The 144,179-nt window shown below is 35.4% G+C and overlaps 4 protein-coding genes, 1 long non-coding RNA gene and 1 other non-coding gene across 6 annotated transcripts; 4 read left to right on the top strand and 2 right to left on the bottom strand.

The window, feature by feature from the left end:
- Positions 1-5,069: 5,069 nt before the first annotated feature.
- LOC149413571 (uncharacterized) lies at positions 5,070-15,600 on the bottom strand. The gene is made up of 5 exons (XM_089644425.1): positions 14,745-15,600; positions 13,196-13,417; positions 11,949-12,203; positions 6,877-7,006; positions 5,070-5,130 (listed from the first exon to the last, which is right to left on the bottom strand). Exons 1-5 carry the CDS (start codon positions 14,980-14,982, stop codon positions 5,070-5,072), a joined length of 906 nt encoding a protein of 301 aa, XP_089500551.1. The 5' UTR covers positions 14,983-15,600.
- A 27,672-nt stretch (positions 15,601-43,272) lies between these two features.
- Positions 43,273-48,757, top strand: LOC149413570 (CD209 antigen-like protein 2). Its single transcript, XM_089644424.1, has 3 exons — positions 43,273-43,318; positions 48,042-48,305; positions 48,534-48,757. The coding sequence occupies exons 1-3, from the start codon at positions 43,273-43,275 to the stop codon at positions 48,755-48,757; spliced, it is 534 nt and encodes a 177-aa protein (XP_089500550.1).
- Positions 48,758-49,572: 815 nt separating this feature from the next.
- On the top strand, positions 49,573-107,830 carry LOC149413568 (secretory phospholipase A2 receptor-like). Its single transcript, XM_089644392.1, has 7 exons — positions 49,573-49,727; positions 70,133-70,345; positions 70,813-71,073; positions 71,515-71,745; positions 74,450-74,704; positions 81,661-81,792; positions 107,559-107,830. The coding sequence occupies exons 2-7, from the start codon at positions 70,219-70,221 to the stop codon at positions 107,828-107,830; spliced, it is 1,278 nt and encodes a 425-aa protein (XP_089500518.1). The 5' UTR covers positions 49,573-49,727; positions 70,133-70,218.
- TRNAT-GGU (transfer RNA threonine (anticodon GGU)) lies at positions 59,115-59,186 on the bottom strand. The gene has a single exon. It is a non-coding gene; the product is annotated as a tRNA-Thr (tRNA).
- Positions 103,873-123,344, top strand: LOC149413567 (aggrecan core protein-like). The gene is made up of 6 exons (XM_089644634.1): positions 103,873-104,094; positions 115,505-115,714; positions 116,023-116,280; positions 117,917-118,138; positions 119,076-119,327; positions 123,139-123,344. Exons 2-6 carry the CDS (start codon positions 115,591-115,593, stop codon positions 123,321-123,323), a joined length of 1,041 nt encoding a protein of 346 aa, XP_089500760.1. The 5' UTR covers positions 103,873-104,094; positions 115,505-115,590; the 3' UTR covers positions 123,324-123,344.
- Positions 123,345-141,440: 18,096 nt separating this feature from the next.
- On the top strand, positions 141,441-143,146 carry LOC149413566 (uncharacterized). The gene is made up of 2 exons (XR_016304220.1): positions 141,441-141,815; positions 142,995-143,146. It is a non-coding gene; the product is annotated as an uncharacterized LOC149413566 (long non-coding RNA).
- Positions 143,147-144,179: the final 1,033 nt, after the last annotated feature.

The raw sequence follows: 144,179 nt of genomic DNA, 5'->3' as shown, positions 1-144,179 counted from the left end.
ATCGCATCCTGTGTGCTGAGATTGTCCCTAAATTCAAACTGGTTTGGGCTCATTATCTTCTTAACTTTTATGTAGTTGTTCAGTTGTTTTTTAACAATTTTTTCATAGATTTTTGCTATGTTTGATGTGAGTACTATGGGACGATAGTTAGAAATGTTTTTTTCGTCACCAGATTTAAAAACAGGGGTCACAATAGTCTTCTTATAGTTATTCGGGAATATGCCCTTCTTTAGACTTACATTTATTATATACGCAATTGGTTTGCTGATTATCTCACGTACAGTTTTTAATGTTTTTACAGTTATGTTGTCGTAGCCAGGGCTTGTTGATCCTCGTAAACTTATAATAGCGTTTTCAATTTCTTTATCAGTTTCTGAAGCAAATGTGTGGAAACCTTCTTCAAAAGTTGGGTTTAGCTCTGGTTGTTGAGTTGGTTTTTTGTGTAGGATAATATTACTAGCAAGATTAGCGCCGACATTAAGAAAATAATCGTTATAGATATCACCACAAAGTTTTGGGATTTTTTCTGTGTCAGAATTGATTCCTTGATGAGTAACTTCTTTTGGAAATTTTTGTTTTGTGCTTTTGTTGGTTATTGTTTTGATATTTTTTCAGAACTCTTTGCTGTCTTGACCAGCATTTTTTAATTTATCACGAAAATACATTTCTTTTGTCAGTCTAATTAAAAGCGTAAGTTTGTTTCGGTATTTCTTGTAGAAAGTAGCGATTTTTTCGTCGTTAGGGAATTTTTTAGACTGGTGATAATATTTTTCCTTATTTCTGATTGAAATCACTAATCCATGGGTTATCCATGGCTTTATTAATCTTTGTTAAGATTTTGTTTTAGAGACAAGTATTTGCGTAGAAAGCAGATAGTGGTTTATTTATGGTAGAAAGGTTTATGTGATTTAGGAAAACAGTTTCGAAATTCTCCGTATTTGGATTTTCCGATTCAATTATTGATGACCAGGTTCATGATTTGTTTCTAAAGTTTTCATATTTAATTTTTTTTTGTCAGTTTTGTTGGAGTTGGTACTTTTTTGTCTATGTTGTTAACGAATATACAGATGCCAGCGCCCTTGAGGTGATTTTTCACAAAAACGGCGCTCTACAAATTATCCAATTATTATTATTATTATTATGAGAGTGGTTTATTTATGATACAGGATGGATACAGGTGTAGTGGTCGGTCATGCTGAGAGTGGTTTATTTATGGTTATGCTGGTTTTCCATAATATCGAATAATGTTTTTTTCAGTGTTATTTGAGTTGCACCATATGTGATCGATACAGGAAGGGATTTGTCAGCTGATATTTCGTGTTGCATTATTTATATATGATTTATAGTTTAGTGAAGTCATTACGTTTATATCTTTTATTTATCTTTCGTTTTGCTTTGTGCCCAGTGTCCGATATTAATGTTAATGTCCTCAACAATAATATTAAAAGGTACTTTTTAGATTCAGTAATATTTTTTCGATTTCCATAATGAAATTAGTGGGATTCGATCCGTGCGTCTGGTAGATAGCAATAATATGGTACATAATTTCGTTCACTTTTACGCTTAGTTTTAAACAGTTTGCTAATTGCATTTAAATTTCTGGGACAGTGCCATTGTTATATTTATTTAGAATGAACACCGCGATACCACTGGTTTTATTATTCTTAAAAGTACTCCTAATTTTGTATCGTCTTTCTGAAAGACTGTATTCCAAACGATATGTAATTTATTAATAAATAATATTTTGACAAAATAAACCTAATACAATTGTGATAAAAGTGGATATTACAATACGCCAAATCGATAGAAAAGTGTATTTATATAAGGCTAGTATAGCTAGTACATTTGCATTTGAGATTTTTTGCAATGTAATAGGTATACTCGTACGATTAAATCTTAAAATAAAACCGATTTTTGTTTCACCCCTAGAGTTAAGCAAAACTAATTTTATTATACTTAAAATAGTTTCAATTCATGTGGTCTAATATAAACATACATTTTTATGACAGCCGACTGATCTTATATCTAGAGATGGCAAAATTTCGTTTTAACTAAAAACGCGAAAAAATATTTATGGTTCGAAAATAGGACATTTATAAGTTTTCGTTGCGTTTGAAGGCATTTGAAAGTGTTTCCAGTGATTTCTATTTCGCGAATTAACGCGAAAAACGTGATTTTGGCCGTATTTCAGCTAAATTATTCTATTTCAGAGTGGAAGATACTACCAGTATCGCCCTGGTGTAAGACCACCATTCAGAATTGAAACGTTGCTCCAAATGGCTTTAGCCATGTTTAGTGACTAGATCTGAATAGCCAGGTACTTCCCCACCTTCCTCTTTCCCTTCCCCACTTACCTTCAGCCTCACAACATCCCCCAATTGGGGATGCCATAGTCTCACTGGCTCCAGACGGGAGCAGTTGGGACTCTTGTGAGGTATTCACTATAAAAAAAAAAAAAATAAAAAAAATAAAAAAATTTAGCGAAATAGGCGCGAATTTCCCGAAAATACCGGGTATTAAAATAATATGTGAGAATTTTAAAAAATCGATATTTACTTTACGATTTTTTATAATTTTGTTACTATTTTATGTGTAAATATTTAATATTTTTGTACTGTAGGCTAACATTGCTTTTTGAAATTACACAAATTGTGCGAAATAAATTACGCCTATTGACGTTAATCGCAATCTGAATTTGCTGTGTTTGTGTTCGACCCGTACTTAGAGTTTCCTTCCTTATTAATTTAATATTAAAATTAATTATTTATAATCTTTCACATGGAAATACTTGCAAATGAAGGTTAAACATATATTTTACCAAAAATACTTAAAATATGCGCTAAAAACATTCAGGAAATACATTTTTTTCTATTTTGCTACAAAACGCTAAATTATGCCTCAAATGCTATAAAACGCTAAATTTCCAATTGTTAATGCTAAAAAATCTGAAAATTAATGCTAAATTTTGCCATCTCTACTTATATCATATCTGCAAATCTAAATACTATATCTACCCAAGATCTACATCTAAACGTAGGTAGATACGTAGAAAACGATAATAATATAATCATCTTATTGTTTTTTATGCATATTTCGGGGGAGCGAAGGGACTGCCGATCGGATTCGCGGCGGGCATTGAGAAATGAATTACTAACTTTTGACTAGTGTTTTGTGTTTTGCCATGCAGTGACTTGACTAACTCTTATTAGGTGTTGAGAATTCACTATATTCAGAGTCACTAACATACTTCTTCTAACACAGCAAACTTATTTTGTGGCACCATTTTAATTGAAATTAATAAATAGTTTTTACCACTTTTATTGTTTATAAATACCAATATGTTTCATGAGCAACGCTCACTTCTTCAGGGTTTTAATAATACTGACTTAAATTTAAATCAATTAATTTAACTTCTTGGGTTGTTTTTATTGAGGTAACTAATTATCCATGCTAAGACTTTTCCATTTATTCCACTGGATTTTAATTTACATATATTAGTTTTTTATGTGATATACTGTCGAACACCTTTTTTAAATCTGTAAATATTCCTAGACATTTTTCGTTAGAATCTAGTGCGGTAAATACGTAATTCGTTAATTTAGCAATAGCGTCTTGATTGCTTGTATTTTTTAAAGTCAAATTGATTACAATTTATTACATTATTTTTTGTTAAAATGTCCAGATCTGTTTTTTTACAATTTTTTCATATGTTTATTTGCTATATTTGAAAATAGTGATATCGGGCGATAAATTAATTTATTTGATATATTAATTTAATTTATTGAGATTAATGATGTGTTATGGTATGCACTAGGTCAGTGTTCCGCAAACTTTTTATGTTCACGGTACACCTAACTAATCAAGAAATTTTAACGGTACACCAAAGAAAAAAAAACAAGGTAAATTTTTATAGGATTGGCTAGGCTTATTACGAATAACGGCGAACTTTGAGGTTAAACTACGAAAGCTGCATCTCATCATAATTTAAAAAAACATCCCAGGTTTTGAATGGTTTGTTTGGCAAAGCATGGTTTGTCTAGCCGGGTTTGTGTAATTATGATTGGTATTTATCACATAACAGTGACAGAATGACCGCGAACTGTCACCGAATCGGTTCGAGAAGTGAATTTTAATTTTACGCAATTGATAATTAAAATGCATCTTTTTCCGCCGCCACCAAGCCAAAAAGTTTCCTTTTATAGTAATTACGGCATATCTAAAGTTTTTTTCTAAAAAATATTCGTAATAAGCGTGGCCACTCCGAACCAAAATTTACCAAAAACAATATTTTATTAATATTTATTATTAAAGTCAATATAACATGAAAAGATGTTTAATGCGAAATGTGAGCCTGTTTAACTGAACACAGACGATCAAAATTTGGATCAATCGTTGATAACGCTGCTCGCATCTCTTCGTCGATCGTCCTTTTTTTTGACTTTATCGTTGTGAGAGTTGAAAACCCCAATTGAGGTTTTTTCTTTGTTGACTCTGCTTCTTCTTGGGAATCATTAGTTTCATTTGACAAACTTGCGGTACGTTTAACGAATTTATCCATTATATACACGTAATATGGGATATTTTTTTGCAATTAAAAAAGTCAATTAAGTTCGCGACGACACAACCAAACACTAGCATTAACGAATGACTACTAAACAAGCGGGCGCAACGTCACCGTCGTAATTCGTAATGTTATGTTGTCACGCGCATGCACCCCGATAGCTCGTGCGCAATCACGTGATAATGTAGCGTAGCGGCGTAGCACACGGCCACTTCGCAGCGATCGAGTCCCACCCACGCCACCTCCGGCCGCCACGCCGCACAGAAAAGTAAAGACCGATTTACAGAGCACTTTGTGAGAAGTGACGCGGGACTCGCGGCACACTTAAAAATGGCCACGGCACACCAGTGTGCCGCGGAGCACACTTTGCGGAACACTGCACTAGGTCACACTAGGTGTTGTTTCATTATGTTTACTGTCTTAACCTCTATATTGTCAAATCCGGGGGCAGAGCCTCCTTTCAGTACAGCAATAGAATGTCAAATTCTGTTACCGGGTAGAAGTTATTCTATTGATGTTGTGTGTTTGTATTATCCGAATTAGACGTGTTAATGGAGTTTGCAAGGTTTCTGCCGACATTTACAATAAAGTTATTTAATATATTACGACATCTTTTTGTACATTATAATATGTTTTTACCATCTGTGATTTCAGATATTTGGTCTGGTTTCTTATTTTTATTTATCATCTCATTTATTTTTGACCAGATTTTTTTTATTATCTTTAGTTTCTATTATATTTTTAGTATAAATAGTTATTTTTAGTCTTTCTGATTAGTTGTTAGCTTTTTTAATATGTGAAGATAGAGTTTTTTCAAACATTATGGCGCTTTGGTTAGCGCAATTACTTTTTGATATTTCTTCCCATTTTTCAGTTGTTGGTGACATGAATAGCTTAATTTAGGTTTTAGGTTTAGTTTTTCATTTGTCTCATGTAGTATAAGACATGCATGGTGGTCAGTTATATTTTTTTGCCAAACAGTAGATTTTATATTTTTTATGACGTTTAGATGTACATTTCACCAGATGTGGTCTAAGCATGATGGTGTTTGGTTGTATATTTCCCCAGTATAGTTATTAATAGTGGATTTAAAGTTGAGGAGTGTCATCATGTTAATAAAGTTGATTTTTTTTTATATTGAATTGTGATTTGTTAAGATATTGATGTTAAAATTACCACAGACAATCAACATATTTTTCTCATTCATTTGCCATGTTTCCTTAAGTGACAGTTTCTATTCTCTCTCTTCTTGAGAGAGAGAGAGAAAGAGAGAGAGAGAGAGAGAAGATACATTATTATTATTAACAGTATATTAGATAAGCTTTAACTACCTACATTTATATCACTTTTAACAAACATGTAAATTTTTTAAACTTTCTCTCCGCAATACATCTCAATATACAAGTACCTACCAAATTATTAATTACTTATAAATAGCTACAATAATGTACTGTACATTCCTATTCCAGCCATAAGCTAATGCTTCCATGGAAGAGTAGTAGTCAAATCTCACAATATGTACAAACATAATGTAAATATTATTTCATATGCACTTATCTTATTTCTATATATTTAAAAAAATAGCTCACTTTTGATAACTTTGTATATACAGGGTGTAACAGCACACACCCGATGGATTTTGATCAATATTTTCTGAGCATATTTGAAGTAAATAAGTAAATGTCATTTTGATGTCTGCTGATATTTTTTTCAATTAAATACAAAAAAAAATCATTTTTCCATCTCACGTCGCAAGTTAGTAGGTGGGTACAGCCTAGCGGGTCATTGATAAAATCCTTCGGGTACGTGCTGTTACACCCTGCATAAAATATTATTTTCACATCTATCTATATCAATAAAAATGTAAGTATTCGTTTTTATATACCTATATTATATAGATGTCACCCATGACGTGATAAACATTTTTTTTGTTTGTTGTTAAACAGCGCCATCTGTAGGATGTAAAAGCAACACACGCTATTGTTTTTCTATCCAATAAATATATTATTTATTAACAGCAATACTTACTGTTAGTTGTTATTATGCTTACTATTTAAAAAAAAATTTATATTGTCCTGATGATGTAAATGAAAACTAGTCACGAAACTAGGCGGTAAAATACGATTATAATGTTTGATAATATGTATTTATAATTATACTAAGCGAGGAAAATTGGTCAAATGTGAAATAACAAGCTGGTATCGAAATAAGAAAATAGTTTTATTGTTGATTTATTTATTTGCTTGCAACATTATCAATAACTTTGGGTAGTATTTTTCTCACACAAAAATAAATATGAGTACCCATCATCACACCTAATACTATATAGCTGGAAGAGTCCGCGCTTGGCGCCCGAATTTTGTCGGAGGACCCCGCAGGGATAACCCGTAGCGGTGGGTTCCCCGGGGAGCCAGTCGCTGTAGCCCGCCTCCGAGAGAGTTTTACCTGCAAAAAACAATCATAAAAATCTTACACAAAATACTACGAGATGCGAATAAGGCATGTCCTTTAAAAGAGTGCTTTCATGGTAATCTGACTTTAAAAATAATATAACTCTATACGCATCATGACTTGGTCTATTTCAACATATCGCTCGCCATACACTACCATTGGTAATGTATGGCGAGCGATACGCTGAAATAGGCCAAGCCACGAAAATATAGCGCGCCTATAGCGTAGTCTGTCACAGGCTTGCGAGATATGTAGGTTTTAGGCTAAATACGGAGGCAGCGCAACATGGCATAATACCCCCAAAATAAATCATGATTATGTTTATTTAGTTGTTATTATTTATTAGTTTTGTAACCAGTGTTGCCAACTTGATTTTTAATCTAGATGTCACCCGAGCTACTACTGTATCAAACGTGCCAGATATAAAATAAAAAAATCCATAACATTTTTCGTTTAAAGACTAGGGTTGATAAACCTGCCCTACAGAGAGGAAACTAATGTTTAAAAAACTTGCCCTACCGGGTAACGGGAAATTTTATCGCTCGGACCCAAAAGGCAGTTGTCTCGCTTCAACTCAAGCAACCATCTTACTCTGGCTACGCAGCCGCTGATTGGCTAAGCACAAAACCCGCTCAGCGGGCCACGTGTATCCAAGAAATTTGTAAAAAATACAAATTTTCAAGTCTTTTTCTGTAATAATAGGAGATAATTTTAGCTAATTAGTTTTACACACATATGCTCACATGTTTTCCCAATAAATATTCATATAATTATAACCTTTTAGTATGTAAGATATGTACTTATAATCAAAACTCTGAAAATGTTAAAGAGATTTGGCAACTTATCTTGTAGAAAATGTCTTATTATAACCAAATAAAGAATATTGCAACAGCGTGGTTTTGGCAGGGCGACAGAGGCAGATAAGGCATAATATTATAGAATATTCATTTGTTTCTGAGATAAACTTGGTCCATGTAATAACACGGCAAAACTCACGCCGAAAAAATAAGTTCCTAAAACACAGAACGGGCAAGGGGCGAACCGGGCCAGATAAATAGAGCGCTCACATTTGTACCGGCCTCTTTCGCTTCAGACCCTGGAACCGTCAACACCTGCCGTCCGCTCTGCTAGACCCGCTTCGCTACCTGGGACCAACACGCTGTGTTTGATTTCATCTTGCCCCCCCCCACCTCTTCTGCTGACGTCACCCCAGAACGCGACCGGCGAGCATCACTTCTTCTCCCAAGGCTGACTACACTTACCGACTAAGAAAAAACCAACCGCCTTTATAAAGGCGTTTTCAAGTGCAAAATTACAATTCGAACATATATATCGTCTTTTTCAAGACGCTTTCAAAGATTAGAAAATTACAAGAGTCGGAAGACAAAGGTGAATGTGTGCCGGTGTCATATTTTACAGTTTTGTTAATTATTTTCTCTTGTGCAGGTTGACAGATCCCGTACAACTACGATTCTTCAAAAATAAAATATTAGTATTTCAGAGCAATGGAACCGGTAGGTACATATTTTTAATAGTTATTATTAAAATTTGAACAAATTTTTAAAAAAAAAAGCTAAATTCCTCAAAAGGGAGCTTAATATGTATATATATATTTTAAAGCTAGATTTAGAGTTGAGTTGGCAACACTGGTGGTAATTGACTATTTACCGATACATTGCATAAAGCCATTCAACATAGCCTCTATTTAATCTATAACATTTATTTATTGATGCGTTATTTGTAACTGTTAAAGATTTGTATTTGAAAAAGAAATAAACCTATGTTAATTGGCTCCTTTGAAACACTCCCCGGATACCAAAGCAGGCCCATTACTTCATCTATATTCGTCTAATGTCCATGTTTACTAATAGTTTTCTAGCATCATCAACAATAAAAGTGATGAACGTTTGTTCCGGAATTTATCAATCGAAAATAGTTGTTTTTCTCCAGCATTATTGACAATAATTATGAACGTTGGTTTGGCATAATACAGGGTGTTCGTGTTATTATAGTGCGCTATCTTTGGGATGTGATTCTGCATGATAGTACAAGTAAAAAAGACAAATAACTTTTTTCCAAATTACAACGTTTTAAGGTTGGAATGGTAAAAAACTTAATTTTTTGTACGGAAAATAAATATTCTTCTACGGAAAAAACATTGGAATTTCCAAAAAATTATTTATCTTTTTTACTTACATCATAATCTAGAATCACCTCCTGAAGTTAGCGCACTTTACCCTCGGACACCCTGTACATCTGGAGATATTTATTTTTTCCAAAAACCATCAAACGAATATAATTAAAGTACCTACTGCAATGTAAACACATTAGCTACGGAGATGTTTGTTAAAAAACTGCCACTTGCGGCGGGCGAAATTAGATCGCAATCCCACTACCGGATGTATGTCAGCAAACTTCAAACTGTGGAGCTTATATCAATAAAACAAAAATTAGTAATAAAAAAATATTTTATATTTAATAATGACTCAGGGGTTATAATAAGTTTACTTATTACAATAATATAATAGGAAAAAAATATAATAGGATAAAATATGATAGGAAAAAATAGAACACGTTCTAAAACTAATTAAATCTAAACATATTTTTTCTTGGTGTGGTATGTTTGGAAACATTTACGAACATGAAGCGGAATTTTGCATTGTTTACACATGAACGCACTTGACTTCCGTATTTTGAGCTTCGCACAAACTCGACAATTGCGTCTTACTAAGTTTTTAGTTTTCTCACTCGTTATTTTTACCAATTCTTGGTTTTTCTAAATGCCAGACAGTCTATCATGTGGATCAAAAAAAGGAGTTCTCGCCGTGACACAAGTAGGTGTACTTATTTGCAAATCTTGCGTGAATGATGTAGACGGTGTCGCTGCTGCGGAAGAACTATCTTCAAGCCAGGTTTCTGCAACTTGTAACAAAAAGTCGCGGAAGCAAAGTTTATTAGTTACGTTAAGTTATTTTTAAATTTGGAAAGCATTGAAAATTCCACAATAAATAAGGTATAAGAAGGCTTTTTTGGTCCACTTTAAAGATTTTCTGTATATTGGATTGTTGGTCTGCAAGATCAACACCATTCATCAAATTATTGTAATCTACAATGCATTTTGGTTTTTTGATGGGCAACCCTGTTGTTCTATCAATTTTTCCCGTATCCACTATATTCGCTTGGTGTATCGTAGAGATCATCCTTACATCTCTTTTCTTGTTGGTTTTCCACATTTGAAGAAGTACATCCCCTTTTCGTAGATATGTGGTTTCTTGGACTTTAAGGCGTATATTTTTAGTGTTGGCGGTATGCCACGATTTTTTTCTAATTGTGCCGCAGATTCAAGTTTTTAACCCAATTAGATGATTGGCTAAACGCACACTATTGTAATAAGTATCCGCATAGATATTATACCATTTATTTAGGTACGGTGACAGCAATTGGATTATTGTGGAATCTAACGTAGCACTTATACCTAAATATAATTTAAAATTACAGATATATCCACTCTTTGATTCACAAATCATCCTATTCAGGAATCCATATTTTACAATATTCATGGGATTGTACAAGCGACATTTCAGACGACCTCTCCACGGAATTATCCCTTCGTCTAGCGATAGATTTTGATTTGGCGTATCCACTTCCTGGAATTTCTTGGTGAAGTAGTCGATTACAGTTTGAATTTTGATCAGACGGTTTGTGCTAGCGGTCGGAATTTTGTCATTATTAGAAAAATAGAGATTTCGTAAAATTTGTCGAAATCTATCGCGGCTCATTGTCTTTCGGAAATATGGGGTCTCTATCCGAGGATTTGTGGACCAATAATCGCCTATGGTATTTTTTCGCACTAGCGCATTATAAGAACTAAGCCAAACCATTTTTTTAATTCTTGAATAGTTACATCTTTCCATTTTAGGGCGTGAGCTGATGTCGCATACTTGTGATGATTTCTTTCATGGTATATGTTTGTTTCATTGGTTATTTTGTAGAACAAATCATCTCCTATACATAGCGATGTAACATCCCCTACACTTGATCGATTTTCAGGGAAAATTTTTAGACCCGGTACACCTTCGAAATCAGGCAAATTCTTAGGAGGATCAAATTCTGACCAATCCAGGGTTATATCAGGGATGTCTTCTGAAGATTCTTCAGAGGATGATATGCGCATGACACGCGGTCTTGAACTTCTACGTAAAATTGGTTCATCATCTTCTTCGTTTTCTTCAGCCTCACTGTAATCTTCGTGAAGGTCATTGATTTCTTCTTCAGCGTCATTGGGTACGTCTGTCTGAAAGATAGTCTTCAAAATGTTCTTCGACGAAAGTATACTCTCTATCGTCCATTTTAGGTTTATAAAAAAAAATCGCAATCCCAAAAGGCGTAAAAACAAATCACAAAAGTTAAAAAAAAAAAAAATACAATAATAGTTTAACAAGCGCTGAAATCACAACAGCTGCGAATAAAAAATGATATTAGGGTTTCCTCACTTGAGTTTATTGCGTCATAAGTATCAGCTATCGACTAAAGTAAAGGTCAATGTTCTACATATTTTATTTCATTTTTTGACGAGGAAGAAAAAATACCAACTATTGTCTTTGTTTAAAATTAATTTCCAATATTTCATTGAAATTAATGATGACTTTTAGCAATGTTTTGAACCAGAGAAGAATCCATAATGCTGTGTTTATAATAGCGACACCTAACCGATACACAGCAAAGCCAATATAACAGAAGAAATTACAAGTTAAGACGTATTTTTTGTATGTGAAGTTGAAGATCGTAGAAATGCACAAAAATGTGCGCCCCGCCGCAATGTAAGGTTTCTGAAACGCACAAATATGTGCACCCCGTAAGCAACGTGTTAAAACGCATAAGAAAGTAAATACTTTCACACTGAGTACATATAGAGATATTACACTGTTGTTATTACCATCGATTGTTCTAAATTCTCCTATAGTCACTAAGTTAGTAACGCCCACATAGAATGAGTCCTTATCAATGCTGTCTGACGTTGTATTAGCATGCTCTAGGAATATATCCGTGGAGAGTTGAGCTTCCTCAGCACTGTTCAGAACAATGAGGTGAGCTTGTTCAGCTTCACACACTTTCAACGCGTTGTTCCAGCTGGAGATGTTGGTGTGCAGTTTATAACAACTCTCTGGCATCGATGGATAGTGTTTATATCCTGTAACAGATAATAGACATCTGCAATTTAAACTTCAAATTTTTAACTGACCGATGGTGATGGGAAATTAGGAGTTAGTTGGACTTAACAAGGAACCTGCCTCCGTTGGAGATACTTGCAGCTGTTGGGAGTAAATGGCTTTTTGGACGACCTCCATGGCCGAGGGCTAAGGCACTTGAATAGCAATTCCAAAGTCGCGGGTTCAAATCCCTGCGTGCGCAAGTAAGTTTTGCATTATTTGATGAATTTTGTGTTATTTGATGAATTTGTGTTATTTCACAATTTATTCATTAAAAATAATATACAGTATACGTGCGGCACGTTCCAGAGTGAAAGGTACTCTCAGTATCGCCCTGGTGTAATAACACAATTCAAAATTGAAACGTTAGATGAAATGGCTTTAGCCGTGTTTGGTGACCATATCTGAATAGCCAGGCACTCCCCCACCTTCCTCTTCCCCATCTCCTTCCCATCCGTAATTCCTTCAACCTCACAACATACCCCAGTCGGGGATATCATAGTCTCACTGGGAGCATAGCAGGAGCGTCACCACTTTCCCAACGACGGTATAAGGTAACTGAGTGTTTACCTCCTACGTCTTCGTTTAATAAGATTTTTTCTAATGGAAAGAAGTTACATTAAATTATTATGAGTGACCCTCCAGTGTCCCTGGAAACAGTACACATATATTTACACTCAGTAACAAATATACAGTTCGGAGCATTTAAAATTAAAAAGTGTATAGCTGTTTGGAAGTGAAGAGTGCGAAGAAACGCCGAATGGTCTTTGGTGTGAATATTCCGATTAGTCTGTATCTGAGGTACCACGTTGTGGAACCAGGAGACGTCGACAAACACCCTATTACAACGTAGTTTAAGGTCGGTAAAGCGACAGAGCTAGAGTATAAAGAACAAGGTGAAACATGGGAGGTTACGTAATGGGACATGATAAATGATGTGCTTTGATAATATCAAATGGAAGTTTATTCATACCATTGCCTGAACATGATTTGATAGCGCAGAAGTCCTCCTTCGGATTTGATATGTACTGCTCGCAAATGAAAAATAGTTCCAATGACACACATGGTACAACGTTCAGCTGGAAGGACCCGCGCGAGGTGTCATTGTGCTGCAAGAGCGCCCCGCATTGATCCGTTCCGTTGGAGGGACTCCCGGGGGCCCAGTCGTTGTAGCCTGCATCCAGGAGAGTCCTTCCTGAAAAATACAGATTGCAACACTTTTAAAATCGATAAAAACAATGGTTTGACCGAGGATTAAACCTTCCTCGCCGGGGACTGGAGTCAAAAACGCTCACGCCAAGTTCTAATTTTATAGTACATATATAATAATATAAATAACATCATTTTAATTTAAATTAAATAAATTACTTTGTTTACACTATTTAATCAAAAGCATTGCCATCTTTCGAAAGCGAGTTTCTTTGTCAGAATATTTTTTAAATATAATGTCATATAATGTTAGAGAAATAAAGAATTGAAACGCTTAGGGGGGTGATTACTAGTAGGTAAGGTAAAAATTCCAGAGTATTCGATTATTAAAGACAAAACAGTTAAATTATAATTATTGAATGGGTTATATTCGATTTAATCACAGTGTAGTGGTTGCAGGTGGGTAGTGTAAACAATGAGATGTGGTTACAGGTGGGTAGTGTAAACAATGAGATGTGGTTGCAGGTCTGACGGCCGGCATAGTCCAGTGGTAACGCATTGGACTGCCATTCCGAAGGTCGCGGGTTCGAACCCGGCGTTCGCAAATAAATTTTATTTGATTAATTTGTGTTATTTCACAATTAATTAATTAAAATAATATATAGTATATTTGCGGCACGTTCCAGAGTGGAAGATACTACCAGTATCGCCCTGGTGTAAGACCACCATTCAGAATTGAAACATTGCTCCAAATGGCTTTAGCCGTGTTTAGTGACTAGATCTGAAAAGCCAGGTACTTCCCCACCTTCCTCTTTCTCTTCCCCACTTACCTTCAGCTTCACAACATCCCCCAATTTGGGGATGCCATAGTCTCACTGGCTCCAGACGGGAGCAGTTGGGACTCTTGTGAGGTATTCACTATAAAAAATAAAAAAGGTGGGTAGTGTAAACAACGAGATGTGGTTGCAGGCGGGTAGTGTAAACAACGATATGTGGTTGCAGGTGGGTAGTGTAAACAACGAGATGTGGTTGCAGGTGGGTAGTGTAAACAACGAGATATCCGGTCTGAACAAATTCTGAATACACTATTTAACGAAATTAGTTTTCATTGTGGAGAATACCAAGTAAACCTTTATGTGCCTAAAAATATATCTGCTTTTCATTTTGGAGATTATCTAGTATCAAGTCTATTCTAAATGAAGTAAAATATCAAGTATCAAAGATGTGTCAAAAAATTTAAAAAAAAAATTATAAAAAAGTTTTAATATTATTTTCATTCAGTGGGGATTCATCACTACACAAGCAAGGGTTTCTTTAAAATTGTTTACCTGTACATTCACTTATAAAATACCAAAGAATAGTGTTGCCCTCACCATCGATTGTCCTGTATTGCTTTGTTAACCAATTATTGACGGCCACCATAAAACCGTCTGTATAAAAAACACACATCTGTGATTTAGCACGGGTATATTTCGTAAATATGTCTACGCTAAGTTTGGCTTTCTCAGCGCTGTCCAGTATTATAAGGTGGGCTTGTTCAGCTTCGCACACTCTAAATGCGTTGATCCAGGATTTAGCTGTGGTATGAAGTTTAAAGCAGATATTTGGCATTGCTGGATAATTTTTATATCCTGCAAAGAAAAGTAAAAATAAACGGTAGTGTAACAACGCAGACAACTGTTGTAATAAGTAAATTTTCTCAATTATCGTTAAAAAAAACTTATTAATAAAATATTAAATTGGTCTAAATTACACAATGAACACAATGTGAGAATAAAAGCAATCAGTTTCACACTCAACCATATTGTCTTCTTTGGAGAGGAAGGAAAATCCTTGAATATCATTAAATAAAACATTGTTGTATTATATTTTAAATGAATAGATTGCTTGAGTTTTAGTGACATGTTATAAAGTGAGTATTGCTTAGGATACAAGTTTGCTTCTTTAGAAAGTTGTATTTAAAATGTAACTGGATTTTTTTTGCAATTTAGCCTGAAATTGAGTTGGTTCTATAATGTTATGCTTACCTGCAGGACAAATATAAACTGGATTGATGAGACCTCTCTTATCGTGTGAAATTTTCCTCTCGCACATGAACAGGAGCCGTGTCTCACAGGATTTTTCGTTCAGCTTTCTACCCAAGCCTACCATCAGAGTGCCACAGTGTTCTTCGTTATTGATGTTGTCGGGCTGCCCGTCCTGCCATTCGCTGTAGCCCGCTTTCTCTAGCTTCTGTCCTACAATATGAACAAGATACTTGAAACACAAACAGAGGTTAAATAATTGTCATTTCAATTCATAGTTGCTTCCCTGTGGATTTCAATTGCATGGAGTTCTGAATGGACTCCAAGAATCCGTAGTCCGGAAACAATTAAATGGGTACAGCCAATCTTCGGAAGGGGCAAAAACTGCCGCAATTTAGTTCCAATTCCTCAATAATCTCGAAGCCTGTGGATCTATGAAATCCCCAACTGAAGTAAGTGACCAGTGCGAATGGAGTAGAAAGCTAGTTATAACTGCCAGAAAGACACACAAAAGCGTCGCAGGAACAAATTTTTCTTGAAGGGATGGAATATTAATTAACACGTTCACAAAGACGGTTCGGAAAGTCAGTTTTCCAACAATATTTAGACGGAAACCCTTTATCATTTTCTTAAATGGAAATTTTTCAATATTTTTTAAAACGGAAACCTTTAAAACATGTCAGCTTAGCCCGGTAGTGGCCGAGTGGACAGATTCGTTGGGCTCCCACACAGGCGTCGCGTGTTCAATCCAATCCTAGCTAACTCCTTCATTATGTGGCAAGCAATATTTTCTATTTACATAAAAACTTGATTTTTTTTTAATTCCCGTGTCCTCAATGTGTATCATTTTTGGCACCTAGCCGGGACACTCTCCAAGGTTAGGGCCCTACAGAACCATTGATACATTATTTCCCGAGTACCGTGTCTTCATAGCATCCCCAAAGATATTACACCTATTTGCTATAAGGTCCTCCTACATTGAGTATTTATTTATATCTTAATTGCTATATATTGGGTAAGTATTGCGATTGCTCGGGCCCTGGACGGCTTGTACCGGGCTGATTTTCCGGAAAGAACTGCCGCCTTCGAATGGATGAGCATCATAGACATTCAAATTATTTATATCTACGGGGAGCTTGTAAAAATGTGATTTAACGTGATTTAATGCTGAATTAGCAACACTGTAATAAAAATAAAAACGCCCACATCCAGAAGGCTCTAGAAATAATGAGGAATAATCATGACAGATTATAACCGATAATAATAAACGAAATAAAGTAAGCAAGGGCTGGAAAAAAAATAATAAGGTTTAATAAGTAAACTTCGAAACATACCGTAGATGGTTTCATATTGTCCTGGAAGAATCAAGTCATGAAACCCAAGCCAAATATGACTCCTGTCAAAGTTGGTATCCAGTGAGCTTCCGGCATATTCATTAAACGCGTCCAAGCAGTGTTGAGCCTCCTCCGCACTGTTGAGGACCACGAGATGACCTTGTTCGGCCGAACAGACTTCAAAGGCATCGTACCACGACTTTGGCGTACGATGGAATTTGAAACAACGATCATCCATTGCAGGAAATTTTTTATATTCTGGTAAAAAATTTAAACATCGTGTTAGTTATATTGAATAGATTATGTTATTCATGAAAAGTTCTTACATAATATTAAATTCCCGTGGAATACAAGGAAAACAAATTGTTGTGTTGAGTGCGATGGTTCTAATCGGGGCAAATTTTACATCTCTCTATCGTTGTGCTTTAGTCACTGAAGAGATAAACCAAAAGTTGTAGTGATTGTGTCCGTGTATCCGATTAGAATACAAATAAAATAGTAAATTACCCAATAAAAAATGTAAATGTAAACTACTAAAACATTTTTTTTCAATAGAAATGTATGAACGCGTAAAGGAAAAAACTTTAAAAAAATACAGTATTATAGCTAAGATTATCTGTGACAGTTTCACTTCATTAACTTTTTTGCTTTCTTATAAAATTATTTACAAAATAAATTTAAAAAAAACAGTTTTGTGCTTGAAATCGAACGTTTCTAGACTCCGTTTGTCAAGCGATTTTAATGCCTATTACCTACTTAATAAGGTATACCAAGAATATACACATTTTTGGCTTGTAGCTTCCTCTTAAAAGTAGAAGTGGTGTTCTAGTACCTAGAGTTGGAATTAATCATTAAAGTGTTCAGTAACAAATTACATTAATGGAGTTGTTTTCCATACCCGTATCGTAGGTTCCACAATCCACATTAGCTGTCAGAGTGCTGAGGGATTTCTTACAGATAAACAGGCTGGCCGCCTCACAGGGCCCGTCGGCGTATTGTCCGTTTCGCAGCATTCGCACACAGTCGCGTCCATCGCCCGGGTTGGGCTCTGGATGGTTCAAGTATAACTCTGATGTTGGAATGCCTACAAAGAGTTGAGAACGAAAATAGTCCGTAATTAAATGTCTTCTACTATTTCATTTGAATGGGTGAAATCAATTATTATTACAAAAATAAAAATAAATATTTTACATTTTTCCGATATTTAAAAACCTTTTTAAAAGTTCGAATTTGCGAGCACTGAGAATTTTTTTTTTCAAAATTTCTATCTTTTTCATTCATCCGCTTTGATACGTACGCATTTCATAATTATTTTCAATTTTTAAAGTCTAAATAATTATAGAAAAAAAATTTACGATAGAATGATAATATTTACTTTTCTTAACTTTTTCATGTTGTTATTAAAAAATATATAAAACGCCAAATACTTTCTACACTACCGGTGTCTGTTATCATCAAGACAGGCAATATAAATAAATAATAATTAAAAAAAGTATTTTGAAACATTTCTAAAATAATGAAATGAACTGGCGTGTTCAGTACTGACGAAAACATTAAATAACCATTACGGAAATAACAAAATTGGACGTGTGCCAACCTCCATGTTGCTGATCTAAGATGTCTTATGCCGGCGCCAGACATGTGTTCAAAGAAGTGTCCACATAAGTGTTCACATGTGTGGCACGGGCATTTGATACTGTGTTCACTTATTTGCGCACTTAAGTGCGCTTTGCCGTTCCGTGTCGGTTTCTTTGGCGCACATCAAAGGGATCAAAGTCAAAATGTTTGCATGCCTGCCACACTGCGCGAAGCCCAGTAGCGCGAGCGTCGCCGTGGAGAGCCGTTTTGAAATTAAAGGAGAAACTTTTTGTAATAGCATTTCAAAGTCTTCAGAAGACACTCTGCAAAAATTACTGAAGTAACCCACTCGTCTAGGCATCATTTCATCAAGCATTTTTTTCATGGAATCTCTAAAACAAAAACAGTTTTTAAATAAAAACGACTAAAAGGAAAGCATTATCAACATTGTTCTATATACGGTGACTTTTCCTGATTTATTTTTGTAAGTGTTGTGTTAGCTGTTAAAATAAAATAAATAAAATTCACTTACCTTGTTCTATTACGATACATTTCACACATCCATTCACGTCTTCGTTTTGGCTGTTTTCGTTTATTTATTTGCACGTGTAATAAATAATTACTAGCACATAAATAATATAAGCAAACTGTGTCGACCAAATCGTCGTCCATGTTATGTGAGAACTGTGAGCTCAAAGAAGTGATCAAATCTTTGAACACATATCTGGCAGAGACACACATAAGTGACCAAATGTGTGAGCAAAGTCTTCAAATAAGTGTTCACTTATTTGAACACATGTCTGGCGCCGGCTTTAGAGATATTTTAGAGGAACTCAATAAAAAGTGGCTACATGTATATGCTAAACTTTACACATTTAAAACATGGTTACATACCATTAATTGCCATGTAGTTCTGTTGTTGGAATAAGTCATGTACCCCAATCCACACATTGCTGGTGGTGCTGGCCATGTAGATTAGCAGGGCGCCAATCTCGTCCTCAGATGTTGGCACCACGAGCTCAGCGCTTTCCAAGGAACACATGGACACCGCCTCTCTCCAGCCCAGCGCCGCTTTGTGTTCTTTGTAGAACGATTTAAATTCGGTGGAGTAGAAATAGTCATCTCTGAAAAATGGTTCAGCCTGCTCCGCTGATGCAACTATAATAAAACACGATGTTGAAAATATCTTTTGGAAACAGTGAAATTGTATGAGGTTTGTTTTAAACTGTCAATTTTGCACTTGGAATTAATGGCAGATGGCAGAAGTGGGTACTCCGATTGAAGTGATTAGCGGCAAATGGTATAAAAGGTAGGAAAACTGCGTGGAAGTCGATTGAAGCAGGAGTAGAAGGTTTTTGAATTGAAAAATAATGATTAGAGACCCCAGGTCAGTTAAGAATATTTACAGAGGAGGCAAAACGCTATCCTGAAAAGTAGCGCTGTGATGAAGAGTAAAATTATTTAATTATGCTTCTCGTATGACAAGATTCTAGAAATCCTTAATCCTCCTCCGCCCGCGTCCGGCCCTGCGGCCCGCGTCCCGCGTCAGTGTGCGCAGTACAATCGTTGTGAGGGGGTGTGCTTTCGCTTGTTTTGGTGCATTTTTTAATACTATTACCCGTTACTCCCACTTTTACAATAATGTCGAACATAAATACTACATGCCTGTTTTGTGAATGTAAGATGGACGAAAAAGTGCTGCCTTTTAATAAAAACAGTTTAGAAAAGTGTCGTGATATATTAACAGTTCGTATTAACCGTAATTTGAAACATGCTCATATCAAAATACCAAATGATTGTGACAGTACTGCCGTATATCATCTATCGTGCTATAAAAAATTTACCGCAGTGAAAAAAACAATAATATCTACTCCTGAGACCAACAGTTTAACACTTCTGCCAGTCGAGACTTCAGATAATCAAGCGGAGACATTGTCATCACCAAGTACGTCTAGTTGCAAAGCTATATGCTTATTCTGCGATCACCAGCGTAAACAATCACATAAAAAATTTGAAAAGATGCACTGTTTGCAATCAAATGAAACCCGCGAAAAGATACTGATGAAATCGTTAGCATCTAACGAAGTCAATTTACAACATAAAATTTCACAGACAAGTGTTCCATTATTTTATCACACTAATTGTTTGAAAGATTTTTTTAGAAGAACTGAAAAAATATCCAACTGTCAGTCCAATGAAAAAGACGGTGTGTGGCACGTTATACGCGAGAGCCATAAAAATGCCTTACAAAAATTGTATGAATTCATAAACGACATAATTCATGGCAATAATATTCATTTAATGTCCAATCTTCACGAACATTATGAATCTTCTCTGCAGTATTATAGCACTGAAAATAATATTACATGTTCGAGATTAGAACAGAAAATTCGAGCCTCATTTGATCGAAGCGTTTTAACTATAGAAGAAATAAATGGACGTAAGTTAGTTTTCAGAACGGGTTTGCCAATTGATTTCGTGATGTCGAAACAGAAGGAATTAGTGAAAAGAGATATTCTCACGTCTGCTGCTAATATATTGAGAAAAGAGATTCTTTCCCTGCCTAAAACTCCCCTACCAACCACTTGTTCAGTGCAGAAATTACTCCAAGGCGAGTGTAATATACCCGATGCTCTTAAAAAATTCAACTTGGAGCTCCTTGGCATCGGTTCGCGCACAAAAAAAAAGTTGTCTGAGACTTGCTTAAAGAAAGCTGAATCGATAAGCCAGGATCAAATTTACGCTGTGACAAATGGACATGTTAAGCCTTCTAAACAATTAGCTCTGGGAATGGCTATTAAAAGTCTAACTAACAGCAGAAAAGTTGTGAACATTTTGAACAAATATGGTCAGATACCTAGTTACACTTTATTAGAAGAATTAGAAACTGAAATTACCTATGCCTCCATCGATGAATCTATAACAACATTCATTCCGTCTGGGATAATTCCATGTCCTCAATTAAATACTGGAGTAGCTTTCGATAATTTTGACCGTTACGTAGACACACCTTCTGGAAAAAATACATTGCATGACACAGTAGGAATTATTTTTCAAAATGAAGAACAGTACTCCATACGAAATCAACCTATTGACTTGTCAATGAAACCATCTAAAGGCAAAAGAAGAAGGGCATTCGACGTGATTGACATTAATATAGATCATCCCATTAAAAAACCAAGAATGAGTGACAGTATGATTTTACTTGATAGTGACTTACGTAAAACAACTGAATCTGTCAAAATAAATGCAAAGAATAGAGATTTATTATGGGTTTTGTGTCATGCTGCTGAAATCGAGAATACTCCTATGTGGGTAGGATTTAATAACCTCACTATGAATGATCAAACCAGTAAACAGAAAATAGCTTATTTGAACCCAATAAACATGTCTCCCACTAACACTTCCGTTGTTAAAACAACAATGCAACAAGCAAAAAGTATAGCCGAAGAGTGTGGTCAGGAATATATATGTGTTACATATGATCTTGCAATTGTAAAAGTGGCATTACAAATACAATCCACAGAACGGCCAAATTTTGACAATCTTTTTATTTTTCTTGGCACATTTCATATCATCCTGGCCTATTTCAAAGCTAAAGGAAAATTTATAGATGATTGTGGTTTGACGCATATGCTAATCGAAGCTGATTTGCTAGCCAATGGGTCTCTTAATGGATTCATGTCTGGTACGCATTACAATCGATGCAAGAGACTTCGCCCTATTATTTCACTGGCCTTACAATTAATCCATTTTAAATTCTTTTTAAAAGAGGAAAATCTACAATTGTCACCATATTTGGTAGAAGAACTGCAAGAAATAAAAAATAGACGAATGGACAGTTCTGGAAACATCTTGGTCGATGTTGACAATTTCTTTTTATCAGAAATCATCTCTAAATACAGAATTTTTCGAGAAAAAACTCAAAACGGAGAACACGGCAAAACGGCACAATTTTACATGCAATATATAAATCTGATCGAGTATTACTTTCTTTTGAGCCGATCGATACGAGAAAACAATTTTGAGCTTTACAAATATGTACTTCCAAAAATTAATAATATATTTTTCATACTAAATCATCCAAATTATGCGCGATGGCTCACAAAGCACCATGACGACATATTAAAAGTCCAAGACACTCACCCAGGCCTCGAGCTTCATTTAAAACGTCATGACTTGGGTATCAAGCGCACTGACAAAGCGTTTTCTAGACAACCCGTTGATTTAACACTAGAACAAACCATAAACGCCGATGCTGCTAAGCGATTGTCTGGTGTTAGCCATTTTACTAATTCCTTGTCAGGCCGACAGCGTTGGGCAAAAAGCCATGCACTGAGATCCACCATTATAACTCATGTTTTAGAAGAAACTAATATTACCAGGGTACAAGACGTTACCTCTGATCTGCAGACAGCCAACATTTCCAAAAACAAAAAGGCAGTGAAGAAACTTGTCGATACTGTAGAATCTTATGGCAATCCCTTTGATTATCAAGACGATAAAGACGAACTGTACAATATTGTCACTGGGAATTCAGTAACGAATGAAACCGCAGACTTTCTGCTCAATATAGAGGCTACAGGAGAAAATCAGAGAAAAGAATTTATATCTCAATGTAATGAAAATCCCGACCGTTTCGAGAAACCAATAAAACGCAATGAAATCAGGAATTTCTGTTCAGATAAATCAAAAAAGCCATGTAAAGCAGCACAAAAACTGCAAGTTATAAAAGCAGAACGAAACGTCTTCGGTCGTCTTTTAGGAATTTCCCTTAATCAGAAACTAGATTTGCCAAAAGTTTTGGAATATCCATTATCTTCATCGTCACCTTCAATGAGTCATTTAGATGGTTCCTTGATGAAGACTAACAAGGCTGCACTCATGAAAATATTGGAAAAAACAGCCAATGCCAATACGCCACAAAAAATTGATGTTGTGATTGTAGATGGATTCTACATTCTCCATTTAATACCAGTGCATGTGAAAACATTTGGTGAAATGTCGCTATACATTTTGAAAAAATGTATGAGCTACAAAGCAAACCGTATCGATGTAATATTTGATTCTTATTTATCACCCTCAATCAAAGATTTTGAACGTGAAATGAGAGCTGGGCACAAAGCTACCCCCAAAACACAGTATAAAATAACATCGCCAAAACAAATCAGACCGAGAAATTTCGTCAAAGAATTAAGAATTACACAATTCAAAGAAGAACTCGTGCATTTTTTCATAAAATATTGGAGTTCTGAGGAGGCTAGTCTAGTCATTTCTGGAAGCACGGTTAATCTCAACTTTGAAAATAATTGTTATTCGTATGAATATCAAAGCGACGGCAAAAAGGTTGTGCAAAACGATAACCCTAATTTGATGTGTGGGCACCACGAAGAAACCGATACAAAAATAATATACCACATATACAGTATTCAAGAACCATCTAATATTTTGATTAAAACTTCTGACACTGATGTAATCGTCATTTTACTGGGAAATTTGGACAAATTCGAAAAGCATGAAATATTTATTGAATCCGGCACTCTTGCCAAACGACGTATTGTAAATGTTAACAAAATTTATCTCAGTATTGGTGCTACATTGGCAAAGAGTTTGCCAGCGTTTCATGCTTTGACAGGGTGTGATTATACCCCTGCATTTTATAGAAAGGGCAAACAAAAACCTTACAATATCCTAAGTAAAAACACAGTTTATCAAGAGGCTCTAATAGAGCTAAGTTCTAATGCTCCATTGACAAATGAAATCAAATGCAAAATTGAACAATTCATATGTGAGTTATATGGTGTGAAGAGTAAATCTGTAAACGAGGCCCGCCATAAGATTTTCCTCAAAAAATTGAGCCCAATAAAGAGAATGAAAAATTTAACAAAACTCTTATGAATTTTGATGCTGCTTTTTTGCCACCGTCTGAAATCGAACTAGTTCAACAGATACTTAGAGCTAAATACGTATCAAATATCTGGATAAATTCAACCAAAAATCCTCCAAGCTATCTATTGCCAATTGAACATGGGTGGAAAGAAGAACACGGCAAATATGTCCCTATCTGGTATGCAGGGAACCGACTACCAGATAAAGTATCTGATGTTACTGTAACGGAGTCAGAAAATGACAATATTTCTGGTGATGTCAGTGGTAAGTTTTATACGATTGCGGATGTATAGGTAAAAATCGTTAGGAAACGAAAAGTTTGCATGTATTTGTTTCTTATTAATGGCATATTACGTATCTAAACCATAAATCTCATTAAGCTATACATACAAGAGTTCGTTTCCTTCTGTTTTTTATATATACATATGTATAATAATTTTCATATCATCAAAATCGTCATTTTTTCTATCAAACTTTACAGTTATTTTATCACATTACAGACTCCTCGTCTACGTGCCTAAGCAGCGAGGAAGAAGATGACGAAATCTAAGTTAAATCTATCCAAGTTAAAAAAGAAATCTTGAATATTGAAATTGAATATTTTAAGTTTTTTATGAATGTTTCTACCTTAATATCAAAATCTAATTCCATTATTCCATTCCAATTTTGTGCTCTGAGTTGTAATCTTAGTTCTTCTTCGTCATATTTTGCATAGTTCCGATAAGCTTTGGTGTTTATAAAATGTTTTTTCGTATTTCGATTTTGCTCTATAATTTGAATTATGGAGTGATCTGTGATTCTGGGTGCATCTAATAGATTTACCTGTAGTTCAAATACATTTGTTATCACCAGATCAATTAATGTACTTGATGTTAGAGTTACTCTAGTGGGATCTTTTACCAGTTGTTTCATCCCATTGAATTCAATGATTAAGTTTTTAAGTTTTTTGTATAGATGTCTGCATTTTTATTCATGTTTATATTGAAATCTCCTACTATAATATTAGGTTGTCTTTTTTTATGTTTTCTGAACACCATTTTTCGAAGTACGTTAAGAAATCCCTCAAACTCGAATTAGGTAAACGGTATACGATACCGTAGACCCCTTTTTTAAGCTATTTTTTACTTTTATCGCCAAAATCCATGATGTTTTGATGTGACTAATGAAAAAGCTCATAAAAATATTAAAAGAATATTAGAAGTAAGTAAATATTTAACTCTTTAAGCCTTAGTAATATTCTACAAAATGATTAATCTGTGATTTTACCCAAAGATGTTTAGATTATGGAAGTTGAATTAATAAAAATTGGATTTGTTCGATTTAATTTTTTTATTTTATTGATTACTGTTATTTTTTTCTTTGAAATACAACCACTGAGAGCAGGCAGACCAACTCGTTTCACCTGTGGAGACACCATACTTCGAATAGGTACTAAAACTGACCATTTCTGTTATCGTTTTTTTCGCAACAATGCAATGACTTGCGCGCATCATAACTCTGAAATGCAACCACTGAGAGCCGCCAAACCAACTTGTTTCATCTGCGGAGAGGCCATACTTTGAATATATACTAAAACTGACAATTTCTCTGATCGTTTTTTTTTTTCGAAACAATGTAGCCTAATCTTGTAAGCTTTATAACTCGAAGTTGCAACCACTTAGAGCAGGCAGACCAACTTTTTTCATATGCGGAGACACCGTACTTTGAATATGTACTAAAACTACCCATTTCTGTGATCTTTTTTTTTTTAGCAACAATGTAGCCTAATCTTGTAAGCTCTATAACTCATAGTTGCAACCACTTAGAGCAGGCAGACCAACTTTTTTCATATGTGGAGACGCCATACTTTGAATATGTACTAAAATTACCCATTTCTCTGATCGTTTTTTTTTCGAAACAATGAAGCCTCTTGTAAGCTCTATAACTCATAGTTGCAACCACTTAGAGCAGGCAGACCAACTTTTTTCATATGTGGAGACGCCATACTTTGAATATGTACTAAAATTACCCATTTCTCTGATCGTTTTTTTTTCGAAACAATGAAGCCTCTTGTAAGCTCTATAACTCATAGTTGCAACCACTTAGAGCAGGCAGACCAACTTTTTTCATATGCGGAGACACCGTACTTTGAATATGTACTAAAACTACCCATTTCTCTGATCGTTTTTTTTTCGAAACAATGAAGCCTCTTGTAAGCTCTATAACTCGAAGTTGCAACCACTTAGAGCAGGCAGACCAACTTTTTTCATATGCGGAGACACCGTACTTTGAATATGTACTAAAACTACCCATTTCTGTGATCTTTTTTTTTTTAGCAACAATGTAGCCTAATCTTGTAAGCTCTATAACTCATAGTTGCAACCACTTAGAGCAGGCAGACCAACTTTTTTCATATGCGGAGACGCCATACTTTGAATATGTACTAAAACTACCCATTCCTCTGATCGTTTTTTTTTCGAAACAATAAAGCCTCTTGTAAGCTCTATAACTCATAGTTGCAACCACTTAGAGCAGGCAGACCAACGTTTTTCATATGCGGAGATGCCATACTTTGAATATGTACTAAAACTACCCATTCCTCTGATCGTTATGAAAAAGACCGTGACCTCTTAGACTAAAATTATTTATTCGTGTTTTATGATAGATACATAGTCCATTAAAGTTTTCAATTTCGCATGATTTTAGAAGCAACTTTGGCATTTGTTGTGAGTTAATAGTAATTATTAAAAATAATAATCTAACCTACCTACTGAGTTAATATAATGAAAAATAAAAAAAATATATAAAACATCGTAAAGCAGGCAAAAACGGCTGAAAAAGAGGTAGATTTTTTTTTAAAGAAACACAAACATTCCCGGGAAAAATATCGTGACAATATTTGGAAATCTCCTACTACCACCACAGTAAGCGGAAAATGTTGCTTGTGCTGTGATGGAGGACTTAGCCAGCCGAGGAATTGAACACACTACGCCTGGATGGGACCCAAACGCGACGTCAACTCAGCCACTGACCGGTCAAATGTATGTACGACTAATTTGTGTTCCAACTCAAATCGGTCGTTTGAAATTTAAATTTTGGTCCTTTCAAATACTTTTAATTTGTTTTTATTTTTTTAACTTAGGCCCCCAACCTTTCCTCTTAATAATAACGCAGCAATTTAATAGATATGTAGGTATATAATTAGTATATATATAGTAAGTGTCACAACAAAACTCTAAATTATCTTAGATTTTTTTTAAATTTAACTTTCATAAATATTGAAATAATAATAATAATATTTGGATGATTTGTATAGCGCCGTTTTTGTGCCAAGTCACCTCAAGGGCGCTGATTAGAACTCATTGTGTGAAGGATTCAGTCAAGCGATAAAGTAGGTAATGATTTTTTTTTTAATTATCTTTAAAAAAATGGAATTATAATATCCCGTGATTTTTCACGGGTCTGCGCTAGTAAATAATATTTCCTGGTAAAAAAAATTATCACAATTCCAAGTAGAAATAAGGTATGGGGTTTCTCAAACCCCATCTCACTAACGGCATCAGGTTTTTTAATTTCGCTAATGCCGGGTTAGTCTGGTATGTACCCCGGTGTCCCGTGGGAATCTAGGAGGGACTGGTTAGTCAGAGATAAAAATATACATTATCACATAAACCGCGACAAAAAATGTCCCATGAGTTTATTGAGATTAATGCAAATACTGGGCCATACCCGTTGTGTGATTACATAACAAAATGTCAAAAACATATTATAATTGGACCGTTTAATTTTTTTAATTATTCTCCTCGTCGAGTACAATATTTCCGGCAGATAATATAACACTATACAGAGTGTTAAAAGACGTACCTGACATACTTCCACACCGGAGGGGGTAATACTTATACGTCTCATATCCCAAACGAGAGATTTATTTATTCACATGGAAATTATTGACAGTCATAGTAATAATATGTAAGGAAAAATTACAAGATTATATAAGTAAAAAAAATACATATTACTACAAAGATAATAATAAAAGAGATTTTAAAGATATTAACAAGAAACAAGATGGTCACTATTATCTGAGGTATACTGGAAAGGATAAAAGTTTATTAACAGCAGGACATTCCAGAGTGGAAGATACTCTCAGTATCGCCCTGGTGTAAGACCACCATTCAGAATTGAAACGTTTCTTGAAATGGCTTTGGCCGTGTTTGGTAACCAGAACTGAATAGCCAGGTACGTCTTCACCTTCCTCTTCCCCACATACTTCACATCTCCATTATGGTCGGGGTGAGAGGTTAAGCGGTTGCTGGGCTGAGTGACCAGTGACGACACGATAAAAATTAGTAGGTATCGGAGAGTTGTAGTCGGGGTGAGAGGTAAAGCGGTTACTCGGCTGAGTGAGCAGTGACGACACGCTAAAGGCGGCGATACACATGCCTGTAAAATGGAACAGTAGCTTGCATGCATGTTAATGGCATGTACCTACAAGTTACTGGCGCAATGAGAATACACATGCAAGTTGCGTCCTTGCATGCCTGTATTTGCAAGACGTATACACATGCCAGTCACTAGACAGTACGTGTCTCAAATCACTCTGAGACTGAGTAGTCTCAAGCTTTTTGGCAATGGAAAACATTCGAAGTGAATTAAATATCATCGTATTGCAATTGGCAGTACAATGTGTGGCTAATTTAATGAGAGACTGAGCCACTGGCATGCCCGTACCTGTCGCGACGTTCACACATGCCGGTTTCATAGCCCCCCTCGTCCCCTCCCTCAACTTGCATGCCAGTAAATCAAATGTTGTGCAATCTACTTGCAAGGCAGGTACAGGCATGCAAATTAGCGTATACACATGATAGTAGCTGGCATGTGCAAGGAGCTTGCATGCAAGTGTGCCAGCTACAGGCATGTGTATTCCCGGCTTAAAGATCAGTAGGTATTGGAGAGTTATGGTCGGGGTGAGAGGTAAAGCGGTTACTCGGCTGAGTGACCAGTGACGACACGCTAAAGATCAGTAGGTATTGGAGAGTTATGGTCGGGGTGAGAGGTAAAGCGGTTACTCGGCTGAGCGACCAGTGACGACATGCTTAAGATCAGTAGGTATTGGAGGGTTATGGTCGGGGTGAGAGGTAAAGCGGTTACTCGGTTGAATGACCGCTTTACCTCTCAACCCGACCAGTGACGACACGCTAAATATTTCTTGTTGTTTGGTTATGAACAAAAAGAATAATGTCTAAGACCAACTTTCATTTTAATTTAAAATCTAAATACTCAGGAACCACTGGTTAAAGCGTCCCATAACACCCTGTATATTATGATATTTCATTGTTTGAGGAAGTTAATATAAAATTTTTATCTCAATTTAAGTTCCGTCGAAAGTGATATAAAACACTCCCAATTCAAATTTTTTTTAGAGTTTACGGGGCTCAATCTGTTTTGTGGAGCAACTATTTATACAATAATGAACATTAAATTGTTATTATTATCCGAAAATATGAAATATTTTGTACAAATCGGAGAGGCCGGTTTGGGGAGACCATTTGACTTCCCCAACTGGTCTCATCACCTCGAGAGGAATGGATCATTCGTCCTGAATATACTGATCCCTATATTTCTACCCACCAGAATTTCCTCTCCTTCCTTTCTTTAAAAAGTCCCTCTACACTGATGAGATGACACATAGTCCATGAGAGAAATTATTTTCTGCCATCGAGCACCTATTGGGTGTTAGGTATTATCGGCGCCTTGGCTCCTCGGGTCCTTGGCGCCTTGGCAAGTCGACAATTACGCACAGAACCGGTTCTGATTTAAATATAACATATTTATATACGACCACCATGATACAGGTATAAGCCTACTATGGCAGTCGAGAGAATACAAATACATTGTAATGTAATTTTTTTATTAACTTATAAAAATAGGAGGAGTTTGTTTGCCCTAGTTTAGACATTTACATATACATTTACACATACATCTACAGATTTATTCTGATATTGATAAAATTTTGCACACTTGACCTTTCAAACAAGAGGGTGGTCACTGTCTACGTGAAATTTCTAAGATCTCTAGTAATAAAAATGTTAGAACCGAGAATAATAATTTCATCAGAACCATTTCTCCAATCTCTATACAATTTTATTTTTTTCTTCGCTTTTAATGACTTTTTGGGGATCTGGTGAGGAGGCACGAAATGAAAGATGGTGTGAAGGTCACAGTGTTTTATTTGAGTCAGGTTGCCGTATGTGAGATGACTTTAGGACTGATGATGAAGACTCCGGATGCAGGCGGTGAAGTGCTGGTCAAGCGCGGGTCAGTGAGTCGACGCCGCTGCTGGTGACCGGACTCGTTGACTGTCAGGAACTGGTGAAGAGCGTGGGTCTTCCGGGTGCTCCAGTGCTGCACAGCTGATATGTCACAGACCGGCGAGGATGCCGCGTGGTCTAGATGCGTGGATGTAGCGCTGGTCAGATGTGCTGGAACCAGAGCGCTGTGATCCGGTGTAACGCTGGCCAGGGACGATGGACGGGGCCAGGGCGCTGTGTTGATCCCGATGGAGTCCATGATCGAACCATGCAAAGCCGGGTGTTATCGTCCCGCGTACAGCGGAGGGGCGCGGGTTGTCACTCGCGAAGTCTTGCTAATTGTTGAACGACTGATGGCTGACTGACTGACGAGTTCCTTCACTGACAAGGTGAAGAAGCTTCTCGAAAAACATTTTAGTTGCTATGTAGATATTGCCAAACTAAAATTAAAAAATAAAAGAACATCCAAGAAGCTTGTTTGGAAAAAGCCGAAACTTCTAGAATGCCGTTCGAATATTAACTCACAACAAATGTACTAAAAAACGAATTAAAATGAACAATTTTGTAATGTTTTTATAATCTGTAAATGGTATAAAATAAAGTCGCTTTCTTTCGGAAGGTTTAAAATTATAATACACGCATTTTACATTTTTAAAAAGAAGAGACAATTCGATGTTTTGAAATCAAGTCGTAAAAAAAATATTTTTGGACGGTTACACTAATACATCAATGGTTACACTGCTAACGCTGGCTAAACCTTATGAGATACATCAAAATAATGTACTCCGGATTTGTATATCTTAAAAAAGCAAAGTGGTTAATTTACTTTAAAAGTAGTTTGTCTCATCTCATCTTCTTTCCAATTTAGAAGTACATTAAGTATAGTGTAAATACCTATAAATCACGATCAGCCATTGATGCTGTTGAATGAACATTTTGTGGATATTTGGAATTTATATAATTAATTAATTTATATTAACACAGTTGGCCTAGAGGAAAATAATTCCTCACATTTACTATGTGTCTTCTCATCAGTGTAGAGGGACTTTTTAAAGAAAGGAAGGAGAGGAAATTCTGGTGGGTAGAAATATAGGGATCAGTATATTCAGGACGAATGATCTATTCCTCTCGAGGTGATGAGACCAGTTGGGGAAGTCAAATGGTCTCCCCAAACCGGCCTCTCCGATTTGTACAAAATATTTCATCTTTTCGGATAATAATAACAATTTAATGTATAAATAGTTGGTCCACAAAACAGATTGAGACCCGTTATCTCTAAAAAAACATTTTAATTGGGAGTATATCAGAGAACACGGCAAAACGGCACAATTTTACATGCAATATATAAATCTGATCGAGTATTACTTTCTTTTGAGCCGATCGATACGAGAAAACAATTTTGAGCTTTACAAATACGTACTTCCAAAAATTTATAATATATTTTTCATACAAAATCATCCAAATTATGCGCGATGGCTCACAAAGCACCATGACGACATATTAAAAGTCCAAGACACTCACCCAGGCCTCGAGCTTCATTTAAAACGTCATGACTTGGGTATCAAGCGCACTGACAAAGCGTTTTCTAGACAACCCGTTGATTTAACACTAGAACAAACCATAAACGCCGATGCTGCTAAGCGATTGTCTGGTGTTAGCCATTTTACTAATTCCTTGTCAGGCCGACAGCGTTGGGCAAAAAGCCATGCACTGAGATCCACCATTATAACTCATGTTTTAGAAGAAACTAATATTACCAGGGTACAAGACGTTACCTCTGATCTGCAGACAGCCAACATTTCCAAAAACAAAAAGGCAGTGAAGAAACTTGTCGATACTGTAGAATCTTATGGCAATCCCTTTGATTATCAAGACGATAAAGACGAACTGTACAATATTGTCACTGGGAATTCAGTAACGAATGAAACCGCAGACTTTCTGCTCAATATAGAGGCTACAGGAGAAAATCAGAGAAAAGAATTTATATCTCAATGTAATGAAAATCCCGACCGTTTCGAGAAACCAATAAAACGCAATGAAATCAGGAATTTCTGTTCAGATAAATCAAAAAAGCCATGTAAAGCAGCACAAAAACTGCAAGTTATAAAAGCAGAACGAAACGTCTTCGGTCGTCTTTTAGGAATTTCCCTTAATCAGAAACTAGATTTGCCAAAAGTTTTGGAATATCCATTATCTTCATCGTCACCTTCAATGAGTCATTTAGATGGTTCCTTGATGAAGACTAACAAGGCTGCACTCATGAAAATATTGGAAAAAACAGCCAATGCCAATACGCCACAAAAAATTGATGTTGTGATTGTAGATGGATTCTACATTCTCCATTTAATACCAGTGCATGTGAAAACATTTGGTGAAATGTCGCTATACATTTTGAAAAAATGTATGAGCTACAAAGCAAACCGTATCGATGTAATATTTGATTCTTATTTATCACCCTCAATCAAAGATTTTGAACGTGAAATGAGAGCTGGGCACAAAGCTACCCCCAAAACACAGTATAAAATAACATCGCCAAAACAAATCAGACCAAGAAATTTCGTCAAAGAATTAAGAATTACACAATTCAAAGAAGAACTCGTGCATTTTTTCATAAAATATTGGAGTTCTGAGGAGGCTAGTCTAGTCATTTCTGGAAGCACGGTTAATCTCAACTTTGAAAATAATTGTTATTCGTATGAATATCAAAGCGACGGCAAAAAGGTTGTGCAAAACGATAACCCTAATTTGATGTGTGGGCACCACGAAGAAACCGATACAAAAATAATATACCACATATACAGTATTCAAGAACCATCTAATATTTTGATTAAAACTTCTGACACTGATGTAATCGTCATTTTACTGGGAAATTTGGACAAATTCGAAAAGCATGAAATATTTATTGAATCCGGCACTCTTGCCAAACGACGTATTGTAAATGTTAACAAAATTTATCTCAGTATTGGTGCTACATTGGCAAAGAGTTTGCCAGCGTTTCATGCTTTGACAGGGTGTGATTATACCCCTGCATTTTATAGAAAGGGCAAACAAAAACCTTACAATATCCTAAGTAAAAACACAGTTTATCAAGAGGCTCTAATAGAGCTAAGTTCTAATGCTCCATTGACAAATGAAATCAAATGCAAAATTGAACAATTCATATGTGAGTTATATGGTGTGAAGAGTAAATCTGTAAACGAGGCCCGCCATAAGATTTTCCTCAAAAAATTGAGCCCAATAAAGAGAATGAAAAATTTAACAAAACTCTTATGAATTTTGATGCTGCTTTTTTGCCACCGTCTGAAATCGAACTAGTTCAACAGATACTTAGAGCTAAATACGTATCAAATATCTGGATAAATTCAACCAAAAATCCTCCAAGCTATCTATTGCCAATTGAACATGGGTGGAAAGAAGAACACGGCAAATATGTCCCTATCTGGTATGCAGGGAACCGACTACCAGATAAAGTATCTGATGTTACTGTAACGGAGTCAGAAAATGACAATATTTCTGGTGATGTCAGTGGTAAGTTTTATACGATTGCGGATGTATAGGTAAAAATCGTTAGGAAACGAAAAGTTTGCATGTATTTGTTTCTTATTAATGGCATATTACGTATCTAAACCATAAATCTCATTAAGCTATACATACAAGAGTTCGTTTCCTTCTGTTTTTTATATATACATATGTATAATAATTTTCATATCATCAAAATCGTCATTTTTTCTATCAAACTTTACAGTTATTTTATCACATTACAGACTCCTCGTCTACGTGCCTAAGCAGCGAGGAAGAAGATGACGAAATCTAAGTTAAATCTATCCAAGTTAAAAAAGAAATCTTGAATATTGAAATTGAATATTTTAAGTTTTTTATGAATGTTTCTACCTTAATATCAAAATCTAATTCCATTATTCCATTCCAATTTTGTGCTCTGAGTTGTAATCTTAGTTCTTCTTCGTCATATTTTGCATAGTTCCGATAAGCTTTGGTGTTTATAAAATGTTTTTTCGTATTTCGATTTTGCTCTATAATTTGAATTATGGAGTGATCTGTGATTCTGGGTGCATCTAATAGATTTACCTGTAGTTCAAATACATTTGTTATCACCAGATCAATTAATGTACTTGATGTTAGAGTTACTCTAGTGGGATCTTTTACCAGTTGTTTCATCCCATTGAATTCAATGATTAAGTTTTTAAGTTTTTTGTATAGATGTCTGCATTTTTATTCATGTTTATATTGAAATCTCCTACTATAATATTAGGTTGTCTTTTTTTATGTTTTCTGAACACCATTTTTCGAAGTACGTTAAGAAATCCCTCAAACTCGAATTAGGTAAACGGTATACGATACCGTAGACCCCTTTTTTAAGCTATTTTTTACTTTTATCGCCAAAATCCATGATGTTTTGATGTGACTAATGAAAAAGCTCATAAAAATATTAAAAGAATATTAGAAGTAAGTAAATATTTAACTCTTTAAGCCTTAGTAATATTCTACAAAATGATTAATCTGTGATTTTACCCAAAGATGTTTAGATTATGGAAGTTGAATTAATAAAAATTGGATTTGTTCGATTTAATTTTTTTATTTTATTGATTACTGTTATTTTTTTCTTTGAAATACAACCACTGAGAGCAGGCAGACCAACTCGTTTCACCTGTGGAGACACCATACTTCGAATAGGTACTAAAACTGACCATTTCTGTTATCGTTTTTTTCGCAACAATGCAATGACTTGCGCGCATCATAACTCTGAAATGCAACCACTGAGAGCCGCCAAACCAACTTGTTTCATCTGCGGAGAGGCCATACTTTGAATATATACTAAAACTGACAATTTCTCTGATCGTTTTTTTTTTTCGAAACAATGTAGCCTAATCTTGTAAGCTTTATAACTCGAAGTTGCAACCACTTAGAGCAGGCAGACCAACTTTTTTCATATGCGGAGACACCGTACTTTGAATATGTACTAAAACTACCCATTTCTGTGATCTTTTTTTTTTTAGCAACAATGTAGCCTAATCTTGTAAGCTCTATAACTCATAGTTGCAACCACTTAGAGCAGGCAGACCAACTTTTTTCATATGTGGAGACGCCATACTTTGAATATGTACTAAAATTACCCATTTCTCTGATCGTTTTTTTTTCGAAACAATGAAGCCTCTTGTAAGCTCTATAACTCATAGTTGCAACCACTTAGAGCAGGCAGACCAACTTTTTTCATATGCGGAGACACCGTACTTTGAATATGTACTAAAACTACCCATTTCTGTGATCTTTTTTTTTTTAGCAACAATGTAGCCTAATCTTGTAAGCTCTATAACTCATAGTTGCAACCACTTAGAGCAGGCAGACCAACTTTTTTCATATGCGGAGACGCCATACTTTGAATATGTACTAAAACTACCCATTCCTCTGATCGTTTTTTTTTCGAAACAATAAAGCCTCTTGTAAGCTCTATAACTCATAGTTGCAACCACTTAGAGCAGGCAGACCAACGTTTTTCATATGCGGAGATGCCATACTTTGAATATGTACTAAAACTACCCATTCCTCTGATCGTTATGAAAAAGACCGTGACCTCTTAGACTAAAATTATTTATTCGTGTTTTATGATAGATACATAGTCCATTAAAGTTTTCAATTTCGCATGATTTTAGAAGCAACTTTGGCATTTGTTGTGAGTTAATAGTAATTATTAAAAATAATAATCTAACCTACCTACTGAGTTAATATAATGAAAAATAAAAAAAATATATAAAACATCGTAAAGCAGGCAAAAACGGCTGAAAAAGAGGTAGATTTTTTTTTAAAGAAACACAAACGTTTCCGGGAAAAATATTGTGACAATATTTGGAAATCTCCTACTACCACCACAGTAAGCGGAAAATGTTGCTTGTGCTGTGATGGAGGACTTAGCCAGCCGAGGAATTGAACACACTACGCCTGGATGGGACCCAAACGCGATGTCAACTCAGCCACCGACCGGTCAAATGTATGTACGACTAATTTGTGTTCCAACGAAAATCGGTCGTTTGAAATTTAAATTTTGGTCCTTTCAAATACTTTTAATTTGTTTATTTTTTTACCTTAGGCCCCCAACCTTTCCTCTTAAATAAGAGTCTTAATAATAACGCAGCAATTTAATAGATATGTAGGTATGTAATTAGTATATATTATATAGTAAGTGTTACAACAAAACTCTGAATTAACTTACATTTTTTTTTAAATTTAACTTTCATAAATATTGAAATAATAATAATAATATTTGGATGATTTGTGTAGCGCCGTTTTTGCGCCAAGTCACCTCAAGGGCGCTGATTAGAACTCATGGTGTGAAGGATTCAGTCAAGCGATAAAGTGGGTACTGAATTTATTTTAAATTATCTTTAAAAAAATTGAATTATAATATCCCCTGATTTTTCACGGGTCTGCGCTAGTAAATAATATTTCCTGGTAAAAAAAATTATCGCAATTCCAAGTAGAAATAAGGTATGGGGTTTCTCAAACCCCATCTCACTAACGGCATCAGGTTTTTTAATTTCGCTAATGCCGGGTTAGTCTGGTATGTACCCCGGTGTCCCGTGGGAATCTAGGAGGCACCGGTTAGTCAGAGATAAAAATATACATTATCACATAAACCGCGACAAAAAATGTCCCATGAGTTTATTGAGATTAATGCAAATACTGGGCCATACCCGTTGTGTGATTAGATAACAAAATGTCATAAAAATATTATAATTGGACCGTTTAATTTTTTTAATTATTCTCCTCGTCGAGTACAATATTTCCGGCAGATAATATAACACTATACAGAGTGTTAAAAGACGTACCCGACATACTTCCACACCGGAGGGGGTAATACTTATACGTCTCATATCCCAAACGAGAGATTTATTTATTCACATGGAAATTATGGACAGTCATAGTAATAATATGTAAGGAAAAATAACAAGATTATATAAGTTAAAAAAATACATATTACTACAAAGATAATAATAAAAGCGATTTTAAAGATATTAACAAGAAACAAGATGGTCACTTTTATCTGAGGTTTACTGGAAAGGATAAAAGTTTATTAACAGCAGGACATTCCAGAGTGGAAGATACTCTCAGTATCGCCCTGGTGTAAGACCACCATTCAGAATTGAAACGTTTCTTGAAATGGCATAGGCCGTTTATCGTGACCAGAACTGAATAGCCAGGTACTTCCTCACCTTCCTCTTCCCCACATACTTCCCTTCTCCATTATGGTCGGGGTGAGAGGTAAAGCGGTTACTCGGCTGAGTGACTAGTGACGCTAAAGATCAGTAGGTATTGGAGAGTTATGGTCGGGGTGAGAGGTAAAGCGGTTAATCGGCTGAGTGACCAGTGACGACATGCTAAATATCAGTAGGTATTGGAGAGTTATGGTCGGGGTGAGAGGTAAAGCGGTTAATCGGCTGAGTGACCAGTGACGACATGCTAAATATCAGTAGGTATTGGAGAGTTATGGTCGGGGTGAGAGGTAAAGCGGTTACTCGGCTGGATGATAGAAGAGAGATGAGAGGATAGTGAGAGAGAGATCGATTGAGAGATCGTTTTTGTGGTTTGTGACACAACCACAGAAGCGTTTTTGTCTGGCTTGTGTACTCAGCCAGGCCCCGCTACTTTTGCCGGCCGGAGGAATCCCGCCGGCCCACCGAGCAGGCGCCCGCGCCCACCCAACTGCCTTTATCAAGGCAATCCTTCACGCAAAGTATTACTCAACACAAAAAATCCACGCTGGCCCCTACAAACCGCCCGCAAGTTCCCGTGACGTGCTCTCTTTTTAAGAGGAGTCACCGCTCACAACAAGTGAAGATGTTCCCGACGAGGATGCTCCCCGCTGACCACGAGGACTCCCCGGTCGTGGTACCGCCCGGCGCTCACCAAATTGCGCATCGCACTAAGACCGGGACCGTGCGCCTTACGATCCCCGCACCACAGCCCCGCCCCGAGGACCCAAGGACCCGGAGACCATCCACCACCACGGCTTCCACGACGCCCAACGCCACCGAGATGACGGAGCCCGCAGCAGGCCCCTCTTGGGCAACAGGACCCAGTCATGCCCCCACGCGTCCCCCGATAGGCCCAGCGTCGGCCTACGTGGCGCCCCCGAGGCCGCAGCAGCCGATGGAGACGGCTACCCCCCAGGATGGAGGCTGGACGAGGCCGTCCAACCCCGTGAAGAGGCCCATGTCCCCACGGGGACCACAACCGCTCCAGTGTGGCAACCGTTTTGAAGAGTTTCCCGAGGTAAGCGAAGGCGCTGGCGCGCCGCGTATAAGGCGTGCCAATACTAATCATACCTTCTCCCCCGCAGGTGCTGGCAGGAGAGACCGTGTTCCCCCGGTTGTGATGACCCTGGGAAACATGACACACGCGCAGATCACAGCTGCGGTCCAAGGACACCTGGGGGCTGGTAAGCTCTTCACTTTCAGGTACAACAGGGGCGGCACGGCTAACATCTTCGTGCGCACGATGGAGGACCACCGCGCCCTTACCAACGGGCTGCGAGCGGAGGCTCGCGGCTTCCACACGTTCACGGCCGAAGCGGAAAAAATGAAAAAGGCCGTCATCAAGGGCCTGCCGCTCGTTGAAGTGGAAGAAATCAAGGCAGATCTGGAATCACAAGGATTCCCAGCAGTGAAGGTGGTCAAGATGACCGCCTCAATTGAGTATCCCCTATACTTAGCACACTTCAATAAGGAAGTCAACATGGGACAGCTGCGTGCGGCCGTCAAATATCTGTGCCACTGCCGCATTCGCCTCCAGAAGCACAGGAGCAACCACTTACAGCACGGCACCCAGTGCTACAGGTGCCAAGACTTCGGGCATGGGTCCCGAAACTGCTCGCACACAGCAAGGTGCGTAAAATGCTTACTGGAGCATGCTTCGGCAGAATGCCCCAAGAAGACGAGAGATGAGCCCGCCGCATGCTGCAACTGCTCAGGCTTACATCCCGCCAACTACAGAGGCTGCCCCAAGCGGGTAGCGTACGTCGCCTCCATACAGCAGCGACCTGCCAGAAGGGCCCAACGCCCACCGGCAGAACAGAACCCGAGCAGGCCACCTCCTCAGCCGAGGACGGATGGACGCACATGGGCCAACGTAGCCGGAGGCACCGCCCCCGCCCAACAGCAGCGCGAGCCCGTGCCGCCCCCACAGCCCCGCCCCCAGCCCCGCCCACAGCAGGAGCACGTGCGCGCGCCCGACTCCTCAGAGGACAACCTGGATTTGATGGCCCTGCTTCAAGGACTCCTGAGGATGCGATCACAGCTCGCCCGCTGCACAACAAGAGCAAACAAGCTCGTCATCCTGATAGAGCTTCTAGACACCCTCGATGCCTAATACCGAGATGGTGAAAGTCCTCGTATGGAACGCATTTAGCGTGCGCTACAAGACAGACGAACTGCTCGCTTTGGCAAACGAACTAAACACCGACATTTTTCTCTTATCAGAATCCCACTTGAATCCAAGTGTACCGCTGAGAGTGCAAGGCTTCGAGATTTATCGAGACGATCGAAAGGAAAGATCAGGCGGAGGAACCGCAATATTCGTTCGGCAATCTATGACGTCCACAAGAATCCCCACTCCGAAGTTGAAGTACGCCGAAGCCACGATTATCGAAGTCACCATAGAGGGTAGAGCGCACACCATCATCTCCGTATACTGCACCCAACGTAACCTAGTGAGAGAAGATCTCAATAAATTGCTCAATCTGGGACCAATTGTTGTGATGGGAGGCGACTTGAACGCCAAACACAACTATTGGAATAACTACAGAGGAAATGCGAACGGAAATACGCTCTTTACACACATGCAGACAAATACCTATTCGATAATGGCGCCCGACAGACCTACGTACTACTCGCAACTATCTAGATATCCGAGTACATTGGATATAGTACTCGAGAAAAATGTTAAGACAATATCTCCACTGCGCACATTAGACGAACTGTCATCGGACCACCTGCCCGTGAGCTTTACTATAGGCGGCACAACTTCAAGGACCCCCAGAAAACAGCGCAATTACAAGGATGCGAACTGGGAAGGATTCAAAAAAGAAGTCAACGAACGAATTCATCTCACTTCGGGAACTCTGCGCTCGTCACAAGAAATCGACGCAGCTACAAGCACTCTCACAGAGATTCTTCAAACAGCACAAGATACACACACTCCTCTAAAAGAAATACACCCATACACGATCAAGCTTCCCGAGCACGTTCTATCGCTCATCAAGGAGAAAAATCGCCTGCGACGCATGTTTCACCGCACACGCGACGAATATTTCAAGACAGCGTACAACAGCCTGCAGAGGGAAATCAAGACCGAAATCGCAGAACTCAAGCGCGATCTTTGGGACAAAAAAGTCGCATCACTCACGCCGAAGGATAATTCCCTATGGAAAATGGCCAGCGCGCTTAGACATAAAGATTTCACAATCCCCCCGCTACAGAAATTGAACGGCCCCGGGACGGCGCTTTCGCTACAAGAAAAAGCTGAAACACTCGCCGACGGGTTCGAGAGAGCCTACGCCGCTACAGACGGCCTTTCCGACCCGGCTACAGACCGGATCGTAGCTGACTCTCTACGAGACGTGAGGGAAGCAGAGCAGACAAACGCTGAAGATATTCACTTTGCTACGCCAAGCGAGATTGCTGTCACAATCAGGCGATTGAGAACAAACAAGGCGCCGGGAAGCGATCAAATTCACAACATTTTACTCAAACATCTCCCTCAAAAAGCCATCATCTACACAACAAAATTGTTCAATGCCTGCCTCATGACCGGGCATTTTCCCCAGATTTGGAAATCGGCGACCGTGCTGCCTTTCGCAAAGCCGAATAAAGATAGAACGCAGCCGACAAGTTACCGGCCGATTAGCCTATTATCTACGCTGAGCAAGGTATTTGAACAAATTATACTCAACAGGCTTGTACCACACCACGACGACAACAAAACGTTGCCAGACGAGCAGTTCGGCTTCAGAAAGAGGCACTCCACGACCCATAAACTCACCAGAGTAGCGGAATACATCGCAAGAAAATTTAACGAACATCGCTTCACCGCTGCTGCGCTCATCGACCTAGAGAAGGCATTCGACACCGTATGGATAGACGGGCTCGTGCATAAGCTGCACCGCACTAACACGCCCATATACCTAACGAGACTGATACAGGAATACCTAAAGAATAGATCGTTCAGAGTGTTCATAAGGAACGTGCTATCTTCAATGCGTGAGATTCCAAAAGGCGTGCCGCAAGGAAGTTTACTTGGACCATTTCTCTTCATTCTGTTCACCTACGACATCCCCCGAGACGAGAGATGCAATCTGTCTATCTACGCAGATGACGTCAAACTATACGTTTCCTCGCTGAAAGCGAATATGGCCGCTATTTACCTACAGAGGGCGCTCGACGCGCTCGTAGAGTACTACAAAAAATGGCGCCTGAAACTGAACGAGGCGAAAACTGAAGCCATCATGTTCACGAGAAAACGTGTAAACAGAACACCTGACTTTAACATCGAAATGGGAGGACACAGCATAGAATGGAAAGATGAAGTGACATATCTGGGCCTGACCATGGACTCCCGCCTCAACTGGAAATCTCACCAAGCGAAGATGCACACGCGCACGCGACAAGCGATCGGCATGATGAAGCCAATTTTCAATAGACGGAGTCCGCTACTTCCCAAAACCAAACTCCTCGTCTACTACTCGCTCATTCGTCCAGTACTCTCTTATGCGATTCCCGTATGGAGCAGCATCTCACACACAGACCACAAGAATCTACAGACACTTCAAAATCTCTGCATTAAAATCACATACAACACGAGACTCAGAACAAACTTGAAGAGATTACACGAACGAGAACAAATTCCAACTCTATACGAATTCACACACAGACTGACTGAACGCTTTTACAAATCACTCACACTTAGTAAAAATCCACTAATACGAGACATAGGACAATACAATGCTCCGAGCGACCTGACATTCAGATACACACATAGACTACCTAAACACATCCTCATGGACCATGACCACATATGGCACATACCAGAATTAGACGCGGACGAATAGCGAGCAGTAGGTATTTCCTAAACTCCCGACCTTCTTCCCAAATATATAATGTTTATATATCTATTTATATATTTATATAATATTTTATAATTTGTATGTTTATTTTCTATCTTCCCATAAGTATATATTAACATAAAAACAGACACACACACACACATCTCAAAAATGCAGGACATCATATACCGATGTTACTGAAGGCCGCAAACGTTTCAAGTTGACGTTCGGCCGCTCCTTCCTGGGTAAGGTTTTCTTCGATTTTCCTTACTCCCAACGGCAAATGCGGAAGGACTCCAACAAAAGGGCGCAGCCGAAATTTCCTCCCCCCATTCCCAACACAACACAAACAGACACGTATGTAGTATATGGCCGCTGTAGGTCGCCGCTGGTGCTGATGCTGGATGATGATACATGCAATTTTAGTAGGGTTTTTAGGTAACAAATTTTTTCCCTACCGAGAAAATACAAGGCCTCTAAGTCTATAAAAGCCAGGTAATATTTAAATAAACCCATATGAGGTAAAAATTGTGAGGCGCATATGACGCCGTTCTATTTGTATAAAGAACATTAACTTTAAATTCAGTAAATTTAAATGATTCACCACTTCATGGAATATGAGAATCTAGAAAATGAAAAAAAAAAAAGGGTTACTCGGCTGAGTGACTAGTGACGACATGCTAAAGATCAATAGGTATTGGAGAGTTATGGTCGGGGTGAGAGGTAAAGCGGTTACTCGGCTGATTGACTAGTGACGACACGCTAAAGATCAGTAGGTATTGGAGAGTTATGGTCGGGGTAAGAGGTAAAGCGGTTAATCGGCTGAGTGACCAGTGACAACACGCTAGAGATCAATAGGTATTGGAGAGTTGTGGTCGGGGTGAGAGGTAAAGCGGTTAATCGACTGAATGACTAGTGATGACACGCTAAAGATCAGTAGTTATTGGAGAGTTATGGTCGGGGTGAGAGGTAAAGCGGTTACTCGGCTGAGTGACTAGTGACGACATGCTGAAGATCAGTAGGTATTGGAGAGTTATGGTCGGGGTGAGAGGTAAAGCGGTTACTCGGCTGATTGACTAGTGACGACACGCTAAAGATCAGTAGGTATTGGAGAGTTATGGTCGGGGTAAGAGGTAAAGCGGTTAATCGGCTGAGTGACCAGTGACAACACGCTAGAGATCAATAGGTATTGGAGAGTTGTGGTCGGGGTGAGAGGTAAAGCGGTTAATCGACTGAATGACTAGTGATGACACGCTAAAGATCAGTAGTTATTGGAGAGTTATGGTCGGGGTGAGAGGTAAAGCGGTTACTCGGCTGAGTGACTAGTGACGACATGCTGAAGATCAGTAGGTATTGGAGAGTTATGGTCGGGGTGAGAGGTAAAGCGGTTACTCGGCTGATTGACTAGTGACGACACGCTAAAGATCAGTAGGTATTGGAGAGTTATGGTCGGGGTAAGAGGTAAAGCGGTTAATCGGCTGAGTGACCAGTGACAACACGCTAGAGATCAATAGGTATTGGAGAGTTGTGGTCGGGGTGAGAGGTAAAGCGGTTACTCGGCTGAGTGATCAGTGACGACACGCTAAAGATCAGTAGGTATTGGAGAGTTATGGTCGGGGTGAGAGGTAAAGCGGTTACGGTTAAGATTATTTTTAAAAAAATCAGTACCCACTTTATCGCTTGACTGAATCCTTCACACCATGAGTTCTAATCAGCGCCCTTGAGGTGACTTGGCACAAAAACGGCGCTATACAAATCATCCAAATATTATTATTACTATTTAAATATTTACGAAATTTAAATTCATAACAAATCTAAGTTAATTAAGAGTTTTGTTGTAACACTTAGATTAATTTAAAATTAAGGTATATACTGTAAATTATGTACGTATAGATTAAATTGCTGCTTTATTGTTAAGAGGTATGGTTGGGGGCCTAAGGTAAAAAAATAAACATTTTAAAAGCATTTTGAAGGACCAAAATTTTAATTTCAAACGAGCGATTTACATTGGAACACAAATTAGTTGTACATACATTTGACCGGTCGGTGGCTGAATAGACATCGCGTTTGGGTCCCATCCAGGCGTACTGTGTTCAATTCCTCGGCTGGCTAAGTCCTCCATCACAGAGATTTACAAATATTGTCACGTTATTTATCCTGGGAATGTTTGTTTCTTTAAAAAAAAATCTACCCCTTTTTCAGCCGTTTTTGCCTGCTTTACGATGATTTGTATTTTATTTTTTATATTTCATTATATTAACTCAGTAGGTAGGTTAGATTATTATTTTTAATAATTACTATTAACTCACAACAAATGCCAAAGCTGCTTCTAAAATCATGCAAAATTGAATACTTTAATGGACTATGTATCTATCATAAAACACAAATAAATAATTTCCCTTTCTGTGAAGAAACGGGCGGTCTGTTTAACAGATTCCCCTCTCTTAACAAACGGATTGCAATCCTTAGTCAGATAAGTATGCTGTCCCGGTTCTACCGGTATTACAATGGAAGATGCTCCGAGAAACGAGCGTCATTGATAATAATAATAACATGGCATTTATAAAGCGCAGTTTAGTGTCATTTCACTTCAAGTGCGCTTAACTACTCGTATAACAAACCTTCGGTACCGGTGCATAGTCGGGAAATACGCAAAACGCGCGCCTAACATACACGATTGACATTTGTCTCGTGAGAAAGGGTCTCTTCTACGACTCGTTCTTGAGTTTAATAGCTCGGCTGTGGAACCTACAACATGTGTCATTTCAAAATCCATGTTCACTCTTTCCTCTCCTCAAAAGACCCTCCACACAGCATCTCCTGTGTGAAATTAATATTTTTCTGTTTGGTTGGGTATTTTGGACTCAAATCAAAATTTAATTTTGGATGAAAAAGGCCGCGCTGCCCTTCGATAGTCTAGTTCTATAGGGAAATATTTCAAAATTTTTGTGTTTTGACTTATTAATTCCAAATGGTAAAGAAACTCTCCGTGTTTTCATTTAAAAAAAAAAGTAAAATTTTAATTATTTATGTAGTAAAATCGTATATTTCCTTATGGAATTATAATTAAATCAGCACATTGTTAGTTCAACAGACAAACAAGTTAGATGTTTCCATATTGAACTAAGTTTGACATGTCACAACTGCAGCTAATTACAGTTCAACAGACAAACAAGTTAGATGTTTCCCTATTGAACTAAGTTTGACATGTCACAACTGCAGCTAATTACAGTTCAACAATGAAACAAGTTAGATGTTTCTATCACATTACCACTATCGAAAAATTTGTCATTATTTCAAACAATCGCCAACGCGGAAGATTTTTGCAATAATATATGGTCTGGGTTTATAACACCCCACATCTTTAACGCCGGGTTAAAGTTTATCACAAAATGTAAAAAAAATCGCTGTATAAATAATTGGATGACTTTCCAGAAATTCACTTTAGTTTGCACTATCAACTGGTCGTGTCACTGACTTCTCCTTGTCAGTGAAATACAAGCGAACTATAAAATGTGTCGCAGTGCATTGTTCGTACTGGGATTTCTATGCATATCTTGTTTTTTTTTTTTTTTTTTTTTTTTTTTTTTTTTTTTTTTTTATTTATTTGCAAAAACAGTACAAAAACCAATACATTGCAAAAGCGGTAAACAAATTATTGAAGAAAATTTTATACATAAGTATACAGTTAAAACATATGCAAAAGCGGTAAACAAAATATGGAAAAAAAATTATACATAAGTATACAGTTAAAACAAATACAATATTTCGCGCTTAAAGTCGTTGTAGGACATATGGAAAATATCCAAGTTAGCTGGAAGGGAGTTAATTAACCTAGTGAGTCTTCCCAGGGGCATCACCATTGGTAAGTTAGTTCTGGACCTGGGAAGAATTAAAAGCCTGTGTTGGCGGCCTCTCGTGAAATTATCCGGGACATAAAGTCCTATTTTTGACAGAATGTCTGGAATTGATACTAAACCATTCAGAAGCTTGTAAGCCATCATCAATAATGCGACGTCCCGTCTGGAACTAAGGCTGCAGATATTCAGCATTCCCGAGATAAATGCTGTTGGAAACAGCCATGGGTAAAAACCAAACTCTCTCATATAGAGGTATCGTAAAAATTTCTTTTGAATTTTCTCGACCATTAGTACATAGACAGTGTCCTCTGGCCCCCATACCTGAGATCCACTCTCGAGAATGCTACGCACTAAGCTAAAGTAAAGCAGCCTAATGACTGCAAGGTTTGTCAGTTCCTTTGAATTGTGTATGACAAAACCTAACATTCTTGTAGCTGATTTACAGATCTTTTCAATGTGAGCGTGAAATGTTAAGCGAGCGTCATACACAATTCCTAAGTCCTTATAAGTCACCGTATGCTTTAGTGATGTATCTTTCATTTTGTAATTAAAATATACGATCTTTTGTGACCTCGTAAAACACATAACTGAGCATTTTTGGAAGTTGAAACCGAGTTTGCTGTCAATACTCCAGTCAATAATTGCATTTATATCTTCCTGGAGCTTTTTACAGTCTTCTAATGATCTTATTCTTAAGAACAGTTTAATATCATCTGCAAAAAGTAAAAAACGGACGAATTTGATTTTTCCCCGAATATTATTTATAAAAATTAGAAACAATAAGGGTCCTAAATTGGAACCCTGCGGCACACCAGAGTTTGTAGGATACGCGTTAGAGTTAAAACCACCATAGGAAACGAATTGTTCCCTTTCTTTTAAATAGTTAGCAAAGAGTTTAATTAAGTTTTCGGAAAAACCAATTTCTTCAAGCCTACTTAAGAGCACTAAGTGATCAACCTTATCGAAAGCTTTCGCAAAGTCATGGTATGACGTGTCAACTTGCTCATTATTATCGAGCGCTCTCGCCACGTAATCAGTATATGCCATCAAGTTTGTAGTGGTTGATCGGCCACGTCGAAATCCGTGTTGTTGTTCGATCAAGAATGGTTCAACCTTGGCATATACATATTTATGAATAATTATTTCGAATAACTTGGCAGGTGCGGAAAGAATTGCTATAGGACGGTAATTGGTTGCCTGACACTTGTCACCATCTTTATGTTTAGATGGTAAGTAGCCTCATAAGGATTTCTACAATCTTGTCATACGAGAAGCATAAATAAATAATTTTACACTTCATCACAGCGCTACTTTTCAGGATAGCGTTTTGCCTCCTCCGTAAATATTCTTAACTCACCTGGGGTCTCTAATCATTATTTTTCAATTCAAAAACCTTCTACTCCTGATTCAATCGACTTCCACGCAGTTTTCCTACCTTTTATACCATTTGCCGCTAATCATTTCAACCGGAGCACCCACTTCTGCCATCTGCCATTAATTCAAAGTCCAAAATTGACAGTTTAAAACAAACCTCATACAATTTCACTGTTTCCAAAAGATATTTTCAACATCGTGTTTTATTATAGTCTCATCAGCGGAGCAGGCTGAACCATTTTTCAGAGATGACTATTTCTACTCCACCGAATTTAAATCGTTCTACAAAGAACACAAAGCGGCGCTGGGCTGGAGAGAGGCGGTGTCCATGTGTTCCTTGGAAAGCGCTGAGCTCGTGGTGCCAACATCTGAGGACGAGATTGGCGCCCTGCTAATCTACATGGCCAGCACCACCAGCAATGTGTGGATTGGGGTACATGACTTATTCCAACAACAGAACTACATGGCAATCAATGGTATGTAACCATGTTTTAAATGTGTAAAGTTTAGCATATACATGTAGCCACTTTTATTGAGTTCCTCTAAAATATCTCTAAGACATCTTAGATCAGCAACATGGAGGTTGGTCTAGGCGTAGATTCCCAGGTTGCAAACGCCATCCTGACTCCGGTAACTAGCTCAGAATAATTACGAATGAATATTTAAATGAAATCCAGTTTACTTATTCCCACCTCTCTTTGTAGGCATTCCAACATCAGAGTTATACTTGAACCATCCAGAGCCCAACCCGGGCGATGGACGCGACTGTGTGCGAATGCTGCGAAACGGACAATACGCCGACGGGCCCTGTGAGGCGGCCAGCCTGTTTATCTGTAAGAAATCCCTCAGCACTCTGACAGCGAATGTGGATTGTGCAACCTACGATACGGGTATGGAAAACAACTCCACTAATGTTATTTGTTACTGAACACTTTAATGATTAATTCCGGTACGAGAACACCACTTCTAGTTTTAAGAGGAAGCTACAAGCCAAAAATGTTTATATTCTTGGTATACTTTATTTTGTAGGTAATAGGCATTAAAATCGCTTGACAAACGGAGTCTAGAAACGTTCGATTACAAGCATAAAACTGGTTTTTATTTATTTTGTAAATAATTTTATAAGAAAGCAAAAAAGTTAATCAAGTGAAACTGTCCCAGATAATCTTAGCTATAATACTGTATTTTTAAAAGTTGTTTCCTTTACGCGTTCAAACATTTCTATTGAAAAAATTTTTTTTTTAGTAGTTTACATTTATATTTTTTATTGGGTAATTTACTATTTTATTTGTATTATACTCAAGCTAAACGTTAGAAAAACCTTCAATTTATCTAAAGCATATTTTTGGTATTCATAATGTTCACCAATTCGTTATAAAGATTAATCAAAATAGTGATTTAGCATTAAGCTTCGCCTTAATCGGATGCACGGACACAATCACTACAAATTTTGGTTTATTTCTTCAGTGACTAAAGCACAACGATAGAGAGATGTAAAATTTTCCCGATTAGAACCATCGCATTCAACAGAACAATTTGTTTTCCTTATATTCCACAGGAATTTAATATAATGTAAGAACTTTTCATGAATAACATAATCTATTCAATATAACTAACACGATGTTTAAATTTTTTTCCAGAATACAAAAAATTTCCTGCAATGGACGATCGTTGTTTCAAATTCCATCGTACGCCAAAGTCGTGGTATGATGCCTTTGAAGTCTGTTCGGCCGAACAAGGTCATCTCGTGGTCCTCAACAGTGCGGAGGAGGCTCAACACTGCTTGGACGCGTTTAATGAATATGCCGGAAGCTCACTGGATACCAACTTTGACAGGAGTCATATTTGGCTTGGGTTTCATGACTTGATTCTTCCAGGACAATATGAAACCATCCACGGTATGTTTCGAAGTTTACTTATTAAACCTTATTATTTTTTTTCTAGCCCTTGCTTACATTATTTCGTTTATTATTATCGGTTATTATCTGTCATGATTAATCCTCATTATTTCTAGAGCCTTCTGGATGTGGGCGTTTTTATTTTTATTACAGTGTTGCTAATTCAGCATTAAATCACATTTTTACAAGCTCCCCGTAGATATAAATAATTTGAATGTCTATGAACATTAGTCACCGAACCTCGGTAGTGTGCAGTCGTGTTTACTTCCAGTGCTCTGTGTTTGATGGCTTGCTGACGGCGCGGCGCGGAGTACAGATAAGATTTATTTATTGTTACCTTTTCGTATTCATTATTTTTGTTTGTTTTATTGGTTTGCGACGAAGTTGCGTGTATTATTTCTATCATTCATTATTTCTAAAATAATAATTATTGTTTAATTTTTTTTTTAATTTTTTGAAATGGAAGAAGATGAAAATCGACCTCCAGACCCTGAGTTCATTTCTAATATTGCAGACGTCTACGATTCTGATGATTCCCAAACTTCTGTAACCATTCCTTCCCGAAAACGACGACCTTCGCTTTGCCTTAATGTACCTCCTAAAATTAAATCTCTTTCACAAACAAACGAAGCCCCAATCTCTCATTGAAGTTATAATGATACCATTCCTACAGAAGCAAAAGCCATTGAGCTAATGTATTCTATTTCATCTTCAGCTCCATTTATTGTCAATGTCCAATGGACTGAACAGGGGAAAATAATTCATCCCCTGGATTTTGGTAAATTTATTTTTAGCTCAAAACTCAATAACCTCGGTATTATAAATGGATCAATAAAACCGGAAGGTCGATACAAACTATCCATAGAATTTAAATCCGCCACATTAGCTAATGATTTTGTTAAAAAAATAGGTTCTCTTTCAAATAATAAATTTAAATCTTTCATACCCACTTTTAATTTAACCAGAATGGGCAGAGTAAGAGGTATCCCAACCGATCTATCAGAAACAGAAATAGTAGACGCTCTTAATGACTCTCAATTAACTCCAAAACTTTTAAAAGCACGTCGTTTGAATTTCAAGGATACTTCCACCGGCACCACTATATGGAAACCTTCCCAATCCGTTGTTATTACTTTTGAAGGTCAAACATTACCATCCCGTGTATTTTTTTATAATAACGCTCTTCCCGTTGAAGTATACAGATTCCCGACGATCCAATGTTTCAACTGTTGCCGTTTTGGCCATTCAAAACCTATTTGTCGTTCCCCTCCTCGTTGCTTCCATTGCCGAGAGGATCATCCCTTTGAACAGTGTCAAAATACAACGAATAACCCTATTTGTATTAATTGTAAGGGCAACCATACTGCTGTTAGTGTGGCCTGTCCAGAGTTATCTAGACAGAGAAATATCAAACAGTCAATGGCTGCAGACAACATTTCCTACTTTCAGGCTTCTAAATTATTCCCTCCTAAGAAAAAATCTTTTGCAGAGATAACGTCTAACGCTTCTCTCTTTCATTTTTCTTCCCCTAAATCCCCTCTATCATCTTCCCACAAAGAAACAATTTTTATACCGATAAAATTTAATCCAAAATTTATTCCTTCTTTCGATAAAAAACTACATAATGATCCTTTACTTAACTCGAATGGGAATAATAAATCCCAGGCTCCCAATGGGACTGCCTTAAAAAACTGTTCCACTTCCGATATCTTACCTATAGTCATGATTGAAAATTCTTCTTTTATTCAAACTTTAATTACCCTATTAATTACGATCCTTTCAAATAACAATAAAGTACCGTCCAACGCTGCCGATTATATGAAATCTTTACTCTCTAGCCTTCCCGATGTATCCGCAACTGAGCAAAATACTTCAATGGAATAGTAGAAGTCTATTCGCCAGCAAAATTGATCTTGTACAGTTACTTGATGAACATAATATTTCAGTTGCTGCCATCTCCGAAACGTGGTTAAAACCCTCATACCAATTTAAGATTCCTGCATATCATTGTCTAAAACATGATAGACTGGATGGCAAAGGTGGCACTGCTCTTATTATACATAATTCTATCCCTTTTAAACAAATTATTTTCCACACTCTCTCCAACAATTTTCAGATAGTAGCAGCTGTTGTATCTGATATTACATTACTATCAATATATATCCCTCCCTCTACAATTTTTCTTGAAAACGAATGGTCAACATTTATATCCCAGATTCGTCCCCCGTATATGATACTTGGGGACTTCAATGCTCATTCTCCTTCTTGGGGCAGTGAGTTAACAAACCGTTTTGGCCATAATCTATTAGATTTTATGGATACCTATAATTTATGTATTCTAACTGACGGATCTCCAACTCGTTTCACTGCCCCTCAACATCGGAAAGTGCAGTCGATTTATCTCTTTGCTCATTTTCGGTGATTCCCATATGTTCTTGGAACATTCTTAAAGATCCCCTTTCCAGTGACCATTTTCCTATAAGAATTACCTTCCACCATCTGTCTTCCACGCATTCCTTTTCGATAAACAATAGTTTTAAATTTAAAACGAAAGACGCGAATTGGAGAAATTTTTCTTCAGAATTAGACTCCATTGTTCAAGCATCTAAGTCTTCCCTTGTCAACACTAGTTTACAATGTGAATTATTTCCTAACATGATAATAAAAACTGCAGAAAAAAAACTTAAAAAACGTCATGTTAACATTAAGATAAAACATTCCACCCCATGGTGGGATGAAGAATGCACTAGTGTCGTTAAATCCAGAAGAGAAGCAATTTCTATTTTCCGTAAATGTACGTCTTTCGAAAATTACCTTTCTGTGAAACGCGCCCAGGCAGAAGCGAAACGCGTTTTGAAAAACAAAAAGCGGTCTGGATGGCGAAAATTCTGTGAACGCTTGTCTCCTGAATCTCCCCAGTCATCCGTATGGTCCAATTTTAAAAAAATTCGGTTCGTCATATACTCCCTAGCGTTCCAAACATATTCCAGAAGAAATTTTTTATAGGTTTTGCAGATAAGATAGCTCCTCCGCCAGATGTGAGGAAATGCCTTCCTTTATTTCTTATCCATCTCACTCTAGCTGGCTGGACTCTCCTTTCTCAGTAAGTGAATTAAATCGAGTAATCAATTCCCTTCTAGACTCTTCTCCTGGCCCTGATGGAATCTTATATAGTTTCATTAAAGCATTCTCAGACATGTCGGTTGAATATTTTTTATCCCTAATTAATTACATGTTCGAAACAGGATTTATACCGGAAGTCTGGAAAGTTCAAAAAATCCTTCCGATTTTAAAACCAGGCAAAAATCCATCTGAAATCTCATCCTATCGTCCTATTGCTCTTTCGTCATGTTTAATGAAAGTAGCAGAACACTTGATAAAGAACAGATTGGAATGGTTTGTTGAAAATCACAGAATTATCTCTCCTAATCAATATGGCTTCCGGAAAAAGAAATCAACCATAGATAATTTAAGTGTGTTAACAACAGACATCCGTATATCTCAGTCCCTTAATTCTTGCACTCTGGCCACAATTCTTGATCTTTCGTCAGCTTACGACGATGTATTAATTAAAATTTTGAAAGAAAAATTAATTAAAATAAAAATTCCCTTAAAACTAGTTCAATTTATTATTAATTTACTAACAGACAGATCCATTATTATCCACTTTTCCTCAAAAACGATAAATCGCAAACTATGGAAGGGATTACCTCAGGGGTCCGTAATCAGTCCATTATTATTTGATATACAGGGTGTCCGGAAACTCGTAGTACAAGCGGGAAACTGGTGAATCTACATCACATTTGGAGTCGATTTTGTAGTATTTTTTTTTTATTTGAGCTTTCGTTATCGAGTAAATCGAGTTTGAAGTTGATTTTTTTTTTTTTTTTTTTTTTTTAATCAAATTCTTATAAATTATTACTGAAGATCAAAGTACCCAACTAATTAAAACTATTTGAAAGTAAAACAAATGAAGAAACTCGGATTTGAAGCATTATTTTGAAATCACCCTTCATTTAACCCGGTGTAATCATAAAATATTTCTGCTCTGCAGGGTTAAAACATCTGTTATTCAACCCTAAACACCAGAAAAAACTTTAACCCTAAAATAGCCGAAAAATATTTTTTTTTGTTTTTTTTTTTTTTTTGAAAATGCTCAAATCAAAAAACTTTATGTTTTTTTGGGTTCCCCATGTGATGTAGATTCTCCAGTTTCCCGCTTGTACTACGAGTTTCCGGACACCGTGTATATATAAGTGATTTATACAGTGTAATTCCTTCATCTATCAAGCGACTTTATTTTGCTGATGATTTCCTTATATATTTATCACACAAAAATCTATCGCGCGCTGTGAAGGAATTGAATTTGGCTTTACATAATATTTATGTTTGGTTGTTGACAAATGGGATGAATTTAGCTACGTCTAAAACCAAAGTAGTGGCTTTTACGCGCAAAAGAAAAATACCCCCCTTTTCTGTCTGCTTTGATAATGTCCCTCTTCAAATCGTTAAGCAAATTAAATTTCTTGGACTACTTTTGGATCATAAACTTTCCTGGCTCCCGCATATTCAGAACATTTCGACTAAGTGTGAAAAAGGGCTAAATATTAATAATAATAATAATAATAAGTGTTTTATTATCTTTTTTTGTGTAACAAATAGATATAATGATATCCTCACTGAGATCTCCCGTGCTGAGGATTTCATTTACATATTATGTCTAATTTAATTATAAGAAAATTAATATTACATCAAAGTTACAAATAAATTTAATTATGAACAAATATCATGCAATATATATATGTATTTTTTTTTTAATAATTTTAAAATAAGTAAGATGTTTTATATATATATATATATATATAAATATATATATATATATATATATATAAATCCCGCTACCGATATGGCGACCTTTCACTTCGCATCCTTTTGACTACCACCGCTTATGGTAGGTTTAGAAACAAAAACGCTGTGAATGTTCACTTATATATAGTTATAGAATAAAGTGATCGTAACAGAATTTGCCATAAATCGTGTTGTAAGGGTATTCATATTTTTGCAAGGTACATACATTTTAGAGTCTTTTGGACACCCTCTCATATTGCTGCCCTTTTGGTAACCGCATATATCTTACGAATATCACAGTACATTACGTTTTTAATAAGGCGTCCGTTCATTACGAACATTTAACGACTTCCGTATATTCCCGTATGCCATACGTTTATATTCCGATGCTTTCTGAATCCTTTTAATTTGGTCTTGATTTGGCACCAGTGTATATCCTATGTATATAACGATACGCTGTCATTGAAAAGACAAGTCCATACAAACAAAGGTTAATTTGACGACATAATACATTAATTTAATTTGCTTGTCTAGGATGATACAAATTTAATTTTAAAAGAATAGCAACCCGAAAATTCAAAATGGTGGACGATTTTATGATACATTTTATATTAGAAATAACAGAAAATAACGTAATTATCTCTCTTCACGTCTGTCAAAATTAACTATCGATTTTGGCTTGTATTTTAACGAACCGCTTTGGCTCTAGCGTTATATTTGTCACCAATAAGTATTCTGACTTAGTAGCTGCCTTTCTACGATGGACGACAATTGCGAAAAGGTTTATTTCTTAAAAGAAAGATAATCATTCTCGGATTTCGTAAAACCTATCACTATTTAAAAATCTCCTACTACCGTCATTATAAGCGGCAGATTTTGGTTGCTTATTCAGTGATGGAGGACTTAGCCAGCCAATTAAACCAGCCAGGCCTTGACTGGGTGGGAACAAATGGTATTAGCCAAATGAATTGAATTCACTGACAGTGAAACCGTAAGATTGGTAGAAAATTAATTATTTTTCTATGCTTAGAAACAACAACGAAATTTTGCCAAATTTCATAGTTAGCGGCGGTCATCTCAAGTCAGGTCTCCAGCGACAAAATGTTTTCAAAAAATTCGCCAAAAACAAAAACATTGGGACAGGGCCACTTTTCGAAATAATTGCATAAAGCTGGGCAAGGCCGGATCATCAGCTTTATATCTATCTACATATAAAGCTGATGATCCGGCCTTGCCCGGCTTTATGCAATTATTTCGAAAAGTGGCCCTGTCCCAATGTTTTTGTTTTTGGCGAATTTTTTGAAAACATTTTGTCGCTGGAGACCTGACTTGAGATGACCGCCGCTAACTATGAAATTTGGCAATATATAAAGATGTTTGGTTTGGCTTTTTATACAAATCTACAGTTTTATTGCGATGTTGATGAAATTTTGCATACTTGACGATAAGAATAAAATAAAAATTACTACCTACATCCGAATTCTAAAAAATGTGTGTAAAGCCCGGCTAATCTAATATAAATATGTTTCAAAATTTTATTTTAAAATCTGGGAACCCTTTTAAAATTAGTCTCGCGATAAAGGCAAGATAATCTCTCTATATATCTAAACAACACAAAATCCGTATTAGTAAACTAATAATTTTCTCAATTTTTTTGGCGAACAATAAACTTATCATCGTAAATAAACAAGTTATTGTTTAGATAGAACTGAGTTGGATAAAATTATCGCGGAATGGTCATATTATTATTAATTTGATTGATCCCCCTTATATTTATTGGAATCTGTTTCGTCAAAGCTAACAACATCTGACATTAGCGCCCTACCAAATGTTTGTTGGGCGATTGCAATTTTTTCTGATTTTAGATAAAACGATTTCGTTCACTGATATTAGTAATTATCACGAATATTATGTACCTATTTTATGACTCTATTCTACCATTCTAACAAGAAAAAGAGTTGAGTTAGTTTAAGGAAAATTTCATAAACAATTGATTAAGTAAAGGGACCATCGTCCATATTACATCTACTGTCAATAATCAATTATTTTTTTCATTTAGGACATAATTTTTGTTTTAATTTCCGGCAAATAATCATATTATGATGGTCCGATGCTCTGAAAGGAACCCGCTTGCACAGCGCGGGTGTAAACTGTGCAACCTAAAGTTTAAGTTTAGACTTACGGATTTCAATACTTTTGTTTGTGTGAAAGCACTATGAAATAATACATGATTTTACTTCAATGACAAGCCATAGATTATTAAGATAAATGTATTGATTACATAATATAAGTACTACAATAATATCCTGTTATTATCATATAACGTCATTCGATGTGAATTATGCTGACGAATAATAATATATTTTGCATTTATTTTGAAAAAAAAGTTATCCATCTGTTATATAGTTGGCCATCTTCCTAATATATTTATATCTGTCGCATGATTATTAGCTTTTTTTTAATTTTTTTGTGGTCTCGTGCTCAACAAATTGTTTTATTTATTTATTATGTGTAATAACACTTTTTTTTATAATAATATATAAAAATCACTGAGGATACGTGTTCAAAGAATAGCTGGAATGATTATAGTAATTTCTCTATCATCATAAATAACATGAATCTTCGTAGACTCTACCGGCTACCCAGATTTCAACTTGCCACTTAAAGAATATTGTACTATTAGGTATATCTATCTTTTACGTATCATATTTTATCTTTTATGTACTTCTTTTACACAGTTATTATTATATTATGTACTTTAAACTTGTCATACTACTTTGCACAACTTACCTATAATAACGTACCTAAATTTGTAAAAGACTTTATTGTGTGGCATTTAAAAAAAACAACATAAGATGAAATAAATGGTCTGTCTTTGAAAAAATATTAATGTCACGTGATATTTTAAGATATAATAAACGAATAATCCTGCCATAAGCTAGTTGTAATTTCAACAAGTCCTGGGGCAAGTGACTTGCTAATTCATCAGTTATGCTAATCCTGAAAATCCTCGAAGGGTGTCGTTGTAAGGATATGCCATAGTATCACCATACCATAGTTTCAGCGCCCATGAGGTGATTTTTCAAAATACGATGCTCTAAATATTATCCGAATATTATTATGCACTCAGTGTACACTGTTCACACTTGAGCACGTAGGAACTACATACCTAGTAAAAAAAAATATTTTGATTATTTGTAGAGTGTCGTTTTTGTGAAAAACTACTAACTTATTGCAGGAAAAAAAAGTTTACTTTACTTAAACCCATTTTTTACATTGAGGCCCTGAGGAATAAAATTTACTTCTGGGCCTGAACATGTCTTTTTGAGGAGAGGAAAGACTGTACATGGGTATTAAAGAGACCCATGATGCATGAGGGAGGAAAAACAGAGGCCGGCAAATCATTCCACAATTACTAAATTAATGTATTGATCAATAGATTAATCAGTAGATATTTACACCATGCAATTTGCATACGTAAAATATTTCTCATGTATAACAATAAACATATTAGGGAATACAGGTAGGTATACGAACCAAGTTTTGAGGTTATTTAGAGTAATTAAATATATATACTGTTTTTACAATATTATTCAATAGAACAATTCCTATTGTCATGCTATGCTATGCTTGAAAATCTATTCTGCAGTTTGGTATCTTGAACAATTCGTGTCATGATGACGACTACCTACTGCTCAAGTTTTCAGGCACGTAAATGTCGAAGCATTCCAAGAGTAATAGGCTATCAAATAGAGATACGCACTACTTTATTAAAACTAAGTATTGCACGATATGTATGACGATTTTTCAATTTTTTTCAATGTACCTAGGTAGGGCAGGTGCCCAGCTGCCTACCTACCTAATTAAAGTCTCAACTCTTTCTTCGGATATTTCTTTAACCTCATCTGTATGATTGGAGGTTGGCTGAGTGTTTTACACCCGCAGAGGGGAGGTTTTCCTTGAGCAGTTAGAGACAAGAGTTTAAGTTCAAAGTGTCGCTTATGGGTGGATTCATTAAGTCTGAACTGTACGCGGCATTGCACAGTGCTGAAATCCCATACATGAATAGGTACAAAATTAAAAATGGAAACAAAAATTGTCGCATAAATAAATAACACTCCAGCAGGTTTGGTGACTAGTGCATGGCGCTAATTAGCAAAGAACTATTTCTCAAAAATAATCTTAGGTAACTATGACAAGGTAATTAGACAATAGTAAAAGATAGGTTGCTAAACCATTTATTTTACAAAATTCAGAGTTCGAGCATCAGTGTACTTATATTAATATTTGTTTTTTGTATATAGTTTTTGAGTATGGAGGCTACTAACAAAGAATACCCATATTATTAACTAAGACTACCAAAACATTAACCAAGATTAACTTAGATAAACCAAGATAAACTAAGATTAATCAAGTTTAATCGATAATAACCATGATTAAAGAAGATTTTTGTAAACCTCTCGGTTACAAATTATTATAAGCAATATTATTGTAAGAGAAAAAACTTACAAATTGAAAAATCTCCCGAGAAAAAATACATGCCACCAATGGGACTCGAACCCACGGCCTTCTGATTACCGGTCGGCAGCTCTACCACTGAACTATGGCGGCTTATTTAATACCCACCAAATTAGTCAATTAATCAAGACATATCTCGACGCCCTTAAGTGGGAGAGTTAGCACCATTGATTGATTAATTAATTAAATTAATTAGCACCGTAATAATTCCTTTACCTACAAAAATGAAGTTGGTTTTTTCAGGTGAGAAAAAAATTAATAAGCAATAATTTTGCTTGCAGAACACTAAGTACACATTGACTAATTTGGCGGATAAGCCGCCATAGCTCAGAAGTAGAGCTGCTGACCGGTAATCAGAAGGCCGTGGGTTCGAGTCCCATTGGCAGCATGTCACTTTATAGGTGACGTTTCACTTTATAGATAATTTTGCCTTAACTCACTTAAAAAAACTTCCAAGTGTAATCGCAGCCTTACAACAATTATTGCTTATAATAATTTGTAATCCTTTTTGCTATGCATAAACTTTACCTTATAAACATTAAGTTAATTCAAAAGAAAATTAATAACCTCTCTGTTTGCTGTATTATTTTAATTTTTGTTTGTTGTATTTTTTTATCTAATATAGTTTTATTTTTATTATTACTAACTTTATTTTGTTTTAAAACTTTCTGTGATGTTAATATTGTACTACCTACATGTAAAACCCCTCAGGACGCTTGTACACCCACTTCCAGTTATATTATTTTGTTCTTCTACTTTTTGCGTCTATCAGTACATTTTTTAATTGAATACCACACAAGAGTCTCAATCGCTCCCGTCTGGAGTCAGTGAGACTATGGCCTATCCCCAATCGGGGAATGTTGTGAGACTGAAGGTAGGTGAGGGGAATGAGACGAGGAAGAGGAAGGTAGGGAAGTACCAGGATATTCAGTTCTGGTCACCAAACACAGCTAAAGCCATTCCAAGCTAGCTTAACAGACTTTAATCGGGAAGGGTAGTTCTACCCGTTCGCGTTCGGTCGATTGATGCTTAACGTCGGAAGGGTATTTCTACCTTCTGCGCCCGCCTCATTTCAATGGCAGAAAAGAAGAAATTATCCGATGTTTTTATATGAATATTATATACCAATCTCTCTGTAAAGGTTCCAACTATACGTACGTAATTATCAAATTGTAATGCAAGTCTTTTTTTAGTATTTATCTTGGAATCTTTTGTGTACATCGATATTTCAACTAACTAACTAACTAACCATCACGCCGTTTCCCCGCAGGGGTAGGCAGAGAGGACGGACCGCCAAACAACTCGGTCTTGGCACACACTCCTTGCCTCATTCACATTCATACATCGTCTCATACATAGTCTTCTATTATTCTGACTCTTGACATGGCCCGACTCGAGTATCTGATTCACTTGATCGTGCCATGTCTTTCTCGGGCGTCAAATGACCTATATTATTGAACACCTGACACTTGATAGGTATTGCGTTTGAAGTACAACGAAATAAGTAATTTAGATAACATATTCTGTTATTATAATAGTTCAATTCCTGGAACGAGAGTTTTTATGTCCCTGAAACTCGAAACAAATCTCTCTATCTCGGTTCCGCACCCACTCAACTACTGAGTGTCTGGCGCATCTAACAAAAGCAGGTATCGGCGAACACAGTTAGGCGGACCATAATAAATATTTACATGCCAGTTTTTAAAAAGCAAATTGTCCTACGGTTGTGTTCTGAGGAGATTATTTTAAATTTCATTTTATAAAATAACCAATATTATTAGCATGTTCCGATGGTTTTTTGGGTGGCAATTGCACACGTGGTATTTGAATGGGTAATAATGTGTTACTCTGACAATACTAGTGATGTGGCAATTGTTTTTGTTTTTATAATGATTTGGGCTTGGTGAAAATATAATAATTTGTAATTTTAAATCAAATAAAACACTTTGTTTATTAACCACGACTTTTTTATTATTACATCTACCGGTTTCGCTACAGTCGAGCTTCATCAGGATGTGAAATATAACAGTTATATTTCACATCCTGATGAAGCTCGACTGTAGCGAAACCGGTACCTAGATGTAATAATAAAAAAGTCGTGGTTAATAAACAAAGTGTTTTATTTGTTTTAATATATAATGTCTAACCACAAAGTGATTGCTTCCTACGAACAAATTTGTAATTTTATAAAATTGAAACCTAGTTTATACTTTAAAAATTGAACCCTAATGACCCAACAATGACTTTGTTTTCGATTTATTAAGTTGCATTAGAAATAATACTTGGTTTTCGGCTAGAAATTTTATAGCTTGGGAATGCTGAGTTAGTATGTAGAAAATTTTATTAAAATATTTCCATTATTTTCGAAGATATAGCGATTTAAAACAAATTAAAGAAACTCGCGCGGGACCTTTATTTTCGCCCATTTTCAGCGGTCTGCCGGCGAAAAAATAACCCGATCAAAGTGTGTTAATAAAACACCAAAACATCATACAAATAAGAATACTGAAGGGGTAAATAAAATCATATAAATAAGTTGCCTTCGTGTGGCGTAACTGAAGTTTTATAAGTACTTGAACCCCGAAACAGCCGTCACAATAATAAATACAAAAATATTTGCAAAACTCAGTTAGGTATCTGTTCTTTCCGGAATGTGACAATTCCTATTCCAAATAGTTTTTGTCATAAGAATTATATTTATTCGTCATTTATTTTTTAAAAGTAGCATAAAAACATACATTATTTCCTCACATGTTCACAAATAATGTCATAGCCTTATATTGTAAAGTACAGTAATATTTTTGGCATGGTATATTTATAAACACGGTGTCTTACAACTATATTATGAAATTCTAAATTAATGTTGCATTGTAAATTACATTTTTAGGACTTGTTTTTAAGTGTTAGGTAAACTACCTACTGAAGCCCTTATCTATTGTCTATCTCAACTAGGGAAAGCAATAAATCTCCAACATTATATGGCAGCTTAAAATTAGAAGTGTTGAAGTCCCACCCGCTATATCACCGTCCGAACCATAGTAAAATTAAATGTGCATCTTCCGAAAAAAATATTTACATTGCTAACGTCATGTTCAATATCTTTTATATTATTATTTCTGCTTTACTCTGTACCCACTTATATTGTATCTACTTTTAATTTTCAACTTATTTTTTTTAAATTTGTTTTTATTTAAATTTAATTAGGAAACTTATAGTCGTACAGTGAAATATAACAATAAACATGAATATGTTATAGACCAATTAAATTCCATGAAATGTTAAAGAAGTACATAATATTAAAAATAGATACAGTTTTCGCATGGTTATAGGTACTAATTGAAAATAATAAAAAAAACTACGGAAGTAATAGTATAATTTTCCCAAAAGTAAAAGTGTTTTTAGCTATTAATTATTAATTTAGTGAGTTGCAATTTATTTGATTTTAAGTTGAAAATCTCGTAAGGTATTACAATTTTCACAGATACGTCCTATTATAGAGTTTTGCGCGTATTTGGATTTTCAGTGAGGTATTCTAAATAAATCGTTCGATCTGGTGTTTTGTTTGGGGCAACGAAATGCAATCTTTTCTAACAGATACAACAAGATACAACAGATACAACAATCAACAAGACAGTTCACGATTTTGTAAAAGAATAAAGCATCATAGATTTTTCTGCGTTTATATAAAGCGATAGGGTCAAACCGATGATCACTAAAGCGATACGATAGGTGTTTTATAAATTTGTTTTGGATATTTTCGATTCCAAATGACTGCGGCGATCTCAAGTTGTGACCTTACATATGAAATTTATAACACAATTCACTATCCAAACTACTAGAAAAAACTATGAAAAAAAGATTGCTCGCATACCTTGATAAACACAAACTGATCTCAAACAGCCAATTCGGGTTTCAAGCGAAAATAGGAACAGAAGACGCCTTATCGGAACTAACTACTTACATAGTCAAAAACTTATGATGGCGGGTCAAAGGTGGTAGGGGCTTTCTTAGACCTAGCAAAAGCTTTCGACACCATCTCACATAAATTACTACACCAAAAACTCAAAAATATCGGCATAACCGGTCCACCACTAAAATGGTTCATCAACTACATTGAAAATAGACAACAAATAGTAAAAATCAATAAACACGAAAGTGACAAGGTAGGTAACAGGTATGGAGTACCGCAAAGCAGCGTCTTGGGTCCCATACTTTTTCTCATCTACATAAATAGTCTAACTGAGATAAACCTTGGAAAAATAGAGTACAAAGTAATCAGTTACGCAGATGACACTGTAATTTTATTCGAAGCACAATCATGGGAAAATGTCTACAAAAACACAGAAGCAGGGATGACTGAAATAAATAAATGGCTAATGAATAATCTTCTTACACTCAACATTTCTAAAACAAAATACTTGACTTTTAGTAAAACAAAAGCTGGTCAGCCAGATAGTCGCCCACAATTCCATCTTCACCCCTGCACCAATACTTCTACAAATAACACACGCTGTACTTGTGACAAAATAGATTATGCGGATAATATCAAATATCTCGGCTTAACTGTTGACCATAATCTAAAATGGGATCTCCAAAATAACCCAATAACAAAAAAAAGCCGGAAACATATATCATACATCTTCAAAACAAAAACAATACAAACAAAACGAAATATTTTATGTCATTAAATCAGCTAAAAAATATATACTTTGCACTTTGTCAAAGTATTCTAATGTATGGTATTTCAGTATGGGGAGTAGCAGCAGACACTCATCTCAAATCCCTTAAAATTAATCATAAATCAATAATTCGAATTATGTTTAGAAAGCCTTATAAACATCCGACAGAACAGCTAATGATTGAAAATAACTTATTTGACATAAATAAACTGTTCATAAAGAAGATCATCTACAAAAACTGCATAAAAAAATTACCGAATCACATAACTCACTAGCAAAACACGAGAGCAATTACACACAAACAATTACAAGTACCGTATATCAAATCAAATTCCGCTAAAAGACACGAATCTTACCTGGCTCCTCACATATTCAACATGTTCCTAACCCAAACTAAAACTTACGTCTTACCAAATAATTTGAATTGGGTGTTCAAAAGATTTGTAAACTGGTTGATGGTAAAACAAAGAACAGATATTAGAAATATTCTAAACATCTAATGCATTTTACAAACCATACTGCACACAAATTCTAACAAAATTACAAAATTTTACAATTAATTATAATTCGAAATACTCATTTCATATTTTTATAAATAATTTTTCAACACATATAGTACTACACTTATTTTTCTATTTTTGTATGTTACTCATTTTTTTACTCCTATTTTTTCTTATTATTTTTATTTTACTATTTTTTACTAAAAATTTGGTTTATATATAAATTGTTAATTACCAGCCTCAGAACAGACTATGTCTAGTGAGGAGAGTAATGAAAAAAAAAACATCTGTACAGAACCAACCTTAAATAAACGCCCCGGTTGCCGGCACTGAAACTGATAATTAGGGTGTGTGCTACGGGGAAAGGCTTTGCTATGCTTATAATAAAGACCATTTCTTTATAAGCTTTTTCTAAAATATTTTCAATATGATCCTTAAATAACTAATTTTAGAATGTAGTATTAATCCAAGAGATCTGATTGTTTCTACCCGTTGTAGGGGTACAAGGTTCAATTTGTAAGTATAATTAATTGGATGTTTTTTACGTGAAAAGGTAATAACATTACATTTGTTTATGTTTAGAAGATAGTTGATTGTTTTCGCAATATTGTTCAATTTTGTTAATGTCTTCTTGTAACTGGTTGCAGTCATCTACGGAGTCAATGCATTTATATAATTTCATGTCATCTACGTAAAATAAGAAACAAGAATGACTAATATTACGTTCCATGTCATTTATACGTAAATTAAACAAGTGTTATGTTCTAAATTATATACACTTAATATTGTGATCCTGAAAAAGTATCCTTGTAAACTTGTATTCATGTAAAAGCCTTCAAGGCGTCAATTAATAAGTAAATAAATAAATATAAAACTATTTTGTAAAGGGTAGTTATTTAAATACAGTGGAACCTCTCATAACGAGACTAATTCGTTCCAGAATTTTACTCGTTATGTGAAACACTCGTTGCGAAATAATTTTTCCCATATAAAACAATGTAAAATACAACAATGCGTTCCATGCCGAAAAAATAATCAATTTTTATATTTTTAACATTTATTCAAATAAAATTACATACTAATAAATTGTTAATGAGCCTTACCCTTAGGAGTACAACCTGGAATGCGATTTTGATTTACAAAAACAATAAAAAGATCGAAAAAACTAGTTTATTACTTGTGACTTTATGACAAATAATTGCAGTACAACCCTAGTATGCTATTTCTATTTATAAATTAATAATAAGAATTTTGTTTTCCGCCGACATGTCAATGTAACGGTTTTGTTTATTTTTGTTTGTATGATCATTGTGTATTTTACTTTAAATCTGAGATACTTGCAAGTATAGCCAGGAGCATTCAGAAAGGTGATTGCATTGTGAAGACAGTTGTTAGGTACAGGCGTACCTATTGTTTAGTATTATTGGAGACGCCATGTGAGACTTTGTAGAGAAATTGAAATTAGATTTTTTTTAAATTAGATTTTAATAAAATGAATAAAAAAAAGATGATACCATAAAATTGAAATGCTGTAATTTAAGTCAGAATGTCATTACTAATAATAAAATATAAAAATAATGGACTGGAGTTCCTTATGGTTGTTTGTTTAATGTTCACCAATTAATTGTTTTCTTATTTGTATATTTTTCTGCAATGTTATGAAGGGAAAGGAAGGTCTGGGAAGAAAAGGGTATGAGGAGTGTGTAGTAAACTAGGGATCACAGTAGACAGTAGTGATGGATGGTATGAACCCAACCCACCCATTGCGGTGCAAGGCGATGAGCCGGGAGAATTCGGCAGGAGAGGTCACCCCAAATGTCCCCGAACGCTGTTGCTGGGTCCGCTTCGGTCACGAACCGGCACAACAGTTGCCCAACTAGTTGATGGGGCAGGCAGCACACCCTCAGTCGTCAGTCTGAGGGTCAGGCCCCGGCATTACCGAGCGGCCCTGACCGAGGTAACCGGTTGTAAACGGTCATCGCACCCACCACCAAGACCTGGGCAAACATTACCCCATGAAAACGGACACACCTGCTAAGTCACGAAACGTAGCCAACCACTTGGTGTGACCTATGTCAGGGATGTTGGTCATTAAATGGTTTCCAGGGAAGTGCTACCCATACCCACATTCTAAATTTCTATTTGTGCTTTTTAACTTCTATTTAGAACGAGTTGCTTTAATTGTATCGACAGTAATCAATACTGTATGTAGACAAGACACTAAAATGATTGGTCGCCAAATAAACTCTAAAACGTACAGACGTCAATACTCGGTATTAAATTGAAAATAGATACATTTGAAATAGTAAGACATTCGAGACCACTGGCAAAACATGTGCTGCAACGTCGCAAATAACCAGCCACCGCGAGTTGAAACGAACCGGCAACATTGTACCCTTCACGGTCACCACTTCAGGCTAAACGTGAAATGCAGAATACGTCGTTTCCGGTCGCCACTAACGGCTAGGAATAAAACGCAGAATACGTCGAACACGGTCGCCATTTTAGTCTAGTTATGAAATGTCGTCACTTCAGGCTAGATATGAAATGCAGAATACGTCGTTTCCGGTCGCCACTAACGGCTAGGAATAAAACGCAGAATACGTCGAACACGGTCGCCATTTTAGTCTAGTTATGAAATGTCGTCACTTTAGGCTAGATATGAAATGCAGAATACGTCGTACCCGGTCGCCACTAAAGGCTTGTTGTGAAATTAATAATTCGTCATACCCAGTCGCCACTAAAGGCCAGGAATGAAATGCGGAATACGTGGCTGTGTATATCACCTAGCGCCAAGCTGCCTCGCGACAGACTCCGGAACTTAAATATTCGAAAACTTGCACTCCCAGCCCAATTTGGCGACCAGGACTAATTTCGCTGAGATGCTTGTAACGACATCTATTATTGAACTGTGTAAAAATTTTGAGAAAACAAAGTGGCAACCGTATATCGGTCGCCAAATGTCGGTGGTCGCCACTTTAAATGCATATTTGCCCATGCTGGTCGCCAAATAGGCGGTGTGATATATATATATATATATATATATATATATATATATATATGAAATGTTTTTTGGTATAGTTCAGTTGATTCTGTTTTAGTCTGTGTTTGATTTCAGTAAATTTTCTATTTCAGATCTTCCTATGTTAAGTATCCAGCTTTTTATTTCAGATTTAAATGTTAAAGTGTTGAGGTTTTTGAGTGTGAGTGGTATTTTGTTGTAGAGTTTAATACTATGATATAAGAAGCTTTTTTGCCCAAAAGTTGTATTAGTAATTATTTGTTGGATAAGTTTTTGATCATGAGATCTAGTGTTTCTATTGTACGTGTTTGTTGTTATTTCTTGTGTTTTGTGCTTATGAATGTAAATGAGTATAGTTTTAGAATATAGTTATATTATGCGAGCTGTTTCCAGAGTGTGGTGGGGATCTCATCCTACTACTCTTAAATTAATGTATGGTGCTCTAGTGCGAAGCCATTTGGATTATGGAACATTTCTTTTAGATCCTCTTCCTAAATATTTGGACAAAAAACTTGAAAGAATTCAGTCCAAAGCGCTCAGAATAATTATTGGAGCGATGAAATCTTCTCCAATTAATTCTCTCCAGGTAGAATGTGTAGATCCCCCCTTAATTTTGAGGAGACGATTCCTGGTTGATAAATATATTTGTAAATCTTTTTCTGTATCGCGTCACCCTTTAGAACAAAGCCTTGATTATTTGTTCAATTACTTAAATAACGAAAAAAGATCGACAGATAAAAATCGACTTCCTCTCCTTCTAAAAAGTTTTCTTTCATTCAAATCTCTGTCTTCTTCCCTCCATAATCTACAAAAAGATCATATCCTTCCTATTTTCACCAACCCATTTGATTCTATCAATTATATCCCCAACGTTATAACTTCAGACTTCTGAACTGATATTTTAACCTCATCTAATCAAAATGTTGAGGAAAAATTTAAAAACATTACATCTTCTAAGTTTCCAGAATTTTCACTCATTTACACAGATGGTTCTAAGTCTGATAACAAAGATTGTGGAGCTGCGGTACACATTCCCGAATTCGATTCAGATTTGTCTTATAAATTGCCTAAAGAAATTTCTATATTTACTGCAGAATGCTTCGCAATTGAACAAGCTTTGAGTCAAATCCAGCTTTTCAATATTCGACGAGCCTTACTGTGCACTGACTCACTAAGCGCAATGTTGAAAATTTCCTCAAATATCCATAAACCAGAAGACTATATAATTTATAATATCAGAAACACCCTTAAATCTTTAAATGAATTAAATTTCGAGACAACATTGGTTTGGGTCCCTGGCCATTTAGGAATTGAGGGTAGCGAGAAAGCCGATTCTCTAGCTAAACTTGGAACAATTTCTGGCTCTAATCCTTTAGATTTTAGAATTCCTATCTCTTACGTCATCCCGATTCTTAAATCCAACATGATTCGCTCCTGGGAAGAAAATTGGACTAATACGAAAACCCGAACTGGTGCTTTTTATGCTGGAATACAAAATCATATTCCAAGTAAACCTTCGTTCCACTGCAAGAAAAAATCCAAAAGATTTATATCCTGTATCTCGAGAATGAGAATTGGTCATTGCTCCATTGCATCCCATTTGTTTAAATTCTGGGTCCTAGATAGTCCACTCTGCCAGTGCGGCATGGAAAATGAGACTCTTGATCATGTTTTCTTTAATTGTAAAAATCATTCATCTTTCAAAGGCATTTATCGTTTACTTAAAAAAATCACCCACCAATCTCCCCTTAGTATTCCTTATTTACTTTCTCTCAACAATTCTCGCATTTTCTCAGTTCTATACAAGTTCATAGACTTGAATGACTTCAATATTTGAGATTTCCTATTCCCGTATAGATTTCCCATAAAATTATAACCATCTCCCTTAACTTTAACGGCACATAGCACTCTTTTTAGGGTGAATTGCCTAATACAAAAAAAAATGTCTTTGATGCTCATCCATTCGAAGGCGGCAGTTCTTTCCGGAAAATCAGCTCGGTACAAGCCGTCCAGGGCCCGAGCAATCGCAGTACTTACCCAATATATAGCCCTTAAGATATAAATAAATACTCAATGTAGGAGGACCTTATAGCAAATAGGTGTAATATCTTTGGGGATGCTATGAAGACACGGTACTCGAGAAATAATGTATCAATGGTTCTGTAGGGCCCCAACCTTGGAGGAGCCCCGGCTATGTGCCAAAAATGATACACATTGAGGACATGGGAATTGGAAAAAAATCACGTTTTTATGTAAATAGAAAATATTGCTTGCGACATAATGAAGGAGTTAGCTAGCATTGGATTGAACACGCGACGCCTGTGTGGAAGCCTAACGATTCTGTCCACTCGGCCACTACCGGGCTAAGCTGACATATTTTAAAGGTTTCCGTTTTAAAAAATATTAAACAATTTCCATTTAAGAAAATGATAAAGGGTTTCCGTCTATATATTGTTGGAAAACTGACTTTCCGAACCGTCTTTGTGAACGTGTTAATTAATATTCCATCCCTTCAAGAAAAAATTTCTACCTGCGACGCTTTTGTGTGTCTTTCTGGCAGTTATAACTAGCTTTCCACTCCATTCGCACTGGTCACTTACTTCAGTTGGGGATTTCATAGATCCACAGGCTTCGAGATTATTGAGGAATTTGAACTAAATTGCGGCGGTTTTTGCCCCTTCCGAAGATTGGCTGTACCCATTTAATTGTTTCCGGACTACGGATTCCTGGAGTCCATTCAGAACGCAATGCAATTGAAATCCACAGGGAAGCAACTATGAATTGAAATGACAGTTATTCAACCTCTGTTTGTGTTTCAAGTATTTTTTCATATTGTAGGACAGAAGCTAGAGAAAGCGGGATACAGCAAATGGCAGGACGGGCAGCCCGACAACATCAATAACGATGAACACTGTGGCACTCTGATGGTAGGCTTGGGTAGAAAGCTGAACGACAAGTCCTGTGAGTCACGGCTCCTATTCATGTGTGAGAGGAAGATATCACACGATAAGAGAGGTCTCAGAAAACCAGTTTTTAGTCATTGTTTTCCAGGTATGCATATCAAGTTAGACGCAATGAGCATTTCAGAGTAAATTGATAAAAAAAATTGCAGATACTTTTTCATGAAACAAACTTGAATCAGAAACAATAATCACTTTATTTTATCTCACTATACTTTTAAACTAACACTAATGTGATTGATCTGTTACTTTAAAAAAATAATACCAGGATTTTTTCTTCTTCTCTGAAGAAGATTAAATTTTTGAGTTTTATCCTGATTACTTTTATTCTCATTAATTCTGAGATAGATCTGTTAATTTAAAAAAATAATCCCAGATTTTTTTTCTTCTCCCTGAAGAAGACAAAATGAGTTTGATCCTGATTACTTTTATTCTCATTAATATTGATGTTTATTGTGAAATCTTAAACATAATGTTTTTTCAACCAACATTTGAGAAAACATATTGATTGCAACAGTCCTGCGTTGTTAAACTACCGTTTTTTAATTTTAATTACAGGATATAAAAAGTATCTTTCGATGCCACAGAACTGTTACAAACTCCACACCACAGCTAAATCCTGGAACGATGCGTTTAAAGTGTGTGCAGCGGAAAAAACGCACCTAATTATTCTGAACAGCGCTGAGGAAGCAAAACTCAGCGCAGACATATTTATTAAATACACCCGAGCTAATTCACGGGGATGTGACTACAACATGGACAGCTTTATGGTTGGCTTTAAATATTCGGCTGTCATGAAGCAATTTCGGACAATCGATGGTGAGGATAACAATATTTTTTGGCACCTATTTAATACAAGAATAAATAGTAAACATAGAACAGACGTCGTCTAGTGAGGCAGGTAACGTAGATATTTACATAATTATGGATTAGAATATTTTGATGGCAACGAAAACATGTAACAGTATCTATCTTACACATCTCTCAAAACCTCATAGAGGAGAGCAATACGAGAGATGAAAAAAAGAAGAGTCTGCAAAAAAAAATTCAATTTGACTTTCGCTGTGAAATTATTTTCGCAATGGTCCATCATTTAGAAACAGTAAATAGCTGTGACCAAAACCAGACGTCAAAATTTTTACTCGACCCCACTTCCCTTCCACAGCATTCCTAAAACGAGGATTTCATATTATACTGCTGACACCAGCACGAACAATTTATTTCCTCTTTAATAGGAGTGCCAACATCTGGATGTTTCAGACAGGACCCTCTCGAGTGCAGGCTACGACGACTGGGGCCCCGTGAGGCTCTCCGACAGGATGCCTCAATGCGGGGCGCTCTCGCAGAACACAGTCACCCCACGCGGATTCTTCCATCTGAACACTGAACCATGTTCCTCATTGGCCCTTTTTGTGTGCGAGCAAACCAACTTAAATCCGAAAGAGGACCCCACCCCTAAAACATGTAGATTTTGTGGAACTCACGATACTGGTACGCACACACAGTTTTTTTAACACTCCCGTACCGGACGGGGGGAACACACATACACTAACGAGAGTTTTATGCTATATCTAAGTTGTTTTTTACACCACATACTCTATAATTTAGGTATTCCTAAAAAAACTATTTGGTTATCGATCTGCATTTAAAAAAATTATATATTATTTCTAGTTTCTTAGATATTAAATAGTTTGTACAAAATTCCGGCAAAATTCCTGTCCCCTGCCCCGCACCTCAGCTTCGTAGCATCGGCTAAAATTCCCCCGTCCCCATCCCCACTCTCCGCTCTCCACCGAGAACCGATCCAGCGAGCGTAAAAGACGAGCGTATTGGACCGTAAAAGTTGCATTTTATGGAAAGGGCTAACTCCCGGTCGCGTACACTGCACTTCTGGTATTTCCTTTTGCGATGCTAAAATGCTCGCTTGCTGGACTAAGATCGGCCTGTCTGGCGTACATCCGGTAAATTTCTCATGTTTAGAAACATTATTAAAATTAGGTCTGTCTCTGTTTCTCACATGGAAAATAAATCGGTCAGAAATTTTGTAGACACATTTTGTTAACATTTTTAAGTAATTTGAAGGAACTTGAATAAAAACTAAGTACTATATGGTTAAAAAGTCTATCGCAAACTTCTGTTAAATTGTATATTGGGTTTTAGTTGCTAATTCTCTAAATTTTCGTGGTAAATAATTCTCTGTAAAAGCGGACTAGTTTCGCCCTGCTATGGGCATCTTCAGACTGGTAAGCAGTACATTTACACTTATGAAATGGTGTTTATAAATTAATATCTATTTCAGGGTTGTAAAATATTTATTCTGTACTTAAAATATTAGAATTTATGTAATCAGTCGGCATGTATTTATTGCAGTTTATTACGGCATATTTACCAATGTTTTAAATAAGATCAGAAAATTCTATCGTTTTAATTCATTTGTGTGAAAACCGCACAAGAGCCGTCCTAGCCAGTGGAATTATGGCATCCCCAATTGGGGTATTTTGTGAGGCTGAAGTTAGTTGGGATAGGGAGGGGGAGGATATGGGAAAGACAAAGGTTGATGTACATGCATATGCAAATCTAATAACCATGTAGACTTAAGTCATTTCAAGCGACGTTTGGATTCTACATGGTGGTCTTTTACTAGGCCAATACTGAAAGCATCTACCGCCCTGCAACTTGATATTATATATTTTTTCTTTCATAAATATTACAGCATCCGTTGTCGAGGGGTAAGGCTCTAGACTAGTAAGCCGGAGGTCGCGGGTTCAAATCCCGGTGTGCGTAGGTAAAATTTAATAGATTACTTTGTGATATTTCACAATTTACTGACCAGAATTCATTTCGAATGTTGCTTGAAATGACTTTGACCTTGTTTGGTGACCAGATCTGAATAGCCAGGTATTTCCCCACCTTCCTCTTCCCCATCTCCTTACCCTCCCCACTACTTTTAGCCTTAAAACATAACAGTAGCGGCTCGTGACTTTTGGGTCTACTAATAATTGAAATATTTTCACTTTAGTACACCTAAAAGTTAGAAGTTTTATTACTCCAACATACCCCATTTGGGAATGCCATAGTCTCACTGGTTCCAGATGATTAGGAGCAGTTGGGACTGTTGTGGTGTTTTCACATAGAAAAATCAACAGGAATATCTGAGGTTACAATAGAAAAATAATTTATTTTACGTTTAAGTTTTAAAAATACCTTATTTTTCACTATTTTCCAAAAATTTGTTTTATCTCGAACCCCTCGACATACAAACGAACCCATTATTTTTGGTAAGGCAAACACTACGATTTAACCCTAAATGTAAATATACTATATAAAATAATAAATTAGGAATTATAATCTTCACTTACATCTAAATATTCACATAATATTCGAAATAACATCCGCACCTAGTTTAGTAGTGCTAGGTTTTTAAAACTAAAAAAATATATCCATCATTTACAGACCACCCTATGCAAGAAACTAGCCACCCACGTCGACGCTTAATCGCCAATCGGCAGTCGAGATTCGGAAACGAGGCGCGATGCTTGCTACGTACCCGCCTTCTCTGTTTTCTTTGAAAACATATGCGTTATGGTCTAAATTCATTAGAACATTAATTATGACTTTATTTATGAAACGATTTTGATAATGACTACTGAAATATGTAATATATACTTCCCTCTAATTATAACCAAAACAAATTTCATCGAATTATGTCATTAACACCTTTTAATAAGCAAAACAAATTGGGGGACTGAGTGACCCCGCTTCGGATCCAATGTGATTTTTTTCTTTCCGGGACGAAAGGGTTAAAAAAAATTTTTTTTTTTTAATCTTTTTTTATTTTTTTAAAATTTATTTTAAATTTAATACCACTTGGGGTGACCTAAGAGTTGGTTATCCAATTGGTTCCTGTGGGAGCGGTACCCATGTTCGCCTCACAAATTGAAACTTCTAAGTACCCCAGATTCCTATGCCCTTTTCCCAGAAAAGGGAATATTGCCACTAAAGATAAATCGGCGTTGGTCCATCCTCTTCGCATACCCATAGCTACTTTTAGGGGCATTTTACTCCCAATAGCTGCTAGCTTCTCCCACGGAGGTAGCCTAAACTAAATTCGTTAGTGAGTACAAATCTTGATGAGAAATTAATTTTAAAACCCAAATTTGAAATTTAAATTGCAGATGTTTATTATCTGTTACAGGATATAAACGCTATCCATCGATGCCAGAGAGCTGCTACAAACTGCACACCAACAAATCCAGCTGGAACAACGCGTTGAAAGTGTGTGAAGCTGAACAAGCTCACCTCATTGTTCTGAACAGTGCTGAGGAAGTCCAACTCTCCACGGATATATTCCTAGAGCATGCTGTTACAACGTCAGACAGCATTAATAAGAACGCATTCCATGTGGGCGTTACTAACTTAGTGACTAAAGCAGAATTTAGAACAATCGATGGTAATAACAACAGTGTAATATCTCTATATGTACGCATTGTGAAAGTATTTACTTTCTTATGTGTTTTAATACATGGTTTTTGGAAAAAATAAATATCTCCAGATGTACAGGGTGTCCGGGGTAAAGTGTGCTAACTTCAGGAGGTAATTCTAGATGATGATGTAAGTAAAAAAGAAAAATAACTTTTTCAAAATCCAATGTTTTTTTCCGTAAAAGAATATTTATTTTTCCGTACAAAAATTTAATTTTTTCACCTTTCCAACCTCAAATACGTTGTAATTTCTAAAAAAGTTATTTGTCTTTTTTACTTCTAATATCATGCAGAAACACATCCCAAAGTACATCCTCGTATACTCCCGAAAACCCTGTATTATGCCAAACAAACGTTTTTTTTTATTTTTTTTATTGGTTTTCAAGCTACAATCCCGTTAAACTTCAATAAAGCAGTTTGTCAACAGGATGTTAATGATCAATTACATATATGTATACAAAAATAATATTATTACTATAACTATACAATTAACACACATAAATTAATATAAACTATCTCTATTTAGTAACCATTGTTTCAGCATATATCTCAATCTATTTGTGGAATCGCAATTTTTTATATTAATGGGTAACATATTAAGCATTTTTGGCACGTTAAATTCTAGGGTTCGCCGTCCGTATTTATTATTATATTTTGGAACAAGCATTCCTTCATTCTTTGTAAACCTTGTATTATATTCATGTTCCACTTTCCTTTTATAATCAGACTCAGATATATGTTGAATCAATATTTTGTACCATAATAAGGCCTGCACCGGTAATATTGTTAAATTCCGATACAACAATGATATGTTTCGTCTCTGTGAAAAAATATGTTTTTGAGCTAATAACTTAACCATAGAATTTTGTACTGATTGCAGGTGGTTTAAATTAGTTTTACAAGAGTGTTATTATTATTATAGAGTATAATTATTGTCAATAATGCTGGAGAAAAACAACTATTTTCGATTGATAGATTCCGGAAAAAACGTTCATCATTATTGTTAATGATGCTAGAAAACTTTAAGTAAACGTGGACATTAGACGAATATAGATGAAGTAATGGGCCTGCTTTGGTAACCGGAGAGTGTTTAAAAGGAGCCAATTAACATGGGTTTATTTCTTTTACAAATACAAATCTTGAACAGTTACAAATAACGCATCAATAAATAAATGTTATAGATTAAGTAGAGATTATGTTGAATGGTTTTATGCAATGTATCGGTAAATAGTCAATTACCACCAGTGTTGCCAACTCAACTCTAAATCTAGCTTTAAAATATATATTTTAGATTCTTAGTTCTTTTGAGGAATTTAGCTTCTTTTAAAAAACTTGTTCACTTTAAATAATAACTATTAAAAATATGTATCTACCGGTTCCATTGCTCTGAAATACTAATATTTTCTTTTTGAAGAATTGTCGTAGCTCGGGTGACATCTAGTTTAAAACTAACAACTACATAAACATAATTGTTATGTACAGACTTGGTGGTACTGTGAGGATCTCAATAATAGAACGCGTGTGCGGATAGAATGTTTATTAACAATTTAGAACGTATTGTCTACTACTATCTTCTTAGCTGTCGGTTGGGAAAAGAGAACGAGCAGAAGCATCCACAATCTTTTATACGTCGATCTGTCATCTCGCTCTTACACACTCAAAAAGCAGGCGTACCACCTAAAACCTTTCTTACATCATCCCCTACTAAAATTGAATGTCCCTAGCTACATATAGTATACCCTATTTCTAAATATTTCAATATTACAATTTTATTTCATATATTTCGTTTTCTAAAAATTAACACAACATTTTTTTAAAAATTAACTATCATATCCCGCGTTCTTTCTGCTTTTCTTCTCTCTGTCTCGTCGTCTGTCCACTCCTCCTCCTGGACTGCGAAGTACCCTCATCTTGGACGAAGTCTTCCCTGCCACGGGTTAGACCTGAAACATGGAGGAACAGTATTAGAGACACTTCTATTACGTAACGTACCTGAGAGATTTACTTCATCCGTCGACAGTTCCATTGTGTCAGACGTACCAAATTCCGGCTTATCTCGCTCCTGCCATGAAACATTTAATCTTTTAATCTGGTCTAAATATCTTTTCCACACCATATTAGAATGTTAATTTTGTTAATTGTTAATTTTTATGAAATATATTTTGCTACCTTTTTTTTCAACAATAACCCTAGAGACCCATACCTATTACCCTGAGCTCTGAAATCTCTAGTCATCACTTTCTGACCTACATTAAAATCTGACATATTTCTACCCTTATATTGTCTTTTCTAATTGACTTGACTCTGAATAACCTTTTGTATTACTTCGTGTTGTCGAGTAGAACCTGAACTATTCGTTCTTTCATCAACCTTCCTAGGAATCAGAGAGTCAAATACTGTTCTAATTTTCCTTCCCATTAATAATACAGATGGTTCACACCCTGTTGTTGCATGAACGGTATTTCTATAGTCTGTTAAAAAGTTACCTAACTTTTCTTTATAATCTGAAGGAAATCTATTATGTTTACAAATTTTTTTAAGAAATTTTTTACAGGTTTTAACAGCATTCTCAGCTTGCCCATTGCTACTCGGGTAGTTAACTGGACTAGTGATATGTTCCATCCCATTTATTTTACAAAAATTTTCAAAAGCCTCAGAACAAAAACATGTACCATTATCATTAACTAAAGTTGCTGGAAAACCAAATTGTGAAAATAAACTATGAAGTACTTCAATATTTTCTTTTGAAGACAGACTGTTTACTTCCAGACACTCGATCCACTTCGAAGAAGAGTCTAACACAACTAAAAAGTTTTTTTTATTATGTAAGCTACCATGATCAATATGCACCCTGAACCATACTTCAGGTTCATAAGGCCATACTGCTAATGAACTCTTTTGTGATTCTGGTTTAATTTCTAAACAATCTCTACAATTTCCTGTTATTTTCTCCAAATCTTGATTAATTTTTGGCCACCAGACAAAGCTTTTTGCAATGCCTTTAGTCTTAAAAACCCCTAAATGAGATCTGTGTAACATCTTTAAAACTTCTTGTCTTTAAGACTTTGGAATAACAACTCTATGTTGATATAAAATACACCCATTTATTAATGACAATTCTAACCTTTTTTCTAATAAAATTACCATTTTGTGCCTTTTTTACTGATGCTGGCCAACCCTCGATAAGAAATTGTTTTACTTGACTTAACATTTCGTCCTTTTAGGTCACATTTCTTATCACGTCTAAAGACAAATTAAACCCGTTATTTTCAAAATAATTAATGTAACCAGACTCTATATTATCTTCACAGCTAACCTTTTCAATCGGACACCTGCTCAGAAAGTCTGAACAATTATTTTTTGACTTTACATATTCAATCTTAAAATTGAACGATCCTAACATAACCGCATAACGTTGTAATCTTGACGCCGCGATTTTCGGAATTTCTCTATTCTGACCGAAAATTCTGACCAAAGGCTGGTTATCTACAACTAAAATAAATTCTCTGCCGTACAAATATTGATAAATTTTCTTAATCCCAAAAATTATAGCTGTTGCTTCAATATCCAAAATCGAATAATTCTTTTCAGCTTTATTTAAAGTTCTGCTTGCGAACCCTATTGGTCTTTCTACGCCATTTTTAAAGACGTGGATTAACGTTGCTCCGACCCCATTCATGATCCCATCCGTGACAAGTTTCACAGGAATATTCTCGTCAAAATGCGTTAAAATCCTATCCGAAGTTAATATTTTTTTATTATCGCAAAACTGTTTTCTTGTTCCGTACCCCATTGAAACTTAACATCTTTTTTAAGTAAATCGTATAATGGTGACAATATATTTGCCATGTTTGGAATAAAATTACGATAATAACTAACCATACCTAACAAACTTCTCAATTTATTTAAATCACTAGGCGCTGATGCATTTAAAATGGCTTCTTTATTCCGCTGACACGGTTGAATCCCCTGTTCACTTATTTTATAACCTAAAAACTTAATAACTTTTAAATTGAATTCACACTTTTCACTATTCACCGTTAAATTACAACTTTTTAACCTCTCTAAAACGAGACACACGTTTTTCTCTAAGTCGTCTTCATCTTCTCCTATCACAATAATATCATCCAAGTAGAACGTCATGTTCCGTAATCCTGATAAACAATTTGCCATTGCTTTTGCAAAAACCGCTGGCGCTGGTGACAACCCATACACCAACCGTTTATACTGAAATAACCCTAAGTGGGTATTGATTGTTGGGAAACGTCTACACTCCTTTTTCAAAACAAACTGGTTATATGCGGATTTTAGATCAATTTTACCAAAAACCTTCCCTCCATTCACTTTGGTTAATAATTCCTCAATTCTAGGTAACGGATACTTTATCAACTAATAACTGATTATACTGTCGATTTATAATCACCACATAACCTAATGCTACCATTTTTCTTGATCACCGGCACAATTGGACTCGCAAAATCACTATATTGAACTTGCTCTATAATACCGTCTGAAAGTAAATTATTTAATTCGCTTTCAACTTTTTCCTTCAAAGTGAACGGCATTATTCTGTGATTACGAAATATCGGAATGGTGGAATCTTTTACCGTTAAATTAACTTCGTACTTGTTAAACTTGCCTAATTTATCCGTAAAAACTTCTGGAATTTTTTTTCCTAATCGCTCCTTTAATGTATTTTGTTTTACACAGTTAACGATCCCAGTTATTCCCACGTTAAAGAGATTCATGAAATCACGTCCTAAAATAGAAAGAGACGAGCTACTGACGACAATAATTTTCATTCGGTGGCATAAGCCGTTAAACTGTAGTATCGGTGAAAACGTACCTACCACACCAATGAGCGTATTGCCAAAACTCCGTAAGCTCACGTTTTCGTGCACTAACTTATTACTGCTGAATCTATTGAAATAAAACTCTTCGGGATTACGCTACAAGATGCTCCAGAATCTAACATGAATTTATTATTTATTCCATCGAGTGAAACTTCTATATAATATGGCTCAATACTTAGTACATCACCAACCTTTCCATCCAATAACAAAGTATTCACGTTTTTACGTGTTGTTACCCGCTTACATTGTTTTGCTAAATGACCCTTAGTACCACAAATTTTACATACATAATTTTTGAATCTACATTCTACCGCCGTGTGGTTATCATATCCACAAACTGTACAATTACGCTTTGTAACTTGATGAGATGGCGAACGTGCCCGATTATTGCTACTGTTTCGCTTGAAACTATATCCATCTCTGTTTTTCACATGCGTATTAGGTGAGACACGACCTCCGCTGACTTTTACATTAGCTAAAACTCTGTTATCAGCTGATTGAGATTGAGTTGAAGCTACGAGTTCAATACACTCTGCCACTTGCACACATTTTTTGAAAGTATATGACTCACTATCGAGAAATAATTTTTCTCTAATCTTACCGGGTTTACAACATAATACAAAGAAATCCCTTAATTTCTCTGATAAACTATTCCCGAATTTGCAATTGCTAGAAAGAGACTTTAAACGAACACCAAAATCGCGAACTGATTCGTCATTCCTTTGTTTAGCTGTATAGAACTGTGATCTTTCTTCAAAAAAACATTTTGTCTTACAACAATATTCATTGAGCTTAGATATCAAATCTTTTAAATCAACCTTTGTTACTTTTTTAGGAATGCACAAATTTATCAGTAGAGAAAAACAATCATCTTGCAAAGCATTTAGGAAAATAGCCCTTTTTTTAACATCCGATGCGTACTTTTCATAATTCACAAGGAGGTACTGCTCGAGACGGACCTTGAAGTTCTCCCAGTTACCGTCACGCAAATTGAAGGACCCCAATCCTGACTCCATGCTTCCTCTGCCCAGATGGTACCCACAAGACAAGAAAAGAAAAACAGAAAAACTTCCCAATGAGATTCCTCCGCTCTCCAATCTGCTCCCTGGACCCTCTCAGGAAACCGCTCCTTGACCCTTGTTGGCTGGATGGCTCCTCCCAGACCGCTCCTAAGACCTGGTTACACCGATCCTTGACCCTCGGTGCTGCTGATGGCTACCCCAGACCACTCTTGTGGCCCGGACCCCTCCGATCCTTTGACCCTCGGAGATGCTGCCGCTTGACGCCCTGGACCCTCCCGTGCTTTCCCCTTCCGAGAAACTGGCTGGCTCCAGTGGCTTCTTCTTCTTCTTCACTCCTTTCAGTGAAGAAACAATAATTTCGGTCCGGCCTTTTTACCGACACGAACAATATGTTGCAATCCGAGCTTCCGACAATATCGCGTATTTTTTTTCGTGCGAAATCTCGCGCGTCGATTCTTTTAATCGATGTTAACTTTTACAATTTCCGTAGGCTGCGCCACTGTTATGTACAGACTTGGTGGTACTGTGAAGATCTCAATAATAGAACGCGTGTGCGGATAGAATGTTTATTAACACTTTAGAGCGGATTGTGTACTACTGTCTTCTTAGCTGTCGGTTGGGAAAAGAGAGCGAGCATATGCATCCATCATCTTTTATACGTCGATCTGTCATCTCGCTCTTACATATTCAAAAAGCAGGCGTACCACCTAAAACCTTTCTTACATACGATGATTTATTTTGGGGGTATTATGCCATGTTGCGCTGCCTCCGTATTAAGCCTAAAACCTACATATCTCGCAACAGGATTAAGCATGTGACAGACCACGCTATAAGCGCGCTATATTTTCGTGGCTTGGCATATTTCAGCGTATCGCTCGCCATACATTACCAATGTATGGCGAGCGATATGTTGAAATAGATCAAGTCATGATGCATATAGAGTTATATTATTTTTAAAGTCAGATTACCATGAAAGCACTCTTTTAAAGGACATGCGTTATTCGCATCTCGTAGTATTTTCTGTAAGATTTTTATGATTGTTTTTTGCAGGTAAAACTCTCTCGGAGGCGGGCTACAGCGACTGGCTCCCCGGGGAACCCTACACTACGGGTTTTCCCTGCGGGGCCCTCCGACAAAAATCGGGCGCCAAGCGCGGACTCTTCCAGCTAAATAGTATTTTGTGTGATGTAGAGTACGTAATTTTATTTATGTGTGAGAAAAATGCTACCCAAAGTTATTGATAATGTTGCAAGCAAATAAATAAATATAATACTATATTCTTATTTCGATACCAGCTTGCTATTTCACATTTGACCAATTTTCCTCGCATAGTATAATAATAAATATATATTATAGAATATTTATATTGTATTTTACCGCCTAGTTTCGTGACTAGTTTTCATTTTCATCATCAGGACAATATAAATTTAAAAAAAATAGAAAGCATAATAATTAAACATACAATATGTATCACAATTAACTGTTATTAATAAATAATATTTATTGGAACCAACCATTTTAACCAGCGCTAACCGCAAAAAACGTACATATCATTTTGCTGCCCGATAATATTTATATTCAATTAAGTCTCCCCTCAGGAATATTCTGTCAAAAGGTCGGAGTATTTCAGCTTTGCAATAAAATCCAAACCAATGGAATATTTCTGAACGTATCCGAAAACTAAAAACTGTTTTTGAAAGGTGATGAAATACGCTTTCAAATGTTATTATTATTAGAAATAAAAATACATATCAATATTTTGAACGCCAGCTGAAAAAATGGCTGACCTTACTTTTTTTTTAAACTACAATAACTGATTTTTGTGGTCGAAACCTTTGGTTTCTTTGCCACCTTTTCAGGTGCACATTTTAATTTTTCTGTTGTATATTTCTTGATATAAATATAATGCGTGATTTTGTTTTGTTTCTAACACTGTTTCAATCATGTTTCTCACCACGGGCAATGAGATACAACGATTTCTGTGAGACATATGAGTTGTTCCCAAAAACGAAGAAAATTATCCTGAAGTGTATTTTTTCCAAATTTTTCTGGGTGTTGTTCTAGAACATTATTTTTAATTATTTAGAGAGAGAAGGTGAATTTAAGTATAAATTTGGTTTAAGTTGACAAATTTCAAAATTATATGAATGACTGGAGTCGAATTCAGACTTAGAAGAGATGAGATAAATGAGGCTAAAAACAGAAAGTATATGTATTTGTTGTACGTCCCCGCCCATCACATTTCTACATCACATCGCGATGGATCACATGCGACGTGAGATGGAAAATGTTTTTTTTTTAATTGAAAATAAATATCAGCAGACATCAAAATGACATTTACTTATTTACCTTAAATATGGTCAGAAAATATTGATTAAAATCCATCGGGTACTTGCTGTTACACCCTGTATATACAAAGTTATCAAAAGTGAGCTATTTTTTTTAATATATAAAAATAAGATAAGTACATATAAAATAGTTTTTACATTGTGTTTGTACATATTGTGAGATTTTACTACTACTCTTCCATGGAAGCATTAGCTTATGGCTGGAATAGGAGTATACAGTACATTGTTGTAGTTATTTATAAGTAATTAATAATTTGGTAGGTAGAGAGAGAGAGAGAGAAGAGACTGTCACTTACGGAAACATGGCAAATGAATGAGAAAAATATGTTGATTGTCTGTGGTAATTTTAACATCAATATCTCAACAAATCACAATTCAATAGAAAAAAATCTAATGTATTAACATGATGACACTCCTCAACTTTAAACCCAGTATTAATAACTATACTGGGAAAATACACAACCAAACACCATCATGCTTAGACCACATTTGGTGAAATGTACATCTAAACGACATAAAAAATATAAAATCTACTGTTTGGAAAACAAATAAAACTGACCACCATGCATGTCTTATACTACATGAGACAAATGAAACACTAAACCAAAAACCTAAATTAAGCTATTCATGTCACCAACAACTGAAAAATAGGAAGAAATATCAAAAAGTAATTGCGTTAACCAAAGTGCCATAATGTTTGAAAAAACTCTATCTTCACATCTTAAAAAAGCTAACAACTAATCAGAAAGACTAAAAATAACTATTTATACTAAAAATATAATAGAAACTAAAGATAATTAAAAAAATCTGGTCAAAAATAAATGAGATGATAAATGAAAATAAGAAACCAGAGCAAATATCTGAAATCACAGATGGTAAAAACATATATAATGTTCAAAAAGATGTCGTAATATATTAAATAACTTTATTGTAAATGTCGGCAGAAACCTTGCAAACTCCATCAACACGTCTAATTCGGATAATACAAACACACAGCATCAATACAATAACTTCTACCCGGTAACAGAATTTTACATTGAAAAAACTATTGCTGTACTGAAAAGACGCTCTGCCCCCAAATTTGACAATATAGAGTTTAAGACAGTAAACATAATGAAACAACACCTAGTGTGACCTAGTGCATACCAGAACACATAATTTATTTCAATAAATTAAATTAAAATATCAAATAAATTAAATTATCGCCCGATATCACTATTTTCAAATATAGCAAATAAACATATGAAAAAATTATTATTATCGCCCGATATCACTATTTTCAAATATAGCAAATAAACACATGAAAAAATTGTAAAAAAACAAATCTGGACATTTTAAGAAAAAAATAATGTAATCAATTTGGCTTAAGAGGAAACCGGGTGGTGTTTTTTCCATACAAACGTATTTCTCATTTCCCTCTCTGGATTTTGACACTAGAGAAAATATTTTTTTTAGATAATATGAATATTGACCGCAAGCGTGTCGGTACGTTTTGATTTTTTTGATAAGTTACTTTTTATAGGAGTTATAACCCTTCAAAAATTGTTAAAATTGCCTTTTTTTAACGCCATCAACAAACGTTCAGTATACAAATAAGACGATGTATTTAAAAAAAAAACAAAAGGTACAGACATAGAATGTTTTCTACCAATACATTTGGTAAAAAAAAATCTTGGAAATCGGTTCAGTTTTGGAGTAGAAAAATGAGGACTACAAAACCTCGATTTTGACAATTTTATTTAGGTATTATCAGGCTGAGGTGCATGTGTCCCTTTCTCTCAGTATTCGGGGGTGAGGGGGGCGGAGAGGGTTTTGTTGAATACGTATACAGTCAACGAAGTGATGTGACATTCTCAATAATTATATCGATACACTAGTCCACGAGTGTTGTCGTGTCCCGAGTTATCGATGTTTTTTTTAAATTATTTTTCTGGTTGGTGACTTATCTTGAGTGTGCCAATACTTAGCGAGCTTATTTACTAAAGTTATTGTGACAAATTTAATTTGTTTACGTCAAATAAATTAATGGAAAAAAATTGAAAAAAAAACACCTGTTACAGACAGACCCCGAGATGATTCCGTTCCGTATTGCCGAGTTGGATATGGAACACAAAAATTAATTAAAATATTTTTTGATAACTTTTGAAGGTTGTACTCAACATAATATTATCCCTTTATAGGACACTTTTTTTAAGATACAACTACCGAACCAAAAAAAAACTTTTATATTTGACTAAATATATTGTTCTAGATTTTTTTTTCAAAAAAATTATATTTTACAAGAAAATGTGTGATGGTAAGTACATACACCACTGATCGTTTGATGGAATGCTGGTACAGCGTATGTTCAGTGGTACATGCATCTACCACATGTTGTTGAATCGATTATGTTATTATAATATCATATTATACAAATGAATATTGAAATCTATGTATAAGAGGCACCATATTGTTTATTGTGCTACATATTAGGTACATACACATAACTAGTTTAGTTTTTATTTAATTTTTTTAATACGTTATATTATTACAGAAAAATGCACTTTTGGGAATACCTCCTACATCACTTGACATTTTCAATCTTCTTCAATGATCTAATATTTTTTTGTTTTTAAACGCTTTATTGTAAAAAAATTACTGTTTAACATCTACACAATGAAATTAAAACAATTTATGGTCCAGAACTTTCCCTCGCCGGTAAATTTCTTGGTATGCGACCGTCAATTATTTCTGGTAAAAGGCATTGGTGGTAGAAATTTTCTAACAGTGGAACGATTTTTTGCCAGATTTCATCGTCCCTCTCAATTTTTTCATACAACAAACCTTTTGGACTCCACACAACAAAATAACAATAATTACGACGAGTAATATGTAACTGGCCTTGTACTTGGTAAAAGTAATTATGATTCCGTTTTAATGTTAAAGAATGGTCTTCCAATTTACAGTAATCAATTATCTTTTGTGCAATTCCCTCTTCTGGTGACATATTTGCTATACTATAAGGGCATTTAATTTCAATTATAGAATCCTCACCGATAAGGCCATCCGGACTTGCCGCTAAAAAGTTTTTGGTTTTATCGATAAATAGCCCACAAGCGGATACCTGCAAACTTGTTTTTTTGAAAATTGCTCTATTGCTAGGCTTTCATTTTCTTTTCCATAATTTGTGGCCATAGTTCCTTTGAATTGTGAGTACAGTAAAGAGTTTAATACTCCCGTAACTGAAGTTTTTTGCCGAAGCTTATATATTTTTCCAAAGTTAGACGCCGTTATCCGCTTACGTCTTTCAATTGCCCACAGATTGTTATTGCTTTGGCCTACCGTATTCCGTTCGAGCTCTTCCTTATTCGTTGAAGATAATTCTTTGAGAAATTCCTCTTTTTTCGTTTCAAATATTTCAGGTGGCATATCTGGTTCTAATTCCAATTGACCATAATTTTCATCGGGCCCTGTAACTTTTTTTTCTTTTTTCTGTCGTATTTTCATTATACTTTAGTTTTTTTTTCGACACATTTGTGTATTCTCCTTCGAACGTCGTTTTCTCTCTATAAAGTGCTTCGTGTATTTGCCGGGACTGTGGCCTTGGATTTTCTTTTGTATTCTTGAATGGGTTGCCAATTCACTATTCCACGAAGCTACTGCTCCAAAACATCTTGCTTGGTAAGATCCTCTTGTAGTAAAATTGACCCTTTTTCCACCTATAAATTTGGCGATAACGTTGTTGAATTGCTCCACAGTGTTATTTGTCACGTCAATAATAAGACTTTCTGCATTTGCTATTAGAGACAATAAGAATTGTTGAATATCAGTCCATATTCCACAATCTCGAAGATTATTGACTTATCTGTTGCAGCAGGCAGCAACCTGTATACACGCACGCACAAGTCTCATTGACTTGTACGTGTGCAGAAGATGAGCTCGGAGCAGGCAGTCACATGTATATACCTACGCACAAGTTGCGATGTGACTGAGATGATGAGTCAACAGCAGGCGCTCTAGTTGCGAGTTGCGGCATGACTTTTTTATGTGTGCAGCAACCTGTATACACGCACCCACAAGTTTCATTTACTTGTGCGTGTGCAGAAGATGAGCTCGGAGCAGGCAGACACACGTATATAACTACGCACAAGTCACGATGTGACTGAGGTGATGAGCGAACAGCAGGCGCTCTAGTTGCGAGTTGCGACGTGACTTTTTTATGTGAATACCGCACAAGAGTCCGAACTGCTCCCGTCTGGAGCCAGTGAGACTGTGGATTCCCCAATTGGCGACTTAATTAGACTAGTATTACAAAACCCTGTAATCTGATAGCTGATTTGGCCGTAACTAAGTCGCCGCGTGTATCATCATTTCTCCAGACAATTATTTTATATTATATTTAATTAATATTCTTTTTAATGAATATTATTTTTAATATTGTGAAACAACATAAATTAATTAAAATCAATTTACTTGCGCACGCCGTGATTTGAATCCGAGACCTCCGGACTCGAAGTCGAGAGCCTTACCCCTCAACCACGGAGGCAAAATAAATGTATCTACGTACATATTTGTAGTAAGTAATAATAATAATAAAGTTAAGTACAATACAATATTAAATAATCTAGACCTCGCTATTTTATTACGAATATGTACCTAGGCACCTACTTAATTTTTGGAATAAATGAATAACAGTAAATGAAATAATAAGAACTGATCGCGATAATATGACGCGAAGTCGCTATCGGGCGCGGCGCGACGTTTCGTGCTTCCAACACCTGCAGCCACGCACACACACGCATTGGGGTTCACCAATACACCGATAGCGCTTTTGCTGTCCCCGCTGAGATGAACGAAATAGAAATAATTTTTACAAATACCTATCGTTAAAATTTCTCGGCGCTCCTGCGCGCCCTTAAGTGCTGTACAGCATGGTATGCTGTTAATTTGTCAGGCAAGCTTAAATACAATATTTTACTTATTTGCTGAATGCTTAAGTGCTGGACAGCACGGTTTGCTGCTTATTTGTCGGGCAAGCTTAAATACAAAATAAAATCATATTGCCCTCTGAGCCAATTCAAAACTGTTTAATATCAGTACTTATGATGGACCAAGGTCTTTCCCAAGGTAAATGGTATAAACTGTCATAGTAGAGACATCTATCGGAACAGGAGCGTATGAATTAAAGGGAACTGCATACATGGGTAGGAATCTTCTATCAGAGGTTATCAGAAGAATTGGATTTCCCAATCGGATTACAGGGAGAAAAAAGGGGAGGTGCGACTTTTGACAGGACAAAGGATATCTAAGAGAGGGGTGTGGTTAAGCTTTGATTTATATGAAATCGATCTTGAAAATATTCCCACCAAATGGTTAGGGCACTAGCTAAATTCAAGGTTCACAACCCTTTTTTAAACGCGTAGCGTCACATGGGACGGCGCGAGATAGGGTTGCAACAGATCTGTTACTCGAGAAAAAAGGTTTCCGATTTCTTAAAAATTCAAGTGGAAAGATTTAGTAGAATTTTTGTCTAAAGTACCCACTAGACTTTACATGGTGGGTATAGGAGAAGAAAATCCAATAAAATTAATGGCCTGAGATAAAATAAATTTATAGCTTTTTTTGTTAACATTTTCAAGTGATATTTGGCACATTAAAACTTATTTATGTCTTTTCGTGAATGAAAGAGAGAAAAACAAAGATACACCCCCGAATAAATGAAAAAAACACGCCCAAAATAAGGAGCGTACTAGAATATTTGGCAATAAAATTACGTACAGTCAGGAAAAAAATCGGAAGTTGGAGACAAAAAAAAATCGCGGAAGAGTGATGGGTTCACGTAGAAAAGGAAGGGAGAAGGGAGTCATCGAAATATACCATTCCTAAGAAAAAGTCCAGTCCAGTTATATTCAGTTATTTCCAATCATGTCCTAAATCCTGTATCTGAGTTTCGCTAATAAACAATTATATAATGTTAATTGAGTGCTAATCTCAAATGACCTACCAGGCAAGTATTGTACTGTATATTGTCTCCATAAATAGTTAAGTAGTGACGTGGATCACTGTAGAGATATATTATAGGTTTGTACAGCGCCCTTGAGGTGATTTTGCATAGGAACGGCGCTGTGCAAGTCATCCAATTATTGTTATTATTTTATTATTATCAGAGGCAAATTGAAGATGATCAAAGCTAAGCTCCTGAAAGCGTTAAAAACAAAGCGTACTACATCATAAACAACTGTAGACGGTAGGGGATACTGCTGCAAGTCTACGTTAGATTGTGACCTCAGTCAAGGGTGATTGTAGTGAGCATTTCTCGGGTTGGACTGGTTAGTATAAAGAGACATTCGTCTATCAGGGTAGCAAACGGCAGTCATTAAAGCAATTTCGCGGACACAATAGCATTTTAAAATAAAAAGTCCGGAATTCACACTTCAAAAAACAGCTTTCACTAAAGCATTATATAGAAAGCGCCCTATGGGAATCGGGAATCGCTTTTCCAGCCCACGCCTGATCATTTGATCACATGAACCGGATGCCAGGGTGTTAACCTTTTTGAAATAACCAGAATGGCCTAATTAGCATGATGCGACTATGACCTAAATAGAAAAGAACATACGAGTCGATAAAGGTTAGAATAGCATATTGTTAACGTGATTAATGGAAAAATACAGTTATAAATAGTCTGGGCTTAGAAAAAATGGGACAGTTTTCGTGAATTTTTGGGGAGTTAGTTGCAAAGTAAATACGTCGCGGTAATTTAAATAATAAAATTCAGACTTGGAACAGTTTTGACAATTTTGGAGCGTAATTGCGTCGCGAGATTTTAAACAAAAGTGCTCAAATTAATTTAAACAGTTTTACACAGTTTTAGAAAGTAACGGCAGTTTTAAGAAGCGAATTCGCAGAGTAAAAACGTTGCGGTATTTTAAATAATTAAATTCAGACTTGGGAGAGTTGGAACTCAGTGCTAGATACCTCAATATAAAAAAATCTCAAATTAAAGTAGTAAAGTATTCCGCTTAAATTTAAAGAGTTTTAGCAGTTTCGCGGAGTTTTGATCAGAACGTGTAATTTTGACGCTTGGTTTCGGGCATGAATTGTTGTTTAATAAAAGAAAGTCCCGCAGTTTTTTGTTTTGATAAAGTCACGGGTTAAGAATAAAATTATAATTAAAAATAATAAACCCTAAAAAGTCTTTCTCGAATAAAATAAAACGCAACTGTTATGATTTAAAAAAAAGGTCACGGATTGTAAATAAATTAATAATTGAAATAATATACATAAAAGTCTTTCTCGAACAAAATAAAACGCAAGTTTTAAGATCTCCTTTTAGGATTTTGATAAAGTCCCGGATTATAAATAAAGTTATAATTGAAAATTTATATACCTAAATGTCTTCTTGAACTGTATAGGAACGCGAGTGTTAGGCTCGATCAAAGCCGTATTATAACTAAATTTATGACAAACAAAATAATATCCCTGAAGTCTTCTTAAACATATTAAAAGACATAGCTGATAGATTTCAATAATTGCTAGGTTAGGGAGGAAAGTTCGAAATACATTCATTACGGTGGGTAGTGTGGATAACACAACCAAATTAGGAAAATAAGATCGTAGATATCTCGGATTAAGATATGAAATTTTGGGTTACCATCTCAGGATAAATCTAGTAGTAATTACGGGACCCTCCACCCAAGAGCAATGGTCGTGTGATTCCCGACCGGATGTTGCTATTTAGCGGGTAGGAGCTTGGTAAGTGTTTTTCATTTCCAATTGAGGTGTTCCAGTTTAACTTAGAACGAGCGATGCTGACATCTGTCGACTAACAATTACCACTAATCCATTTTTATATGTGTATAAAACCAACATGTCAATTTTTCAGGATTCCTCAACAAGTCCGATATAACCTCAGTAGTATCATTCGCAAATTTTTACCTCATTCCCGAATTTAAACCTCGATTAAACTTCATAGTTGGTTAATGACAGATAGTGACGCTGTAAAAACGTATCACACAAATGCGGACCAATCAGAAGGATTTTTTTTCTCACGCTCTCATGTGATAGGGGTTGCCATCGTGGACGGAGCGGACTATTGAGCGGGATGTTGAAAACTATTCCCTCTGACGGGACCATGTTGTGTGATGGGCGCGAGAGAGGAATGAAAAATTGTGATGCCGCCTTGTTTGTTTGTTTTTGAATCTTTATTTAGATGTACGCAATTTTTTTCATATATCTAGTAGGAAAATATAAAAAAAATACAAAAAATAACAATTACATTTTAAAAGAAAAAGTTAAATACACAAAATTATATTATATTATTATATTGTAATGAACGGGAAAATGGTTTGCGGTCGGGGCGTCTAGAATGACGATACCTTGGGGTGTCTGTAAAATCCACGTGGAGAAGGCGACGACGTGTATCACGTGAGGGTAAGTCCGTAGCGCTATTACATTATCCAATGGTGTCGACCGGGAAGCTGATGTAAGCCAACTGGAACGCTCCCTTGGCGGAATTACAACAGCTTTTTTGAGGTAGAATGTAGGTCTGACAGCACGTGGGAGTTTGAGTTTCATCAGACAAAACTTACATGACACACATTCCGCGTTAGCATCATGATATGGGATGCAATTTCCTTCCCCATCTAGAGCCAGTACAGTAGATCGTCCGGAGGTATGGGCGTTGGAGCGATTTTGGAAATGGCGTGATGACTTAATTCGTTTTCTCTCGGACGTGAACGGATCCGCATAGGTCACGGTACCTTTATGAAATGGGTTGCCAGCTATGGGGGTATAGTCTAGCCGCGTTGGAGTCAATGTTTGATTTCTGATCACCATTCACCGTAATCGTATTGGTTAGTGGAGGAGCCAACGTAGTTTGAAACATATTTCGTTCATATAGTTTACCCCTTCTCCTTCCTCCTCTCCCCCCTCTCATTCCTTCCCTTTAAAAAGATTAAATGTCGAGTAACAAAAATTAATATATATTAAAACAGATGGAGGCGACCCGGAGCTGAGATAACAGGGGATTCCCCGAAAACCGACACACTATGCATGTCGGTACTATACTATACTAATTTATGCAATGACGAAACTATTTCATGTTCTCGGATTTATTTAAGGTCAGAAAGATTAAAAATAAATACAAGGGACGAGAGTAGGTTAAGCGCACGGCTTTATAAAAAAGGGTTTAAAAAATTTCAATGGAAGAGTGATCACTCACTCTAATTTAAACGAAACTGGATTACCACAATCATATGCATTAATAGCTCTTCATTCCCCTTCATATGATTTCAAAACCAAAAAAGATAGCACATCACTTAAGATCTTGTTACTGTATACTTCATACGGGGATCAAAAGGCCTAGCTAGGGTTTCCTTTTAAGGTATGCCTTCTAAAGGGCGCCACCGATAGCTTAGGAAAATTGAAGGACAATGACCAGGATGTTACAACATTTTACAGATCAGACAGAAGAAATCATCATTATTTTAACGTAGGTAGAAATGTAGAAAGGTAGGACCATCACATACTTCTTCTGCTTTCGTGTGGTGATCCATTTTTGACAGAAATATATAATATAAATAATATTCAGGGACAGAAATTGTTTATTCATTCCCGATATTTAGTTTCCCCTTGGCCGGGAGACCTGTCAGTATTAGGCCCCTTATTTATTTATTTATTGGATAATTTGTATAGCGCCGCTTTTGTGAGATATCACCTCAGGGGCGCAGTAGTTATGTAGTCACACTTCACTTAATGCCTTATACTTACTGTTAAATCAAATCCAATCTTGATAGTTACATCACTTATGTCAATTTCAAATGTGTAAGATAAAGGGCTTTCCAGCTTTGACAATTTGAAGTGATGACACGTCATTTTCTTCCATGGCCTTCTGCTTCTCAACACTATTTTCAGAGTTGTTCAAGGCAAGGAAGGTATTATAGTTTTATAGAGTCAAGTTGTAACTCAGCACTCTAGATGTAGCCAATTTCAATGTTGCAACGCGGAGTTGCGGAGTTACCATCCCCACATTCGAATTTAGCAATACGATTACGACCGTGAAATTTTCCCTCGACACGGCTATAATTTTAAGTGCTGGGTACAGCTGAAACACGGGATTGATTGAAACTTTCCAATCGTCCCAAAACAAGTTGTTTCAAACGTACAATGTCAAAAATAATATTTTACAAATACAAGCAAATAACAAAAACTTGCAATACAAATATTCTTAAACAGATAAATATGATAATGGAATAAAAAAATTGGTCAAGCCTCAAGAATAAGCGAATTTATAAAATACGCTAACATATCGTAAATACTTACTGAGTGCGAAATTCAATAATATCTCTTATGCACGATTGTGTCGTTCAAAGTCTACTGACGACACGTGGACAGGTCCCAAAACTGTCTGACGGAGTGGTGTGTGTTGTGTCATATTCGTAGGTATCATTGAGATGGTGCAATCATGACGCATTGAGGTAAAATTGAGATGGTGCAATCATGACGCATTGAGGTAAAATTGAAATGGTGCAATCATGACGCATTGAGGTAAAATTGAGATGGTGCAATCATGACACATTGAGGTAAAATTGAGATGGTGCAATCATGACGCATTGAGGTAACATTGAGCTGGTGCAATCATGATGCATTGAGGTAAAATTGAGATGGTGCAATCACGACGCATTGAGGTAAAATTGAGATGGTGCAATCATGACGCATTGAGGTAACATTAAGCTGGTGCAATCATGACGCATTGAGGTAAAATTGAGATGGTGCAATCGTGATGAGTTGAGGTAAAATTGAGCTTTTTTTTTTTTTTTACAGTGAATGCCTCACAAGAGTCCCAACTGCTCCCGTCTGGAGCCAGTGAGACTATGGCATCCCCAATTGGGGGATGTTGTGAGGCTGAAGGTAAGTGGGGAAGGGAAAGAGGAAGGTGGGGAAGTACCTGGCTATTCAGATCTAGTCACTAAACACGGCTAAAGCCATTTGGAGCAACGTTTCAATTCTGAATGGTGGTCTTACACCAGGGCGATACTGGTAGTATCTTCCACTCTGGAACGTGCCGCAAATATACTATATATTATTTTAATTAATTAATTGTGAAATAACACAAATTAATCAAATAAAATTTATTTGCGCACGCCGGGTTCGAACCCGCGACCTTCGGAATGGCAGTCCAATGCGTTACCACTGGACTATGCCGGCCGTCAAAGAGCTGGTGCAATCATGACGCATTGAGGTAAAATTGAGCTGGTACAATCATGACGCATTGAGGTAAAATTGAGATGGTACAATCGTGATGAGTTGAGGTAAAATTGAGATGGTGCAATCGTGATGAGTTGAGGTAAAATTGAGCTGGTGCAATCATGACGCATTGAGGTAAAATTGAGATGGTACAATCGTGATGAGTTGAGGTAAAATTGAGATGGTGCAATCATGATGCATTGAGGTAAATTGAGATGGTGCAATCATGACGCATTGAGGTAAAATTGAGATGGTGGAATCATGATGCATTGAAGTAAAATTGCGATGGTGCGATGTTGACGCATTTCAATCATCCCGACATCCTAGACCTACGCCATCCTTCCATCCACCGCGAAACTTCTACCACGCGGTGCGCACGTATTTGACTTGACCAGATAACGCAGAATGATTTAAAAATATATATTCTTTCAATGAAAACAATGGTCAATATACCTCATAACATACAACACGGACAACACATTCAGCTTACTTCTGGTTAATATAAATAATTGAAAAACCCAAAAATACTAAACCGTAATACATTTTTTATTTTTATTTTAATGTTTATTTTTGTAAGTTCTACACCGCTTTGTCGTATTTTAATAAATATAATATAATTACAAATTACACAGTCACCGTTTATAGTTGCAACATCCTAAGCCCGTCGTCCCACGGATCGGTATTCTATCAACATAAACCGAACGCTGCAAGACTCTGTGCAGAATGTAAGGTAACGGTTTGCAGCGCAGTTCAGTGATAAACTTTTTTGTGCAGGGTCTTGCAGTATTCTGTTTATGCCGATTGCGACTAGTTTAAAAATATATTTTTTGAATATCATATATTACATATTAATACTATACGTATATATCGAAGATAGTTTGGCCGTGGTATGTTATCATTTTCAATCATTTAACACAAAGTTTCATTGAAAATCATTGGATTTAAAAATGATCTCAGAATGCAATTTATGCGAAAACACCTGTTTTCCACCCAATGCTTCAATTATGGTATGATGTGAGACTGAAGGTAGTGGAGAGGGAAGAGGGAGATTGGTAAATACCTACGTATGCATTCACACCTGGTCACTAAATACGTCTAAAGCCGTTTCAATTAAGGCCTCGATTCTGAACGGTGGACTTTTCACAAGGGCGATCCTGACAGAACATACCCGGAGAAAACTTACTGCTAATTTATTAAAAATCTCTTCACATTATTTGTATTCATGTTAAAAACGGGACTGTAGCCCTTTAACGAATTAAATTGACAGATTAACTAATTTATTTATTGTTTAGGAACATTTTCTATTAACATGAAAAAAAATCATTAGATAAGCGCTGGAAAAAAACGTATATGTCAACAGTCCACTTAAAAATGTTCACATCATGCACATTTTAAGTGTCATTATAAACTATGTATTAACAAAAAATATAAACAGCAAAACGTGAGCAAAGGTAAAAAAAGAGACATCAAAAACAAAACATACAGACATAAGCAACAAATATAAAATAGAAAACAAATAGAGTAAATAAAAAAAAAACACACAAACATTCACAATCTATTGGTAATTTGCTTTTTAAAATAAGCGAGACTATTTGCATATATATCTATGTAGTTACACTCAATAGAATTGTACAGACGACACATGACACATTCGTTCAATGAATTGAAGTATGCAATATTGTTCTTAAATAATTCTAGATGGAATATATTCTGACTCTTTAGATTGCGTCTAATTTGGAGATTATTGGAATTATTGAACAAGAACAATCTTGAATCACTGGAACGATTTCGGTCGAAAAATCGACCACTTTTATTTTTCTGCGATTGATATCGGTCCAAAAATGGACCGATTTTTCTACCATTCGTAAAATATTTATTGTAATTATTTAAAACGTTTCCATGGCCAGCTACTTGTTTTATCGAATAGCTGATAATATATTATCTTTGTCTATGAACTTATCCGTTGTCTTTGAAGTGTTATTTAACGAGTTTTCGCGGTTTTTTATGGCGTCCTGTCAGAAAACAAAATGATAACTTTTCAACATTCACGAAATTTTGGTCTCTTCCTAAAATGCCGTAAGTAATTAATTTATTGGGTTTTTAACGCATAATTATATATCTGTGTAATCATGATTGACTTATCTATCTTTGAAATGCGTTTTTAATTCGTTTGTTTCTAATATATTGTTTTGGTGGAAGTTTTTGTGTAAAAATTCGTCGACTGAAGACGTCACCTGTTTTTGATTTACAGTAATTTCATAAATACTGCACTCGCGCATTTGAAATATAGATATTCCATCAGAGTGATTCAAAACAAAGAGATATATATAAGTTTTATTTGAATTGGTTCATTATTAATATAGATATTTGTTAACCAATTATTTTAAGTCATATGTCAAAAAGTCGACTCTTTTTTAGATGTAAAATGGTGTAAAGCCTTCGTCACACAATAAAAATTTAGTGATTTAGTTGTATAATTAATTAATTTGTTTACTTTTACCAAATTTGTGCAGAAACAGCTGTCGTCCAGGGAAAGGGAGCACTCCACGACCCAGGTTTAAATAATTATTTTTAAATTTTATATTAGAGCAATATTTAACAAAATTTAAACATTTAAATACTTACATTAAGTGTTTTCAATTTAAAATATATAGAGTGGTGCTGACTGCAAGAGGAGGCAGAGGAAGAGGGAGAGGTGGGGTACGAGCTGGTGCCGGACTACCTGCACGTGATCAATATATTATATTAAATTTATAAATTAAATAAAATATATCGTTTATTTTATCAGAGTGGTAAATACTTTCAGTATTTCCCAGTAAAGACTGAAATCCAGTTACTTCCCAAAGTGGCATGGCGTAAAGAAAATAATTTTAATATTGACTATTAATGTCATGTGATAACACACGAAGCTGCACAAAAATTCACCTCGTAAATATGGGGCGGTCCTGACGCGCGCACAACGATGTGTACACTCCCGCTATCCATTTGTATTCTGCGCGAAAAGCAATCTCAGGCAACTCTGACCGCTTCACTCTGGACTGCTTCTCCCGCTGGAACCACTACAACCGCCTTTGACTTCTGACCTTGAGCTTCCTTGGACTACCGACTGCTCTCTCCTTGGATATACGACATCACAGCAACCGGATCAGGCCCTGAACATAAAGCAGCTCACCAACTAGAAAACCCAGCACCCTATTTACAGTCAATGTCAAGGACTTCCGTCTGATACAGTCTTAATAATCTAGAGCAAATCACATTATAATATAATGAAGTTTTCTAACAAAAACAATTTGGTGTGGGTACTTGAACTTGATCTCCGGTCACCGGAGGATGTAAAAGGTTAAATTAACGATAACAAAAACAAAATAATCGATCATCTCCCAGCAAAAGTTCTTTTTCGTTACACTAGCAACATTTTCCGCTTATTTTTATGTTAAAATGAAGATTTAATATTATACTGTCAGGTTAATCGCATTATTATACGGTCCATTGTGTACAAAAAACTACACTTCCATGATAGTATTTATTTTATATGAAACCTAACCTAACCTAATATTACACCCCACATTGTACCGGACTCCGGATCCATAAAAAAAAATCATTCAACTTCCTGTCGTGAAAATTTTATTTGTCTCATTAGTTCGTAGCCAATTGGAGTATGATTTCCATCATTAAGTCACATCACCATTTAAATCAAATTAAAAAAGAATTTATTATTTTTAACTTGAATAACCTTTTAGAACAAATTAACTACTTACACTTTTTATTAAATACCTTACAAATACATACCTACATGATAAGCTACCAATGCTTATTTTTTAATTTTAAATTCGGAGCTCCACTGTTGCGAACTTTTGGTTCTAGTCAATTTAAGAGTACCTACCCGACACACTTGGTACAAGTACCTATTTCAATGTCACCATTCACAAACAGCAAAGTAGCAAAGTCACCGATTCCCTGCCTACATGGTTTAGTAAATGAATGTATCTACCAACGATATTATCATTTCTAAAGTAACAAATTTGATTTTTATTTTAACATATTTAAACATTTGTTTTTGACAAGTTGTTATAATTTCAGTGTATTATTATTATTTTATTTTGTCTTATTGTAAATCACTGTAATATAAGAAATTATTTTTTGCAATCGTTGTTTATAACCCTCGTGTAAAATTCGACGTATTCTTCGAAACCTACAACAACGTGTTTATAAGGTTTTTCTACTAAGTACTTAGGGCATTACTGATAAACGTGTTTTGAATTATCAACAACCATTAATGTATGATATATGGTAAATGGTTGTGTATCAATTATGTAAAATTTAAAACATGTTTATTAATGCAACGTAACAAATTATGTACAATAACCAATAATGTTGTTAATATCATGGAGGTATATATATAAATAGAATAAATAACATAAAACATGCGTCAAGAATCGAATATTTAATATGATTATAATAAGTAGGCATTTATTTATACGTACCGTTGATGTGTGCTAATCTGGCACAGTACCCACGCAGTTGTGTTTGAGAGTCTAAATACTAGAAAACAATTAACTTCAGCATTAGAGTCGAAGATACCTAGTTTCTGGATTGCCCTATTGAAAGTCCAACATTCCGAATCGAATCGTTGCTTGAAATGCCTTTAGCCGTGTTTAGTGACCAGATCTGAAAAACCAGGTTATTTGACACCTTCCTCTTCCCTATCTCCTCCCCCTAGCTCAGCTTAAGCCTCCAATTGGGGGATGCTATATTCCCACTGGTTCCAAACGGTTGGCGCAATTGTAACTCACTTAAAAAAATTAAACGTAAAAAAACCTTGATTCATGTTTATCTATACAAACACAGAGAAGAACATGCAGAGTTCAAGTCCCGCAGTAAAATAATACATCATTCATGGTTGAATTTTTGTTGCATTTAATGGAACCTGCAAGGAACAGGAGTGGTAGAATAGAAACTGCATGGAAACAGGAGTGGTAGAAAAGAAACTGCAAGGAAACGGGAGAGGTAGAATAGAAACTGCAAGGAAACAGGAGTGGTAGAATAGAAACCGCAAGGAAACAGGAGTGGTAGAATAGGAACTGAAAGGAAACAGGAGTGGTAGAATAGAAACTGCAAGAAAACAGGAGTGGTAGAATAGAAACTGCATGGAAACAGGAGTGGTAGAAAAGAAACTGCAAGGAAACAGGAGAGGTAGAATATAAACTGAAAGGAAACAGGAGTCGTAGAATAGAAACCGCAAGGAAACAGGAGTGGTAGAATAGGAACTGAAAGGAAACAGGAGTGGTAGAATAGAAACTGCAAGGAAACAGGAGTGGTAGAATAGGAACTGAAAGGAAACAGGAGTGGTAGAATAGGAACTGAAAGGAAACAGGAGTGGTAGAATAGAAACTGCAAGGAAACAGAAGTGGTAGAATAGAAACTGCAAGGAAACAGGAGTGGTAGAATAGAAATAGAAACGTTGCTTTAAATGGTATAAGCCGTTTGTGACCAAATCAGAATAGATCTGTAACACCAACTTGCTAATATCCTTCACCTCCCCACTTTATCTATTTTATGGATTCTTTCGTAATCCTCGAACTAGCTAGTAACTAACTTAACTTAACTGGACTAATCTAACTTAGTTTAAAAGGCAGAAACCCCGAGAATGGACTCATACGTCCGTCACTCCTGGACCCACTCATCACTAGTTTCCTACCCACCCTTCATACCTTTTACCTTCACATCACTTCCTCTTTCTCCTTTCCTTAAAAAACCCTCCACACAGCATCCACAAACATGACAAAGGCCCTGATAGAAATCATTTTCCCCTGGAGGTTGTATATTATCAAGGCAAATGTAGGTGCATGAACACGTGTTCCGATATGTTAGAAATTTACTTAAAGTTCATTAGGAAATGGCCTGCAAACCCGTTTTTAACCGGATTACCAATAATTTGAAGAGATTTTTCTATGTGGAACATACCCCAGATTGGTGATATCCATTTTACTGTCCAAGGTCCCACTGGTTTCGAGCAGTTGGGACTCTTGTGCGCTATTCAAGAATCCGTATGCTTTTTTCCATCACAGTACGAAAAATTATTATTTCCGTATCATTTCCTAGAAATATATTCCGGTACTTGAGAACACCGTATAAAATTAAAATTCTGATTTCGCTTATTACTCTTGTCTGTAACTCCGATTTAGCTTCAATTTAGACTTTTTGAAAATTGGAAACTCATTTGTTGAGAATTCATAATAACCGTGATTTTTTAATGTAATATTTTTGAATGAAAAATAATAATGTTTCGTCTTCGAATTAGCGATGGGTCATGACTCATTTTTTTGAAGAGCGGGAGCCGTAATAAGCTAATATTTTCTTACGGCTCAAATCGACTCAATCGAACAGTGTCGACTCAATCGAACGGGAGCCGTAAGCTCAGCAATGAGATTACTGCACTCTCCCGATATGGGTCTAACTTCCTTTCTCCCAACTCCCAGCGGAGCGTATAAACAGGATAGCGGGAACAGGAGCCCAACAAGGCCAGATGGAATCCTACCTCATATTATTATCAAGTTGGGAGAACAATTGTTCAATCCAATATGTTCAGTCCATCTTCAACCTCAGTATTTCCACCTTTCCTCTATCCTGGAAACTTACTAATTTAAGCCCGCTCTACAAACCAGAAAAACGGATGTCCAAAACAACAGACTAATACTACTGTCAATATTTCTAAAAATATTTGAATCAATAATTAGCAAAAAACTAACAATTATTTCTTTGGATAAATCAAATAAATTGATTTTACCAAAGAAATTCACCGTCTCTAATCTTCTGTAACTCTCACAGAGAGTCGCAAGACGATTATAATATTTTGAAAATAAGAGCTGCATTATGTACTTAGTTAAACATCGAAAAAAGCTAGAAATACAATAGAGCCTTTCAGTATTGAATTTTTAGCCATTATTGATCAGATCTGAATTGTCAAGTACTTCTTAACCATTTTCTTCCTCTTATCCATCCCCCTCCCACTTAATTCAGCAATCCATAACCAAATTCGTTATATCATAGTTTAATTTGCTCCGGGCTGGAAAACTCTTGCGCGGTGTCACTTTTTAGTATATTAATTTTCTCCCACCAGGTTAATGAAATAAAGAAAATGTATAATTTGCAAAATAAAGAATTGCCGCAGTGTGTAATATTTTCACTCCTTGGATATTTCAATAAAATTGTTACCTTGGCTCTAAAGCTTCCCAGTAACAACAAACGAGAGTCATTTTAATATTAATCTATTTTATTTTTAAGCATACGGATGCAAGTCCAAAACATGAAATGTTCAAGAGTTCCGAAAACCAATTTTCTGTAGCAAATCTCTCTTAACTGAAAGTTAAGTGAAAATAAATTCAATACAAATTATTATAAGCATAAATTATATTATTCGCCTGAAATATCCATACAAATTGAAAATATCTCCCGAGTAAAAATAAATGCCGCCGACGGGAATTGAACCGCACCTTCTGATGTCCGGTCAGGTGCTCTGGACCACTGAGCAAAATAATTCTAAATGTACTTCAGTCGAAAATTACTGCTTCTAATATTTTCTGTAAACAACCAACAATATTTTTGTAGGAAAAGCTTTGTAAGTACTGAATTTCCCACTAGATGGCGTCGAGATATATTATATCTACATTTTTTGGTGAAATATATCTCGACGCCATCTATATTATTATGTTTTTAATGATAAAATAATGTTTATAAGACAAGGTTTTTATACCTCAATATATATATATATATAAAAACTAAAAACTAAAAACTACAAGGTTTTATATATATAAAACCTTGTATTATAAACATTAGTTTTTCATTAAAAAAATAAATAACTTACATCCGTGGGGATCGCTATAAACAAATATTTATATAATCGTTACGAATTCGTCGTAGTTGATTAAAATGTGAGCCTTGAGCAAACGTATGCAAATCTATCCTTCTAACGCAGGGCTTCCCTAACTGTGAGTCGCGACGCCCCGGGGCGCCGCGGGATCATCCCAGGGGCGTTGTGAGGCAATCTTTATAGCGTCTTCCACACGCACACTTCGGAACGAACGTCCCGCGCCACTTCAGGCCGCCGCCGCGCAGAAAAGTCTCACAGTGAACTGCGCTGTAAACCTAAAAAATTCTCGATCCTTCTGTAAAAATAATATTTACACAGCACTTGTCATCTTTGAGCGAACATTTTGAAAAATATTTTCCCGAAAATCTGGAGCAATATGACTGGGTTAGAAACCCTTTCCAGTCAACCTCACTATCAACACTTTCGACAGCAGAAGAAGAACAGTTAATAGAATTGTCCTGTGACTCCAGCCTTAAGCTGCAATATAATAAGGATAAGCTACTTGAATTTTGGAGCTCAGTTTATCAAGAATATCGTTCCATCAGCACTGCAGCGTTAAGGGTTTTATTACCGTTTGCGACATCAGGACAGAGGTTTGAGACAGGTTTCTCTGCAGTTGCAGTAATTAAGAATAAGTACAGATCAAAAATAAATTTGGGGGGGGGGGCGTCGCAAAAATATGGCAACTTCCCAAGGGCGTCACAGTTGAAAAAAGTTTGGGAAGCCCTGTTCTAACGTGTTTGGTTGTTCATTTTGATACACTCAAATCTCGTACACCGTTTAACGTCAATTACCTATTTAACGTTAATCGTCACTTATGGATATGCGTAATGAGAGTATTTTCCCATCATAAACTGATTTCTTCAAAATTTGTACTTGCATCCGTATTCTTCTCGTGTACAGAAATTTTCTCACACTTAATGGAGGAATTTAAAAACCAATAAACTGTTTGCAAATATGCAATCTAACGGTCAAAATAGCATAAATGGTGCCTTTTCATTACTGCTAAATAGTATATGCATACGTCAATTCCTCATAATCTGCGAATATTCCAAAACAAAGCCATTCGCATAGCGCTAGAAGCCCCCAAATTGATGAGGGTTTACCAACCGGGACTATGAAATCCCTGTCCTTAAAAAATACATGTCTATCAATTGTCTGTCACAAACTTATACATACGCACCACAAGTAAATAATGTGCAAATTCTACAAAAAGTCTAATCTCTCCAAATTGCAGTCATGTTTCTTTGCAAGTAATTTTTTACAAAATCTAAATTATATCTGTTTCCAACAATCGGTGAATGTAAGGTGGTTAGAGAAAGTGGTATTTTTGGTCTGGAGCTCTGTATTCCAGTAGAAAAATTCACAAGACACTTCTAGTGGTACAATACATATTAATGGAAGGCTATTAAATAGAAGTGGTACAAATAATGTCTCTGCCCAAATGAGGATTTAGGGTGAATTGCCATAAAGTTCAGACCAGAGCCAATTCTTGTAGTACGAATTTGTTGCGTTCTTTTCTCAGAACTAATATTGTTAAAAAATCTACATAGCGTTATAAAGATTTATCAAAATAGTGATTTAGCATTAAGCTTCGCCTCAATCGGATACACGGACACAACGATAGAGAGATGAACCGAGATGAACCGATTAGAACCATCGCATTCAACAGAACAATTTGTTTTCCTTGTATTCCACGGGAATTTAATATTATGTAAGAACTTTTCATGAATAACATAATCTATTCAATATAACTAACACGATGTTTAATTTTTTTTCCAGAATATAAAAAATTTCATGCAATGGACGATCGTTGTTTCAAATTCCATCGTACGCCAAAGTCGTGGTACGATGCCTTTGAAGTCTGTTCGGCCGAACAAGGTCATCTCGTGGTCCTCAACAGTGCGGAGGAGGCTCAACACTGCTTGGACGCGTTTAATGAATATGCCGGAAGCTCACTGGATACCAACTTTGACAGGAGTCATATTTGGCTTGGGTTTCATGACTTGATTCTTCCAGGACAATATGAAACAATCCACGGTATGTTTCGAAGTTTACTTATTAAACCTTATTATTTTTTTTCTAGTCCTTGTTTACATTATTTCGTTTATTATTATCGGTTATTATCTGTCATGATTATTTCTCATTATTTCTTGAGCCTTCTGGATGTGGGCGTTTTTATTTTTATTACAGTGTTGCTGATTCAGCAATCACGTAAAATCACATTTTTACAAGCTCCCCATAGATATAAATAATTTGAATGTCTATGATGCTCATCCATTAGAAGGCAACAGTTCTTTCCGGAAAATCAGCCCGGTACAAGCCGTCCAGGGCCCGAGCAATCGCAGTACTTACCCAATATATAGCCCTTAAGATAACAAATAAATACTCAATGTAGGAGGCCCGTACAGCAAATAGGTGTAATATCTTTGGGGATGCTATGAAGACACGGTACTCGGGAAATAATGTATCAATGGTTGTGTAGGGCCCCAACCAAAGATATTAGAAGAACGAGATGTGCTATGCGCAGTTCGTACTGAGTGGAATTGGTCTGGAGCTCTGTATTCCAGTATAAAAATTCACAAGACACTTCTAGTGGTACAATACATATTCTGTGTTTTTTTTAGTATAGGTAAAAACATCAAAAAGACATTTAGATATTTTGCTCAAAATGTTCAGGTGTTCGTGCACCCTCCTCTTTCACAAATATGGTAACCAAACCACTCAACTCCGTGGTTGAGTGGTCGCAGGTTCAAATCCCACCTTGCGCAAGTTTATTTTCTTCGATTAATTTGATTGATTTGCGTTATTTTGCTGTTTTTTAGGTTTTGTAGTCTATCATGCTAAGCATGTGGGCTATTCAAGAAACTATATGCTTTTTACACGATAAAAGGTTATTTATTTCCGAATAATCTCCAAAAAATATCTCTAGGTGCTAAAAAAACAGCATCTGTATCTCTAGTTTAGTCAACTTTTACTTTGAATTTAAGCATGATCATTTACAAAATTTGAGAATTCAGACAATCGGTAAAGTACCTACCAAAATTGGAAGTGTTTGTTTGGAGAATTCAGACAATCGGTAAAGTACCTACCAAAATTGGAAGTGTTTGTTTAGAGAATTCAGACAACCGGTAAAGTACCTACCAAAATTGGAAGTGTTTGTTTGGAGAATTCAGACAATCGGTAAAGTACCTACCAAAATTGGAAGTGTTTGTTTAGAGAATTCAGACAACCGGTAAAGTACCTACCAAAATTGGAAGTGTTTGTTTAGAGAATTCAGACAACCGGTAAAATACCAACCAATAATATGTTATGTAATGTTTTTAACTGAAAATGATTTTTATTGTCATTCTCAAAATTGAAAATGATTTGTAGAGAATTCAGAAAATCCATTATTGTTCACGGGTAGCTAGAATGTAATTGTTTAGAAAGGAAATGATAATAATTTACATCCTCCAATACACTGGAAAAAGTGTGGCAGGATGTTTTTCAAGATAAGTACTTGAACTCGCCGCGTAAATAAATATGTTATGTTTTCTTTTCCACAATCGTATCTGGCCGAAGTTGCGATTCGGACCTGTGTGTGTGTGGGCGGGTGACGGATGTCAATGAAAGATATCATTTATAATATATTATTTTAATTTTACTTCCTTCTGTTCTGTGAATTAGCTGATATGGTCATAATGATTATCACAGCGGTTACAACGTTATTTTCTTTCATATTTAAATTAGACTCATAAATATAAACTTTTTTCCGTGACTATTGGCTTTATTTCGAACTCCCCGGCGTTGCCCGGTTTTTACACAGATTTTATAAATTAGAAATGGAGAGCAAATATCTTCCCCTTATTTAACATCAGATGTGAAGGCTTCAGCCATTTCAAGTTACACCGGGAGTTACCGAGATTACTTTCTTCCACTCTATGCTACAAATATAATAGAATTAATTAATTTTGAAAAAACACGAATTAATAACATAATATTTAAAGTGCGAAGCCGGGATCTTCGGATTCGACTTTTAATATTGTCGAGAGTCTTACTCTTCTCCGAAACAACCCGTCCTTACTCTTCTCCGAAACAACCCGTCCTTACTCTTCTCCGAAACAACCCGTCCTTACTCTTCTCCGAAACAACCCGTCCTTACTCTTCTCCAAAACAACCCGTCCTTACTCTTCTCCGAAACAACCCGTCCTTACTCTTCTCCAAAACAACCCGTCCTTACTCTTCTCCGAAACAACCAATCCTTACTCTTCGACGAAACAATCCGTCATTACTCTTCGACGAAATACCCTTCAGACAAAAAAAAATAATTCAGATAAAATTCGTATGAATAAAGAAAACATAACAGAATGTTTATTTTCTTTCTTAATCGACTATAAATTTGATTTAAATTCACTATTTCCGGACACTGTATGTATAAATATATATATAAAGAACAGATTAAGTGATTTTTAAAAATGTGTGACCCCGTGGCCCACCACATTAGTAAGTTTTGAAATATCAAAAGCAGGGATCAATTTATAATTTCAATTTTTCAAAAATTTATTTTAAAAGCTTATCACTTTGTGATGTCTTTTTTTATTATATTAAAACCCAAATAACTTAATTTATATACTTATGTTTATAAAGTATATACTTGCTCCTGATGAGGTGAACATTTTTCATGAAACATGTAGAGGTTATATATATTAAAGTGATGTAAACAAAGTTATTTGTGTTTCAATATAATTGTAATTACAATTTATTTAGAAAATACCTGTTTTGATAATAACTCCATTAAGTATATAAAATGTATATAGCCTCAAGGAAGGTTCAGGTTCAACCGTAACCGGTTTATATTTTATGATATTTTAGTATACTTACCCAAAAAAGTGGCTTTCAAACAAAGTTATTTTTTTTTAATTTATGATAAAAATATAACACAAATTGTGTACAGCACGCCACGGGTTAAAGTTTATCACAAAATTTTGTATAAATAATGGTGGTCTTTCCAGAAATAAATCATTCTCATTTGCACCGTTATCTGACCGTGTCGCTGACTTGTCCTAGTTGGCAAAACACAACCGCACAAGTATATTGCAGCATGTTTCGAAGTGCATTGTTCCTGCTGGGAATTCTACGCATATCTTGTATAGATGGTAAGTAACCATTAAACATTTCTACATTCTTGTCATGCGAGAGAAGCTTAAAAATATTTTTTAACCATCATCAGTGCGCTACATTTAAGGATGGAGTTTGAACTCCTTCGTAAATATTATTCATTGATTTTTGGTCTGCTGTCATTTTTTCCGGGCCTCCAGACATTCGTCCTGCTCCAATCGACTATCACGCAGTCAGTTACTCCCTTTTCTACAGTTTGCCGCTGGTCGTTTCCACTGGCAACTACTTGGTTACGATTTTCATTGCCATCTGGCAGCACTAAGTGCACATTGATTATTTTTAAACAAGCCTCGTATAATTTCACTGTTTCCAAAAGGTATTTTCAACATCGTGTTTTATTATAGTCGCATCAGCGGAGCAGGCTGAACCATTTTTCAGAGATGACTATTTCTACTCCACCGAATTTAAATCGTTCTACAAAGAACACAAAGCGGCGCTGGGCTGGAGAGAGGCGGTGTCCATGTGTTCCTTGGAAAGCGCTGAGCTCGTGGTGCCAACATCTGAGGACGAGATTGGCGCCCTGCTAATCTACATGGCCAGCACCACCAGCAATGTGTGGATTGGGGTACATGACTTATTCCAACAACAGAACTACGTGGCAATCAATGGTATGTAACCATGATTTAAATGTCTAAAGTTTAGCATATACATGTAGCCACTTTTATTGAGTTCCTCTAAAATATCTTCTTCTCAAGTTGGATATCTTAGATCAGCAAATGGAGGTTGGCACACGTCTAATATTGTTATTTTCATAAAGCTTATTTAATGTTTTCGTCAGTACTGAACACGCCAGTTCATTTTATTCTTTTAGAAATGTTTCAAAATACTGTTTTTTATAATTATTTATTTATATTGCCTGTCTTGATGATGACACACACGGTTAGTGTAGAAAGTATTTGGCGTATTACGTTAAGAATAATATATATTTTTTTAATAACAACATGAAAAAGTTAAGAAAAGCAAATATTATCATCCTATCGTAAAATTTTTTTCTATAATTAAAATTTTTAAACAGGACTTTAAAAATTGAAAATAATTATGAAATGCGTACGTATTTACATCAAAGCGGATGAATGAAAAAGATAGAAATTCTGAAAAACAAAATTCTCAGCGCTCGCAAATTCGAACTTTTAAAAGGGTTTTTAAAAATGCGAAAAATGTATAATATTTATTTTTATTTTTGTAATAATAATTGATTTCACCCATTCAAATGAAATAGTAGAAGACAATAGTAGAAAATATTCATAAGCCTTCAAACCAAGAAAACCATAAAAATAAAAAATATACAGAAACGTAATATACTTTCAATGTTTGAAACAACAACAGAATGTGAAATTTCGAAAATAATAGAAAATATGAAAGGAGGTTCGTCTCCCGGTTTTGATTCTATTACAACACACATGTTAAAAACTATGAAACCTCACTTAATAAAACCTATCACTCATTTAATAAACTTAAGTTTAACAACTGGAATTTTTCCAATGAACTACAAAACCACAATAATCTCACCTATTTACAAATCTGGAGATCCACATCAAGCAACAAATTATCGCCCAATATGTCTAATTTCTAATATAGGAAAGATCTTTGAAAAAATAGTAAAAAAACAATTGGTAAATTTTCTAGATAATAATAAAATATTACACAAAAACCAGTTTGGCCTTATAAAATCTCTCAGCACACAAGATGCTATTGCTAACGTAACTTCATACATTTCTGAATCATTAGATAAAAGTAAAAAATGTGCGGGTATATTTATTGACCTTAGAAAGGCATTCGATAGCATATCCCATGAGATGCCATTAAAAAAATTGAATAATATCGGCATAAAAGGCAACGCGATTAAATGGATCACCGACTACTTAAAAAACCGTCCTCAAGTAGTAAAAATCAATCGGGTTAATAGTGATCAAGAGATTACAAGCTTTGGAATACCCCAAGGTACAGTGCTTGGACCAATTCTATTTACTATATATGTAAACGATTTTTTTTTTCAACCTTTACATGGTCAAATTACGTCATACGCTGATGATACAGTATTAATAATAAGTGATAAGACTTGGGAAAAAGTAGAGTTAAAGGCCACAGAAGACATCAACACGCTCAAGAATTTTTTCGACACTAATTTACTGTCACTTAATAATGAAAAGACATTTGTAATTCCATTTGCAATCCATACAAATGATACTCCTAAAAATTTTAACATTGTCATACATAATAATACTAAAATTCACAGCCAAAACTATTGCAAATCAAACTGTACAGTACTAAAAACAACAAATAAAATTAAATATCTAGGAGTAATTATTGATAAAAATCTGAAATGGAAGGAACAAATATGTCAAGTAGTAAACAAAATTAGAAAATTAATATATATATTTTTAAGAATTAGAAACTTTCTGTCGATAAAAAATCTATATATAATTTACTATGCCTTAGTTCAATCCACTTTACAATACGCTATTATTAGTTGGGGATCCGCGTATAAATGTAACCTTCTTCCAATTGAAATTATACAAAGAACAATTATTAAAATTATATTAAAAAAACCCTTTGACTACCCAACAGAACGCCTGTTTGAAGAATTTCAAGTACCTACATTTAAAGACCTATATATTAAAAACTCACTAATCCAAATTATAAAAGAAAAAGATAAATATCAATTTTTAAATGAAAACAGAACGCGACTTAGACATGTTTTTCTATGCCCAAAACTAAATAAGTCTTTTGCACAACATCATTATACTTACCAGGGAAGAACCTTTTTCAATCGTCTACCAGAAGAAATCAGAAGCATTAATGATAAAACCCAAATACTGCTCTCTGTCAAGAGACACTTTAAAAATATTCTGAAAAAAAAACTACTGTCACTTAATTAATCTCACAAATATCCTTAGTTTTCCATAACTTTCTTTCTTTTTTTAAATTTATTATATTAATATATTATCCTTCACTACTATAAAAAAAAAACACTACAGCAAACATACATTTATGTACAATGAATTATTTAAGTACTAACAGAATGTACAATCCCCTTCCATACACAAGCAAATGCTTTCAATTGGAAGAGTAGTAAAAAGACCCAAGATGTAAAATGAATTATGTACCATGTAAATAAATATATTATTAAAAATAAAAAATAATTATTAAAAAAAAAAATATGTAATTACTGACTATTTGCGTTCTCAACTCTTTGTAGGCATTCCAACATCAGAGTTATACTTGAACCATCGAGCCCAACCCGGGCGATGGACGCGACTGTGTGCGAATGCTGCGAAACGGACAATACGCCGACGGGCCCTGTGAGGCGGCCAGCCTGTTTATCTGTAAGAAATCCCTCAGCACTCTGACAGCTAATGTGGATTGTGGAACCTACGATACGGGTATGGAAAACAACTCCATTAATGTTATTTGTTACTGAACACTTTAATGATTGATTCCGGTACGAGAACACAACTTCTAGTTTTAAGAGGAAGCTACAAGCCAAAAATGTGTATATTCTCGGTATACCTTATTTTGTAGGTAGGTAATAGGCATTAAAATCGCTTGACAAACGGAGTCTAGAAACGTTCGATTTCAAGCACAAAACTGGTTTTTATTTATTTTGTAAATAATTTTATAAGAAAGCAAAAAAGTTAATCAAGTGAAACTGTCACAGATAATTTTAGCTATAATACTGTATTTTTTTAAAGTTGTTTCCTTTACGCGTTCGCACATTTCTATTGAAAAAAAATATCTTTTGGTAGTTTACATTTATATTTTTTTATTGGGTAATTTACTATTTTATTTGTATTCTTCTCAAGCTAAACGTTAGGAAAACCTTCAATTTATCTAAAGCATATTTTTTGGTATTCATAATGTACACCAATTTATTTATTTATCATTTCTTTACATTGTATCTTTTTTTTAAAGTTATAATTTTTAACCTCACTAGGACAAGCCTGTGTTGATGTTAATAATTTTACAAAATATTAAAAAAATAGTACAAATATTATAAGAGATTTTAAATAGTGCAAATAGTAAAAAAATAAAAATAAAACAAATATTAAGATAACAATATTGTTACATTGACGTTTCTGCGAATTGGATACCTACATGGTACCTATCAGCCTATTCATTACAATATAATGCTGTAAACATGTAGGGTGACCATGATATTTAATTGCAATAAAAATGTAACAAACTATTATTTTTTTTAAAACAGAAAAGAAAGAAAGAGAGAAAAAAAATTTACATTAAAAAGAAAAGGATGAAAAAATTAACTTATTCAAAATATTATGCCACAATTTAAAAGGACAAAGATGAAAGAATATGTTGGAAACCCTCGGATGGCAGAAATAATTTAACTTTCTTTTTAAATGCACACAAGGAATTTGACGATTTAGTGTGATCTGGAAGGCTATTAAATACAAGTGGAGCCTGGTACAAATAATGTCTCTGCCCAAATGAGGATTTAGGGTGAATTGCCATAAAGTGCAGACCAGAGCCAATTCTTGTAGTACGAATTTGTTGCGTTCTTTTCTCAGAACTAATATTGTTAAAAAATCTGCATAGCGTTATAAAGATTTATCAAAATAGTGATTTAGCATTAAGCTTCGCCTCAATCGGATACACGGACACAACGATAGAGAGATGAACCGAGATGAACCGATTAGAACCATCGCATTCAACAGAACAATTTGTTTTCCTTGTATTCCACGGGAATTTAATATTATGTAAGAACTTTTCATGAATAACATAATCTATTCAATATAACTAACACGATGTTTAATTTTTTTTCCAGAATATAAAAAATTTCCTGCAATGGACGATCGTTGTTTCAAATTCCATCGTACGCCAAAGTCGTGGTACGATGCCTTTGAAGTCTGTTCGGCCGAACAAGGTCATCTCGTGGTCCTCAACAGTGCGGAGGAGGCTCAACACTGCTTGGACGCGTTTAATGAATATGCCGGAAGCTCACTGGATACCAACTTTGACAGGAGTCATATTTGGCTTGGGTTTCATGACTTGATTCTTCCAGGACAATATGAGACCATCCACGGTATGCTTCGAAGTTTACTTATAAAACCTTATTATAAAGAACACAATTTTAAACTTTTTTCCACTTGTTTTTATTTGACCGTGACCGGTTTCAGCCAGCCTGTTAGGGCCATCTTCAGACTGGTACAATTTTTGTCTTAAACTAGGGTTTATATACATAGGCAAATTACATTGAGGGGAGGGGTTAACATAGTAGGTTGATTTGAATTATGAGGGGTTTTTCGTGAAATATGATATTTCCCAAATAAGTATTGTTATTAAAATCAAATGAATTTATCTGTAGAACTATGATAATTATGCCTATTAGGACTATCAATTTAAGGATTTACCCCACATAAAGCTATCGGTAATCTATTGTGTGGTTAGGAAACATATTTTAATGGATTTTATATAATTCAAATACATATTTAGGATAGGTGACACACTGATTATAATGGGTATAGCAACGGAGATTTAGCAACTGATTCTAATTTTGTGTTCATAACATTGTTGGAGTTTACTTTTTTAGTTAGGCGGGTTATCTCTAATGACTCTAGCCTATCTAATTTATGACCTTTGTCGCAGGTATGTAAAAATTTTACATCTCTATCCTTGTCAAACGAGTGTTTATTCTCAAGTAAGTGTGCCGCAACATTCGACATTTCGCCTTTGTCATTTACCCAGCTTGAAAAATGTTCTTTTATGCGGGTTTTGAATGATCTACCTGTTTGGCCTATATAGTAAGACGGGCAATCGGCACAGTTGATTTGGTAAACTCCTGAGTTTTCCATTTTATCCCTTTTATCTTTATTATTTATTAGGATTTTACCTAATGAATTTACATTATAGAATGCTGTTTTACAATTGTCTTTATGTATTGAAATATGTATGTAATGTAAATGTATGTAAATATGAAAATGTCTTTAGGTATTGAAATAATTAACAAAAAATTAGAATTTACAATTTACAGAAAACCAACATACAGCGACAACATTATACATAACACATCTAGACACCACATTTCTCACAAGTTATCAGTATTTAACTCACTCATTCACAGACTCTTACATATACCCCTGAATTGTATAAATTATAATAATGAACTCAATGTTATTAAAACCATAGCAAATAATAATGGATATAGTAGTGAACTTATAGATAGTTTATTAAAGAAAAAGAATAAAAAACTCACACTGGCAATCATATCACAAGGTCTTACAATCAACAATGAAAATGATGTCACAAAAAAACAATGGGTTAAAATACCTTTTATTGGTAATATATCCAACAAAATATCTAGGATAACCAATAAAGACAATTGTAAAACAGCATCCTATAATGTAAATTCATTAGGTAAAATCCTAATAAATAATAAAGATAAAAGGGATAAAATGGAAAACTCAGGAGTTTACCAAATCAACTGTGCCGATTGCCCGTCTTACTATATAGGCCAAACAGGTAGATCATTCAAAACCCGCATAAAAGAACATTTTTCAAGCTGGGTAAATGACAAAGGCGAAATGTCGAATGTTGCGGCACACTTACTTGAGAATAAACACTCGTTTGACAAGGATAGAGATGTAAAATTTTTACATACCTGCGACAAAGGTCATAAATTAGATAGGCTAGAGTCATTAGAGATAACCCGCCTAACTAAAAAAGTAAACTCCAACAATGTTATGAACACAAAATTAGAATCAGTTGCTAAATCTCCGTTGCTATACCCATTATAATCAGTGTGTCACCTATCCTAAATATGTATTTGAATTATATAAAATCCATTAAAATATGTTTCCTAACCACACAATAGATTACCGATAGCTTTATGTGGGGTAAATCCTTAAATTGATAGTCCTAATAGGCATAATTATCATAGTTCTACAGATAAATTCATTTGATTTTAATAACAATACTTATTTGGGAAATATCATATTTCACGAAAAACCCCTCATAATTCAAATCAACCTACTATGTTAACCCCTCCCCTCAATGTAATTTGCCTATGTATATAAACCCTAGTTTAAGACAAAAATTGTACCAGTCTGAAGATGGCCCTAACAGGCTGGCTGAAACCGGTCACGGTCAAATAAAAACAAGTGGAAAAAAGTTTAAAATTGTGTTCTTTATATATATTTATAATGGAATTCCACCACGAAATAACAGTTTCAAATATTAAAATATTAAAACCTTATTATTTTTTTCTAGCCCTTGTTTAAATTATTTCGTTTATTATTATCGGTTTTTATCTGTCATGATTAATCCTCATTATTTCTTGAGCCTTCTGGATGTGGGCGTTTTTATTTTTATTACAGTGTTGCTGATTTAGCATTAAATCACATTTTTACAAGCTCCCCGTAAATATAAATAATTTGAATGTCTATGATGCTCATCCATTCGAAGGCGGCAGTTCTTTCCGGAAAATCAGCCCGGTACAAGCCGTCCAGGGCCCGAGCAATCGCAGTACTTACCCAATATATAGCCCTTAAGATAACAAATAAATACTCAATGTAGGAGGCCCGTACAGCAAATAGGTGTAATATCTTTGGGGATGCTATGAAGACACGGTACTCGGGAAATAATGTATCAATGGTTGTGTAGGGCCCCAACCTTGGAGGGGGCCCCGGTTAGGTGCCAAAAATGAAATACATTGAGGACATGGGAATTGGAAAAAAAATCACGTTTTTATGTAAGCAAAAAATATTGCTTGCGCAATAATGAAGGAGCTAGCTAGCATTGGATTGAACACGCGACGCCTGTGTGGGAGCCCAACGAATCTGTCCACTCGGCCACTACCGGGCTAAGCTGACATGTTTTAAAGGTTTCCGTTTTAAAAAATATTAAATATTTCCATTTAAGAAACTGATAAAGGGTTCACGTCTAAATATTGTTGGGATACTGACTTTCCGAACCGTCTTTGTGAACGTGTTAATTAATATTCCATCCCTTCAAGAAAAATTTCTTCCTGCGACGCTTTTGTGTGTCTTTCTGGCAGTTATAACTAGCTTTCCACTCCATTCGCACTGGTCACTTACTTCAGTTGGGGATGTCATAGATCCACAGGCTTCGAGATTATTGAGGAATTGGAACTAAATTGCGGCAGTTTTTGCCCCTTCCGAAGATTGGCTGTACCCATTTAATTTTTTCCGGACTCAAGATTCTTGGAGTCCATTCAGAACGCCATGCAATTGAAATCCATAGGGAAGCAACTATGAATTGAAATGACAGTTATTTAACCTCTGTTTGTGTTTCAAGTATCTTGTTCATATTGTAGGACAGAAGCTAGAGAAAGCGGGCTACAGCGAATGGCAGGACGGGCAGCCCGACAACATCAATAACGAAGAACACTGTGGCACTCTGATGGTAGGCTTAGGTAGAAAGCTGAACGAAAAATCCTGTGAGACACGGCTCCTGTTCATGTGCGAGAGGAACATTTCACACGATAAGAAAGGTCTCATCAATCCAGTTTATATTTGTCCTGCAGGTAAGCATAACATTATAGAACCAACTCAATTTCAGGATAAATTGCAAAAAAATGCAGTTACATTTTACATACAACTTTCTAAAGAAGCAATACTCACTTTATAACATGTCACTAAAACTCAAGCAATCTATTCATTTAAAATATAATACAACAATGTTTTATTTAATGATATTCAAGGATTTTCCTTCCTCTCCAAAGAAGACAATATGGTTGAGTGTGAAAAAGTTTTTTTTAACGATAATTGAGAAAATTTACTTATTGCAACACTGCGTTGTTATACTACCGTTTATTTTTACTTTTCTTTGCAGGATATAAAAATTATCCAGCGATGCCAAAGATCTGCTTTAAACTTCATACCACAGCTAAATCCTGGATCAACGCATTTAGAGTGTGTGCAGCTGAACAAGCCCACCTTGTTATACTGGACAGCGCTGAGAAAGCCAAACTTGGCGTAGACATATTTACGAAATATACCCGTGCTAAATCACAGATGTGTGACTTTTATACAGACGGTTTTATGGTGGCCGTCAATAATTGGTTAACAAAGGAATACAGGACAATCGATGGTGAGGGCAACACTATTCTTTGGTATTTTATAAGTGAATGTACAGGTAAACCATTTTAAAGAAACCCTTGCTTGTGTAGTGATGAACCCCCCCTGAATGAAAATAATATTAAAACTTTTTTATAATTTTTTTTTAAATTTTTTGACACATCTTTGATACTTGATATTTTACTTAATTTAAAATAGACTTGATACTACACAATATCCAAAATGAAAAGCAGATATATTTTTAGGCACATAAAGGTTTACTTGGTATTCTCCACAATGAAAACTAATTTCGTTAAATAGTGTATTCAGAATTTTATCGAAGGAAGCAAACACTTTGTGATGTGACATTATATATCAAATGAAAAATACACTTTGTAAAACACCACTTTTATTTTGAATTAATATTAACAGCCAACCAGGTTTCGCTTAGCTCAAGCTTCATCAGGGCTTATTATATCAATTAAAGTTATTTTCATACAGACACATATATATAGAAGAAAATAAAACAATGAGTGAAAGAGATATAAATAAAATACACAAGTGAAAGAGATAGAAATAAAAGAGCAGACACCTTATTAGTGCTAGAACGAGAAAGGATGTATACTGATTACAGGATGGGTAGGAAGGGAGGGGAAAGGGAGGAAACAGTTTTATCAGAGGTTAACGGAATAAATTAAATATTGGACTTTTAGTTAAATTGATTTGATTGTTGATTATATTTGATTTATTATTGACGGCTTTTTTAATTTCGAGGGCTTCTAAATTGTTTAACCCAATTCCAATTCCATTTTTATGTAATATTGTAGTCCCAGAGGTTTTATCCAATGAATGGTTAGTTTATATTAGATGATTCGCGAATTCTGAAAAAGCATTATTATTTAAACACCTCACCTCACCTCAATCTCTTTCACTTGTGTATTTTATTTCTATCTCTTTCACTCATTGTTTCATTTTCTTCTATATATATGTGTCTGTATGAAAATAACTTTAGTTGATATAATAAGCCCTGATGAAGCTTGAGCTAAGCGAAACCTGGTTGGCTGTTAATATTCATTCAAAATAAAAGTGGTGTTTTACAAAGTGTATTTTTCATTTGATATATTCAGAATTTGTTCAGACCAGATATCTCGTTGTTTACACTACCCACCTGCAACCACATCTCGTTGTTTACACTACCCACCTGCAACCACTACACTGTGATTAAATCGAATATAACCCATTCAGTAATTATAATTTAACTGTTTTGTCTTTAATAATCGGTTACTCTGGAATGTTTACCTTACCTACTAGTAATCACCCCCCTAAGCGTTTCAATTCTTTATTTCTCTAACATTGTATGACATTATATTTTTAAAAAATTCTGACAAAGAAACTAGCTTTCGAAAGATGGCAATGCTTTTTGATTAAATAGTGTAAACAAATGTATTTATTTAATTCAAATTAAAATGATGTTACAAAGTAATGACGCAATTATTGAATAAGTAATAAATGAAATTAACAGCAGTTATTATATGAAATAAATGTAGGTACTATAAAATTAGAATTTGGCGTCAGCGTTTTTGACTCCAGTCCCCGGCGAGGAAGGTTCAATGCTCGGTCAAACCATCGTTTTTATCGATTTTAAAAGTGTTGACATCTGTATTTTTTAGGAAGGACTCTCCTGGATGCAGGCTACAACGACTGGGCCCCCGGGAGTCCCTCCAACGGAACGGATCAATGCGGGGCGCTCTTGCAGCACAATGACACCTCGCGCGGGTCCTTCCAGCTGAACGTTGTACCATGTGTGTCTTTGGAACTATTTTTCATTTGCGAGCAGTACATATCAAATCCGAAGAAGGACATCTGCGCTATCAAATCATGTTCAGGCAATGGTATGAATAAACTTCCATTTGATATTATCAAAGCACATCATTTATCATGTCCCATTACGTAACCTTCCATGTTTCACCTTGTTCTTTATACTCTAGCTCTGTCGCTTTACCGAGGGTGTTTGTCGACGTCTCCTTGTTCCACAACGTGGTACCTCAGATACAGACTAATCGGAATATTCACACCAAAGACCATTCGGCGTTTCTTCGCACTCTTCACATCCAAACAGCTATACACTTTTTAATTTTAAATGCTCCGAACTGTTATGTGAACTGTTTTCAGGGACACTGGAGGGTCTAGAGTCGCTCATAATAATTTAATATAACTTCGTTCCATTAGAAAAAATCTTATTAAATGAAGACGTAGGAGGTAAACACTCAGTTACCTTATACCGTCGTTGGGAAAGTGGTGACGCTCCTGCTATGCTCCCAGTGAGACTATGACATCCCCGACTGGGCTATGTTGTGAGGTTGAAGGAATTAACGATGGGAAGGAGATGGGGAAGAGGAAGGTGGGGGAGTACCTGGCTATTCAGATATGGTCACCAAACACGGCTAAAGCCATTTCAAGTAACGTTTCAATTCTGAATGTTGTTCTTACACCAAGGCGATACTGAGAGTACCTTTCACTCTGGAACGTGCCGCACGTATACTGTATATTATTTTTAATGAATAAATTGTGAAATAACACAAATTCATCAAATAAGACAAAACTTACTTGCGCACGCAGGGATTTGAACCCGCGAATTTCGAATTGCTATTCAAGTGCCTTACCCCTCGGCCATGGAGGTCGTCAAAGAAGCCATTTACTCCCAACAGCTGCAAGTATCTCCAACGGAGGCAGGTTCCTTGTTGATACCAAATAACTCCTAATTTCCCATCACTATCGGTCAGTTAAAAATTTAAAGTTTAAATTGCAGATGTCTATTATCTGTTACAGGATATAAACACTATCCGTCTATGCCAGAGAGCTGCTACAAACTGCACACCAACATCTCCAGCTGGAACAACGCGTTGAAAGTGTGTGAAGCTGAACAAGCTCACCTCATTGTTCTGAACAGTGTTGAAGAAGTCCAACTCTCCGCGGATATGTTCCTAGAGCATGCTAATACAACGACAGACACCATTAAGGACTTTTTCCATGTGGGCGTTACTAACTTAGTGACAAAAGGAGAATTTAGAACAATCGATGGTAAAAACAACAGTGTAATATCTCTATATGTACTCATTGTGAAAGTATTAACTTTCTTATGCGTTTTAATACATTACAGTAGGTACTTTAATTATATTCGTTTGATTGTTTTTGCAAAAAATAAATATCTCCAGATGTACATGGTGTCCGAGGGTAAAGTGCGCTAACTTCATGACGTGATTCTAGATGATGATGTAAGTAAAAAAAGATGAATAACTTTTTGGAAATTCCAATGTTTTCTTCCGTAGAAGAATACTTCTTTTTCCGTACAAAAATTCAAGTTTTTCACCTTTCCAACTGTACTGGACACCTACGCCAGTGACATTGACTGTAAATGCCGGTTTCCTCTGGGGGTACCTTGGGTAAGGATTTGAATAGAAACACAACTTGCGAAAGTCGTCGGACAACTGACTGGTTGAGCCAGTTGTTTGCGTATTTATTGAGTTCGAATTCAACAATTTCTACACGTGTTAATGTGGAGTAATTATTCTTAAATCTAAACATATACTGAGGTCCCACGGTTTGTCGTGCGAGTAATTCATCCTTGAACTGGCGATATGACACGTGTACGGTGCTTTAAATTCTTAGCAAGATGACTCATCGTGCAAGATAAGCCTCAAAGGATTCTTCATCGTAAAATGTGTGATATCAGAATATTCATTTTCTTAATTATTAATTAATTATTAGGTACACCCATCTGCTGTCCGGTACACCCCCAACGTGAAAAAGTATTTTTTCACCAGATAATTTCCTCGGACAGCAAGGTTTCTTCTTAAGGAGTGGAACACGTTGGTTTTTACGGAAGGTCTGTTGGTTTCTTCTAAGTGTAGATATTCTTTGAAATTTCTGTCGTTGAGAGGTACTGTTATGTTGTGTTAAATGTCAATTAAAAATCCGTATCTTTTCACGGCATGAAGATATCAGTAAGTAATCACTAATCAGCTTATATATTTCAGAAGAATGAATGAACATCTCTTGTTAAGTAACGGGCGGCCTTCGGGCCCTCTAACCCATTGGCGAGTTATATGATCCACATGTCAAGTGTTTACATGTGTGGTATTTGTTTATAATAAACAAATCTTTCGTTTGTAGTTCAAGTTCGTGAATCAGTGTTATTGTTATTACTGTCTCTTCTTATTGGGTTTATCTGAACCTTATCTGGTTCCTTATTATTTATTCCAATCTTTATTTCAATTACGCTGCAATGGCGATTCTTTGTCCGGTATCTAAGAACCAAGTTGACTTTCTCCATTGTTTATATTGGAAGATTCCTTCAAGCACAACTGCCGCGTACGCAATCTCGTTATTATTGTTTATTTCTTCATGGTTTGTGTCTTCGGGCGCCGTTATAGGCTTAACATAAACATTTTCTTCACTTGTTTCTTGAGTAACAAAGTTATCACCATTATCTCGTTCGATTAATATTATTTGTGGTACTTTTTGTACCGCTAGTGTTCCGATTTCACATGGATTAATTTGCTGATAAGTATCACTAGGCAGATTTATAAATTTCACATTTTTTAAAGATTTCACAATTTTCACAGATTTTACTATTTTTACAAATCTTGAATCGTCCTCGTGAATTGTGTTTCCGGGGCACCATACGCCTCCAGATGATAGTGCAGCATAATTTATTTTACTTTCCATCAGCGCCATATTATGTGGCTGGTTTTCGACCCCTTCCGTTGTGAGTCGTTTCTTTTTTGCTTACATTCCTTAGCGACAGTGTTCTTTCCAAATATTCCTCATTTTTATGAAGCGGCCGCACAAAGGTTAACGTTAGCTGTGGCTTTTCTATCACAGCTGTGGAATCCTTTGGCGGATCCTGAGGCGAGAACGGTGTTTCCGGTATATCCTCAGGCAGTAATGTGAGGGTGGTCTTCTCACCACCAGTTGCACTCTGTGCATTTTCATTTTCTTCATTTTTATGAAGGATCTGCTCAGAAGTCGACGATAACTGTGGAATGTCCATCACAGCCGTGAATCCATCTGGCGTAATCTGCTGAGGTGAGAACGAAGTCTGCAAGTTATCCTCAGCCAATATTGTGAGGGTTGACATCCGGCCACCCTGGAAATCTGCAATCAGTGCATCCAAATGCCGTGCAGTCTCCTCATCTTGTGGAGGCTGAGGGCGCCCATCTTCTTCTAGTTGATGTTGTAAGCGCGAAAGCTTTTCTAATTGGCGTTGTAAGCGCCAATTCTCCTCCCGTGGTGCTCTAACTGTTTCCCAAGTAGATCGTGAGTTGCCGCTGTCTTCGGGTGCCGGCACTAATCCTCTCCTGGAAGCAGGTGCTTCGGCGCCTTTCCAGGAGCGCAGTGACGGTGTCATGTTTCCTGATTTCTGAGGAAGATCCGGCTCGAAGGACCATAAATGTACTGGACACCTACGCCAGTGACATTGACTGTAAATGCCGGTTTCCTCTGGGGGTACCTTGGGTAAGGATTTGAATAGAAACACAACTTGCGAAAGTCGTCGGACAACTGACTGGTTGAGCCAGTTGTTGGCGTATTTATTGGGTTTAAATTCAATAATTTCTACCCGTGTTAATGTGGAGCAATTATTCTTAAATCTAAACATATACTAAGGTCCCACGGTTTGTCGTGCGAGTAATTCATCCTTGAACTGGCGATATGACACGTGTACGGTGCTTTAAATTCTTAGCAAGATGACTCATCGTACGAGATAAGCCTCAAAGGATTCTTCATCGTAAAATGTGTGATATCAGAATATTCATTTTCTTAATTATTAATTAATTATTAGGTACACCCATCTGCTGTCCGGTACACCCCCAACGTGAAAAAGTATTTTTTACACATTTTACGAAATGTAATTTCGAAAAAAAAAATCATCTTTTTTACTTTTACTATCATGCAGAATCACCTCCCAAAGTTAGTGCACTATACCCCCTAACACCCTGTATTATGCCAAACCAACGTTCATAATTACTGTCAATAATGCTGGAGAAAAACAACTATTTTCGATTGAAAAATTCCGGAACAAACGTTCATCATTATTGTTAATGTGCTAGAAAAATATTGGTAAACGTGGACATTAGACGAATATAAATGAAGTAATGGGCCTGCTTTGGTAACCGGGGAGTGTTTCAAAGGAGCCAATCAACATAGGTTTATTTCTTTTACAAATACAAATCTTGAACAGTTACAAATAACGCATCAATAAATAAATGTTATAGATTAAGTAGAGATTATGTTGAATGGTTTTATGCAATGTATCGGTAAATAGTCAATTACCACCAGTGTTGCCAACTCAACTCTAAATCTAGCTTTAAAATATATATGTTAGATTCTTAGTTCTTTTGAGGAATTTAGCTTTTTTTTTTAAACTTGTTCACTTTAAATAATAACTTTAAAAAATATGTTCCATTGCTCTGAAATACTAATAATTTCTTTATAAAAATCGTATTAGCTCGGGTGACATCTAGTTTAAAACTTACAAATAATAACAACTACATAAACATAATCATGATTTATTTTGGGGGTATTATGCCATGTTGCGCTGCCTCCGTATTTAGCCTAAAACCTACATATCTCGCAACAGGATTAAGCATGTGACAGACCACGCTATAAGCGCGCTATATTTTCGTGGCTTGGCCTATTTCAGCGTATCGCTCGCCATACATTACCAATGGTAGTGTATGGAGAGTGATATGTTGAAATAGACCAAGTCATGATGCGTATAGAGTTATATTATTTTTAATGTCGGATTACCATGAAAGCACTCTTTTAAAGGACATGCGTTATTCGCATCTCGTAGTATTTTCTGTAGGATTTTTATGATTGTTTTTTGCAGGTAAAACTCTCTCGGAGGCGGGCTACAGCGACTGGCTCCCCGATGAACCCTCCCCTACTGGTTATCCCTGCGGGGCCCTCCGACAAAAATCGGGCGCCAAGCTCGGACTCTTCCAGCTATTTAGTGTTACATGTGATTACGAAATTGTATTTATCTGTGAGAAAAATACTACCCTAAGTTATTGATAATGTTGGAATCAAATAAATAAATCAACAATAAAACTATTTTCTTATTTCTATACCAGCTTGCTATTTCACATTTGACCAATTTTCCTCGCATAGTATAATAATAAATACATATTATCGAATATTTATATTGTATTTTACCGCCTAGTTTCGTAACTAGTTTTCATTTACATCATCAGGACAATATAAATAAAAAAAATTAAAAATCATAATAATAACTAACAGTATGTATTACTATTAACTGTTATTATTATTTTTTTATTGGTCTTCAAGTTACAATCCCGTTAAACTGCAATAAGGCTGGCCGCATACATACGTTTTCCGTATTCGATTTCCGAATTCATTTTCCGTATTCGGAATTCCGTCAGACTAGCGCAAACGTTCGTTTTTCTTCATTCGGAATGTATAAACGTCAGTACCAGTGTTGCCAACAAGGGCGATATATCGCCATTTAGGCTACTCAGAGCGAGAATCGGCGCCGGAAAAAATCTAAAAGGCGACTGGTCTCCAATTAAGCTACTTCAAAAACGAAAACATCAATTTTAAACATGTCCCGAAATTCTCTAGCCACCCCCCCCCCCCCCACGAAATTTTTATTTTCACGTAAAAACATCAATTTTAAACATGTCCCACCTAACAGCAAATTCGGCTACTTTACGCTACCTTATGTATGAGAAACGGCGATATTAGGTCAAGATCCGTTGGCAACACTGTATTACGAACGGAAATTTCCGTACGTTTGCGTCAGCACAAACAAACTGTATGCAATAGCTGCGTTCCACATGACGTCATTAGGTTTTTTCCATTCGGTTTCTCCGAACGCGCCGGCTCGCATTCGGAACGTGCGTAAGGAATTTGTTCCGTTCGAACAAATTTTCCGTTTGAACTAAAACGAACGTGTGCGGCAGTTAATGTATTTTCTACTGATTCCGTGCATTCGGATGTCCGAATACGGAAAACGAATTCGGAAATCGAATACGAAAAACGTATGTATGCGGCCAGCCTTAAGCAGTTTGTCAACAGGATGTTAATGATCAATTGCATACATACACACATACTATTATTACTATAACTATACAATTAACACACTCAAATTAATATAAACTATCTCTATTTAGTAACCATTGTGTTAGGGTCCGGTAGGTGATTGTCAATGTTAATTCAGTACTCGGTATAATTTCTGTATATAGTTTATTTATCGGTATTACGTTACAGGAATGCACGGACAGCGATACTGTCTGGTCCGGCTACAATGTTCACTCTGGTCTTTCTTCTCTATATTTCTCTTATATAATAAATAATTATCTAATATTAGAACTAACAATATTGTTCTTATAACTATGTACTTATTGATTAATAGGGTTCAATTAGGTTTATTGCAATCTCTATGTATTTATTGATTACTAGGTTCCAACTAACTAGTTGTTACAAATATTTACTTATTATTAATAGGGTCCAACTGATTGTTGTTATAACTACGCATGCACAAGAATATTGATAACAATGATAACAAATGATAGCATGGGTTGCATTGGTACATAACATCTTCCCCCTTAGAAGAATTGTCGACCTCGACAATCTTTCCTTACTTCACTGTCGATGTAAGTCGCGTATGTCGACCACTGACTGAAGCGTCGTTGTCGTCTTCTAGTGTTACAACAAGTGTAGGTACCTCTGGAGTGTCTAAATTATTCGGTTGGTTTTTTGATTTATAATATTTGTATAGTCTATAAAAAATAAACATGACAATGCTCATTAAAAGGTATGAGAAATATGAATTCTGAGAGATTTTATGAAGCGTTACTTTTGATTCTGTTTCAATATTAAGATACATTTCATCTAGATTGCGACTTGCAGTATTTAATTCTTCATTATTAAGACTCTGAATTTTGGAGGACATATCTGGAATTTCTAGAGCAATAGTTTTATTTCCAGTTTCTGAGTAACAATTATTTTCTAGTATATTAAATTGAGGGATAATTGATTTAGATGAAAGCATGTCATTTAAATTAAGGTTGTTAAAATTTGTGTAAATTATAGAGGAACTAGTATATATTTTACAATTCGACATTAAGGATAATATTCCAATATTTGCTAGAAATAAATCGGATGGATCAGAATGATTACATTTGATGGTTATTCTAGTTGGTTTAGGAAGTACAACAATCCATTGATTTTTGTTTACAAATTTATGCCATACTTCGTCAATTGAATTTGTGATTCTAATATTGCAATTATTTGGTATGACAGTCATATTATTTAATAGAAGTTGGGTTTCACATATTGGTCTTAATTGTATGGAATATAATGGATTGATAAGTTCACAAATTGAATTATTTTCATTGATATTTGTACAAGATTCTAAATTATTAATTATTGAATAATATTTCTTGGTTTCAGCTATAGCAAGATATTCTATAGATGGTAAAATAAATACATAATAATTATCTGGTCGTTTTGCTGGTAAAGATAAAAGTTTATACATTTCGTAATTAATATGATTGGTTAAGGGAATTGACATTACAAAGATAATTCTTGTATTAAGATAAAAACATTTCAACTTAATTAGTGGTAACAATTGATTTACATAATATATTGTTTCAGGAGGTACAGGGTAACATGTTGAGCTTGGTAGGTAAGGAATAGATTTGGTTAGCTCAATAGATAAATGGTTAGGACTTATAATAAATGGATGTAATATATTGCCTTTGACAAATAATATTGCGTCGATGAGTGTCATGTATTCATTTTGTAATTCTGTGATAATGAGTGTAAGTGAAGCTAAATGATATTCAATGTCTTGTTTGATTTCGACATCAAACATGTGTTTGTTAATTTCAGTGGCATAAGCTTGAAATTTGTGAAAATTTATATTAAACTGATTTTTATTATTTTCTATATTCGCTACTGAATTCATTTAGAGATGTAGATGCTATAGGCATAGACTGTAGTACGGTGATTAATCTGGAACAAGAGCTCTATTTAATCGATTTGCATGTACCTTTACTTTTTTATTTTTTATTAAAATAGTATAGTTTACTGGTGAATTTATTTGACAGATTTTATAAGGACCTTTGTAGTTAGGTGTTAGTTTTTTGGAATGGTGAATTAGGGATGATTCGTTTCGTAAATATACCTTATCATTTAGGTTGTACGTTATATTATTAACACTTTTCTTATCGTAAAATTCCTTTGATTTATTTTTTTGTTTAATTATGTTACTTCTTGCGAATTCAAACGATTTATTTAATTTTAATTGGAGATTATCTGCATAATGTTCGTAAGTATATTTAAATTCTGGATCTCTGATAATAGCAGTTGGTAATTCTGGTTTATTTCCAAAAATTAATTCATGAGGGGTATATTTAGTTGAGGAATGTGTTGTTGTGTTGTATGAAAACATTGCTAAGTTTATCCATTCGTCCCAATCAGTTTGCTTATCGGAGATAAAGTGCTTAAGGTAATCAGCTAAGGTAGCGTGACTCCTTTCTAACGCACCATTAGATTGTGGATGATATGCGCTTGTTTGAATTTGGTTGATCTTGAAAAGTTTTGCAACTTCTTTTAAAATTGAGGACGTAAAATCTTTACCTTGATCCGTGATTATTTGTTTAGGTATTCCAAATTTACAAATAAAATTGTTGACTAATTGATGAGCTATTGTGACGGCTTCGTGATTCGGAATTGCAAATGCTTGAGAGAATTTACTGAGGTCATCTTGTAACGTAAGGATGTACTTGTTACCGTTTTCAGTTAAAGGTAATGGACCTACGATGTCCAATGCTATTTTATCGAATGGCTTTTCCGAGGTTGAAGTTATTTCCATGGGTTGAATGTTACGTTTACGAGATATTTTGTTTTTCTGACATGATTCACATTTTTTAATATAATCGCGAATATCTTTTTTCATTTGACTCCACGAGTATCGGTCTTTGACTCGGCGATACGTTCTGTGGAAACCTGAATGTCCAGAATGGGGAGAATCATGTTTTTCCTTAATGATATCCGGTATATCTTCAATATTTGGATTACAAATTTTATTTTTACAAATTGTTACTTTAATATTAGTTCCAGAGAATAAGTAAAAAATGATAGATTTTATTTTATTTGAGTTTAAATTATTTATATCATTTCCAAATGTCGGGATCGATATAGAGTTAATATTTTGAGAGATTAGTATATTTTTTAATTTTCTGAAGCAGTTGAATACATCTTGATATGAGGGTTTATCCCAAAAATGTTATTTTGCAATCAAATGGAATATTTTGAAATTATTATATTTAGAATATAACATATCATTTAAGTCGCTTTTAGATTTAGCGATTTCATTAAAATTAGTTATCAGGTTTTTTATTTCAAAAGCGATTCCTTGAGACATCTCTTTATCGTTTGAAATTATATGACACCAATTATCCTTCTGAGTTAGCAAATTATTATTGATTTCAACGATATTCTGACAGTCTGTATTTTTATTTAAATAGTGTGATTTAATAAAGTCTTCATATGAGTTTGGTTCTGGATCTATCTTGATATGGAGTATTTGTTTACTATCTATTCGAGACAGAGCGTCAGCGTTTGAGTTAAGCTTACCCGGTTTAAAGATAATGTCGTAATCGTATTCCTCAAGTTTCAACCGCCATCGAACTAATCGAGAACCTGGATCTTTTGCATTAAATAGCCAAACTAATGGTTTGTGATCTGTAATTATGTTAAATTTTACACCATAAAGGTATGGTCTGAAATGTTTTACTGCAAAAATGATAGCAAGAAGTTCACGTTCGGTTGTTGAATAATTTGATTCAGCTTTATTTAGAGTGCGAGAGGCATATGAAATAGGTAAATCTTTTGATATTGGACCTTGAGATAGAACGGCACCAATAGCAAAATTACTACTATCTGTCGTAACATTGAAAGGCAGGGAGAAATCCGGATATTGAAGAATTGGTTCAGAGATTAGGAAATTTTTCATTTTGTCAAATGATTCTTGTTGAGTGTTTCCCCACTTAAAAGGTTCATCCTTTCTTAATAATTTGGTAAGTGGTTGTGCTTCAACACTAAAATTTTTATTTATTGTTTTTGTGTTTAATTCGTAGAACTCCATTTAATTTTTTTATAAATTTAATTTAGATTAAATTTGATAATATTATTATTAAGTTCTGCAAGTAACTTGCAGAACTTAATAATAATATTATCAAATTTAATCTAAATTAAATTTATAAAAAAAACTAAAATTTTTAATGAATCTTCTATAGTACCCTATGAGTCCTAAGAAAGATTGCAATTCTTTCACGTTTCTTGGAACAGGATAATTTTTTATAACTGAAATTTTATCTGGGTTTGGTTTAACACCTTCATTTGAAATTATATGACCTAGATAAATAACTTCACGTCTCATAAATTCGCATTTATTTGGTTGTAGTTTGAGATTATGCGTTTGTAGACGACTAAATACTTCGCGTAGCTTAATGGAATGATTTTCAATATTATCCGCATAAATGACGATGTCATCAAGGTATACAAAACATCTGATGCCTTGTAAACCTGTTAGGACTTTATTCATAAGCCTTTGAAAGGTATTTGGCGAATTTTTTAGACCCATTGGCATTCTATTGAACTGATAGTGTCCAAGTGGAGTGGAAAATGCAGTTTTATCACTGTCTTCTTTTTTCATATTAATTTGATAAAAACCTTGAGCTAAATCCAATGTAGTGAAATATTTCGAATGCCCCATCTGATCTAGTATTTCGGAAATATTTGGAAGTGGAAAACTGTCGCCGATAGTAATATTATTTAATTTTCTGTAGTCGATTACGATACGCCATTTAGTTTTCCCGCTGGCATCCTGTTTTTTAGGAACTACCCACAGAGGTGATGACCACGGTGAATTCGACTCTTTAATAATTTTTTGTTCTAACATTTTCGCGATCTGGAAGTTGACTTCTTTTTTGTGAATTTCTGGATATCGATATGATTTTGTAAAAATTAGGATTTCAGAGGTTGTATGTATTTCGTGTTCTACAGCGTTTGTTGTCGTAAGTGTATCATTATCTAAATGAAATAAATTATTGTATTCTTTAATTATAGATAAGACGGAGTGTTTTTCTTCAGAATTTAAATGATCCAGTCGAACTGAATTTAATATATTTTGTTCACGTTCAGCCCCATTATTTGATGATGATTTGAATTTGAATATGTTTTTATTATTTGTAAATGTATTTTGATTTAACAAACTTGATTTAGATTTTTCGAATGGTTCGAGGAAGAGACTGAGTGCTTGGATTTTTACAGACCTTTCGGTTGTATTCAATATGGTAGCTAGAGCCTTGCAATTTGTATTGACTTTAGCTATTGATTTAGATAAATAAACACCTTCAAGTATTTCGACTTCAGGAACGAGACCTTCTTCGATCTCTGGATTTTGAACATGGAATTCAATAAGAGTTTCGGTGCGCGGTTTAATTATAAATGAGTTAGATATTGATTTAGATTGACCCGCGTCCATTTTGTGATAAATAGGAATATGTTAACCATGGAATTGTAAAGAATTGGATTCGTAGTTGATATGTGCGCGAACACGACGTAGGAAATCATTGCCAAGCAATCCATCTAATGGGACGTTGGTTGATTCAGGAATTATGTGAATTTTGTGGTAATATTTTTTTGCATTGAATTTTAATTCGAGTTTGACGATGCCGAGAGTTAGTGTAGGATCATTAGAATTATTTACACCTCTGAGATTTAGTTTGATTGATTCATCTACAGGAACGTCTCCCTGTATAGATGAGAGTTTGATCAAAGAGATGTCGGCACCGGTGTCCAATAGAAGGTTCAGACAATTATTTGGATTAATGGAATTTGGACACGTGATTTTGATATGTGGAGTTGACTCATTTATATTAAGGATTCTGCCTTGATGTGGTTGATATTCCGCGACGTGGCAGTCCGGTCGGAATTCCCGGAGTTTAAATGATTGGAAGAGGAGGTTGCATGATTTTGGCCTTTGTTTTGATTATTATATTGTCTTTTTCGACATTCCGATATGATATGACCTTTTTTTTTGCAATAATTACACGTTTTTGAATATTCGCTTCTTTTTAAAGATTCGTCATTGTTCGTGTTAAGATGGTTTATAGATTTGTGTTTATTCTGGGGATTTTTGAAACAATTATACGAATTATGACCGATTTTTTGGCAGTAAGTGCATGTTATTTTATTGACCTTATTTATGTTTGTATTGTTAATTACAGGATTTTTAGGATTTTTGTACTGAATTATTTTTTCTTCGTTGAGTGCAAGGTACGAAGCTTCTTCAAAAGATTTAGGCTTTTGACCGCGTATCACAATACTGTAATTAGGATTTACGCCAACAAGAAATTGGTGGAGGGCCATCTGTTTTACCATAGCGTTTTTTCCAATTAATTCAGTAGGATTTGATGTTTCTGCTTTAATTACTCTGATTAGATTACTGTAGCATTTATCAATTCTTTGAGTGAAACATGTAATTGACTCGTTACGATTTTGAGTACAAAATTGTAATTCGAGAGCTATTTGTGAAAAACTTTTATTTTCAGTGAAATTTTCGATTAAAAATGATTTATATGCTTCCCATGTTTCGAGTGATCTACAAGATGTAATTAAGTCTGCCTTACCAATAACTTGGGTTTGAATGTAAGTGAAAATTATGTCTTTTTGGTCATCGTTCGCAAGCTTGTATGCATAGTCACAATTTTTTATAAAAGTGGGTAATTGGTCTGTATCACCGTCAAAAGTACGTATGAGTTTAGTTAAAAAACTTAGAGAAATATTTTCTGGTTTAATAGTGTCTGTTTTAGGCGGCATTTTGTGTAATTAGTGTTAGTGTGAATAATTGTAAAAGACGAAAAAGGAGAGTGAGCAGAATTGAATGGCAAGAGAGATGAAATTAACTTATATTACAGGAAAAATAGGATTTCGAATAGAATGGGTAAGGAATATTTAAGGAACTTACATAAAAAATGACATTATAAAGTAATCAGCTTCCAGCATCCAGCACTTCGGCAGCTCAAGCAGAAGACGGAGATTTTCCGGCAGCTTCAGAAGAAGACGGAGATTTTCCGGCAGCTTTAGCAGAAGACGGAGATTTTCCAACAGCTTCAGCAGAAGACGGAGATTTTCCAGCAGCTTCAGCAGAAGACGGAGATTTTATGTGTTCTTCTTTAATTTGACGTTCCTGTCGGTTTAATGTGCCGTAGAAGTCCCTTGTCTCAATTCGCTTCCTTGTGAATTAACAATTTCACCAATTGTACCGTTCAACCCTGTTAGAGTTCCTCAATCTTTCAGGAAATATTTTTTCGAGGATCCCGCTTCTGACACCACTTTAATGTTAGGGTCCGGTAGGTGATTGTCAATGTTAATTCAGTACTCGGTATAATTTCTGTATATAGTTTATTTATCGGTATTACGTTACAGGAATGCACGGACAGCGATACTGTCTGGTCCGGCTACAATGTTCACTCTGGTCTTTCTTCTCTATATTTCTCTTATATAATAAATAATTATCTAATATTAGAACTAACAATATTGTTCTTATAACTATGTACTTATTGATTAATAGGGTTCAATTAGGTTTATTGCAATCTCTATGTATTTATTGATTACTAGGTTCCAACTAACTAGTTGTTACAAATATTTACTTATTATTAATAGGGTCCAACTGATTGTTGTTATAACTACGCATGCACAAGAATATTGATAACAATGATAACAAATGATAGCATGGGTTGCATTGGTACATAACAATTGTTTCAGCATATATCTCAATCTATTTGTAGAATCGCAATTTTTTATATTAATGGGTAACATGTTAAGCATTTTTGGCACGTTAAATTCTAGGGTTCGCCGTCCGTATTTATTATTATATTTTGGAACAAGCATTCCTTCATTCTTTGTAAACCTTGTATTATATTCATGTTCCAATTTCTTTTTATAATCAGACTCAGATATATGTTGAATCAATACTTTGTGCCATAATAAGGCCTGCACCGGTAATATTGTTAAATTCCGATACAACAATGATATGTTTCGTCTCTGTGAAAAAATATGTTTTTTTTTTTTTTTTTTTTTTTTTTTTTTTTTTTCTTAGGTTTGTCAACAGTGATTCATATCAAAGCTCTCGAAATTCAATTACACAATTTAAACTTGGTTGATACTATCACTAATTACAGACAAACACAACATTGATGAACACAAAACTATAAGTAAAGAATAATGTACATGTATGCACCTACATGCATACATGTATACACAAATACATACACTTACATATACATTTCATAACATCAATAGTAATTACTTTATAGATAAACACGATAGGTAGCTTTAAGTCTTGTTTACGTTTGATTTGAAGGTGGCCAGTGATGACATTGACAAATCAATGGGATGACTTTTATATGTCTCGTTAAAATAACGGCACATTCTTGGTAAAGGTGAGTCATACCCCAGCTTAGTTTTATATTTTTTAATATGAGCTAATAACTTAACCATAGAGTTTTGTACTGATTGCAGGTGGTTTAAATTAGTTTTACAAGAGTGACCCCAAGTAGTTAAACCATACCGTAAAGTTGATTCTGCGAGTGATAGGTAAATAATTTTTTTAAATATTCACCGGAACGAAACATTTCAGTTTGTATATCCTACCCACTATCGCTCTCAGCCGCTTGCAAGTTTTGTTTATTTGTGTATCCCATTTGAAATGACAATCAACAGTCACCCCAAATAAACGTATTCATTTACCAGTTCAATACTTTCACACATACAGGGCTGTCAAATGTTTTGATGAATACATATAAAGTTATGTGAAATTATTTTAGTCATGATCTGAAATGAAGCATGTGGAGACCGTATGTGCATCAATTTAGTTTTCTTGGTATTAATGATTAGACCTGCGTCATGTGACCATTTTATCAGGGACGTAAAGTCATGTTGCATATATTTAATCGCAATGGATAATTGTTCATCGGATATGACAAGAGCAGTGTCGTCAGCATATACAAAGTGTCTTACATATTTAAACATTTTTTTCATTATTGATACAAATATAATATAAAAGGTTGGACCCAAAATCGACCCCTGCGGGACTACAGCATAGATTTTTTTCCTCCAGCTCATTTTTTCTAATATTTTTACACAGATATGTCTATTAAATAAATAATTTTTAAACAAATTAAGTAGGTTACCTCTAATTCCAATTGCTTTTAAGATTTTTAATAATTTCTGTGGGTCAATTGTATCAAACGCTTTGGAGTTATCTATAAATAGTACTAAAACATGTCTTTTATGGTTTAATTCATTATTAATATAATTTGAAAAATCCTGTAATAAATTCTCTGTGCTTTTTTTCTTTTGAAAGCCATATTGTTTTTGGTCTATAATGCTAAATTTTTCCAAGTATATGAATCAATGAATTGCCCAACTTCCTTCATTGCTCACTTATCCTTCAACATACTATATGGCATCCAAATTTTCACATAGACTCCAAATAATGCTAGTTTTACTTTCCCATAGGTGTACTGTTTTGTAATGTAAAAAGATTAGATACTTTGAGTATATATTATAGGCCTAGTACGAATCTGTACAAAAGTTGAACATAGGGCCTACCACAAGTCTTTTACTGTCCAAAATTAATTATATTTGCAGGCATTAGAAAGTGGTTGCCATACCAAACAGTCTTTATTGAGGCTTTGGAATCGACTTTATGATATTGGCCATATAGTAATGTAATCTAACCAAATGAAATCACGGTGCGAGAATTGTATGAAACTAAAGATGAAAATTAGCTATCAGCTGCTCGGCAATATTCGGAAATGCTCGGCCGTGACGTCACAAAAAAAATCTGAGCGGAGAACCAATTTCAAATAAAGCGCCGAAACACTTCACTTCGGGTATGCTCGGATATGTTGGCCACGCCCCCTGTCGACTAGTCGCTGTGCATATAGCGACTCCCCATTTCGAAAGTTTGAAGTCAGTTGAAGTTTTTAGCGTAAATATTTTGAATTTTCGAAAATCGTCTAACCCATCAAAAATAATGTTGAGTGCTAGAATTCTTCAAGGTGATAAATTAATGCCGTGTTGTATTAAAGGTTGCTCAGACGGATTCGATAATCCAGTTCGAGCAAGAAGCAGCAAGAAAAACGTTTGTTTGTGGGTGTCATTTCGCGATTGAAAGCATACGGTACTTTTGGGATTAAAAAATAATGCGTTGTCAACGCTTAATCTTCCAATCATCATAAAATACCCGGTCTATCTCCACCAATTGAAAGAAGGACTCGATCCCGTTGTTAAATACAGGTACTAACCTCTCGTTCTTTGATACAATGTTCCTGATTACTGAATGTTCTTCATTGGCTAATAATTTGATTAATTTTCCTTTTCAGACCTATCCGTATTCCGACGCGATCTTATACCACGTATTAGGATGCTAAAACTGCTAAACAAAGCCACGATTACATCAAACAAGGTCATTTAAACCTCTCCAGAATTACATCATGTAAGTACCTTATTCAGATTTAACCAGTATTTTCAATGATGTTTGCTGACGACAAAGCTGTGGAAATTATATGAAACCCTTGCAGGAGAACTTGAATAACTTCTAGTGTTGTGGCAATAGCATAGCAATAGCAAGAGCATTTGAAACGATAGAAAGGAAAAAACTTTTGGAAAAATTAGAAGATATAGGTCTTTCTGAAGTAGCTCTAAATCTTTTCAAAGAATATCTCCATGAAAGAAAACAGGTAACAAAAGTGGAAAGCTCAGAATCAGAACCGATAGAAAACAACCTCGGTGTTCCACAAGGGTCGGTATTAGGTCCAATTCTATTCATTATTTACATTAATGATATAATTAAAACCATAAAACATTGCAAAATTAGATTATTTGCAGACGATACATTAATCTATATTTCATGTGAAGAGTACATAGATGCAATTAATAAATTAAATGAAGACCTACAAAATATAGCGAAATGGCTGAAATTAAACAAATTAAAACTGAATGTCAACAAAACAAAATATATGGAAATAGGCAACAAAACGCATAACACAGAGTTAAAATTGACAATTAATGGCGAAAAAATTGAAAAAGTAAATGAAATTAAGTACCTGGGTGTGATACTAGATTCAAAACTAACTTTCGCAGCAAATTTTGAATATGTGCTAAAGAAGGTATCTAAAAAAGTCAATTTTCTTAGAAGATTAAGAAATAAACTAAATGGAAACACTACAGAGCTGATTTATAAAACTATAGTTGCTCCACATTTAGATTATTGCTCTACTATGTTGTATTTGGCCAATGAAGGAAACTTGAACAAGCTAGATGTTATACAGAATAGAGCTATGAGATGTATACTAGGAAAAGGAAAATACGCAAGCATAGATCAAATGAGAGAACAGCTAAATTGGATTTCTATAAAAAAGAGACTATTATTTAATGTGTTAATTTTTGTACATAAAATCATGAACAACCAAATGCCAAAATATTTTAAGGATGAAATTGTTTTTAATAGAGATGTTCATAATTACGAAACCAGAAATGTAAATATTCATATATGTATATGTATATATATGTATATATATATATATATATATATATATATATATATATTTTGCTCTGTTTTTTATTATCCTTGTGATATAACGAGTGTTCTTTGATTCTTGTAAAATAACGACTAGCCATTTCAAATATAAATTTTGAAATTCCCTTGAAATGCTCTATACAAATACATTGGATATTCATATGTCATAATTTTATTCTGGTTTATAAATGGGTTTTTTTCTATAACTTACTTATGGTACTTACTAAAAATTAAATAGTCATAAATACAATGTGAACTAATATGTCATATATTGATTTAAAAATGTGGAAACTCTATTATGCAATTGTTAATAATAATTGTGTAATTTCTAAAATGCAATTGTTATGTTCTACAAAAAGACCTGAAAAGAATTTCAAAATTGTGATCGTCTTCTGAATGCAATTATCGATGTAATTAAATGTAGTAATTCTTTGAAAAAAAAAGGACTTAACTCCTTATCTAAAATATTAAAATCCACAGTTCCGAACCCCTGCAACTACAGGAAGGTAGCGAGAGGTACCTAATGTACATAGGTACTCGACTCGTACCACAGCGCTTCGGCAGTTTGGCACTGTATGAGTGGTTTGGTATATTTATGGGCACTGTGATTAAACGTACTCGTGTTATTGAGGTTATTATTGCAATTTTGGAAACATATGATCACCTTACTTATTTTTTCTTTGTTGTATATATTTTTAAATTATGTATGTATTCTTTCTCATCTTAAATATTTGATAGAACATATCTCACTGTACCTTTTTACTATTTCCTTGTTAAAAATATTATGAACTGAATATACAATTTGGCTGTCCTGAAACGGGTATCATTCCCAGTTGGACAGACAAAGGATCATTTTGAAATGTATTGTAATATATATGTACATCTATGAATAATAAATAAAAAAAAAATAAAAAAAAAAATAGGATTAGATTGCCACATATGAAAAAAAACAAAATCACAGAACTGCCTAATGTACAAAGGACTAAAAATGTATGATGAAATGCCTGAAAGTCTGAAGAATGAAGGAAGAATGAATGTATTTAAAAAGAAATGTTATATTTATTGTAAAAATATGTAAAATTACAAAATGAAATATGATCTTGTTTATATTAGTTTATATTCAAATGTATAAACTAACTCAATAAATAATAAAAAATAAAAAATAAAAAAATAATAATAATAATTAACACTTAAATTTGTTATTCTTTAACTAATATTTATAAGATGTAAGTCACCCACAGTACGCTTCAACAGTGTGGAATCCTCATTTGAAGGAATATTCTGAAGGTATACACCTAATTTATACTACAGTGAAACTCGCTCAAGAAGTTTTATTTTCGGTCCCTAAAAATTCTGCAGAAACTGCATAAAACACGATTTTTTCCCATATAAGAAAGTTCGACAGTGAAAATCCATCACCATAAATGTCCCCTTTTTCTCAAAATATTTTTAATTAATTTTATCAATGAAATTTATTAAATATGTGTACAATACTAGAATAGTGTAATCATTGGCCTCAAATTTTGTCTTTGTCTAGGTAAGACGAAGGGCATTTTGAGCTGCATTTGTCCGACGGCAGCCCTTTTTCCCAGGAAGACGCACTTGGAGATTTTGGGGACCAGACGGCAGCTGCGATATGTATAACATTTGTATATATATATATAACAAACTTTTATGTAGGTCTTTTTAAGGTATACAATTCCGTAGTACATTATTTTGATATTCTCATAAGGTCTCGCCAGCGTTAGCAATGCAAGCGGCCAAAAATAATCTTTAAATCGAATTTTCTCTGCTTTTTATCAATATGTGTCAATGCATGTGTTATTTATCTAAACCTTCCGGAATAAATTCTCTTAATGATGGTGAAAACCTTATCGAAATCAGTTGCATAGTTAAGAAGAAGTAAGCGCACAAACAGACAGACGCGAATGTCACTTTATTTTATACTATTTAGGGATAATGGATTCCACCACGAATTGTCAGTATCCAAAATAGAAATATTGATTATATGTTCTTAACTTCTATTTTATAATATCTTTTGTTGTTATTATGGTTTATGTATTATTTAAATTATACCACGTAAAAGTCAAAAGGCGTTACTAATGTTGTTCGTTTAGTCAGGGCCGGCCCTGAGCCAAATGGTGCATGGCGCAAGTAAAATTTTAGCGCTCCTTGTCAAAACCAGTAGATGCCGAGGCCCTAGGTAGTAGATAGGCGATCACTTTAATCAATTATATTTTGATGCTTTGCATGTATGCGTAGCGTGGTTTTTATGAAAGATAATCTAAAGCGTCAGCTACACTACTCGCTTCGACGCTTCGACGAAGTCCTCGACGAAGTTAGCCGAAGTTCGAAGTGCGTGCCCACACACTCGTGCAACTTCGCGAGTAACTCAGTCCAGTCCTTTGACTCGGGCGCATTTACCGACAACAATCGGAAGTCGGGCGAAGCGAAGCGAAGTTGCCCGAAGCGAAGTGAAGTTCGTGCCCACACTATCGTATTCGGTCAACTTCGCGAGTAGTGTAGCTGGGCTTTTACGTTAGTTTAGGTATTATCACCCTTTGAAATTCAGCGCCTGAAGCGGACTGCTCCAATTGCCCCCGCACAGGGTCGGACCTGCCTCTAATTCTTTCAACACATTATATTTTGTGTATATATTCTTGTATTTTTGTGCAAGATCAAATTAAATCCTATTAAGTTGTTGCAGTAAGACAGAAATCCTGGGTTCGATTCCTAGTTGAGACTGTTACTTTTAATTTTTCTGTGTCTTGTTCTGTTTCATGTTTTGTTTAGATATATTAGTAATATCTTCTACTTCAATGATAAATCAATGCTCAATACATCGGTTGTACTGACCCTGTTTTGTATTACTGTCCATTGTCTTTTTGAAAATAAAAAATATTTTGATGTGTGCATAGCTGTGGGTTTTTTTGTATTTTCCTTTTCCTGCATTCCACTATTTTTATTTTTAAAATATAATTTTTTTGGGCTAGTGAATGAACGATGTTAGCTGAGTGCAGGTATATTGTCTATGTTTGCTCTTTTTTTAAATGGCCTTGAGATTTCTTTATGGTCCACCATATATTTACCTGTCTGGGTAAAATTTCGATCGCGCTGGCCTCGCTTATTATGAATATTTTTTAGATAAAACCTTTAGATTCACCTTAATTACTGTACGACACAACTTTTAACCTTCGGGGCGGTGGAAAATATTGCAATAAAAATTTCAATTACGTAAAATTAAAATTAGCTTTCGTTTTGTGAAACGAGACCGTCCATTTTCAAACTTTATTTGTTTATTGTCAAATGTCATTTTGTTTTGTTGGTGTTTCTGTTACTATAGGACGAAACGAACGGCTAGAAGTAGCTAGAGACAATCGCGCGGGCGTTTTTTTTAATGTTAAAAAATTCCGTCAAATTAGTATTTACCTAATATGCATGCATTGTGATTGAAATTTATAGGCTGGATTTTATTTTTTTACGTTCAAATTTTATTTAAGTAAACTATTTCTGCGATGTTGAGCGGCTACGCTAAATTTGTAATACAAAAGAAAGTGCCCCCTTTATAGCGCCTGCTCGCGTCAAGGCAAGAAAAACATCCCAGTTTTCAAGTAGTTTAGCGGCTACGCTAGGTTTGTGTAACATGGTTTGTGATACAAAAGAAAGTGCCCCCTTTATAGCGCCTGCTCGCGTCAAGGCAAGAAAAACATCCCAGTTTTCAAGTAGTTTAGCGGCTACGCTAGGTTTGTGTAACATGGTTTATGATTCAAAAGAAAGTGTCCCCTTAATACCGCCTGCTCGCGTCAGGGCAAGAAAAACATCCCAGTTTTCAAGTAGTTTAGCGGCTACGCTAGGTTTGTGTAACATGGTTTGTGATACAAAAGAAAGTGCCCCCTTTATAGCGCCTGCTCGCGTCAAGGCAAGAAAAACATCCCAGTTTTCAAGTAGTTTAGCGGCTACGCTAGGTTTGTGTAACATGGTTTGTGATTCAAAAGAAAGTGTCCCCTTAATACCGCCTGCTCGCGTCAGGGCAAGAAAAACATCCCAGTTTTCAATTAGTTTAGCGGCTACGCTAGGTTTGTGTAACATGGTATATACACGGTGTCCGGAAACTCGTAGTACAAGCGGGAAACTGGAGAAACTACACCACATGGAGAACCCAAATAAACATAAAGTTTTTTGATTTGAGCATTTTCACAAAAAAAAAAAAAAAAAAAACAAAAAAAAATATTTTTCGGCTATTTTAGGGTTAAAGTTTTTTCTGGTGTTTAGGGTTGAACAACAGATGTTTTAACCCTGCAGAGCAGAAATATTTTATGATTACACCGGATTAAATGAAGGGTGATTTCAAAATAATGCTTCAAATCCGAGTTTCTTCAGTTGTTTTACTTTCAAATAGTTTTAATTAGTTGGGTACTTCGATCTTCAGTAATAATTTATAAGAATTTGATTAAAAAAAATAAAAAAAAAATCAACTTCTAACTCGATTTACTCGATAACGAAAGCTCAAATCAAAAAAAAATATTCTACAAAATCGACTCCAAATGTGATGTAGATTCACCAGTTTCCCGCTTGTACTACGAGTTTCCGGACACCCTGTATATATATATATCTCAAAAACCATGTTACACAAACCTAGCGTAGCCGCTAAACTATTTGAAAACTGGGATGTTTTTCTTGCCTCGACGCGAGCAGGCGGTACAAAAGGGACACTTTCTTTTGAATCACAAACCATGTTACACAAACCTAGCGTAGCCGCTAAACTAATTGAAAACTGGGATTTTTTTCTTGCCTTGACGCGAGCAGGCGGTATAAAAGGGACACTTTCTTTTGAATCACAAACCATGTTACACAAACCTAGCGTAGCCGCTAAACTAATTGAAAACTGGGATGTTTTTCTTGCCTTGACGCGAGCAGGCGGTATAAAGGGGGAATTTTCTTTTTTTATCATAAACCATGTTACAAAAACTTAGCGTAGCCGCTCAACATCGCAGAAATAGTTAACTTAAATAAAATTTGAACGTAAAAAAATAAAATCTAGCTAATAAAATTCAATCACAACGCACACATATTAGGTAAATACTAATTTGACGGAATTTTTTAACATTAAAAAAAACGCCCGTGCAATTATGTTTCTAGCCACTTCTAGCCGTTCGTTTCGTCCTATAGTAACAGAAATACCAACAAAACAAAATGACATTTGACAATAAAGTTTGAAAATGGACGGCCTCGTTTCACAAAACGAAAGCTAATTTTAATTTTACGTAATTGAAATTTTTATTGCAATATTTTCCACCGCCCCGAAGGTTAAAAGTTGTGTCGTACAGTAATTAAGGTGAATCTAAAGGTTTTATCTAAAAAATATTCATAATAAGCGAGGCCAGCGCGATCGAAATTTTACCCCTGTCTGGACCAAACGACCGTTTTATCTGTGGTCGTCTGTGGTTAAGGGGGTGACAAAATGGGGCCATACAAAAAGCCCGAAGATATCGATCTAGACTCTAGATCTAGAGAGTGGTTTATTTATGGTCTATAATGTATTGTCTATGATCGTACGATACGATTTGACATCTGACAGTTCTGAGCACTTTCGTCAGAATAGTGACAAACAAAATAATAATAAACGAACATCCGACAGAGCGACTCAAATCCACACGAACAACTTAGAAAATACATTTGACCACAGCGCAGTTCGAAGATGTTTCTCGTCGTGCTTTTCATAATTTCGATGTTTGGAGTCGGAATGGCCGAAGCGTCGCAGGGATTTGACTTCGGAGACTTCCTCGCGCTTTGTCTCGGCGTGTTCATCAGCGCTACTGGGATTCTAGCCTGCCTCGGATCCTATTCTAGAAGACTGTCCAGATCGGAATTCATATAATAACCATGTGCGTAAAATACCTTCTGCTAGATTTTATATGATATTTGTTATTAAATCTACGTCATTGTTTAATCGCAGACAAACTTAGGGTTTGGGGTACACCGTTCTAAAGTTACATTGTACGTGGGTTTATTTATTACGGTGGCTTAAATTAAACACAAGCCTAGTTAATATCACTTAGCAATATAAAAAATATTATTTGATGAAAATTAAATTAAACTAGTCGAATTCCGCTGCACGTTTAGTCTCCAAAATATTAATAAATATCACTTGGTTTCACCTTAACTAATTATGTGGTGGGAGATGGTAAAAGAAGCATTAAAGTTCAATTTTTTCTCAAAGTTAAGTTTGGAGGTTAAGAAATACGCATAATTTTTTAAAATAATCCAAACTAAACCCAAAAAACGTATTTTGTGCATGTTTACGTAAACCCCTGACTTGTCTAGTTATCTCCATTAGATATTTAAGTTGAAATCAAGTGTTGTTTTTTTTTAAAGAGCCTTTGCATGCAGCGGAATTCAACAAGTTTACCGAACCATGTTGTGAAAGATAAAAACCATGTTTTTCTTAATCTTCTTTTGAGCATTTAAATAAGAAAACAACAGTACCTAAATTACAACTACCGTTATTTAACCCTGGGATTTTATTATTTATGGTAAATACGGAGTTGTCCAAAAGATTACTTAAATGGGATTGATTTTTATTTTAATATCATTATGTACACAAGTCCAGATAATGATTATGGTCATTATTTGAATATTATTGTAGTACTATGATTATGATAATAGTAGTAATATTAACACATTCGCTACGGAGATGTTTGTTAAAAAACTGTCACTTGCGGCGGGCGAAATTAGATCGCAGTCACGCTACCGGATGTATGTCAGTAAACTTCAAACTGTGGAGCTAGTATCAATGAAACAAAAATTATTTAAAAAAAAATATTAACATCAACATAATTTAAATAAGTTTTTAAATGACTCAGGAGTAATAATAGGTTTACTTATTACAATAATATTATGTAATAGGAAAAAATACGTCTAGAACATGTTCTAAAACTAATTAAATTAAGATTAAGAATGTGAATTCTTAGCTGCCTTTTTGCTTATGTCGGAAATACATATAATGAGAAACAATAATGTCGAATTAAGATAATTAACCAAATATTTTTTTTGTTTCTTTCCAGATATTCTGCTACTCTGGTTGAGTTTTTCCATGAGAACAATATGTTGCCCTATAAATACCTGCTTGGTGGACCAAAATTAAGTTACGTTATGCAATTCCAAATTCTATTAATTTAGTATATTATAAATAATAAATATGTAATAATCACATAAATTGCTTGATGTTTAATTTCTTCATCTCTAAAAAACCTTTATTTCTACTGTCCAGTATGAAACACAATCAAATCGACTATTACACATGCCACATTCAAAAACTAAATACACCATAGACATATGAATATTAGTAGACCTGCCCTAAGTGATTAAAAGCGTATTATTCCCCACTCCCCATACCGGTTCCATTGGAGCCGGCTGGGCTCGCATATGGCTTCCCGTGAATCTTGAGAATGTGACGTCATCATTCTTGTTCGAATTAGCGTCGAGCTATGGTCGAGGCATTTTATGAAATAACAAGGCAAAATAGTGGCTTGTGATATGAAAACTTGTAAACATAGATGTGAAAAAGAGAATAAACCCAATTGTCATATTACATTCCATATGTAAGCATCATTTTAAGCTTATTCACGTCGTATAATATGAATCAGTTGTAGAAACATATACTATCACATCGAGCCAACATTGGTCGAATGTAGCGATTCTCAAGTGTGCGCATCGTTGTTACTGGGAAGTAAATTATGAACACTTATAAAAGTGTCTTAACTAAATACGTAAACAAAATATTCGACTCTGAAAATAGAAGAAATTTTTTTTTGCCGAATTTGGACTTCGCAAATTTGTTCATAACGTGGCGAGTAATTTGCGCTCCCATGTAAAAATGTCTATTCATTCAAAAGCAGATTTTACTTTTAAAAACTTAATGGTGATATTATAATGCGAGATGCCTGTATACTGTCAGATTGATTTATTGACGAATCACAGTCAGCTTTACCCCCTTCGTTCTTCAACAGTTGATTTTACCCCTCACCTTTAATTTCTAGTCTATATATTCATATGTCTGTGAACTACACACAACATTCCTTTTAAAGGACTTACTCATTTTAACTTCCGTTCAAAGATTCTTTTCTTATTCAATGACAGATAACAAAGAAATTTCAAATTCTCCAAAATAAACCAATGAGAATAATACCTAGACGAAATAGATATTCAAAAATATAAATTAACTAAATTGGCAACAATTCCACCAGATA

The sequence above is a fragment of the Hesperophylax consimilis genome, chromosome 21 (assembly GCF_061612785.1).
Source record: "Hesperophylax consimilis isolate HC1 chromosome 21, BYU_Hcon_1.0, whole genome shotgun sequence".
NCBI classification, from domain to species: Eukaryota; Metazoa; Arthropoda; class Insecta; order Trichoptera; family Limnephilidae; genus Hesperophylax; species Hesperophylax consimilis.
Note: the sequence above shows the minus strand (reverse complement) of the source record. Positions and strands in the feature narration are given on the sequence as shown.

What these genes read in the sequence shown, in the direction of transcription:
- LOC149413571 (XM_089644425.1), bottom strand. Translation starts at nt 14,982, where the DNA reads ATGCCAAATATCTGCTTTAAACTTCATACCACAGCTAAATCCTGGATC. An exon ending in CAAATCATGTTCAGGCAATG is followed by an intron (nt 12,204 to 13,195) that starts GTATGAATAAAC and finishes TATCTGTTACAG; the next exon opens with GATATAAACACTATCCATCG. An exon ending in TTCCAGCTATATAGTATTAG is followed by an intron (nt 5,131 to 6,876) that starts GTGTGATGATGG and finishes AAATGTCGGCAG; the next exon opens with AAACCTTGCAAACTCCATTA.
- LOC149413570 (XM_089644424.1), top strand. Translation starts at nt 43,273, where the DNA reads ATGCTAAAGATCAATAGGTATTGGAGAGTTATGGTCGGGGTGAGAG. An exon ending in AGTTATGGTCGGGGTGAGAG is followed by an intron (nt 43,319 to 48,041) that starts GTAAAGCGGTTA and finishes GTTTTATTATAG; the next exon opens with TCTCATCAGCGGAGCAGGCT. An exon ending in GAACTACATGGCAATCAATG is followed by an intron (nt 48,306 to 48,533) that starts GTATGTAACCAT and finishes CTCTCTTTGTAG; the next exon opens with GCATTCCAACATCAGAGTTA.
- LOC149413568 (XM_089644392.1), top strand. Translation starts at nt 70,219, where the DNA reads ATGGTAGGCTTGGGTAGAAAGCTGAACGACAAGTCCTGTGAGTCACGG. An exon ending in GCAATTTCGGACAATCGATG is followed by an intron (nt 71,074 to 71,514) that starts GTGAGGATAACA and finishes TGGATGTTTCAG; the next exon opens with ACAGGACCCTCTCGAGTGCA. An exon ending in TTGTGGAACTCACGATACTG is followed by an intron (nt 71,746 to 74,449) that starts GTACGCACACAC and finishes TATCTGTTACAG; the next exon opens with GATATAAACGCTATCCATCG.
- LOC149413567 (XM_089644634.1), top strand. Translation starts at nt 115,591, where the DNA reads ATGGTAGGCTTAGGTAGAAAGCTGAACGAAAAATCCTGTGAGACACGG. An exon ending in AGTTTATATTTGTCCTGCAG is followed by an intron (nt 115,715 to 116,022) that starts GTAAGCATAACA and finishes TTTTCTTTGCAG; the next exon opens with GATATAAAAATTATCCAGCG. An exon ending in CAAATCATGTTCAGGCAATG is followed by an intron (nt 118,139 to 119,075) that starts GTATGAATAAAC and finishes TATCTGTTACAG; the next exon opens with GATATAAACACTATCCGTCT.